Source organism: Vulpes lagopus, chromosome 24 (assembly GCF_018345385.1).
Source record: "Vulpes lagopus strain Blue_001 chromosome 24, ASM1834538v1, whole genome shotgun sequence".
Classification (NCBI taxonomy): Eukaryota; Metazoa; Chordata; class Mammalia; order Carnivora; family Canidae; genus Vulpes; species Vulpes lagopus.
The window spans coordinates 53,411,342-53,555,520 of NC_054847.1; the positions used below are offsets into that span (position 1 = coordinate 53,411,342).

The window sequence follows — 144,179 nt, forward strand, 5'->3', positions numbered from 1 at the left end:
TGCCTCTCTCTCTCTCTCTGTGTGACTATCATAAATAAATAAAAATTAAAAAAAAAAAAAGAATATATGTAGATAAATTATTTCAGGAGAAGCACATGCCTCACTCAGGCAGCATGTTGGAGAGGATAATATCAAATCTCAGTCATTTTTACAGGTAATTATTCTACACTGGAATCTTCTTAAGCCCTACTTCACATCAACATTTTCCCAATTATAATAAAAGATTATCCTATGGTATTCTGTATGTGTGTAATTGTTCTGACTTGAGAGGGTTTTTTTGACTTAATAATTTGGTAAGTTTTCCAAAGATCACGAGTGCCTATAATTCCATGGATATGTTTTGTTTTCTAGAAATTGTTATTTTTTAAATCTTTTATATTCATTTAATTGTAGCTGTGGGTAACACTTCACATATGTTACCATCCATATGAATGTAAACATTCTCTCTCTAATGTGAAATAAAAGCAATTATACCCCATTCTCTCTCCAGCTCAGTAGAAAGCATCATAGTGTAAATAAATGTCACGTTACATTTCATTTGAAAATCACAGTACTAATATATGCTTTGAGTTGAGTATATTCTAAAATATATCTTGAAAGATAATTTACAAATTATATTCAAATCACTTGGAATCAACTTGAGAATTAAAAGCTGATAGGATATTACTTTTGAAAAGATTAGCAGTGAATCTTTGCAATGCCAAAGACCCAAGTTTAAGGAGTAGTAAATATAAAAATGCAAATAAGTGGTGAGAATCAAAATTTGCTTCAGTAATCATTATTTATGGAATAAAATAATTTCTTAAAAAAGTGTCATATTTATTTTATGTAAACTAATATGTATTTTTTCTTTCAGTTAGTTTAAATAATACTGATAATAGCTACCACTTTTAAGACTCTGTTGTTTTCAAAACAGTTCATCAGGATAAGTAATACTGTCCACAATATCCCTAATTCAGATGAGGAAATTGAAGATGGTAAGTCTGAATGACTAGTTCTATGATAGAGTTTGTCAACATATATCATCATCAACTCATAAAATTTTATTCTAGATGTCTGTGATTTCATTGTATTCTTTGTCAAACCAGATAAATTCACCATACTTTTCAAGAGATCACCTAGTGATATTCAGTATTTGTTAGTCCCTTTAGTTTTTTCATGTCATATTGCCAATCAAAGGAATTATTTATGAACTATTTATTATAAATCATTTACATTTATTTTAATGGAACATATTTTAAGATGGCTTTACAGAAATTTCCCAGTATTGACCAATACAAAGTGTAAGAGTTTGTTTACCAGTCCATAAGATTAATCGCTGTCCATAATAACAACGTCGTGCTGTCTGTTGGGAACTCTCTAAACTGAACCTTCATTATCTTAAAAGAGAGTATAGGATAGTATGAGAGAAAATAATCATAAGTCTAGATGCATCTAGACTTCTAGATACCACAGAAGCATGAAAATGCAGTTGACAAACTACCTCGTTCTCTATAATGACTGCATAGGATAATTATAGATATTCCCAAGGCGCTTCAGAACTTGAGCATGTTTTTCTAAGGAAATGTTTTTATGGTTTATTTCTATGATTATATTTTCTCTATATTATAGTCCATAACACTCATTCCATAAACTTAGCTAAACCCTAATTCTTGTGATATTGGCTTAAGCTCTATTTAATAATATGTAGGCACATATATGTATATGTGTATGTATATTGTATTTGTAAAATTGAATTCTCAGTGCACACCTATAAAGGAGTTACCTTTACTTTTTCCAGTTCAGAATTTTTATAGCCACTGTCATTGCCTGGCTGTCCTTGTATTTTAGTCTCCATTATTAAACAAACTCCTTAAATTTGTTGCCAATCCAGGTCAGATCTAAGTTTGCCATTGTCTCCTTAGACATAAAATTTTAGTGACATTTTATTTTTCCCCAATTCTTTTGATATGCTAACCAAGAAGAAAAATTAGTTGAGTTGAAGATGATCACTTGACCTTGGCTACACATACCCCTTCTTCATAATATCTCAATATTCCTTGCTGGAAAATTCAAGAATGTTAAGCCAAATTACAATAAGTTGTTAGCTTTATAAAATTTATAATCAGAGTTCAGAGTCAAATATTTCATTGTACCAGTAAGTAATTGTATATTTCCTTATATATTCTGTGTCTCTGAAACTGTGCTCTTATATAATTCAAATATTTAAATCCAACTGTTGTCACCAAAAGAAAGGTTATCAAAACCTAAAAATAGATTTCTGTTTTTTCCATAATGGTTACATGTTGGATCAAAATGATGTTATGTAAAGTTCCTGATTACATAACAGTTGTGGAGAAAGAAATGAGAATTCAGAAATCCTCCAGGAATTGCTAATACATCTGGATACATTTTCTATAAGAGAACACAGTAAGACTATTATAAAAGCATTGTTTTGACATTAAATGCAATTTGAGGGCAGAGGGATATAAAATTGTCTATAACTTTGAGAATCACATTAAGATTCCAAAACTGATGGTCTACATCTATCACTGCTGAGTTTTTGTTACATACTCATTTATATACTTCACTATAAAAATTTGCTAAAGTCATTTCAGTCTTTGAAAATATGAATAGTTATTATTAGTAAAGAAAAAAGAAAACAGAGAGAATAGAGAAATGTTTCTCAAAAAAAGACTTTCAGTTTAAAATTAGAAAATAATATGGAGTATTTAGACTGTAGAATGTAAGAAAATGGCTGGTAATTAAGTATCTTTTTGGTTACACTGTCATCCTTTGGGCAGTTCCATTCCAAAGGTGACATTGTAATTCTAAGCTGATCTCAAGGAGCTTTGGCTTAAAATTATAGAGATGCTTAAAAAATGACTCTTCCATTTTGTATGTAAAATTTTATATAGTATATGTATGTCATAATGATAAGCCAGGTATAGATTATTGTACAACGTATGCAGAGAGCAGATAATAAATCTATAGCAGTTCAAGAAATTTCTGTAATAATGGAAATATTCTAAAATCTTCACTATCCATTACAGAAGCTAGCCCCATATGGCAAGTGAACAACAGAAAAGTGGCTAGTGCAAAGGAGAAACTGATTTTTTTTTCCTTTTGATTTGTTTTATCAAAGGAGGGAATTCCCAATCCATTCAAAAGAAAGTGACCACAGGTTTTATGATAAGACATGAGTCACCTGGCTGGCACCTTCTGCTGTAGTCCCAGTGGGGCAAACTTAGTACTCTGTTCCTGCACTAAACCTTACTTCCTGCAAGAGGAAAGGTGTATAAACACCAGCAGTTTAAAAGCAAGCCAGTCCTTGAAACATGCCTCCCACTCAGTGGAAGGGCCGTGGTCTGTCCTCATCATTGTTGCTGGACTGCACCTGAGCTTCGAGTTGGGTTTCTGAAATTCTTGCATTGCCCCGAACTGTTCTTTGAGTGTAAAAAAGGATGTAGGTTTGAGTTTTGCACACTTCCTCGACACTGCATACATTGAGCTTTGAGTCATTGCAGTGGACCCAAAAACCTGGTCAAAGACGACATGGACCCCAATCTTCTCTCGATGATTACGGCCAGACCACCTGAATCTTTTAAGGTGCAGCCGGAAGACCTGAGGCAGTCTGTTGATCATTAACTGCTTTCTAGCTTCACTCAGAACAAGGGGTTTGGGATGGATTTTCATCGTTTGCTGTTACGCTGGTCCCAAGCGTAGATTCTCCCTTCCAGAGCCTGTCTCGTGACCTTAGCCAGCTCCTCAGGGAGCAGGCTCTCTGTCTGATTCAAAGGGACAGACCCCTTTTCTGCGCAGTGATACCGTTCAGGGAATTCCAGGGACAGGTCCCAGAAGGGCTCAGTGGTATTGGATTTGCAATTGCATGACATACATGTGACCCGAGGGGCTGCCCGTGGACTATGGTGTTCACTACCTTTAAGACCGGACTGGTGAGCTTCCTCCGGGAGAAGGGGATGCGGGTCCGGCGCGTGCTGCCCTCGGACTCGGGCTCTTGCTGCGCTTGCGCAACAGCTCGCAGAGCAAGTCCTGCGCGTCCCGCTGGAGGCAGCCGCGCAAGGGGCCTGCGGCTCCGCACCGCTGAAGCGCGGCGAAGGGTGACACCGGGCCCGCTTCCCGGACCACATGACTCGGAAGACGGTGCAGCTCGGGGCGGGGGAACGTGCTTCAGCTCGGCTCCTTGTTCGTGTGAGTTCTAGGCTCCTGCTGGTGGAGGCGCCGCCGTCGGAGCAGGGGCCCCTGCGCTCGCACGCCGAGGGGGCCGCCTGCCGCGAGCCCAGCCTTCCCGTTGGGGGCCTTGGGCGGCAGCTGTTGGGTCTGGGAAGGGTCGAGGTACAGAAAACACTGGTGGAGCTTCTGGAGGTGGCTGAGCACCTGCAGGATGGAGCTCATGTGGCAGGTGCTGCCCAGGGCGGGCGCAGCGTGGCGGTGGGAGAGAAACTGAATTTTTAATTTGACTTTAACTTAACTAGTCACATTTGACTAACATATACTTAATTGAATAGCACAGTTGAAATATCACACTTCCATTTTAAGCATGAAGAAATTGAAATGCATAGTTAATTTATCCACAAATACAGCAAAGAGACACAACAGGAGACACCCCATCTTACTTATGAGCTTCATGTCCCTTCTTCCTTTAAAAACAGAATTATTTATTTGAGCTCTCTTAAGGATAACAGTATACTGTGGGGCACTTGGGTGACTCAGCCAACTCAGGTCATGATCCCAGGGTCCTGTGATGGAGCCCCATGTCAGGCTCCCTGCTCAGCAGGGAGTCTGCTTATCCCTCTCTCTCTGCCCCTCCCCCTCTCATGCACAGGTGTGCTCTCTCTCTCTCTCAAATAAATAAAATCTTAAAAAAAAAGGTAACAATATATTTCAGGCGAATAATATATAAAAACTGGATTTTAAAATGATATGCTGACTCAAGAATGTGTGCTAGCTAATGCTAAGGTGGTAATCATTTTGCACTATTCAAACGTATCAAATCAACACATCATTCCCCTTAAAGTTACATAAGGTTATATGTCAATTATCTCAAAAGCTGGTTAAAAAAAAAAAAAAAGAAAAAAGAAAAGAAAAGAAAAGAAAAAACTTAAGCTGGCAAAAAGACATTGAACTGTTTTTTTCACATTTTATTTTCCTTGTTGTTTTAATGGTACCTTGTCCTCACAATATCTTGGAGAGGGTACCAAATGAAAATCAAAGAGATTGAACTATGTCTCCGTATCAGCATTGGACTTGGCCTCATAAGCTCATAATTGGGGGTATAGCTCCTCTTTATCACAGCTCTACTAGAAATATTCAGCTGTGTGCAATATATTGAACCGATAACAGAGACAATGGGAAAAGTTTCTACTGAATGGCTTGATGTATTTAGTACATGTAAAATTCACAAGGATAACTTTAAAAATGCAGACACTGGTTAAGATTAGAAATCCTAACTTTAGCTCAAGATTCAGTGGGCCATAGGTAGAAACTAAAAATCAACATTTTAACAGTTTCATAAGTAATTCAGCTGGAGGTGTTCTATTTTAAAAATTCAGTTCAGAGTTGAGAGCCCTGCCTCCATATTCCTTAAGTTTGATACTTGCCTTCAGACCTGGGGCAAGATAAATAATTACACCCACCAAACCTCTGTTAACCCAACTGTGAAATGAATATAAGTTACATGGCAAAATCAGGTCAACTCATAAGTGATGATCATAAATTATGGAGAAATTAAATGAGAATCTATAGTAAATGTGCTTAGCACAGTACTGGGCACAGGGCAGATGTATAATAAACATTTGATAATTGTTTTTCAGAGCTTTGTTGAGATATAATATGCAAAAAGTAAATTACACATGTTCAAGGTATACAATTTGTGAGTGGTGTGGAGATTCTTTTAAGTCATAAATTTGAAGCAATTATAAGGTTTGCTTCATTTAGTTTTCCTCCTCTCATGAATCATCATCCTCAGTTGCCTGAAGTCAGATGGCTTGAAAACTCTTGTTTCTTATATTGTGTCCTGATTTTTTACTGATTTTAGGCAGGAGGGTAAATCCAGTCCCCCTTTTACTTCAACTTGGCCTGAATTGGATATCCGATTGTAATTATTGTTGAGCCAGCTCATATACTTATATGTCAGCAATGTCCAAGTCCTAAATATAAGGCACTGAGAAAGAATGAACAAGTATGTCAGACCATTCTAGCATATCAAGAGGTATCTTCTGTCTCTCCCCTTTTTTCCAGAAAATTAATTTTCCTATACAAAATAGCTTATGGTTCTCAATTGCTCAGTGACTAGACTCTCAACTGATGTATGTCTTTTTTTTGTCAAATTCATTCCCTCTCCCCAAAATTGCTGATAACATATCAGCACTGTTATCAGCGTCTTCTTTGACTTCTAATTACAGGTAACCATGCTCTGTTGGAGAACATCACACAATTTATCAATTCAGTGTAAGGTAATTCTGTTGGACCTTGGACCAACAACTGGACTTAGGAAAGAAATTAGGGGAAAGTGTAGAATTAATTTCAGATTTGGTTTAAATGAACAATGTTTATCAAGGTCATAAGACTATTTCAAGTATGTTTTATAGATCTTTCATTCTGTGTATGTACATTATAAAAGTAAGCCACTCCACTACTTGGAGGCCAGTATTGATTTATATGGATATAGTGGGTGGAGTGGATTTAAAAAGGAAGAGAAGTTATAATAAATAGTTTTATTTTGGGACGCCTGGGTGGCTTGGCGGTTTAGCACCTGCCTTTGGCCTAGGTGTGATCCTGGAGTCCCAGGATCGAGTCCTGCATTGGGCTCCCTGCATGGAGCATGCTTCTCCCTCTGCCCGTGTCTCTGCCTCTCTCTCTCTCTGTGTCTCTCATGAATAAATAAATAAAATCTTTAAAAAAACAGTTTTATTTTTAAAAAGATATATGTATATATATATATTTTTAAGATTTTATTTATTTATTTGGAAGAACAAGAGAGAGCGTGAGAGCAGCAGACAGAGGGAGCAGACACCCTGCTGAGCAGAGAGCCTGACTTGGGACTTGATCCCAGGACCCTGGAACCATGACCTCAGCTGAAGGCAAATGCTTAACCCACTGAGCCACCCAGGTGCCCCTATCACAAGTAGTTTAAAGTAATTGAATGCTTGCCTGAAGTTTTTGTAATAATATATAACATTCTAACAGTCATTTAAGTAGTAGGAAAAGGAATTTTTTCATTAGAAAGAGAAACTAAAAGTATGTGCTTTTAGTATACAATGCAGGGAGGCCCGAGAATGTTTGCACAGTTAAGAAGGAATTCTCCTAGAGTCCTGGAGTGGAAATGAAAGAAGTATCAGAATGGAATAAAAACAATTAGAATGTCTATGGAACAACTTTCCTTCCTGCAGAATATGCTGTCTAAGATCATTTATGGTCAGTAGTCACATCTCCAAGGTGACAGAATGACTTGTGGAAGACGTGTACTCACACTTTTTCAGGACTTTGGTAAGTTTATATTCAATCATATACAGGCTATGAAACTTCATTTCCTGTTTCAAAACCATAATTACCCCTTAGCAGCTGAAGCAAAACGTTCAACAATGTTTCCTAATGCTGCTAGACCTCACTCGTTCTTCACAAAAGTTTACAAGGTTCTTTACAAAACCTTGAAATTCTGATGTTTCATGTATCAGAGACAAGTGATTCAGAAAGCACTCAGTGAGAAGAAGGGAAGGGAGATGGGACACACTTCTTGAAGAATTTGCTTTGAGGTTATGTTATCAAGGGCAAAGTTGCATTTGATAAATAGTATTATCCCATATGCCTTGATAATATGATAATGAGCTAAATCTATCACTAAATGATTAAATTTTGATCATGTGTGATAGGAAGATTTTCCCAAATGTCCAAGACTTAATCTTAGGTCACCAAATATTTATGATGGCCAGATTGGTGCGAATCTGAGAATGTTTATGTAACTATAACTTGAAGTTCTCAAGCAGGCACTGTGTGACCAGGAAGCAGAGCATACAAATTTGCAGAGGAAGAAATTAACGAAACTTATGTGCAGAAGCTGAAGGAGAAATGCAAGGGTGGTGCATGCTACAATCTAGGTCGCCAAATATTCTTCAATTCCCAAATTCCTTGGGTGTTTGAATCTGATGAAATAGCTCCACTTTCCACAATTATAATAAAAATAAGTCATTTACTTATTTTACTTGTTTAACAAGTTTGTTTATTTTACACATATTTTCAATAAGGCTTCTAATTAATTCATGGTAATAATGCCCTCCTATTTCCTTCAGTTATTAAAACCCACAGTATTCTATCTTAGTTACCTGACCCCATTTCCTGCATGATGCTCTCCCCAATGTTAAGTCCTCATTAATATCTTACTCCTCTGAACATCATCACTTACTGTCTTCATTACTGATCTTGACACTGAATTACACTTGCTTTAGAGGATACTTTCATTCTGTTACAGGAAACTTTGATCTCTTTAGCTAGTTCACAAACCCTTAGAAGGCATAGAACAGACTGAGATAGACTTACAGTCCTGTAACCTTACAAGTTTTATATTCATATTGAATAACATTGAACTATGTTGATTACATGAATTACAATTGTGAATATCATAGCTAAGCAATTTGCCAGTTACATTCTACTTAAGAAATAGTGGTATTTTCTATTACCAGTAGTAGCAGGCTATTAGAAATGATTTATTATTATTATTATTATTATTATTATTATTATTATTATACAGTAGTCCCCCACTTACAAGGATTTGCTTTCCCCAGTTAGTTACCTCACCCAAGTCAACTGCAGTCCAGAAGCAGATGATTCTCTTTCTGGCCTATATCAGAAGATCAATAGTAGCCTAACATTACATCACAATGTCCTTCACCTCACTTCATCTCATCGCATAGGCATTGTATCATCTCATGCCATCACAAAAAGCCAGGTGTGTACAGCATAATAGGGCATTTTGAGAGAGAGAGACCATATTCACATGCATTTTGTTCTAGTTTTTTGTTATAAATGTTCTATTTTATTCTTAGCTAAATAAGAAAGCTTATCTCTTACTGTGCCTAATTTATAAATTAAACTTTAAAGTAGGTATGCATGTACAGGAAGAAAACAGTATACATAGGATTCAGTACTACCTCTGTTTTCAGGCATCCACTGAGGGTTTCTTAAGGACCTTGCATTTTAATTTTCTCCATCTCAGCTTTTCTTATATATAGAAACTTATAACTCCAGTGTGATACATGCATATGAGTGTATGTGCCTTTGTGTGTGACAGAGACAGATACAGAGACACACTGAAGAAGGTATAGATTTTGCTAAGCTCATTTTCTGAATGTATCAAGGAATTGATATCTTAAGAGTCTGGTATAAAGAAAAATGAGACCATTCACTTTCAGGTCAGTAGTTTGAATTCAGCTCAGCTCAGTATTAACTCTAACTATGAAATATGTGTTGTTTAGGTTGGTTCCAGAATAAAAATAGAACAGCTGCCCTATTCAGAGCTGAGAGCCATCCATATTCTCCAAATCAGCAGCATACTATTCATGACGAGTGAGGCTAAATACAATAAGATGCATTAAGGTGGCTTATTGTAGCACCTTCCTCAAGCAATATGTAAAATATTCTAAATCTTCTCAAACTATTTTTATTCAAAACAGGAATTAAACAGTTTCCATTCTGGTTATACATCAATAGTGGAATGTATGAGTCTATGCTTTACTAAGACTATAGAATTGGGAGCAAGATCTTATTTTGGCTGTAAAACTGTGCTGTGAAGTAGGAAGTTTGCATTGTGGATGGAGAACATACCTTAAAATCCAGTGTTATATTTTTCATTTTGATTTTCTATGATTATATTATACCTAGGTATAATGCCTTGGTTCAATGTAGATGCTTCTTAGTATTTTTGTAATGGATGAATGGATGCCTTGATGGATGGATGGACGGATGGATGGATGGATGGATGGATGGATGAAGAATCTGTGAGCTAAAAATGGAAATCGAATCCATACTATATCCAGTTATTTTTATATAGCTTGAAAATATATCAAGAAAAGCCTGAAGTATAAAGGACACAGTGCTCTTAGAGAGTGCCTGGAAGAGAAAGCACAAATGGAGAGAGACCTCTTGCCCTTCATCCATTTTCTTCCTCTGAAAAAGCTATATTATCCTTTCTACTTTCTGTATTGAAACTAGAAGCAATATCCTTTGTACAATTCAGATTCTACATTTCCTTTCCTCTTGCTTCATCTTACTTCACAAGCCTTTATTTAAGTCTGATTCCTCTTAAGTCAGAATGCATTGAGTGTTTCATGTACAGAAATGTTGTATGGGCACTTGATAAATGTTTATTGAAATAAATTGGATAAGTTGTGCTATTTTTCATTCATTCCTTTCCAAAATACTTGAATCTAGGCTGTTCTAAACATGGTTCTTGGTACCAACAAAAATCCCTGCCTGAGAAGCACAATAGACAGATAACAGCCCATATAAATAAGCAAAATTCTGGACATAGCCTGGAAGAGATGTGTTGAGTGGGGGGAAGGGAGATAATTATAATTTTAGATAAAAAGATCAGAAAATGCCTCACTGATAATGTGACATTTGAATCAAGACCAGAAAGTGCTAAGGAAGCTCACAATGGGATGACCAGATAAGAATCCAGGTGGACTTAAAGGCAAATGCCAAGACCTTGAGTTGGGAAAGTATTAGTATGCACAAGAAACTGCAAGAGGGTTTGTGTAGCTGGGACAGAGTCTATAGGAAGGATTTAGCATGCTTCAAGGTAACAGGGCTTTGTAAATTAAGAAAACTGGTTTGTACTTGGATTGAGATTAGTAGCCACACAAAGGTGTTGAACAGAGAAATCTCATGATCTGACTTATATTTTTCCGAAGATGCTCTGTTGGTTGCGAAGACTGTGGGAGCCGAAAAAACAATGCAGATACCACTATTGTAATCTAGAGGAAATTTGTCACTAACTTGGACTGGAGGTGGCAAAAAGTGATAACAATTTGAATATAGTTAGAAATAGAGTCAAATACACAAGTCAACATGTAGTCAGGTATTTCGAAGAGGAAAAGATAAGATATAGACAATCACATAATACAACCATTTGAGAATCTGGAAGATGGCCTGTCAGGTTTGTGTTCAGAGAACCCGGAAGTTGCTAATGGCTTCCTGTCAGGACCTATGAGAAATAATATTATCAATACTGCCCCAGCAGCAAGGCAGTGAGAAGTTTGCATCTATCTCTTGTGAAGAAGAATGGTATGGCATTTGCCCCTCTTTACCTTCCAAAACTTAAGCGCTATCCCCAAGGGACTCTGCTGGGAATGGCATGTGGGAAACATAGAGGTGGTCTGGAAGGGAGGGTAAAGGGTACTGAGTGGATCTAGCCAATTGACAGTTTAGATGTGAGGTGAGGAGAAAAACACATCAGAGACAACACCAGGCTTCTGAACTGAGTCAAATGGAATTCCCATTCACCAAGATGGGAAAGCAGATCCAAGGTAGATTCTGTACTCAATTTAGGAGCTGTTTGATTTTTAGGTTAGGTATCCAAGTAGAGATACCAAATGGATATACATATGTGGAAGAGGTGGGACCAGGTTCAGAATGGAGATATAAATATGAGTCATTAACAAGTAGATGGTATTTGAATTCAAGAAAGTAAATGTCATCAAAGTGAGGAGGTTCTAGAGCATCCAGTGTGGTGGAAAGAAAACTCTCCCCAGTCCTGAAGGTCAAGAAAATACTTTGAAAAAGGAGAAAGGAGAAATAAAAATACCATAAAAATACTATTGATGGGTCTGAAAACCAAGAATTGATCATAGGATGGAAGCCATTGATATACTTGATAAGAGGGATTATGGTAAAACGAAAGAAGCAAAAGCCAGATTGGAGAGAAATTGGAGAAATTTCAAGTTTTCCTACAAAAGAATGACATGATACCTGGAGGTGAGGAACTGGGAACCAGAGAGGGGGGGTCTTATTTTCAGGTTTCAGTTTTTAATGGGAGAAATACCAGCAGGTATTTATGCTAATGACAGAGATGCAATCAGAAGGCATAAGCTGATGCTGCTCAAAGCAAGGTCTAGAGACAAGCAGCACCAGCAGCACTTGGGGCCCTGCAGAAACTCAGAGTCTCAGGATCAGAATCTGCATCTAAGTCAGGCAATGCCCGAGTGATTTGTGTTCACAGGAAAGTTTCGGAAGCACTGACCTATCGCACAAATGGAGGGATTGGCTTTAGGCAGAAGAGCTTGTGGTTCACCTCTGGTAATCAGAAAGAAGATACAGTCCCAGATGCCAAAGAGGTTGAGAGCTGTGGTATTGAATATGTGGACTTATTGCCTGATTGCTTCCACCTTCTCACTTAAATAAGAAGAAAGGAAAAAAAAAAAATAAGAAGAAAGGCCATCAACTTAAATGAAGCATGGGAGAAAAAGACACTAAAGCTTAGATAATATTACTAGTGGATCAGAACCAGTCTACCAGGCAGGTGGGAGAGAAAGTAGACAGGGAAATGAGGTATAACTGCCAGGTATTATCAGGGTCCCTCCCCAGTGAGGTGACTGATGAGTTTAATGCTGTGTTGTATCCAGATCTAGTTGCAGAAGGTAATTGTTTCCTATGGCTGCTGTAACAAATAACCACAAACTTAGTAGCATAATGCAATTTTGTTTTACACTTCTAGAGGTCAGAAGTCCAAAACGGGTCTCCGTGGGCTAAAGATGTGGCAGGGCTGTGTTCTTTCTGTAGGCTCTAGGGGAAAATCAGCTCCCCTGCCCTTTCCAGTGCCCAGAAACTGAGCCTATCTCTTGGTCTGTGCCCCTTTCTTCCATCTGCAAGCTAGCAACATCAGACTTAGTTTTTCTCACACTGCTTTCTCTCTGGTTCTCTCTTCCAATTCTCTCTTGCACTTTTAAGGGCCCCTATGATTCCATCTGACCCACCTAGATGAGCTCCCAGTGTAAGATTGGTTGATTAGCAATATGAATTCTACCTTCAACTTTACTCTTTGCCCTTGCCATGTAAACATATTCACATATATCTAGGATTAGGATGTGAACATCTTTTGGGGAGCATTATTCTGACTGTCACAGTGTGGTACTGTCAGGAAATAGAACATACTCCAGTAGTGGTTTTGCCAAGGGAGGTGTGGTTGAAGGGCAACTATCTGAAACAGATTAAGGAGAGTTCAAGGATGCTGTGCTGGCTCACACTGTGGGACGAGGTGATGGAGAGGAGGGGAAGGGTCACTGGTGAGACCAGGCCAACACTTTGGAAGGCCAGGTGCTAAGAGTGATCAGCTACAGGGATATTGAAATAAAAATGACTCAATTTGTGTAGCAATTCACTAAAGGAGTATGTTACAGAAAGCAAAAGAATCTTAATTTCATTTTTTAAACAATTAGCAGAGTGTTGGCACATTGTAGGCTTTTACTAAATGTTTGTGGAATATATCTTATAACACTGATTTGTGTATGCAGAGTTAAATCAAATGCAAAGCCTGGGGATTATATGACCTAGACTCTCAGAATTAAGAATCTAGGCCATATTATGTCCCATAGGAAAATTTAACTGGTGTGCGTTTGGGTCTCATAGGCTGCTATTCCTATAATACACATATGCTGGCACCTTCTAAACCAGCCTTAACACATCCTGATTTTACCTTTATTCTAAATATTTTTGACATGAAGGATCTGCTAGTTCTGGCTATCAAGACATAATACTTCCTAATTACACTCATCTTTAGTTAAATAAATATCTATAATGAAAAAAATCTATAATGAATTGGAGTCATATACCACAATTAATGCATTAAGTTACATCAAAGGAGAGTAGACCGATTACTGCTCATAAAGAAATTAGAGACATATTTTATATCACAAATTATGCAATCATATAGATCTTATTTTAAAATACATTTACTCAGGGGTCCCTGGGTGGCTTAGTTGGTTAAGCAAATCTGCCTTCAGCTCGGGTCACAACCCCAGGATCATGATCCTAGGGTCCTGGGATCAAGCCCCATGTCAGGCTCTCTGTTCTCTGTGAGGGAGTCTGCTTCTCTATATGCCCCTCCCCCTGCTTGTGCTCTCTCTCACTATCTCTTTCTTTCTCAACTAAATAAATAAAATCTTTAAAAAAATACATTTACTCAACATTTCATATTACATAAGATAAGCAAAGTCTTAATAGAAACACTGGAGCTGATGATCAATAAAATCATTTTCACTATTATTCAGTATAGAATGTAATATTTAACATGGATTTATAACAGAGCTTTCTCAGATTTTGATGATTAAAAAAGATGAAGTATTTAAAGAATTTAGAACATTAGGTATTACGCAAGAAATGCAGCATACAATCTTCTAAACATACGTAAATTTTAAAATGGGCAAACACTTGTTTTTGTTTTATAATGTATAAGATTTGAATCTATAAGTTGTTTTTTGATTATTTTTATTTCATACAATTGCTAAACCCCTGCAGCATAGAAAGCCGTGGTCAGTTTCAGAAAAGTATTAGGAAGCAATGAAGAGAACAATTCATGTCTTCATATAGAAAGTAAAAAAAAAAAAAAAAAAAAAAAAAAAAACAGGCAAAATCCAGAAACATAGAAGGAGCTGAGTTATTGACATTAAAATAAAGGCTTGAGAAAATTGTCATTTAAGTGGTCCAGGTTCTCTGTCTGGTTAAGAAACTGCCCATGAGTGGAAAGAGATTTGCAAAAAGTTCTCACTATAGTAAGATTATCACAGTCAGACACCTTAATGAGACAGTTGCCAGAGCTGAAGAAAGGATTATATTTTTTGCTTCTTGTGAAGCAGGAAGGTCAAGAAAGACATTTGAACGAAGTTGTAAATTGCAGATTAGGCTAAAACCCCTTATCAGGATTTCTTTGATGAATCCTTTCCTATCGGCTTTTAAGTGCCAGTGCATTTAAAGCCTCTGTTTTAAAGAAAAGTTCATAATATAGCTGCTGATTGGCACAGAAAATATTGGGAGAAAATGCCTAGCAATCATTGACTCCAGCTTTGTCATTCTGAAATACAGACTTTTCGCTGTAAAGAGGTATGATCACTATATAATGAAACACCAGTATGGTTCTCCCAGTCACTGGTTAATATTGTTTAAGGCAGGACTTCAGACCAAATTTCTCCAATCAAAAGAGTTACTTTTGTTTGGCAATTGAGTGAGGGCCATGTCTGTTTTCCAAATTGAGTAGATAGCAGATAGGAGGTAAGCTGGGAATGCCACGAGGGAAGAAGTAAGCAGAGATGGGTGAGGACAGAGACACTGTTTTCCTGAGAAATAGTGGTGTTTGGTCTTCTGGACCATTTATGTTATCATTACATTTATTCATTTCTGGCTAATGTATGCATAGAATTCTTGACTTTTTTTTTTTTAAGAGTTATATTGATTTATTCATGAGAGACACACAGAGAGAGGCAGATACACAGAGGGAGAAGCAGGCTCCTTGCAGGGAGCCCAATGTGGTACTCGATCCCAGGATTTCGGGATCACACTCTGAGCCAAAGGCAGACACTCAACCACTGAGCCACCCAGGGGTCCCAAATTTTGACTTTTTTGTAAAGGAGCCCTGTTTGCATAATAATAGAGAGCAACTGCAAGATGGATACACTCACATTGTTTCTAAAGCAAACCTGATAGTTTATACTATATTAGTTTCCTATTGCTGCTGTAAAAAAATTACCAAAAATTTACTGGCTTAAAATAACACAAATGGATTACCTTACAGATCTGGAGGTTGGAATTCTGAAATGAGTCTCACAGACTAAAGTCACAGTGTCAGCAGAACTGTGTTCCCTTTTGGAGGCTCTGGGAGATGTTTTCTTGCCCTTTCCAGCTCCTGGAGGCTGCCTACCTTGTCTGTTAGCCACAGCCAGTTGAGGTCTTTGTCACATTGCAGCACAGGGGGTGGCGGTATGGTCTTAGATCTCCTTCTCTCCCATTTAAAACGCTGGTGATGGGATCCCTGGGTGGTGCAGCGGTTTGGCGCCTGCCTTTGGCCCAGGGCGCGATCCTGGAGACCCGGGATCGAATCCCACGTCAGGCTCCCGGTGCATGGAGCCTGCTTCTCCCTCTGCCTGTATCTCTGCCTCTCTCTCTCTCTCTCTCTGTATGACTATCATAAATAAATTAAAAAAAATTAAAAAAAAAATAAATAAAACGCTGGTGATTTATTAGCCCCACCTGGATAACCCAGAATGATCTCATGAAGGCTAGTTGGATAGCAACCCTAATTCCATCTACCACCTTAATTCCCTTCAACATATAAAGGGATATATAATCATAGGTTCTGGAGATCGACACCTGGACATTTTTGGAAAGCCATTATTCTGTGACCTATCCCTGCCCCACATGACCATCATCAGCAGGATCATAGCAAGCTATGTGTATTTTCCATTTTCAGGTACTTTTGTTTCAGGTAAACTTTTCTATGCAATATTTAAATTTCCTCTTACTATTGACTGGGGACAATGGTATCTCAAACAATGAATGAACAAAACCTGTCTCGAGATGGGCCTGTACCCCAAACCTTGCAATTTAACTATTAATGATGATGTTGTCAACTTAGATGTGGGTAGTGGCTTTAAAAAGATAATTATTTTGAATATATACACTTGCTTCAAAAAGTTAGAATATTTTCAATGAATAGTTTTTGTTTGACACATCTGATTTTAAATGATTGCCACAAAAAGTTTTATCTAAGATTCTATCTACTTAAAAATAGATAGGTATAGTATCTATCTATAGATAGTTACAATTTATATTTATTAAAATATTAACTCTAGATAGTCTTAATATTTTGTAATAACCAAATTATTTAGTATTAAGAGTTTACTAGTATCAAGTTAGTTTTAGATAAATATGTCAAATAAATTATAAAAAATATATGAAGTATTATATATATCTTACATTACAATGAATATAAATATATTAAATTTATACCTGTTTTGAAAAAGTGTCTTATCCTGGAAAAATCATTCATATGGAAACCAGTAAATGGATCCTGTTTTTAATTCTATCAGCACATAGCTTTAAATCAAGTTACTTATAGACTCATTGGTTTACTAAATCATAGATGAAGACGTTGGACTAGAATTCTGAGTTACATTCTAAAATTCCATGCAATTGAACAGAATTTTTCAACGTATGACCATGGGATATGAATATGTCAGTTTCAATGAAAATGTCAGGGGCAGTTATCACTATAGCTATCTCAGAGAGTCTAAACAATTATTAGCATATTAAAGCCTATGAAAGCTCTTAATGAAGTCACTATTTAACATTGCCTAACACAGAAACTTCTGATCCTCAGAATAAACATTGGGAAATGCTAGTTTAGAATATGGTTATAATATTTTAAATGATTAAATAAGTAAATATATACTCCATATTCGTTCTTATGATATCATTATTATTCTCTTTTGTTTCCACTGTCATCCCTTTTATTATTCTGCCTACCAGGCCCCAGCTCTAGGTCTATTTTAACGCCCCTCATTTTATTACTTATTTATTTACTTGCTGACTTTCTTACTTACTTAACTTAATTTTAAGTAATCTCTACCCCCAACATGGGGCTCAAACTCAACCCAAGATCAAGAATCAGATGCTTTCCTGACTGAGTCATCCAGGTACCCTTTAACATTTTTCATTTTAGTAACAATGGCCTTCTTCCCATCCTTAGCTGTTTTGGGCCTATGGTCACACAGCTACAGATTATATTTCCAGCTTTATTTATCGAAACTGAGAGTGTCTGAGGTAGTACCTTCCTTACAATCTAACAAGTTAACCTGGGTTGATGCTAAGAGAATAACAACAAAAACAAAAGCATGAGTCTCCTGGATCAGAGACAAAAGGACTTTATTACTAAATCCAAATACAGTGCTACAGTGCCCAGATATATTAGTTTCCACGACCACCATACAAAAGACCATGGGCTGGGCAGCTTAAACAACAGAAATTTATTTTCTTGTAGTTCTGGCGGCTAAAAGCCCAAGAGCAAGATTGGTTTCTTCTGAGGCCTCTCTCCTCAGCTTGTAGATGGCTTCCTTTTCCTGACATCTTCATATGGTGTTCCCTCTGTATGAGTCTGTGTTCTAATCTCCTCTTCTTAAAAGGACACCAGTCATGTTGGATTAGGGTACTCTGTCTTCTGAAGCTATTTATTAAACAAACATATTTAAAAGATGGTCCTGAGAAAAGGCAATTATTGACATATTCTGCTTGCAGAAAGTGCTAAAATGTGAGAGCCTAGGAGAATTATCCACCAAAAATATTCAACCCTGGTTTCTATACCATCTTGCCTCTGGCTAACTTTCCCATAAGTACAGCATTCCATTGGCTTGACAGAGCTGGTACTAAATCCCCTAAATTTTTCTCATTTGGGATTTTTTTTAATAATAAATTTATTTTTTATTGGTGTTCAATTTGCCAGCATACAGAATAACACCCAGTGCTCATCCCATCAAGTGCCCCCCTCAGTGCCCTTCACCCATTCACCCCCACCCCCCGCCCTCCTCCCCTTCCACCACCCCTAGTTCGTTTCCCAGAGTTAGGAGTCTTCATGTTCTGTCTCCCTTTCTGATATTTCCTACCCTTTTCTTCTCCCTTATAATCCCTTTCACTATTATTTATATTCCCTAAATGAATGAGACCATATAATGTTTGTCCTTCTCCAACTGACTTACTTCACTCAGCATAATACCCTCCAGTTCCATCCACGTTGAAGCAAATGGTGGGTATTTGTCGTTTCTAATGGCTGAGTGATATTCCATTGGATACATAAACCACAACTTATTTATCCATTCATCATTCGATGGACACTGAGGCTCCTTCCACAGTTTGGCTATTGCGGACATTGCTGCTATAAACATCAGTGTGCAGGTGTCCCGGCGTTTCATTGAATCTGCATCTTTGGGGCAAATCTCCAGCAGTGCAATTGCTGGGTCATAGGGCAGATCTATTTTTAACTCTTTGAGGAATCTCCACACAGTTTTCCATAGTGGCTGTAAGATAAGAAGCTTTTGCACAGCAAAGGATATAGTCATTTGGGATTTTCTTAAGCTACTATCAATAGAACTCTAAGAATCCCAATGAGGCAACCCTGCAGTGTTGATCTCAACCATGTGGCCAGGGTCCCAGACCTAACCAGGTAGAAAAATCCCATAATTATCTGATTCTACCTGACAGCCAGGTGACTTTCTGCTTGAGTTTCTGTGTTGACCATTGTAGATGGCCTGAGACATTAATCAGATAATATTATATTAATAGATACTATTATTAATCAATCTGAATATTAGAGATTGTCACATCTGTCTATGAGCTACAAGGACCAAATCTCACAAAAATTTATCCTCAAAACCACCCAGACCAGTGAGCTGTGTGTGTGTGTGTCACTGATCTCAGCTAAATTTAGGTACAAATTCCACATGATTTTTTTAATTGGATTGGAGCCATTGTAGGTAAAACTATCCACAGGAAGGATCTAAATAATGAGTCCATTATCTCTCAAGATATTCCCCAAGGATCTAAGGGAAGCCTCATTTTGAAGAGATCTCTGCCATCGTTAATCAGCTTGTGATGTTCTCATCCTTTCTTTTGCACAAATCCATGCCTTCATCACCATCTTATCATCATCTCCGAAGCTCAGTGATTCTGAAGGGGCTGGCATTCTACTCTACTTATTGCAGGCTAACAAGCGAGCCTGCCACAGTTTGACATGTTGGCAGAAGGCAGTGATAATATCCAGGAAATAAGTTTTTCTGTGGCAGTTTCCTTGGACCCCCATCCCCACAGGGTTTTATGAGGAGGGCAGGATGACACAACACACACAGGGAACTGAGTTACAGAAATGGAATTTAGAGTTTAGAAAGCTAAGAGCTAAGGGGCAGCAATTATGCCTGACCTGCATCTTAAGGGAAGACACTTTCTTTACCTCCCATGGCTATTCGATACACAAAAGTCTTTGAGAAAAATAGTCCAGAGTGAAGGCAATCCAGTGATTCATCCACAGGATGTGCACCAATGTATGAGATGCAACACTTTCTTTTTTGCTAGAGGTTAACAGGTGAATAAATGTAAGCCAATAGGCTGTAAAACAAATGTGTGTACAACTTCTAATTTAGGACCTCATGCACATGGATGTCCTTGCCTTCCATGTTCCTTTCGCGTCTCTCTGGTTTGAATGTTAAGTGTTGGTGTACTGCCTTTGGGGACTACTGGCACTATCGATGCAGAGATGGGGAATAGCTGTTAAGGATGCCAGTCTTCTTGCCAGGGAGGGTTCTTGAAAGACTTGCTGAAACACAGCCTACCCTAGATCCTCATATCAAAGAAAAGTCAGCTTTTGTATTTGTGGTCTGTGTGTTTCAGCAGCTTGGTCTTAAGCCTGCCTACCACAAGCATAATCCTTGTTCAAGGTATAATCTCCATTGGTTACATTGGAAGAAAAATATCTGTTTTAAAATAATGAGTACTAGCCACTTTTTTTTAGATTTATTTATTTATTTATTTATTTATTTATTTATTTATTTATTTATTCATTCATTGATTTTAGACATAGAGAGAGAGGCAGAGACACAGGCAGAGGGATAAGCAGGTTCCATGCTGGGAGCCCGATATGGGACTCAATTCCGGGACTCCAGGATCGCGCCCTGCCAAAGGCAGGCGCTAAACCGCTGAGCCACCCAGGGAACCCCGGTACTAGCCACTTTAATATGTTGTGATGGAAATTTAGATTCCTTAAACACCAATCAAAAAAACCAATGGACTTTTTTCTACTCTACATTCAGTGCAATTTATTTCCAGAACATCTGGAATATATGAGAGAATTTTAAAAAGCAAAGGCAGGAATATACTCACAAACTGTATATCCTGAAGTTAAAAAAGTTGTTATGGGAATCACAGAAGGTAGATGTGTTAGTGTGGAAGGTATTATATCAAGTGGTTTATATCATTTAAATTTGTGGGAAATAGCAAAATCAGATCATGGTAACAAATGGTTAATATTATGTCAACAAGTAAATTTGAAATGTGTGGTGGGAGCTTCAAAAGTTCTAATCTAGAGAAACTTGGAATTCCCAGTAACCCATAAAAATATGATAATTTAAACTTCAAAAAAAAAAAGGCACCTGGGTAACTCAGTTAGTTAAACATCTACCCCTTCCCAGGGTCTTGGGATTGAGTCTCCCCCACCACAGTTGGGCATCCTGCTCAGTGGGGAGTCTGCTTCTCCCTCTCCCTCTGCCGCTCACCTTGCTTGTGCTCTCTCTTGCTCTCAAACAAATAATTAGTAAAAATCTTTAAAAATAAAATAAACTTCAAAATAGAAGACTAAAAATAAATTTCAGGGAAATATTTTAGATGAGTGTGAAGAAAAGTTAATAATTAGAGGTTAGGTTACCTAAGGAGGTAGCCTATGAATAAATATGGAGACAAATGGCTAGAAAATAGGTGTCAATTTTAATAATTGATGGGCAGGAGATGCTTTATATTCCAAGGCGGTGGTTGTCACAGGGTAGTCTCTGGTGGCAGCATCTGCATCCTCCCCCAAGAGCCTGTTGAGAATGCAGATTCTCTGTCTTCACTCACAACTTCTGAAGCTGAATCTTTGGAAGTTGGAGACAGATTGCCATTTGGGATTTAATAAGCCCTCTGTGACCCTGAGGGGGGTCTAAGGTTGGACAACAACTGGCCTAAAGTGTTTCCGTGATAGATAAAAGGAAATGAATGAATGACATTTATTTCCCTTCTCTGATGAATTATGTGACATGATTGCCACATCATTAGTCAGCTTGTCCTAAAGAGTTTTCCAAAATAAAGTAACAAATAGTATCATTATCATCACACTGGAAACCATTAATTCCATCTCAACTCTATAGGAATATAAAAAACTAAGTTCTACATTTACTCTGTATATTCTCAAAAGATTTACTTTTAGTCATGGTATTTTCCCCTTTGGGGAAGTTTAAACTTCAAAAAAATAAATAATTAAGAAAGGATTAACACTGATTTTAGATCAAAGATCCCTAGACAGGTATATTATTTTTGTAAATATATTGAGTAGCTGTAATGAATTAACACCAATTGGTTTTCCTGTCTAATGCATGTTTTTACATATCCAATTGCTCAGAAAACTATAAAGAAATCAATGCTTTTTTTTTCAATTAGATTCACAGCTGGTTATTCTAAATTTGACCTTTTTAATGACTATAAATTTCATATATTTGATTGTGTTGTATTTATCTCAACCATGTGGCTTTCACTCTTGTCTTTAGCAAATTAATTTTTCAGAAGTTAATCTCAAACACAGTTGCCAGCAAGATTCTTTCCCTGCTTCAGTAGTTTGCTAGCACAAAATATTAACAATAAGCCTAGGGAATTCTTCTTAATCTAAAACAAAACAAAACAAAACAAAAAAGTGGTAGGGGAAAAAAACAGACTGTTATGCTATGATAGTTGCTATGGATACTAAGCTCCTTCACAGATTTGAGCTGTGTGCAGGAGCATAAATATTAGCCATTTGATTAACTTGTGATTTTATTCAGAAATGCTATAATTCACATGTTTTATATGTCTACCATAGATTAAAGTATTTTCACTCACAGATAAGACAACTTAAAGATGAAAACTCTCACTCTCTGATTTCCATCTGGAACAATGATTAGAAATGCATCAAGAATATATGAAACTTTAAATAATAAATCCCATCAATAAAAACTTGCATAACCAACTTTTTTTTTTTTTTTACTTTTTGAGGTAGGAAATAAAAAACAAGATTAAAGAAATCTTATAACACACCTTAGCAAAATAGTTTGAATACCATAGTGTATAAGGATTGTGAATAGCAACATTCTCTGCTGAATTTTTTTACAATATAAAACTTTACCTTAAGTGAGGTTCATTTATGTTTCATCTGTGTCAGTCATATTGCTAGTATGATATTTGCAATTTATTTTTTCAATCTCAGGCAATATATTCCCTTTTATCCTTCATTTATTAAAAATAATACAATCATATGTATAGAGTTATATTTAACAACAGGACACTTTGAGTCCCAACCATTCTAACTAAATAATAGCATACAGATAAAACGAGTCATAGGTCACCTTGATGGTACATTGATGGGTGTCTGACAGCCCTGTTTTCTATTACTCCTGAGATGGTCGTGTCTTGTATTGGAAACATCTCATTTCTCTGACAAAGAGACTTGTAATAGATTCCAACCATTAAAGACAGATTGATAACCAACATAAATCTTCTCCTCTGACTCCAACCCCATGCTAACTGCAGATTACAGACACAACTGTCCAATTATATACTTCCAGCGGTCCTTCCTTGACTTATCAAGTTACTCATCACCTTCATCATTTTCAAGCGATTTATTCTTCTTTAGAGTATTGCACTCATTTTGGAGTATTGCACCTATTTTGCAATACTCCAAAAACTAGTAAATTATCATTGATCTTGCTCATTTTTGTTTTTAAAAACTTGGTAAGTGAAACTTTTTTTCCATTATTTTCTTTTTACTTTTCTTAACCTATCCTTTAAGAAAATATATTTTTTAATATTAAAAGGCAGAATCCTTGCAGATAGGACTCAGAACCCAAGAATGAGAAGTAATTAGCTTGGAAGAAAAATTAATTATTTAGACTAATTTTCTCTTTTAGTGCTAAATAATTTCATGCATTACAAATTTATTAAATAAATATTTTAAGATAAGCTTTTCTCTTATTTTCACATATTTCAGTGGCAGTTCGGGATATATAAGAAAGCAGTACCTCGGATCTGGTATAAAATTTAAATTATTTAATACTGGTTTTAAGGTTTTGAAGTACTGTTTCAAGTAAAAAGGAAAAAAAATAGGTTGTCAATTTTGTATCTTTAGGCCTATCTTCTACCCAAAAATGCTCACTCTCACAATCAAGGTTTTCTAGAAAGCCTAAATTTACTACTACAACTTCCTTAGCTAAAACAATGTAAAAAGGCATTTTGTTTCCATACACTACATTGTAGCTAATTCAGAGATTTATTTAAAGCAGTGAATTTTAGATATTTATAAGGGCTCTGGGTTGTGTGTTTCTGTGTATGAAAGACAAAGACAGAGAGAGACAGAGAGAGAGAGAGATTAGTATGCAGTCATTTAATTTTACCATAAGGTGCATATTTTTTGTAAATATATGTATATAATATGCAAAAAGCAAAAGCATCCACAAATGCCTACCTTCCCATGCACAGAACTCCAAATATAATCTTCCCAACCTGAGATACTGTCACCTGTCCTCCCAAAACACCAGATACACGATGAACTAGTAGCTGGAATATAAACCATACTCTTTATCATATCTGGCACCCTGATGATTTAATCCACAACACAACATACAAACCAAGATAGGATTTTAGAATCATGATAAAAAGCCGTATTCAAAAGGAAAAAAAATGAAAACCACAGATCCATTGCATATCATACTCCTGAAGAATAAGCCTTCTATGGGCACATCTGTTCTCCCAAAGACACTTTCATGCATGTCAACCTGAACCTACCTTCTGGAAATTGTGGGGTGATTGTTCAAAGTGAGGTCTCTGGCATCAGGGGAGCTGAACTTGAGTCCTGTCATTAACTATGCACAGCCTTTGTGAGGTGGGACAAGAGACCCTCTCTGGGGATCCCAGTCCTATCTGACTCATTGTTCCTCTAACATGGGCTGTTGGAAGGCTGACCAGCACAAAGTGAAGTGATCATGGAACGTTGTTAGTGTCCATATTGTTATTCGTTTTCTTGCCAATCATGACATCATCTGCAAAGTCATCGTGGAGGGTTGCTTTAACAACCCACTTACTGATGTAGTTGGTGTCTGATTTTTTTTTTTAAGATTTTATTTATTTATTTATGACAGACACACAGAGAGAGAGGCAGAGAGACAGGCAGAGGGAGAAGCAGGGTCCATGAAGGAAGCCTGATGTGGGACTTGATCCCGGGTCTCCAGGATCACACCCTGGGCTGAAGGCCGCGCTAAACCCCTGGGCCACCAGGCTGCCTGGTGTCTGATTGTTATACCTGCTGATTTTACTTTGTTTGGCAATACAGCTTTAAAACTGAAAACTTTTATTGATGACCTCTGATTCTGCTAATTGATTAGTGCATGGGGACCATCCTAGTAAAGCCAATCAGAACATGTGAAGAAAATATTTTATAAAATATTCTTAGAGTCATGAGAGACATCATAAGGTGATGTAGAATTATCAGGCCAAGAACCTGGAGGAGAATATCCTGAGAAGTAAACCACTCAGAATCCCCTTTTCCACAAGCAGCAGCCAATTCTTCAGGAGAAAACTGAAAGCGTAAGATTCTAAGTAGCATGTTTGACAGCCTCATGGGCTTTATGGGGCCCAAAATAGAGCACAGTATCTGCAGAACAGGAGACAGGCTCATTAGCACCCACCTACTGGGTTATGAATCTGGGGTGTGAATCCATAGGAGCAAAGATGTCCTCAAAACACACCAACCTCCACCAGTGATGGAGGCTGAATTTCAATCACAGAGACCCTGGACATAAGATTAAATTTGACTCCTAAATTACCTGTCAGAAGCAAAACTAAAAGATCTTGAGAGAAAAAATTTGATTAGGTCTCAGATTATTTCCAAATTTAAAAAGCTTATAATTTTTTCAGAATTAGCAAAACACAAACTAGACAAAAAGTGTGATAGACAGTCAAGAAAAACAATATACAATGGAGAGAGAATCCTTAAGATTCGGATTAATGAAATTACCAAACTCAGCTCTTAAAAACCTAAGTTTAAGATTTTTAAAATAATACCGGGACAGGAATAAAGCTTTAGATAGAGATAGAAAAATATAACAAGAGAACTAAATTAGAATTCTAGAATGGTATGATAGCTGAAATTAAAAACTCCGTAGAAGGATATAAAAGCGGTCCGAAGAGAGAATTAGTAAATGGAAAAATACTTCAGAAGATGAGATTCCAAGTGATTCACAGAGTGACAAGTTGAAAAAACATGAAAGAATGTGTAAGTTGGTAGAAGTGTTAATAGACGGAATGTGTGTCCTCTCAAAATTCATTGGCTGAAGCCTTTAACCCCTCAATGTGGCTGTACTTGGGAAGGAAGCCTCTTGACCTATTTATTTCACCTAATTAAGGTGAAATAAAATCACAAGGGTGGGGCTCTCATCTGACAGGACTTTTAAGAAGTGACCCTGGAGAGCCCTGGCTTCCTCCGTGCCCTGTGAGGACATAGGGGGAAGGTGGCCACCTGCAGGCAACAGAGATAGCTCTCACCACAATGTGAATTTGCTGACACCTTGATAGTGGGTCTCCAGCCTCCAAAACTGAAAAAAAAAATCAATGTCTCTTTTTCAGGCCACTCAGTCTGTGGTATTTTATGATGAAAGCCTGGACAGATTCAAACAAGAAGATACATTGATAAGGTCTAATATACAGTAATCTGAGAAAAAAAATAGAAATAATAAAGGAGAAGATATTTCTTAAGAGATAATTGTTGAGGTTTTTTTTCAAAAGTAATAAAATGATATGTTGTCACAGATTCCAGAAGACCAAAGGGGTAAAAATAAAGAAGTAAAAATAAAAAAGAAAACCAAGTCTATATTTATTATAGTAAAACTACCAAGAATGAAGTGACTTTATAATTGCAATTTCCATGAGTATTGACAAAGTTTCTAAGATAATTTCATGGGGAAGAGAATCTTCTCAATCATTCCTCTTATTATGAAGTTGTAAGAGTTCTGTATACCTTTGTAAGTTGCAAATATATTCTCCAATTCTGTGAGTTGCCATTTTGTTTCATTTTTTTAAATGGGACATTTCTTAGAGCAAAAGTTTTTAATCTTCATAGAATCCATTCTGTCATTTTTTGTGCTTTGTGTTTTTTAATCTGTTTAAGATATTTTTGTCTGGCACAACGTCTCAAAGATTTTCTTCTTTGAGACGAAATTGACAGTTATACCTCTTACATTTAGATCTATATAGTCCATTTTGAATTAAGCTTTTTAGATGTTGTGATATAAGACTTGAGGTCAATTTTTTTCATACAGATAGACCTATTGCTCTAGCACACTTTTTACAAATAGTAAATTACCTCAGAAATTTTGTCAAATGTCATTACAGCATGTATACTATATAAATCATATTTTAACTTGCCAAATCATTATATCTTATATGCTACAAAGTATATATGTATAAAATATTATGAAGTTTGAGGAAATAAAGGGGCTGTTGTTCTGAATGCTGCTTCATGCTAATAAATAAACCATGATAACTATATAATATACATAGTTATAATTTGTTACAATATTATATTTGATATAATATTTTAATTGTATAAATGTTATATGGTTATATATTAACATGCTTATTTGTTATATATTTATATCTATATGTTTATTTCTGGACCTTCTATTGTTTTCTATTGAAGCACCTATCTATCCCCATGGTAAAATCACACAGAAATTTATCATAAATTGATAACTTGATAAAAATTCAATTAAAACCTCTTTACAAAGATTAGAAAGAGACTATATATATCAACTATAACACCTAATGGTGAAATTGCAAAAGTAGTCCAACTGAAACCAGGAAGAAAACACAGATGCTTGTTTTGACCACTTCTATTCAACACTACAATATGGTGTTTGAAATGTATTAAAGTATAAAATAGAAAAAAAGATTGGAAAGGAAAAATGATAACTTCTTAGTTTGAAATTATAGTATCATATACCTAGAATATCCAAAAAATATATAGCATGTTATGAGAATAAACAAGCTTACAAAACTATTAGATAGAAAACTAATATACAAATACCAACTGTATTTCCATATATTTATGGAACACAATTAGAACATGAAATAAAAACATACCATTTACAAGAGCATTGCAATTACCCTGGGCCCAGAAATCAATCTAACAAACAATGCAAAAGATCTCTACACAGAAAACTACAACCTAGAACACGTTATTGAGAACAATTACAATTTACCAAATAGGTGGAAGGAAATACAATGCTCACAATTTTGAAATATATATGATGTGTCTTATATAGGTGTCAGCTTATCTCAATGATGCAATGTTCCTCAGGATTCCTTTCCTTGTATGGTTCTCTGTGCATATTGTAGTGACAGATATTTTGCAGTGATACAAGGAGTAGAATTAAAAATTTCACCATATGTGTGGGCACTGTAGTAGTGATTGTCATTTATTTTTGACATGAGGCAGCACCCAAGACTCTTAGCCACTCCAGCTCTCTGGACTTCCTAGTCTGGGGTCAATGGTATGCACAGCTCTAATGCAATGCATACAGGCTTCCCCTACAGGTCACCCTAGAGCAGTGTAGCTGGAGATGATAAGAGACCAATACCAGTTCCAATTTTTCTTAATGGGTTGCTCTTTTTCTGATAGGTTCCAATTTGTGTTTCATCTTGGACTTTCTTTCTCTAATGCCAATCTGGCTGACTTGATGTCACTGTAGCCTCAATATTAGATCCAGAAGCAACTGCGGACCCAGACAACTCCCCAGCTTCCACCACTGCACAACATTTAATCTCTATAATAAATTCCTGATTTTGTATCACTCATAGCATTTCTGCCACTTTGACTAAGACTTGACTAATATAATATGAAGATGTCAATTCTCTCCCAATTTGTTTTTGTTAGTTCAGCTAATTGTCACCAAAATCTCAAAATAGTTATTTGTAAAGATACTAGCAGATTGCTTTATGGAACCGCAAATGGTCAGAAATAGTTAAGATATTACAAAAGGACTAGATGCAGAGGCTTGCTAGAGTAATTAACACATGGTCATTGCAAAGATAGGCAAGTAGACCAATGGGACATAATAGAGAACCCAGAAATCGACTTATATGTGTATGAACAAATGTACATCCGTGGAAAATGAATTTCTTTGCATAGTGTAGGTTCAATTAGATATTTATTTTGGCAAAAATGAAAAAAAGAGCCTGCTGTTACAATAGATATGAATCCAAGATCCAGTGACATACTGTATATTTATGCAGTTTGTAAAAATGTACATTTGTAAATGTATGTGAATGTAAATAATTCACAAGAGGAAATTCAGAGTGGAAAGTCTTGATCTGACAGATGATATAAAACTCCTACCTAATGAATGCCAAGTCAATCAATAAATGTAGTAAAATTTCACTAAGATGTATAAAATTAGTGAATTAGCCATACATACCATAAAAATCCATATAATTTGAAATAGGAATTTCATGCTATCAGTTACTTAGTAAAAGAATGTCATCATGTAGCACTTTCTTAAAAACAACTACTTAATGTGAAACAGGATAAAATTTTGGACTCTGTCAGGGAGGATGCTATAGGTAAAATAGAAAATATTTTAGTAAGGTATACAAAGTTATGTGGTATAAATGAATTTGAAATGCTGTATACAAGTAACATCAGAAAATAACATGGCAAGTTTTATAAAGAGAGTAAATTCCAAAGTGATTAAATTAATCACATGATAAAAGATTATAGATATAAAAAAAACTAAGTAAAAGAAGAGTTTTTCAGACCTCTTAAGATGATTAGTATCAATGTGTAAACTCATAAAGGGCATGGTGAATATTTTTTTAAACAAATCTCAAGAAGTTGACTTTTATTCTTTTATTTTTTTTTTTAATTTTTTTTTTAATTTTTTTTTTTTTTATTTATGATAGTCACAGAGAGAGAGAGAGAGAGAGAGAGGCAGAGACACAGGCAGAGGGAGAAGCAGGCTCCATGTACCGGGAGCCTGATGTGGGATTCGATCCCGGGTCTCCAGGATCGCGCCCTGGGCCAAAGGCAGGCGCCAAACCGCTGCGCCACCCAGGGTTCCCTTATTTATTTTTAAAGATTTATTTATTTATTTGATGGAGAGAGCCCATGAGTGGAGGGAGGGGCAGAGGGAGAGGATCTTAAGCAGACCCCACTCTGAGTGCAGGGCTGGTTATAGGGCTCCATCTTACCACCCATGTGATCATGACCCAAGCCAAAACCAAGAGTCAAAGGCTTAACCAATTAAGCCACCCAGATACCCCAAGAAGTTAATTTTTAGATGTGAAATTAACAGTATAGAAAGATTTAGGTTAAAAATTCGACTTTATATATTACATACTTTCATTGTATGATTTAAGTACTCATAGCCTCAAGTAAAATTTGGATAAATTCATTATCCAAGATTGGTATATTAGTGATGGATGTTGACATATTTCAGCCTACATTTCTGGCTTTATATGATTATACCTGGGACAGGGCTGTGCCATAAACCACATACCAGTTGTGTCTCAGAGATAAAATATTAACCTGGCTAAAAATGATTTATTGATTTTTCCAGCTATTCCCATTCTCTGTCTAAAAAACAGAAAAATAGCACTCCTTAGGACTTGATGAAAATATTTAGAACAAACACAATTTTCTCTTAAAAGGAACATGGATACTTTCAGATATATGTGCAAGAATTTTAAAAGTACAAATATTTTCAACTTAGGAAATAGAGTTACTAGTATTAAATTTAAACATTAGCTTCTTAGAATTGGCAACATATGTAGTTATTTGTTACTTCATTTTATTTCAAACAATATGCAGACAATTTACATTTAAATTTGACCTTTAAAATGAAAAATTTTTTAAAGATTTTACTTGTTAGAGAGAGAGAGAAATAGTGAGCGAGAGAGAGCAAAAGCAGGGGGGATGGCAGGGAGACGGAGAGGGAGAAACAGGAGCCAGACTTGGGGCTCAATCCCAGGACCCTGGGATCGTGACCTGAGTTGAAGGCAGATGCTTAATGGACTGAGCTACTGAGGAGCCCTGAAACATTTATAAAATAAGACAACTTTGACAAGTGTAAACAATAGAGCAGATTCCAAAAATCATTTCAAAAACTGGGGATCCCTGGGTGGCGCAGCGGTTTAGCGCTTGCCTTTGGCTCAGGGCGCGATCCTGGAGACCCGGGATCGAATCCCACGTTGGGCTCCCGGTGCATGGAGCCTGCTTCTCCCTCTGCCTGTGTCTCTGCCTCTCTCTCTCTCTGTGACTCTCGTAAATAAATAAAAATTAAAAAAAATAAATAAAAAAAAAATCATTTCAAAAACTAACATGTAATTTGTCATGCATATAAAATTGAGAACGTATTTTCTGATGTTGCTATATTTGATTACACCTTATTAATAAAATCTTAGAAAGTAAATATGCATTGTTAACTTTTCACTTTGTTTCTTGCTGTGTTTTTGTCTTATTGAAACAAGATATTTTAAGTGAGAAAGTCTTATTTTTGACCTATATTATGGAAAGCCTGCATCATTAACAAGCCTCACTCACTTGTAGCCAGGTTATAACAAAAATGTAAAGCAATTGATAATATTTCCTCTTATAGTCTTAACCACATTCAAAGATAATCACAACATTTGACAAGGAAAATACATAGATATAGTATAGAAGAATCTCTCCAGGACTATTAAAAAGATAAAAACCAAGAATTTTTGCATTTCAAAGGGTCTTGGTCTAATTTTCACAAAACAAACAGGAGAAATATGCTGAAAACTAGATATATTTTCCAAAGGTGACTCCACAATATTGAGACTTTACCACTTCAACAGAGCAGATAATTAAACAATTGCATTAATTATAAGTTGACAAAGCACAAACAAACCTAATGAATTATTACTACAGGTTACAGAAGTAGCAAAAAGAAATTCAGTAAAAATCATTTTTAGAACAGCAGTAATACTTCAGAATTTCTTTCAAAATTCTATGTAAACAATAAATCCTACATTTAATAGATCTCATAATATTTCACTGAAAGATGTGAATTGCCTTTTTTTAGGAAATTACAATCCATGATGTGAGAAGGGTTTTTGGTATGACTAAACTGCTAAGAAATAGAATTTCCAAGTGCTTTCTTAAACTTGTTTTCATATCATTAATTATTCAGTTCTTATATGGCAGCAACATTCAAGGTATTCAACCAAAAATGAAGACTCAAGATGTCTGTTTCTGAATCTCAGCAACTTCACTAAATTCTTTGCCCATTTGGGCATTGCAAACTCCGTCCTAATTGTCATGGAAAGAAAGCTTCCTGGAAGAGTTCAGTTTGAGACATTTTTTTCTGGACTCACCAACGAATCTGCAGGGAAAACACGGCACCCTCAAAATTGAGTCTTTCCTTTGATTAGAAATTTAGAGTGTCCTTTTTATCCTCTTCATTGAGGCAGCCTCAATTTCTCCTAAAACATTAAAATATGACATTTGAGGTTACTTCAATGATTAAGGAAAAATACTCAAGACAACATTACAATCCTGATTTTGATGTAGATGCTTCTCATTCTCCATATTTATGAAAACATAAAAACTCAGCAACTTAAAAAAAAACCAGAAGATTCTATAGGTGGAATCCTCATACATAAAGCTGTTTAAGGAATCAGAGCTATGTTGAGCATGTTGGGATTCCACTTCCTCATGACAGAAGATTCTACTTCTATACAACATCACTGCACCTAATGAATGCCTGAAACAACATGAAGTTAGCTATCTTAGGTTGTTTCCCTAGTAAATAGAGAATGAAGCCAAATGCAATTTCCACTGTTACATAGGGAAATGTGAAATCTGTTTAATCTGTATGTGTTTCAACCTAGCTGAAGGATGGAAAAAGTCACCTTCTTCACCAAAATCAGATACAACAGGATGTCAGTTAATTTCTGAAAAAAAATAATCTGACGTTTGCAAAGTAAAAATATGAAACTGGCATCACAATACAATATTATGAACAGGAAAGCATAAGGGGAGATAAACATGCTATTACTCCCCCTGAAAGAAAAAAGGGAAGGAGAGAGGGAAGGAAGGACAGAGGAAGGGAGGGAGAAATGAAGAAAACAAAAATGAAGTAAATTGGGTTTTATGGAAACTGAAAATACAGTCAAAGAAATTACAATAATGTTGGAAAAAATGAAAAAGCAGATGTAATAGTGAAGAAAATCTAATTGTTGAAGTTCTAATAGAATATACTGAAAAACAAATTGTAGATAGCTGTCATCCCTTAAAGAAGAGACCAGAACAAATAAATATATGGATGGATACATAAGTGGAGAGATAAATATATATGAACACATGTGTGTGTTATATGAATGTATGTGTGTCATGTGCATAACAGATATATATGTGTCTTTCTTTATCCATATTCATTTATTTGTATTTAAAATACTAAAAAGTTTTCTAAGGTGAAGAAAATTACTTCACCAAGGTAAAGTCATAAACATTCGTCCACTCCCAAACACATCATTGTGGTAGAGGTTAAAGAATAAAGAGAAAATTATACAAGCATTGAAGAGAAACTATTTTACGTACAAAGAAACAAAAATAATACAGAATACATACAGGTCCTTTGTATAATAAATTTCAGAAAATAATGGCATATCATCTTCAGAATTTTGAGATAAAGATTGTGGGGTAATAAAGACAAACATACTATTAAGCAAAAATCAGGGGGGAAGGCACTAACATTCTTGAAAAAATTAATTCTTGTATAATTTTTAACTTACAAATTTTAATTTAATTGTAGAATATGGCATTTTTAATCATTTATTATGTGGAGGAGGAGGAAAGGAGAGAGACTCCAAAGGATTTCGGAGACCATCAAATTTTAACAAATAAGATGTGAGTAAATATGGTAACAGAAACTCTGAAAAGCACAAAGTGTGGTATATTATTTACTAACAGTAGATCTATAAAAAGAATAAAAACATTTTGAAATATCTTCAGTGGTAAAAAAGAAATTAAGACTACAGACATAAACTTCAAAAAGTCTATGGTACTGTTGTCCAATAGAAATGTCTGTAGTTATGGAAATGATCTGTAGCCACACTGTCCAGTACCTGCAGCTAAGATGGTGAAACTGACTTTTTGGTTTTATTTCACTCATTGTGAAATAGACACATCTAATGGGTACCATATAGCATGGTCCAGTTCAGTAACGTAAAAGAAATCTTAATTTTTTGTCTTCAATCAAATACCCCACCAGAAACAGACCTGTAGTTAAGCTACCAAGCTGGAACTCCTTCTTGTTGCAGAGAGGAGACACCCACAATATTTGGAAATGGGGAGTATTTCAGTAAGAGGGTGTTAGACGGAATCTATTATAAGAGGTGGGCTTTGGTTAATGGCTTGGAAGAAGTCTGTTTTGATTGGATGCTGCCAAAAAGTGGGTCCATTCCCTGATGGGATATTGTAATATATATGATCTAAAGGGAGGAGAGGTGAGCACAAGGTTAAAGCTTATAATTGGATGAGGAGCAGTGGTCATCTATTTTGGTGGTGATGGTGGGGAAGAGAGACATGGCATTTTGTGGATGACATAGTGACCTATTTTGGGTGTACTCAAATGAAACTATGAAGTGGCCTCCCTTCAGCTCATTTTATCATGGTCTCAGTAACCCTGACTGAGGTCGGTGCTCTGTAAGATTATTTTCAAAAGGAAAATAACATGGTCTGGTGGTAAGCACCAGGCTGGCTTTTGAATGTCAAAGACTGATTCTTTTCATTTTCCTCCTTCTTACCAACATAGACCAGGTAATATATGATTGACCTGCTTCTAACAGGGCCATATGTCAGTTTTTCTTATAATTTGTCAAATAGCCAATATACAGAATAGCTCAGTTTCAAAATACACTTATTTCTTTTTAACAATTTGGTTTATTTTACTAGCTTTCCTTTTCCTTCCTCAGAACAATATTTTTGGGAGAGCTCGATTGCTCCCCACTCCCTGATACTGTAATAGGAGACAGACAGAGAAGGTGCAGGGTATCTTATTCCAGGACACTCAATTTGTGCCACCTGACTATGACACTCATTAATTCTCTTCGTTCTACTCATTTACAAAGATTCTGGCCAATCTTCTTACTTTTGTGAGTGTTTTAGCTTCCGGTTCAATTTCACTCTGCTCAACACTTCTTAATTCTTGGTGACTTCAAAATCTGCTTACATGGTCTCTGCCATGTCCTGACATCTCCATCATTTGACCTCCTCTTCTTCTGTCACTGATTCCAGGGTCATTCCCTAAACTTAATCATTAGAAACCAAATGCTGTATCAAAAGAATCATTCCAAACACCACCCTCCTCTTCCAACCACCACCTCGTTTTTTCAGCTCTAATCCTCCAATGCCCAAACTCTTGCACCCCAATAGAGGCTCACAATTCACTGATTTAGCACCTCCATTTCATCCCTCAGTCCCACTTACCTTTTTATTCCTCTATATCTTGCCTCAACTTCAATCTCAATCATTTTAATCATCACTATGAATATACCGTCAATTTTGCGGCATAACATACCTTCCTTCATCTTACTCTAGGGCAAAACCACATATCTGGTTAAATCCAAATCTGCTTTATCCATTCCTGTGCTTCAAGCTATATGTGTTTGGAGATAAATACAACTATGGTGACTTAATCAATTTAAAAACTTTTACTCTTAAATACACTGTTAAAAAGAAAGAGGTAAGCCCTGGGGTGAAAATGTTTGTATTTGCACAGTTTATTATATAACATAGGGGTATAATAAGGAGTCCATAAAATTCAGTTAAAATGTTTTACATTGATATTACTGGTTATATTTATTTGCTGGTTTTTTGATACAGTTTTAATGAACTAAGACACCTAAAACTTGCCACAAAGATATGATAGTTCTGTTCTACCACCACTTTCTTGCTTCAGCTCTGAAACATTTGTATGTGTAAAATATAAACAATAAATACGAATCGCTACTACAACATCTTCTGTTGAATAATCGTTACATACTATACTTTCGTATCCCTGTAATCACTATTGATTAATAAGGATCAAAAATTTATTATTCATTTAACATAAACAATGTGTGGATTTCTTGTATTTCAGTTGGGAGTATTTGAGGCAATGGTCTGATAAAATAGATGCTAATGATATTGTTTATCAGTATATACAATTCTAACTGAAATTTAGTGTAGCCATAACATTGGATGAAGTTGTGTAGTTAGAAATATATGGATCACAAAGGACTATGTTGCACTGAGTCACATAGAATAATATATAGTAAGTGGGTATTAGCCAACCAATTAAATGTTTTATGACAAAGTGATTTTTTTCAAGATTTATTTATTTTAGAAAGAGAGAACACAGCAGGAGGGACAGAGGCAGATGGAGAAAGAGTCTTAAGCAGACTCCGCACTGAGCATCAACCCCACACAGGTCTCAATCTCACCACTCTTGAGATCAGGACCTGAGCCGAAACCAAGAATCTACTGTTTAACCACCTGCACTACCCAGGCTTCTCTGACAAAGTAATTCTTATCCTCAAAGGGGAAAGATTGGCTACCAAGTTCAGAAAACCATTTTGTTTACTAACTGATGTGTTAACACTCTTAAAAGCAAGTCACATCAATGAAAGTGATAAAGATGCAATTTTACTGTAGTGGGGAGGATTCTCTAAACTCTGATCTGTACAATATACTCTAAAAAATTTACACTAGTCAATCAGAAAAAATATATAAAATAAAAAGAAGAAAAATTGACCTACAAGGGTGTATTATTGAAATTTAAAATAATTTGATATTAAATAAGGATAAAAAATGTGGATCATCTTACTCATAAAATAACCAACAACTTTGGCGATCAGGGGAATTGACATCTTCCAAAACTAGGCTCATATCATAGCCGGCCCAGTTTCTCTTCTCATAATCAATCAGTGAAGCAATATCAGAGAAGTAATATCTTGTGAATAATTATTATGTAGGGACACTTAATTTTAGTTATAGCAATTGATCTCTAAAGGGCCCTATGAAGCATATATTAGCCTCAATTTACATATGCAAACTAGCTCAGAAAGGTTAAGTAACTGTTAATGTTATAATGTAATTAGCAAACAATATAGCCTAAAACCATTTGTCTTTTAAATATAAGCTCTCTCCCTATATTACACTGCCTCAAAGCAGTAGTCCTTGTCAATGTCAACTCACAGATTTTTTTCTAAAATGATGTCATAATACACAGATAAAAATGCTTGAAGAATCATTGTTTTTACATCTTCTGAGGAAAGGGCTCAACTTTTTTCTACCCCAACTAAGCGGAAAAAAAATACCATAATGGAGCCACTTAGGTCAATTTTGAATAGTGAGGGCTGCTACAATATGTTTTATTCATTTTAATAAAGCACATAATAAAAAATCAAAAGCTTCAGGATGAACAGCAATGCCATCTGCTCTATTCTTTAGCCCCCACAATTCTGTCTGCAGAGATTACCAGATACAATGTTTGTGATGTTTGGTAATTCTGGTGGTAGTGGACATAACTTCCATATATTTATAGAGCCACTGATTTATCAACCTTGAATATTATTTACTGATGGTTATCATTAAGTCATGAGCAATCAATTTATTTAAATTACCTTTTGCCTCCTTAACTCCTTTCTCTCAATCTGATATATATGATTTTACACCTGTCTGTGGTTAAGTTATATACTTAATCTTCTATGCCGTTTTCCATCAGTTTTAGTTATTTCTTGTCTCTTCGTCATGTAAAATAAAGACATTATGGCTCACCACAGCCCTTTATCAACACCTCTTACCTCAACATTTTTATTTTCACAACTGTGAGATGCCACTTCACACCTGTCAGAATGGCTAAAATCAAAACCACAGGAAACAACAAGTGTTGACAAGGATATGGAGAAAAAGAAATCCTCTTGCACTGTTGGTTGGAATGCAAATTTGTGCAGCAATTGTGGAAAGCACTATGGAGGTTCCTCAAAAAAACTAAAAATAGAACTACCCTATGATCTGGGAATCACACTACTGGATATTTAACCAAAAAATACAAAAACACTAATTGAAAGGGATACACATACCTCATATGTTTATTACAGCATTATTTATGATAAGCAGACTATGGATGAACTCTCGCCATTTGCAAGGACATGGATGTAGTTAGAGAGTGTAATGCTAGGCAAAATAAGTCAGTCAGAAAAAGATAAATGTCATATAATTTCACTTATATGTGGACTTTAAGAAACAAAAGAAACAAAGCAATGGAAAAAAAAAGAAAGAGAGAGGGGAAGCAGACCAAAAAACATATTCTTAACTACAGAGAACAAACTGATGGTTACCAGGGGGAAGGTGGATAGGAGGTTGATGGAAATAGGAGGATGGGGATTAAATAGTACATTTATCATGATAGAAATAAAATAAATTTTAAAAAGACTGGTTGAAGATCTCAAGCATACTTCACAGTATAATGATCAATTATCTAAAATAACACCAAAGAATATCATATTAAAAAGAAAATTTAAATTTATTCTATAGCAATTCTCTGAAGTAGGCACCAATATTGTTATCATAAGACTAAAAAGTATCAAGAGACTCACCAAGGAAATGCAACTAAAGATGATAAAGCTAAGGATGTTGTCTTTAACATTAAACTTCCACCATTAAATTATGAGCTCCTTGAAGACTACAGTTTACACAGTATTATGATCAAGACGATAGATAGAAGGTAATCAATAATTTGCTAAATTTATCTTTTTTCTTGTAAATATATTAGTATCATAGAATTGACAGTTTTACAAAGACCTATCATAAAATGGACAGCATAAATAATAAAAATGATACTATAGTTAATATAGTAAATTTAAAACCATTCAGCACACTTTATAATTCATTGATATTTATTCAAAGAGCATTGGATGTAACAGGGTTCACACTCTCAAGGACCTCACAGTCTAATGGAAAATTCATAAACTAATAAATATACTATAATGCACACAATAATAGAGGACCACAAAAGGAACAGAAGACACTCGGTGAGAGTTCAAGGAAGGTCTTATAGAGGAACTTATACCCGAAGCTGAATTTGAAATGTTCATATAAGTTGTTCATCTGTCTGGGGAAAGAAAAGCGTTTCAGACAAGGCAACAACATACATGTATTCAAGAGAGCAGATTCAAGAAAAACAATGCAATATGCTTAGATATTTGAACACAAAAGCCTGGGAATGGAGGGAGTAACAAGAGATTATACCAGGCTTTGAATGTGATAGGGAGCCTCAAAGAGGACTCCCAAACATCCCCTCTCCTGGCGTTAATGCCTTTTTATCCATTCCTCTTTATTGTGGTGGGGTTTGGTGACTCTCTTCTGGCAAAGAGAACATGGCAAAACTGATAGGATGTTACTCTTGAGATTAGGACACAAAAATACTGTGACTTCCATCTTGCCTGTCTTTTCTCATTCTCTTGTAGAGTGTTAACTTCCAGGAAAAAAAAAAAAAAAAAGCTGCCATTTTATGATTAGCCCTAGTGAGTCCCAAGTAGCAAGAATCTAATAGTATCTAGCCAATGGCTGGTGAGGCTTTAGGCTCTGCTAAAATCAAGAACCAGTTAAGCTTTAAGATGACTACAGGCTGGTGGACAAATTGAATGTAGTTTAGTGAAAGACCCTGAGCCAGAGGCACCCAGCTTAGCTGTGCCCCGGATTCTCGCCACAGAAAAAATGAGAAGGTACATGGCCATTGTTTTAAGGTGTGAAGCCCTTGTATACTACTTTTCTGTAGCAATATATAATTATTACCATTGGGTAGAGACAGATGATAATGGCCGCATACAGATCATGCTGAAAACACTGAAACTGAACTCAAAAGCAATGGGATATAATAAAGATTTCGGAAAGACCTGGCTGCATGAGTAAATTTATATTTAACAACAAATGATCTAAATGTAAATGATTATGGGTATATGGTGTTGGAGGTGGTGGTATCAGAGAGAAAAGCCTAATTGGAGCAGAATCGGTCTTACTGAAAAACAGTAAAGTCGGAGTGTAGGAAAAGTTGCTCAGAAATAGGTAGAAGGCAGACACAACAGAACTTTGTAATAATCAATTCAAGGCAGGCAAGTGAAGAAGAAGCATTGAAAATGATGTCATGATTTTTCCATTTGCATTATTGACTTGATGAAGGGGCCACACCACGAGTCCTAAGAAAGACCACCTAGGAAGAGTATCTATGTGAAATGGGGAAGGACAGGAACAGAGTGAGCTCCATTTCAGACATGGAATGTTATAGGCAGGCTGGAGTGCAGGTGTGAATGAATCAAAGAATCTGAAGGATCAAAAGTGAGGGCAGCATCCGACCCTAAACACTAATATCTACATACTGGAAGGAAGGGGAGGATAAGGTAAAAGAGATAGAAAGGAGCATCAGAAAGGAATGAAGGGGGCCAGGGGAGCCCAGTGTCACAGAAGTTGGGTAGGAAAGAGGCTGCAGAAGACAAGGGGAAAGTGCCAAATGCAGCAGTAAAAAATAGATGCTTGATCCCTGGCAATTGGAGGTAGAGAACTGGAATCATGGCTACCAGAACTATAGCAACTGGTAGACATGTTTTCATCAATTTTAATAAAATTTTTCACAAGTTGTTCATTCTTTATATCAATGAGAGGGAACAAAAATCTATCACAAACTGGCTTATCATGAAGGACTGTCAACAAAATCTGCTGTTAGTGCTATCTTAAGATTGAGAGGAGGGACATAAACTTTACTCTGGAAAAACTAAGGAATAAAATTGTTATGACCTGTCTAGTAATGAAAACACTTAATAGAAAGAGCAAAATATCCCAACATATATTTTCTTAATACCTCCAACAGATATTCTGCCCTTTCCCATTCTTCTACTTTATTAATCAAATGAAATATTTTCCCACTTATTAACTTAAAACACTAAATTAGAGCCACACTAGTTTCTACTAAGACCATTAGTTGATGAAAAAATTTCACCCGCAAAGTAGACCATTATCTTTCAAAGCACAATAATCCCCTTTCCCTCACCATTTAGTAATACCAAGGTAAGGATGATAACATTGTCCTTAAACATTACCTTTTTTCTCTTTTGTCTGTTTTGTCTTTCTAGTTACATGAAACACTAGGGCAGAGAAAAAGTTTGACAACTTGCTCATGTGACCCCAGTAACAAGTTGCTATGTTTACCCTGGAGGTTGGAAGATGAGTTAAATAAGACAGATGCTAGAGCATATGGGCCTTAAGGCACAACCACCCTTGGGATATCATTTCATGGGTATTTGGTGCACCAACTGGAAAGTTAGATGGTTTTCCATGTACGTTTATCCAAGCGGGTAGTGGGAGCATAAGTGCTCCAAAATCCATGAGGGGTTGTGCTTGCCAAGTCCTGTGGTTCGTGACCATAAGTTGGGCTCTGATCGTGCTGTTCATTATGTTCCTACTTAATAAAAAATGGAAAACATTCAGCTTTTCCAGCATGATAAAAGCATATGATCAATGTGTTTTCCCTTTCAACTGAAGAGAAGATCTTTTACTTCTGCAATGCCAGATGGATCCAAATGTAATTTTAACTAAAACCCTGTGAGTGAACAGTTCTAAAGTGAGAATTCTGAAACACATGCTCATTCCTCAAACATTTTACAAAAGGAGGGATGCGATGGAAATATTTAACTAATAAGTCGGTATTCTCTTACTCTACACTGGTGAAGGAAAATCAGATTTGTATTCCTTCTTGGTCAATGATGCAGTTGCAACTCAGGAAGACAAGATTATGTACAGCATGCAGGCACTTTCAAATCCCCTATCATGCTGCTGTTTCCAGCTACTATTATACAGCTATGAAAATTATTTATCCCATCAGCCCAGAACCTTGAAAATAAATGAGCAAGAGATTTACTGGAGATCCATGGCCACCCTGAGCTGAAGGTCTTTAATTACCTCTCAAGAGAGGTTTAGTGTTTTGTTTTTTGGTTTTATATTTTCTGATACCTTGGTCAAGATTTTTCTCCCTCTTATCCTATTTGGTTTTTATACCATAATCTTCTCAATTTACTTTTCGTTTTGTATGTATGGTTTAATTTTAAAATCACAAAGACTTTTTATATTTTTAAATTAATATCAGTCAAGCAAGGCAACAAAAGAAAACTTTGGGTATCACTTGTAATTATAGTTCTGTCTACAAATGGGATTAGACATTTTGTTCCTCTTAACTAATCATATTTTTAATAAAAACCCAATTTTTCAAAGAAGCTTTAGGTTCACAGAAAAATTAAGAAGAAGGTACAGATATATCCTTATCCCCACAAAAATGCACAACATCCCCCATTGCTAACATCCCTTATCAAAGTGGTACATTTGTTATAATTGATGAATCTACATTGACACATCATAGTCACCCAAAGTCCATAGTTTCCATTAGGGTTCACTCTCAGCATAGACAAACATGAAAGGACACGTACCCCACATTACAGTAACATACAGACTATTTTCACTGCCTTAAAAATCTGTGCTCTGCCTATTTTTCTTCCCCCCATCCCCACTACTCAGTCCCTGGAAACCATTAATCTTCTTACTATAACCATAGTCTTGCCTTTTCCAGATTGTCATATAGTTGGAATCACAGTAGATAGCCTCTTTAGATTGACTTCTTTCACTTCATAATATGTATTTAAGGCTCTCCATGTCTTTTCATGGTTTGGTAGCTCATTTCTTTTTAGCAGTAAATAATATTCTATTGTCTGGATGTACTAGAGTTTATTTATTCATTCAAATTTTTTTCCTTCAAGCTATCATGGATCCTTTGTCTCCCCGTATAAATCAGTTTGCCAACATTTAAATTCATTCGAATTTTTATTGGGATTGCATTGAACCTACAGATTAAGTTCAGAAGACCTGACATTTTGATATTGTTAGGTCTTCTTATCCATAACATAAGATATGTATCTATTAATTTAATGCTTTTTCCATTTCATTCATTCTAGTTTTATACTTTAGTTAATGTAGAGCATGTTAATATTTTGTCAGATTTATACCTAAATGTTTCATTTTGGGAGACAATAATGTAAATGTTATTGTGTTTTTAATTTCAAATTTACTTGTTCATTGTTGGTATAAAGGGAAAACAATTAACTATCATCTAATAACCTTGTATCCTGCAACATTGTTGTAATAATTTACACATTACAGAAGTTTTTTGTTGATTCTTTCAGATTTCCTACATAAACTATCATGTCACCTACAAAGATTTATTTCTCCTTTCCCAATCTGTACACTTTTCATTTCCTTTTCTTGTCTTATTCATTTAGGCATTACTTCCAATAAAGTGTTAATAAGGAGTCATGAGGAGGGGATATCCTTGCCTCATTCTTTATCTTAGTGAGGAAGATTTGAGTTTCTCACCATCAACTATGATGTTAGCTGTAGGTTTTCATATATATTCTTTATCAAGTTGAGGAAGTTTCACTTTGTTCCGAGTTTACTGAGAGTTTTTATCATGAATAGCTATTATATTTGGTCAAATGCTTCTTCTGTATCTATTGATATGATAATGTGATTTTTTAGGCTCTTGATGGATTACATTAATTGACTTTTGAGTGTTGAACCTGGGGATAAATCTTATTTGGTCGTCACACATATATGTTTTTATACATTGTTGAATTTGTTTTGCTAATATTTTGCTGAGGATTTTTGCATCTTTGTACATGAGATGTTTGTCTACAATTTTCTCAGGTGAAAGAGACAGTCATGGAGTTGGAAATTTTGAAGATAACAGAGAATATTTAAATCATTATATTGGAGAACAGAAGAGAAAGTTCACTAGGAGATGTAGGAGGATTGTTGGTGGTATTTAGGACCCGGTTTAAGTCTGATGTTCTTTCTTGCTCACTACTGGCATCAACCTATATTGCAGATACTTTTTAAATAACACTGAGAAACCTGGGTATAGTCATGAAGAAGGCATCAAACTGGAGTTAAAAACAGAAGCGGAGAGTCTGAGAGATTCACAGTTCAAGGCAGAGTTAGCATACAATTCCTGGCTTTGATGAAGAAGGGGACTATATGTCAAGGAATGTAAGCAGCCTTTAAGATCTGAGGTCTGCCCCTTCTGACAGCCAACAAGTAAATGAGGACCTTATAACTATGCCAGCAAGACACTAGATTCTATCAACAGGCTGAATTATACTTGAAACAGATTCTTCCCCCAGACCCTGCCAACAGGAACACAGACTAAGAGATGCCTGAGTTTGGCCTTATGAAATTTGGTGGAATACCCAGTTGAGCTCACCAAACTGCTGATACTCCTGACCCAGAGAAGTATGAGATAATAAATGGATGTTGTTTTAAGCTGATAAGCTTGTGGCAATTGGTTGTGGTAGCAACAGAAAAGTAATTTATACCCAGTTGTAAGGATCATTACACCTTTTTATAAGGTGGTGGAAAAATAATTATATGGAATCAAAAGTGTAAACAGAAAAGGGCAGTGACCCTTAGGAATATGGGAGGTACAATACTGAGATTTTAGAGAGATGGAGGGAATTTATTTTCCTTTTTTTTCTTTCTTTTTTTCTTTTTTTTTTTGAATTTATTTTCTATGAGGAAAGAGAGGTTTCAGATAAGATGGGATATGAAGGGACCTTTTAGGAAGGATTAAGGATATAGAATATGGTGAGATATTGGCCAATTGGGTAGGTTCAGAAGCTGAGCAAGTAGTGGTATAGATGCCATGCTGTGAGGGAAGGTCATGTTCTTCATGTTGCAAGGGAAGGGCAGTGATGGGCAGCACACATCTTGAGTAGAAAAAACTTTGTAATCTATGTGTAAAAAACATAAAAACTAGTTATTTCATTCACACTGGATGAGGATGCTGGAGTTCATATGTGATGTAAACTTGATGTAAAATATTTCATTTTAAATAGGGTTAGCCTTGAGTTGGGTATTTTTCTAACCTGTTGGCCAAATGCCATATTAATCTATCATTTTCAAAACTCAGAATTTTTGCAAAGCTCTCTCTTATTTACTGTTGCTATATATAACATTTCTATTTCACTAATTCATCTTTGTCATGTGCCACCCTAACTCTTTTTTAAAATATTCAAGACTCCAATAAATGCATAAGTAATTTTCAGTGAAATTGCCATTCATATTTTTTCATTCTTTTTATTAGGTATTTAATTTTTAACATACAGTGCTACAGTTAACATACAGTGCTACAGTTAACATACAGTGCTATATTAGTTTCAGGTATACAATATAGTGATTCAACAATGCTATACATTAGTGCTCATCATGATAAGTGTACTCTTTAAATTTCCTTCATCTGTTTCACCCATCCCTTCACCAGTCCCCCCCCCAATCATGAGTCTGTTCTCTATAGCTAAGAGTCTGTTTCTTGCAATTCATATTTATTTAAAATTTTAAATTCAACCTTGATCTAGTCACGCAAATTTGTACTGTCATATCTAGTCACTAAATTATTTTAAGTAAGTATCCTCAAAATTGTGAGAATAAAAGTATATCACAATATGTCTTAAGTGGCTATACCATGGAATAGTGTGCCATTAAAAGATGATTATGTAATAAATGATTACTGTTTCAAGGGAGAAGTGCTAAAATTTAAATAAGAAATAAATGTTTGTTGCTGTGGATCATGTTTGGCTGTTAGAGTTCATTTTAGACATTTTACTAGCCAATAAAATAGTACTAATGGATGAATTTTGTGTTTTTAAATTTCGTTTAGTGAGATTTACTATTTCTTTTGTTAAGGAGCAGCTCAATATTAGAAATATTCTTATTTTTATAATACTGAACTTTCTTGTTGATGGAGAAAAAGTGTTTTATCAGTTAAGAGCTTTACATATTGTAGCGAGTGAACACATACTATAATTCAGATCAGACCTTTTAAAAATGTCCTTTATTTTCAAGCTGAAACATAAATGATATTGTTTGCTTAAAACTTTAGCACCTAATTTATTTTCAAAAGAGAGCTTTGGGAAACAGATCATGTCATATATATATATATATATATATATATGTATATATATATATATATATATATAACAGCACAACCACATGCATTAATGATCATATTTTATCTCAAATACATTTCTGCATGGCCTTATTAAAATGTTTCTCATAAAGAAGATTTAGCTTGTGCTGTTAGGAATATCTATGTTCCAGTTACATTTTTATTTTCTCCTACTCTAAGTATACCCTGGTTCTCATTATAGTCCTTTATAACTGCTGCTGAGCATAGAGACCTACCCAAAGTTCAGGAAACAGGTCAACTTATAGTTATTGCTACTATGGCTTTTACACATGATTCTTGGTCTCACTATAGTGTTATTTATTGCCTCTATAATGCAAAATATGTTATAATAAGTATTCAGCTGCCCTACACAAGGTATTCAGCTGTCGGTCCTTTTATGTGCAGTCAATAGTTTACTAATTCAAGGAGGCATATTTTACTCCAGATTACCCTGAATAAATATATCCCGCATTTATTATACTAGAGGTTAGAGCACAGATGTTCTTTGCAGACTACCATTTTATAATTCAGAATCACTCCAAGTAACTCTAATTTTATGTAGCAAGCTTAGACTTGGCAACTAAAGAGAACACAGATTTTGAATACCATTTGTGCTGTGCAGCTAAATTATTGCACATGCCTTTAGCCAGGTGGAATTATCGACATCCTTTTCTTTTTTCTTTTGGAGTAATGTACTTTCAGCCTCTTGTTACAGCTGTGCAAAAATATTCTAGTCAACCCTTATGCATCAAAAACTTTCAGGAAGGGTACAATGATGGCTGATGGAGGAAAATCATGGTTGTGCTGAATATATTTGCCAACATTTCAGAAAACGTTTACAGAAATTTGTAATTAAATTTGCATATTTTAAAACCATATCTTTCTGGCATTGTTCCAATAAAATCTTATGTATTAAGTAAGTACTACCCCCTCAGGATGATAGTACAGACCAGACCAAGGGAGAGCTGTGTTAAGACACAACCTTTTCCGTTGATGAGATTTTAACCTATCTGGATAAATAAAATAAAACATGAAAAAGAGTGTCTATAAAACAGTACATAGATCAATTCAGAACTATGCCATAACATTATCAGATTTCATTATCAGATTAAACCCAAGGATAATAAAAGATGGAGATACCAGGAAAAATGCATATGGGTTGAGAAATTATAGCATATGGATTTTGGTCATATAATCCAGATTATAGCCCAGGCTACAGTTCTTTCAGTATATGTAACATTAGACAAATTAATTAAAAAGGGTAAATTTCAGATTTTTATCTCAAAAAATGAAAAGGTAAAATTACTAATAGGGATTTGATAAAGTCAAATGAGAGAGCAGTAATTGGCAATTATAAAACACTATGTGTCGCTCTTCAAAATGGTTTACATTTATTAACTCACTGAATCCTCGCAACAGCTCTGTACCCATACTATCATTTCCCCTTTTATAACAGGGAAAATGGAGATACACAAAAGATAACAGCTTAAGGTCACATCTATTAAAGGAGGAGATGATATTTTAGCTGTAGAGCTCATGCACTTGAACACTATATTATGTTGCTCAATAAATTTACTGATTATCATTGTCATAGATAGAATGAGATCTGTCCTAGACCTTGAAGCATTATTAAGATATAAAGACTTAGGAGAAAGAAACCACATACAGCAATGCTTTAACATTTGTATCTATATATAGTATGCAAGATTTGATTCATAAAATTGTAGATATGTAAAATTGTAACCATACCTAAAATTATTTTTTTCAAAAATCAGTCATCTTTCATATAGATTTCTGTGCACATAAATAATACTTCTGAGAAATTAGGACATAGATGATACCCATCAAAATCTACTCAACTCAAAGAAAGCAATCACATTGGTAATCCATTAAAAAATCTCTGACAATATAATTGCTTTATTTTTTCCATTTGAGTTCCAAGATGTATGGAAGATATCTAATGAAAAAATTATTAGTGAGCTTCAATGTTAGCAGTTGTTACCCTCAATAAGGTAATATTTTATTCAAACATTGCAAGAGTATAAAATGAATAGCAATGACACAATTGATAAATTTAAACCAACAAGCTTATATATGGGTTGAGTTTTCTCTTAGAGACATGATAATCATTGGTATTTACTTCTCGGCAAAATACATGAGGATATCGACTAAAGGTTTTGATATTCTCTGTACTTGTTATTCATATTCTTTTAGACAAATTACTTTTTTGCTCCACTTCATAAGTAATATTTTAAAAAGGGAAATATCAGGGTGTCTGGGTGGCTCAGTTGGTTGAGCACTGGACTCTTGGTTTCAGCTCAGGTCATAATCTCAGGGTTGTGAGAGGGAGCCCTGCTCTCAGCTGGGACTCTGCTTGAGGATTCTCCCCTTCTCCCTCTACCCCCCACCAACTCATTGGTACAGGCTCTCTTTTAAATAAATAAATCTTCAAAAGAATAAATAATATAGAAAGGAACATATTTTATTGTCTTTGGATTTTAAGTAGTTTGCTACCTGTTATTTTTATTTCAGGGGAGAGGAAACAATAATTATCTTAACTATGTAAATCTACTTACTTAAGTGAGAAATATAAAGTAGTCTCAGCCTTCTTATTTGCTCTGGGAATTGAGTAATAATACATAGAGAAAGTATTTATTTATATTTAATTTTCCCACATGACAGTTTACTTATAGGTCTGTCATCACTACTGAAGGGCCAATTTGTTTCTAACATAAATCTTGAAAACTAAGCTGCTCAGAAATACAAATATACACTGAAAAATTTAGATTCCAGTTTCAATACTAGTAAACAGAAGAATCTGTAATTTTGGAATGCTAACTGGATATCCCTAAAGAAGACTTAGGGCTATCAGAAACACCATTATAACAGAACTGCTATCTCAAGAGAGTTAAAATTAATACCACACAGAAGCAAGTTTAAACATGTATTTTTAATAGAGAAGGTCCACTTCAAATACTTTTTTTTTTTTTTAATTCTTGCATCATAGAGAAGCAGAGAATCTTTTGGACTTAATGCACTGTTTAATGATTATCTTACAGCTGGAAATTTCTATATTCTCTGCAGTCCCAGTTGCATGGTCCATAATATTATCACTGAATGAGAAGGTCTGAGAAGGTCTATCACTGAATGCAGAAGGTCTTCCAGACAGAGAACCTGGGTGTACTCGATTTGTTGTTTTTAACTGGATTGGCCTCATCCGTGTTCATTTTGTCAGATAATACAAAATGGGGACAGCACAGTTTAAACACTGGAGTATCCCAAAGTTTAGTTTAGTTTACTTCATACATATTGAGGCCTACCCCAAGAGAGGTATCATATGACAGTGGAGTAGTACAGAAGACCTTCCCATTTATATAACCATTGAAATGTGGCAACTCTTTCCCAGCTTGACACACATGTAAAGGAAAAGCACATTTCTGTGATCAAAAGAAATAAGATAATAATGCATAAGGCTCCCATTAGTTTTGGGAAAAGCACTTTTTCACCTTCCATCCTATTCAGTGCTATTTATGAAGTGGGTTGTGAGTGATAATAGCAAGAATGAGGAATTCTACTTGACATTATGAATGGTGGTCTCAGAAATGACAGATACCATAAAACAGCAAAATAACACATGAAGGGCATGTTCGGTACAAGCCCTGCATTACGGATTGCATTGCAACTTTGATAGCTGAAAATTAAATCTATTTCTTGATAGATGGGACTACTATTTTCCATTTCTGCCTCGGATCACAAGATTTACTAAGTAGAAGTCCACGTAACAACCTCAACTATTGTTTCTTGAATATGCAACATGAGAACTAAAAACATATATTTTGAAATCTTAATTTTGAGCATTGGTTGTATTGATGAAGGAAATTTCAAGACAAAATCAGTATTTATCATGGTTAGTAAGTTTGTTGCAGACTCATGTCTGTATGAAAGTAAGAAATAGATCCCTGGGTGGCGCAGCGGTTTGGCGCCTGCCTTTGGCCCAGGGCGCTATCCTGGAGACCCAGGATCGAATCCCACGTCAGGCTCCCGGTGCATGGAGCCTGTTTCTCCCTCGTGCTCGCTTCGGCAGCACATATACTAAAATTGGAACGAAAGTAAGAAATAATTGCTTAAACTTTCTACATTGCAAACAGTTTGCAATACGTGTATTCAATTGGCTACAAATTGTGAGATATTAGTGATATATATTTACATGCCTTAAGTGACTTTATGTACTTTGTAATGACTGTAAACACAACCATCTTGGGTGTTTACTTTGCATTGGGCAAGAATATTTAATTGTGCTTCTTTCATTTTTCTTTACTTGTAAATTACTTATATGAATACAAAACATAGTAAACACTGTAGCATTTTAAAGTTATTTTCACCTATTTTTCTATAAAAAATAACCCATCAGTATGTAACCAGAGTTTTCCTTTTTCCTGCTTTTAGGTAAATACGTATATAAATGTAACAATCTACAAATTTCTAAATAAATCTTCAACCCTTTGAAGAAAGATGTTTATCACAGGACATCAGTATGAATGTGATCAGAGAGAAAAAATCACTGCAAGTTACAGAATAGAAGAGTTTTGTGCAAGGACTAGAGAAAGCAGACAAGTTTGAGAGGCACCGTGCCCAGGAGGGGCTACGAAATGAGAGCCCATGGAGGAACACATAATTGCATTGGTGGCGCCCTGGGAGCTCCCAGAAGGTGTGCGGAGCACTGAGTATGTTACAACCCCTGCGCGTATCAAACAGCCTCCCCTGCACACAGCTCTGAATCTGAGCATCAGCATTCATGACCCTGGGATTTACTGGTAGAGAGATACATTGCTAATTGGGGAACAGATTTTTGTGTTTCTATAAAAGGACAGGAATTAAATGGAGGTGAGGATAAGCAAGTTGGCACAGAATACTTTTTTCAACCACCAGGAAGTTAGTGGAAAAATCCTATTCTCAGAGTGGCAATCTGACCCACTTCCTTGCTTGTGATTGCTATCACAGACACAATTCACAGTGCTGAGATCAAAGCTTGGAAGCAGCCGAATGACCCTTCCAAGGATCCAATTTCCAGGAGAATTGCCACTTTCCCTGAAGCTTACATTTCTGGACCTTGTAATGGACAATAATTTGCAGTTTACTAAAGTGCTTATTGGTGTCTTCTCCACATTGTTATTCAAGATACATTTATTTCTGTATTTCAGCATTTATGAAATACATTCAAGTTTTTTTTTACTATTGAAGTTAAAACAAGAGATCAAAATCACCATAGGCAGCTGCTATTTCTTCTACAGTACTAGCCATTCTTAATTCAACAATAAATTTTTGATCATTAGTACAATACATTTAAGTTTTCACAGTTAGCAAATATAGCTTGAGTGTGATTTCATCATAAACATGGACATTAGGGGAAATAGCTTTAAAATAAATACATAGCTCCCATTCGTGTCTATATCTGTACATGTGTATTCCATGTTCTTCTGTGAGATTGAGAGACTCTCTAATTCATGCCCATAACTCATAGATGCTCAGGGACTCAAGTATGTGCATCTGCTCTAACAAAAATCAAAGCAAATCAAACAACTAAAAATAATAATAATTAAACCCCAAGTGCCTCCTGGTGTCTTATGTTTCATGATAACTACCGCGGATAAAAATATACTCCATCTATACATACATATACTATATTTGTCTCTCATTTCAATTATTCATATGCGACAAAGCCATGGAAAACATGAAGGAATCTTATGTGGATATAGACATATTAAATAGGACAGTCTGAAAAAGACAGATACTGTAGGGTTCGAATTATATCACATCCTAGAAAAGACAAAATTAAAGAGATGATAAAAAGATCAGTGGTTGCCCGGGCTTTGTGGGGAGATGAGGAGGATGAATAGGTGAAGCAGGGGAGAGATAGGGAACTTATACTGGTTTGTACAATACTGTGATGGTGGATACATGATGTAGTTCATTCATCAAAACCCATACAACTTCACAACAAAAAGAATGCAAATTAGAAAATCAGTAAGGGAAGTTAGATCATCCCAGGAAGGAACTTGATGCTGTGACAAGAGATTCTGTTACAAATATATGAAACAACCCCAGGCAAGAGGATGGGGGAAGATTCTCATCAAAGCAACTTTGGAAATGAGTGGAATCTGTACAACCAAAAGCAAAACAAACTGCCTTCTAGTTGATAAAGCTGTTTTTTCAGTGTGGTTTACAGGTTAACAATTCCGAAGCTACTGTAACAATTCTGGTCCATGTGTCCTGCTGTTGAACATGTGGGTAGAGAGATTTCTCAGCGTGGGACTTTACAGATAAGCAAGGTGAGGAGGCTAGGATCACCCATGTAGTAATGCACTGGAGGTGGAGACATCAAGTAGGAACTCATGTTTCACTCAACGTGATACAGATGGTCACACCCAGGAATATTTGTAGATATTCATGCTTTAGTATACATACACATATGTTTTCTTGCTTAGGCAGGTGAGATGATCTCAAAAAACTGAAACCTCATTGGCCATCAGCACACCCAGCTCCTAATACTCGATTCTGATACCATTCTCCAAAACAAAAATTAAACAAAACAAAAGCAAAACAAGAAAACAAACAAAAAACCTGGAGCCCTTTAAAGAAATGGTTGATTCCAGAATTGAGACAGAAAGTCTGCAAGATGAGCCCGCAGTACTGTGCAGGGTCAGAAAGTTGGAAGGTGCAGAGCATGCACAAGTGTGCATTCATGAGAGAGGGGAGACTAAGAGAGCTCCCAAGAGCCAAAACAGGAACCATTTGACCAACAAAATAAGGTTGCATTGGATTATGATCCAGAGTATAAAATAAATATCCATGAGTGCTTAATGATAACTAAGTGACTGAATGAATTAATAAATGTTAGAAAATTCCTGTACCAAATAATTCAAAATAATGTATAGTTCTCCACCCTACAGAAAGGGAAGCCTAACTTTCTACTCATTTAGTGCAGGCTGCCACTAAATGCCATAGTGATTTCCTTCCAAAGAGTATAGTACAGTCTGGAAACGTCAGGGGACTCCATAGTAGATAAACCTGAAAAATCTCAGCCAAGTGATCAAGTCAATAGTAATGACGATAAGATATTTGACAGTGTATAGCCTTGATATGATGTCATGAAAATAGCGTTTTCCCTCTGTGCTTTTCTTTCCAAAAACCCCTAACAGCAATCTACTCATGAGATAAACATCAGACTCATTCCAATAGAGGGGGCCCCTCCAACTTACCTGACCAGATATACTGCTGTATATCTGACCTCAGAACCAGTGAGGTCATCAAAAACGAGGAAATTCTGAACAGCAGTCACACTGGGGGAAACTAAGAAGATGCACAACTATATGTGATGCTGCATTCTGGATAGGATTGTGGAACAGAAATGGGACATTAGATAAAATCTAAGAAAATCTGAAGAAACTATAGACTTTAGTTAATTATGTATTGATATTGCTTCTTTCATATTAACAGATGTACCATACTGAGAAATGATGTTAATAAGGGATACTGTGTGTAGAGGTACGTGGAGACTCTGTACTACCTTCTCAACTTTTCTGTAAAGTTACAACTACTGTAATGTAAAGTTTATTATAAAAAATACAAATATGAATAAGAGATGATCTCCATTCTTGAGGAGCTCACATCCAGAAGAGGAGGCAAATACCCCAAAAGTTACAATCGTGTGTGATGATTTTTGTGATAAAAGGAAGCATGGGCATTGGGCATTCAGTGACAGAGCAGCTGACAGTGGCTGGCAGGCCTAAGGAATCTTGCAGGAGAGAGTGATTCTGAACTGGGTGTTATAGGAATCAAGAAGTGAAGAGGAAATAGAAAAATCCAAAAACAATGAAGTCTAATGTTGAGCAATTAATTCCCTTTATCGCCAACATCAAGAGCAAATTTCCTGGATGCCTATGGTCACCCCAACTTTGAATGCAAGTTTTCTTTCCTGCTTTATCTCCCACTCCCTAACTCTGCATTATTATTAACTCTCGACTCCTAAAGAATGTGGATACATTGATCTCCTAAGTCTTGTATTGTCTGGCCTCCTCTGTGCATGTTGCCATGTGGCAGATGGTGAGAACTCTTTTGCCTCTATTCTCCTTTTTTTTTTTTTTTTTTAAGATTTTATTTATTTATTTAGAGAGAGAGAGAGCGTGCTTGAACCAGGGATGCAGGGGGCAGGCTGAGAGAGGGAGAGATAATCTCAAGCAGACACTGTGTTGAGTGGTGAGCCCAATGCAGGGCTTGATCTCACAAACCTGAGACCATGACCAGAGCCAAAAATCAAGAGTTGGGCACTTAACCAACTCAGCTACCCAGGCACACCACTATTTTGCCTCTTTAAAAGCTATTCAGGCTTCAGTACTTGCCCTGTTTCCCTAGTCCTTAAAAATTCCCAAACCTTACCAGTTTATCAGTTCTCTCCCTTCTTCAAGCTCAAAACATGTTTACCGTACTCTGAATCTAATCTGAATAATTATACCATTACATTAAAATGTAATTAAAATATTGCACAATAACTTTTGAATTATTTATATTTCCATTTACTTACATATTTTTTCTTTGGTTATATTTCTCGAGTCTCCAAATAATGGGTTTGTCTTGGAATATGTATTTTGGAATAAGAAGACTCCTTAACTATCATCTTTCTATTACTTGATAGAGGAAAAAATAGGAACTCATATTTATTGATTGTGAGGATGTCAGGAACTAAGGCACATAAAATATGTCAACCTTTCAAATTCCTCCAAATGCCTCTGAGCTAAATATCTCTGTTATCTGTGAAGTAAAACTTCTGGAGGTCACTGGGGCTGCAAAGCGCACCCAGACATTTAGTCTAGCCGGAATCCTGAGTGTGGAGTCGAACCAGCCTGTTTCTGCTCCAGCTTGCTACCACCTGTGTGCAATCTATGGCATCCATAGAGGCAAATTCATTTTTTGACACTAGTTGGCTATGTAGTGTCAGGGCCAGACTGATTCTTAGGCTGTGTAGTGGCCACACTGCTCCACTAGATCTATGACCTGCAGCTATTGTGTCAGACACCATCTCATCAGTTTTCTCAATTTTAAAATGGGGCTGAAAATAGTACCTAGCTCGTAAGGTTGTGGAAAGGAATGAACGAGCTAACGTCAGTGTGAAGCGCTAAGAGCATTGCCTGACACGTGGCACACTCTGTTGCCCTCATTGTTCCTATGGGTACACCTAGATATCCTATGGCTTCTTTTTTCTCCTTTGGTCCCCTATGGCATAGAAAACATCCAATACTTATTTATTTGTTTTATGGTTTCTGATTTTGCTTCTCTGACAGTCCTCTCATTTTCCAGAATACAAAAAAATGAAATGGTATTTGACTTCAGTTCAAGAGCTTGACAGTTGAGTCACGCTTTGAGAAAAAGAAGGGTGTCTTTTAGGCTGTCAGGAAAATATGGGGATTGTCACAGGGCTTCAGGCAGGTAGTGACAGGGGCAGAGCTGCTGCCTCTAACCTTTCTCTCCCTCTTCCCAAGCATCTTCGTGCGCCAGGAAAGGGGACACTGACCTTGAGAACAGACCAAGAAAGATACTATTTCAAATGAAGCAATAAAATGTATAATATATGTTAGTAATTAGAGAAACTGGTTCACTCTCTTCTCAGGTTTAATAGCTTCTCAAAGATGGCGAATAAGTTAAGGGGGCTTTTAATATTGCTCTGAAATATGAATCCATGTACATCCTTGTATTACATAATTAAAAACGTCTTTGATCTGAAGGTCTTAGATTTATCCTAGCAAATTAAGTGTTGAACATGGGATCTCTAGGTTTTATTCATAATGCAAACAAGTAACGGCAAGCAGTGCCACTTCAGGGGTGATACTCAACACAGAGGGAGAACTGTAACTTCATTCATGTCAAACATCATCATGTGTCCTCTGAGAAGGGAGGCCGATTGGCGTAATAAGAGTTACCTGAACTTCGATCTGATGAGAATGGGAGATACAACTAGATGTCAGGATGAAAGTGCACCCTGATATTCAAATAGATACATAATGCAGAAGAAGGAGGAACTCAACAAAGACATCTCTTTACTTTATAAAGTCTATGAGGCATCCTGGCATCATTAACTCCTATAATTTTCCTGTGAATACTAAAAGGATATCCTATGTGAAAAGACTTTGAAAATAAAAAAATGTCATAAATACATTTGTTGTGTTTTCATTCTTTAAGTGGGCCTTGCCCATGGCAGAGCAGGTAAGTTTTCACCTGACCATTTGTATGGTTTTATTAAAAGAAATAAGATGTTAGCAGTAATGTAAATGAGTCAAGTAGGGAAGTGAAGATTTGTTGAAAAGGCTCGATTTTTATTTTGGATTAATAAAAAGATGCTGTTAATACTATGAGAAATTTTTACCACAATATGAGCTTTTCATATAGTTCATTTAGTAGAGAAGGATGTCACTTTATACTAATGTGCAGGGCTGATGACATACCTTCCACTATGAGGATGCTATGATGTTTAATGAATGAGTCTAAAAAAAACAGGTGAGTACAGTTGGGGGAAAAGTCATGGAGATGCCAGGGATCGAACCTTGGGCCTTATGCATGCAAAGCATATGCTCTACCACTGAGCTACATCCCCAGGTCTGAAAGCAACCTGGCATGGAGATGAGTTGGCACAGTTTTTCCTTTTAATGAGATGGGCAGATGATCTCCATCTAGGGAACGAAATAGCACTGGATTCCTATGGCTTCAAATTTCAGTCACAGGGAGTTCTTAAGCATTCCTCATGGACTGTTTTGCACCATTAATATAGAATAGTCCTGCTGCTTTATAGCTCACATTGTACTAGCTTCCCAAACATTATTTATAGACATGATGAAGCACTACTGTCCTTCAAAATTCATCATATTTCTGTGGTCTCCCACTCATTGATCCAAGAAAGTATTTTAATTATATCGCACCATGTCCCTATTCCTTCTATAGGGGAAAGGAGAAAAAAACAAAAACAAAAAACCTCTCTCCTCTATTTCCTTAGGTTCTGTGTGTGTGCTTTGAAAATTAGACCAGCATAAGGCATATTAACAAGAGAAAAACAGTTTAGTAATAACCTTCTCCCCACCACATATAAGAGGGAGAAATCCAGGGATGAGTAACTCAGAGGGGTAGTTGGGACATGGGAGCAATCAATCAGTAGAAAAGTGACAAGACAAAGGAAAGTAAATGTATGGGGAAAACCAATGGGAGATAAGGGCTCTCTAGAAAGGTTTAAGTGTATAGCATTTCCTTAGGGCATTGCTGCCTTCAGGCAACAGGGTTAGCATTCCCGTCCTGGTACAGTGCAGGCTGGGGGCATCACAACGGGATTTTAGGGTGTGCTTCCAAGCAAACAGTTGCCCTCATCTCAAAATAATCCTTGTACAAGAGTGCTGTATTTTGGGGTGGGGTATTCTGCACCACCTTAATATCCTTCCTGAGGTGAAGATCAGAATAGAGGGTCTTGTTACTGAGAAGAAAAAAATAAAGCAGGAGTCTATTTGTTGCCATAACAATACTTCCCTCAGAACAGGGAAATGGCATTCTGGATCTAACAGCCCATCCAAGTTACGTGGCATTGGCCGTGGCCAGAGGAAGCACCATTGCTCTGAGTAGAGCATGTTCCAGGAGACAGGAAACCAAAATGTGGAGAACTATCAGCACTTGGTTTTCACTGGCTACAATGATAGAGATGAAATAGTTATTTTATAAATAACATTTCCACAATGAAAAAATAAAAAAAATACCAGAAGTAAATGAAAGAGCTGTTCTTTGGTTTCATCTGCTTGATTACCACAACCCATAATGCTGAATGCAGCATATCCCTTGATAGGATTATTCGTGTAGGGCTCTCTAAATATTTGATGAGCCCATTGGAGCTTTACAGAAAATCTAATTTCCGAGTTATCACTAAGAGCATATTCTGGCGCTGATACTGGTTCTCTTTGCTAAGAAGATGCAAACTTTAAAGCATACCCTTGCTCTATCTTAGCAATTTTGGACATTTTTTGGCCAAAGTAAGATCAGAATCTAAGAATAATAAACTCACTTATGAACCAATTCAATGATATAGGATATATATCAATGCAACTAATAGAGCAGAAGGTCCAAAACAATACAGAATACCAAGAGAAAAAAAAAGTACCTCCTTTCCTTTTGCTTCTGGTTCCAATATAATGATGGCTTTAGAAAACCTTTATCCATGTATCATTTTCTATAATCCTAGATATTTAACTTCAGATGTTAATATTCCTTTTGAAAAAACGTACAGAATTCAAATATTGATTAAAGTAAATCCAAAATATAGGCAATTCTTTTGAACAAGACAATCATTATAGTCTTTAAAAGTACTGAAAAGTAAGGGTTACAGAAGGGGAGGAGAATGAAGGGGTGGGGTTACTGGTTACTGGGTGACAGGCACTAAGGAGGGCACGTGATGTGATGAGCACTGGGTGTTATACTATATGTTGCCAAATTGAATTTAAATTAAAAAATTTAAAAAATAAAAGTACCAAAAAGTAACAATTTACCTTCTGTTTTTGTTAAATGTTGTTTAATTGAATAATAAGATTTTATAGCCAGTATGCATGGATAAAATTTCATTGTGAAAGTATATGGAATTACTTAAAAATCCATATTTTGCAAAATATCCTCAACTTTCCTCTGTGATGAAGACAGAGAGACTTGAGTAACAGAACACTTGAAGACTCTACATAAGCAAGAATGCATTGTTTGATTAATTATTTTACTCTTTCAAATACCATAATTAAGCCAAATGTTATTTTATCACTAGGAATATAATTAAAAGAACTATTTTCCTCTCTCAAAGACTCACAGTTTGGTAGAAAAAAAAAAACACATACAGTAAAAAAATTCATGTGCTATGGTTCAGTTGAAGACCAGATGACATGGACAATGACCCCAAAATGGCAGTGACTTAATCCTTAAGAAAAAAAAAGGTTATTTTTTACACATACAAAATCTCTTACAACATACATGAGGTAAGGATAGAGTGCAAATGGAAGTCTCTGCTCCACATTGTTCCTCAGGGACTCATTCTGATAGTATCTTAACCACTTTTCTAGTCACTGGCCCCATCAGCAGAAGAAAGGGGAACATGGAGAAACAAGTAGGGTTTTTTGTTGTTGTTGTCTGGGAAAGTAAAATTCAATTTCAATCATGACCCCTTAGCAAGAATACCAGGATGACAGGAAGCATAGTCTTCCACGTGCCCAGGAAGGTAAGAGAACATAGATAGTAGTGAACACCAGTAGGATCTACCACAAGGAATACTTGAATAAAGCAACAGGAAACATTGACCTTTCCAGTAGTTTGTGAAAGGATGGGTGGGGGGAAATCCATGGGCAACATAAGGAAATGTTCAAGACTCCTAGCTGGCCATGAGCCTGTGGCATCTACTTCCTTCCTCAGCTAGTATTTGGCAGCACTCTGTTGTTACCTCAAATAATGACTTCCCGCTCCAAGAAGTTTTAGTCCTAATCCCCAGACCTGTAAATTTGTTGTCTTACATGGCAAAAGGGATTCTGCAGATGTAATTAAATCAAGAGTTTTGAGACAGGGAGATTATCCTGGAGGATACAGGTGGGTCCAATGTAATCATAGGGTCTTTACATGGGGCAGAGAATAAGATAAGGAGTTCTGTAACAGGAGCATGGGCCAAAGTGATGTGATGGCTGTGTTTCAAGATGGAGGAAGGGGCTAGAAGCCAGGGGATGCAGTGCCTCTAGAAGCTGAAAAAGACAAGGAAATGGACTTTACCTTAGAACTTCCAGAAGAAAGTAAAATGCTGACACCTTAATCTTAACAAAAATGTTGAGTTTTTAGGTGTTGAAAAGAACTATTTGCCACTAGTCATCATTTTTGGTTGGACATTCCACACATGTTTAGTAGATTTTAATCAAATATTACCAAATTGTCAGGGCTGATATCAAGCACTAACTCCTCCATAAGCCCATCTCAAAAGAACAAATGTTGAAAAGAATTGTATCTCTTCAGGTAGAAGACATACAATAAATAATAATAGAAATAATAATAAATAATTTGTGCATTATTTCCTTACCGATTTTATATTTAACCTTTCTTCTTTTAAAGTATTTCTTATAATTTCAGTTGGATATATGGTTTGAAATGTGTATATTGTATAAAATAGCAACATTTTAATTTTATGTCTATATATTTCTTTTTTAATGCATTACACAGAATTAGACATGTAATGATTCTTAAAAACCTCTTAATTAGGGGATCCCTGGGTGGCTCAGTGGTTTAGCACCTGCTTTTGGCCCAGAGTGTGATCCTGGAGTCCCGGGATCAAGTCCCACGTCAGGCTCCCAGCATGGAGCCTGCTTCTCCCTCCTCCTGTGTCTCTGCCTCTCTCTCTCTCTCTCTCTCTCTCTCTGTCTAGCATAAATAAATAAATAAAATCTTTTTTAAAAAATCTCTTAATTAATTTAAATATAAATCTTATTATGTGTATATATATATATATATAATTTCTTAGTTCTATTTTTGAAGTTCTAAAGGAAAGCTTTAAAATCCTTTTCAAATTTCATATTCAGATCAGAGAATCAGAAAAAAAATTATAAACATAAAATATCAAATAATAGCATCAAGACTATTGACTTCCACAAGTATAAAATCATAAATGTATGGTGTTTCAAGCCTCAAAATTTGTGGAAATTTGTTACAGCAACAATCACAAACGAATATATCCTGACACCTCTATTGGGCACTGGGATGTGCTATAGGTTCCCTATCCATGTATGGGGGTGGGCCATGAGGGGCTCAGAACAGGGGATGGGGGTGGTTTCTCCCTAAATCTATTCTCCCATTCATGGGATCTGGCCCACTTTGGATCCAGTCTTCTGTTATGGAGTAAGTTGTGACCCTCCCCCCGCCAAAAAAAAAAATTCAGATATTGAAGACCTGAACTACAGTATCTCAAAATCTGACCTTATTTGAAAAAAACGATCATTGCAGACATGATTTGTTAGGATGAGGCCACGCTGGAGTCAGATGAGCCCTAATCCAATATGACCAGTTTCCTTATAAAAGGGAAATCTGGACACACACATGAGAATTTTATGTGACTCTGGAGGTAGGGTGGTGAGTCTACCAGCCAAGGATTGCAGGCGAGCCATCAGAAGCCAGGGGAAAGTCTGGCAGATTCTACCTTAAGAACCTCAGAAGGAAACAACCCTGAAGACACATTGATCTTGGACTTCTGATCTCCAGAGCTGCCAGAAAATAAACTCTCATTGAAGCCACCTTGTGTGTGGTATTCGTTCGGGCAGCTCCAGGGAGCCAAATTGTCCTCCTCCACCATGACTCAGCCTTCTCCCCACAATGGCTTCTCCTAGTTCTTGGGTTGGTTTTCAGAACCCATTAACTCTGTTTGCTTTTGCAGCTTCCCCAGGGTGGTGGTAATGGGGAGTCACCCTTCGATCGCCTTTTCTTCTCATTTCAGCAGAAACTGCCTGTTTATATTTTCAGCACGTACAACGTCTCAGGGAGTAAATACACATTTCACTCACTAGCGCTCTGTGGTTAACACAAAGCTCTTTTTAAGGATTGATTTCATTTATTATCAATGAAGTTTTCCTCCTATATCCTTTTGCTGTTGTTAATAATTCATCCCAGTATTAGAAATGGTTAGGTCCTCTCTGACGTGTTCTCCCTCTGTTTTTTTATTTTTATTCATCACTGTAAAGTCAGCTAATTCCCTCTGCGGTGTCAGTCAACATGAGGAAGTCCACAGAAGTTACATCAGGTCCTATTTCACTGTGTCCCCTGCTATAATATACAATTGTGTAGGGACATCAGTGTATAAATCTACTGACACCTTTCTTCCCTGGGTATTTCTAGTCTTACCAAGGAAACTGGCAAAAGCTTCAAATATAACAAGAACTTGCAAGAATTCAAGTGTGGCAAAGACTACTTTTCACATAGGCAAATTGGATGCCATAAAAATAATTTGTGTTCATATTATCTTATGAATGAGATAATGTTATGACTAAGTAAAACACGGGAGAATCTAAATCAATTCTTCCCAGTTTATTTTAGTGGTAGCCATTTTGTCATTGTGAATTACATGAACTTACTTTAGTTGGAATTAAATGCAGTCAACATCAAATTAAGTTTCCATTGCTTGTTTACGTTAGAGAGCTCTTACAACCACAATTTTGCTTACAATATGCCTGCTATGGTATTTTATGGTTTTTAGTTATTAGATGTTCTAAATAACTAAATCTTTGTCTGTAGCCAGCATTGGTAGCTGACTTTTGTTACATTTTGTAGACTTTCATCCAAATCTTACCATTTCTTCAAGGTCCATATTAACACCAATTTCTCCATAAGTTTTTCTCAAACAACACTAACAGATGTTAAAAATAGTAATGTTATCTATTTAAATAGTTCAAGAATTATTTTATAAATATAAAATGTCTATATTTTTCATGTGATTTTCATTTTTGTCTTCTGAAATATTATTTATGGTTTGGGTGCAAAATCTTTGAATTACAGAGATGAGGAATTCTATTTTGTTCCTTTTTTACAATGCCTCGAATGGGGTAGACACATGGTGGAACATAAATATAAATTTCTTAATTAAGTTACTTACCATGTCAATCTTATTTCATGTGTACATTTTAAAGTGCTACTTCATGGGCAGCCCCAGTGGCTCAGCGGTTTAGCGCCACCTTCAGCCCAGGGTGTGATCCTGGAGACTCCGAATCGAGTCCCACATCAGACTCCTTGGGCATGGAGCCTGCTTGTGTCTCTGCCTCTCTCTCAATCTCTCTCTGTCCCTAATAAATAAATAAATTCTTAAAAAAGAATAAAATGCTACTTCACAAAGTGGGGTTACTTTAGAAAAGTTGTTTTGTTTTTAAAAATATGGGATGCTTGGGTGGCTCAGCTGGTTAAGCATCCGCTTTCAGCACAAGTTGTGATCCTGGAGTCCTGGGATCCAGCCCAGGGTTCTGAGATCAGGCCCTGCATGGAGCCCTGCATTAGGCTCTCTGCTTAGCGGGGAGTCTGCTCCTCCCTCTTCCCATCCCCACCACCTGTCCTGTGTGCTCTCTCTCTCTTTCTCTCAAATAAATCAAAATTCTTAAAAAAATTTTTAAATCTCAAAGGAAAAATAAAATTCCATTTAAAATTTTATATTCAGTTGCAGGACAGGTATGAAAATAAAATGTATCCTACCTAGCATTAAGATTACAGAGATAGATTACAGAGGTGTTTTTCTATAAGTTTCACATATTTACATTTCTTAAAATACAAACTCTGACAAAGCACTTCTGCATGAAAACTGACATTTGTTAGTCCATCAAAAAGCACTTATTGAACACACACAATAGAGGCAAGAATGTTACCAATCATTTTAATGATCTCAACAGTAATTTTCTTGAAATATGTTTTCCCACGAGAATAAATCACACGTCTCTTCTATAATTCTATAGCCCTGGTACACAGGACTAGCGTCATGGCTTTACTGAGGTACAGATGCTCAGTTTTGGGTTTCGGGTTTGGTTTTCTGAGAACTTCATTTTCCCTCTTTTCCTGATACAGTGTCTTTCTTAAAGTGAGGTTGATGGGATGGCAAAAAAAAAAATCAAACAATGACATTTTTAGCATCAAATGAAACAGTATTTCTCTAAGTTCACAGATAATTCTGCAGAACAGTTTTTATACGAATATAGTAATTTTCTGCTTATGTAAGTATATAAAGGCAAAAATGAGATGAATGTGAAAAGTATTATTAGCATCACATGAGTCACACATATCACCAAAATGTCACTGAAGAAAACATAAATGCAGACACACGTCAAGTGAAAGAGATTGCCACCTGCCAATCACCAACAGCAAGTTGTAGAAGGAGAAGGGAAAGCAGAGTCTTGGAAAAAGCTATTATTATTCCCAAAAAGCAATTTTTTTTTACTTCAGAGTGCTACAATAGAGTTTGATTGTGTTAATTTTATCATCTACCCTGATTGATGATAGATCTACAGCACTGTCAAAACCTCAGCAAGCAAAATAGTTAAACATTTTTGACTATTGACATAATGCAAAACATAATGAGGCACAAACAAAGGTCGGGGACAGCAGGCTGCTGCCTCAAGGCATCCTTTTCAGGTAGAAAGAGGAAAAGCTGTGATTTATAGCTCAGTTGTCCTCAGGAAGTATTTGACAACAGACTGTAAAATAAGGTAGAAGCATCAGTAATACACCAAATGTGTGTCTTACACTGGCACATTACAGGGAGACACCAGGGGGAGGTCACAGGTGGGAAAAGCATCTGATTTAAAATCCAAGAACTGGTTCTATTTCTGTGCTTCACCCAAAGTGTCCCAAGGTGGACACTAATAACATGCACATTGAGATTAATTCACAATAACCAAGATTTGGATATGTCCTAAATGGCCACAGATGGATGAATGCATAAAGAAAATGTGGTACATGAAATGGAATATTATTCAGCCATGTAAAAGAGGGAAATCCTACCATTTGTGATAGCATTGATCAATCTGGAGGACATTATGCTAAGTGAAGTAGGTTAGATATAGAAGGACAAATACTGTATGATCTTACATACATATGGAATCTAAAAAATATAGAACTCACAAAAACAGAGAGTATAATGATAGTTACTTACCATGGGCTGGTGGGTGGGTGGAGAAAAGGAGATCTTGGTCAAAGGCTACAGACTTCCAGTTATAAGATCAAGAAGTTCTGGGGATCTAAGATGCAGCATGGTGATTATAGTTAATGATATGTGGTATATACTCAAAATTTGCTAAAAGAGTAGATCTTGAGTGTTCTCACCATCAAAAAAGAAGGCAAGTCTGTGAGTTGATGGATGTCTAATGAGCTTGATTGTAGCAATCATTTCACAATGTGTACATATACCAAATCTTCCAGTGGTAAATATATATAATTTTATTTGTCAATCATGTTTCAATAAAACTGGGGGAAAAACTGGAAAAATGCACCATCGGGTAAATTATTTAACTTTTTATATCTTGGTTTGTATCTTTATATCTAATGTCTAATTCTTAGATGTTAGAAAAGTCAGAAATATTTTGAAAATATTTGTCTCATTATTATCACCATTCTTTGTGGCTGCAGGAGATACAGCAATTTCAAAATGAAATGGGAGCCTACATGTGTAGAATGTGTAGCCTGTTCTTCTTATGAATGATGCTGGGCTTGTAGAAATCTCAGAATCAGCCCCATGTGATAGTAGAGCTGACAACCCAATGAAAGATTGATCTAGAACTGCTATTTTGGAATCGAACTTAACTTTGGGTCATGACATTCCCTGCCCCTTACCCTTGATAAGCTACCCAGAGCCACCCTTTACGCCATCCTTCATGGTTTCCTCTGATGTAACACGTGAATAGCAATTATGAGTATTTTGTAGAGCTTTTGAGGAAAAGTGGAGATAGTTTATTAAGGTTTTTAGTACAGTACATGACAAGGTAAATACTTGCTGAATTAGCCCCTAATGTCATGATTCCTTAATTGGAATGTGTTCCTTGGGGCTTTATTCTACATCACAGCTTCCCATAGGACTGTCTGTGATTCTGAAAATGTTCTCTATCTACACAGTCCCGTAGAGTGGCCACTGAATCCGTGGGAATATTGAACGCTTAAAACACCACCAGTGTTACTGATGAACTGAAGTTTTTATTTTATTACTTTTAAATTGAAATAGCCACATGTGGCTCCTGGCTACTGTATCAGACTCCACAGGTGTGGAGTCTTTCCTCATTCAACACTCTACCTGGGTGATCCCACCTACATCTGGAGTCCCAGCCATGGTCACCTGCACCCAGGCATTCCCCAATCTCCATCTCACCCCAACGTAGTAGCTGATATTTACAGGACAGTTTTTAGGTGCCAGGCATTTCTAAGAGCTCAGCGTGCAGTGTCTCATTCTGGCCACGCAGCATCCTTGTGCCATAAATACGATTATTCCTGTTATGATGCAGATGAGAAAAACAGGAACAAGCTGATTCATGTCTGAATGAGAAGTTAGACAAAATAACCTTCGTAGCTAATGCAATGATCTGGGGATATGAACCTACATTATATACTTTGCCTAAGGACAGGGCCATTTCTGACAAAGCCAGGACTAAAGTGCAGGCGGGTTTTGTGCTTTCCATCCGGTTTTGATTTGACCGTGCTGCGCTGTGGAATGGATGTCTGCCTTGTCAGCAAAAACATGGAAACCTCTACTGAGAAACTAGAAATCTGGGCAAACCTAACCGAGGAAATAGGGGAATGGGGGTGGAAACAACGCTGAAGAATGAATCTAAGTTGTTGTGGAAAGTGCTAGTAATGGAAATTCTACGTGGCTAGTTTATAAAGCGTAAAACTCTCTCTCTCCTTTTTATGGACTCACACAGAGGTACATCTTAAAGTCATAATAAAATGGGATTTTTCAGTGTGAACGTTAAAGGAATCAGGTTAGAAATGAGACTTTTCTAGATTGTCTAAATGTCCATTGAAACTATGAAGGCTCCTTTAGCTCTGGTTGCATGGGATGTCAAGCTTTAATTTGACTATAAATTGAATAGTCTGCAGAACATGTCTGAGAAGAAATCAAAGAAACTCAAAGTGAGATGAGAGAGAACAATAGGATGTTTATGCTTCCTTTTGTTCAATTTTAGAGAATCAAGTATCTCTGAAAGCTACTAGAAAGAACATGTGAATGGTGCCTGGGTGGTTCAGTCGGTTAAGCATCTGCCTTGGGCTCAGGTCATGATCTCAGGGTCCCTGTGTCAGTTCCCTGCTCAGTGGGGAGTCTGCTTCTTGCTCTCCCTCTGCCCCTCCCCCCACTTTGTGTTCTCTCTTGCTCTCTCTCTCTCTCTCAAATAAATGAATAAAATCTTAAAAAAAAAAAAAAACATGTGAAAGGTCATTTCTCAGCTCCTATAACAAGCCTATATTTAATCTTAAAAACATCAAAGACTATAATTTCCTTCTAAGAGCTTATGCTTCTTATTCTATCCCCAGAGTACTAGCGTGCTCACGGGTAAGAGGTTCAATGTAGGAAAAATAATAAGACATTTCACAAGTGATTTCATCGTCATCTGAAATGCACAAGGAAGGAACTTAATTGGAGAGATTTACCAACAGAAGGACACTGGCTTTCTTTTCTAGCAACTATTAATTTATTTTAGTATTTTTTCAAATGTTGGCAAACCTCTTAACTCATATTGAACTTAAAAATAATGCAGCGTTGATATTTTATTTTTATTTTTTAAATTTTTTTTAGCGTTGATATTTTAAACCTCAAAGTAGAAATTTGATAATTTTGTCTAGAAATGTTTCTTCAGAAAGAGAGAAAATACTCATATTCAGGCACGGAAGATATGCCTTGTAACTACAGAAAAAGTAAGTTTCTGTTACTTACACAAATTTACAAACTCGTTGATAGTACCTGCACACCTTTAAAATATCACATCATATTTTATATTTTCACAAACATATTAGCCAAACTGAGTAGTAATCTCTACTGCTTTCAGACAAGGTGTGGCTCTGTTTTACCAACTGCAAATGCTAATCAGCACCACTTTGCAGCCTGGGCCCATTCCTGAGGCAGACACAGCTGGAGATGGGGGCATGCAGCTAACAGGGTCTGTGACTCAGGTTTTCTGATTTGTGGACCAGAGCTCACTATTTGGGAGCACTCCTAATAAATTCAGAGGATGTGCTGTTACTATGTCATGTTCAGAATTTGAAAGACATGCAGAATTAGGTCGTCCTGGTGCATCTCTGCCTTCCAGTGGCTACTTTTCTACTTCCCCTTGTTTGAAGTAAGCAAACTAATGTAACCTGTAACAATTCTTTTCAGGAAGCCTTTCTGATCACATCCAACAATTTGGGGAAGCTGACCCTCTCCAGCTGCTCTCCTAACAAATTGGCCATGTCTCTATCACTGCCTTTACCTCAGAATTATATCTCTCCATATGTCCACATCTTTCACCAAGCTTAGAGATTTTCAATGGCAGAGGCTGAATGTTACTCATTTTCCAATCCCTGATACCTAAATATGCTACTTTAACACTTAGTAACTGCTTAATGAAGTTTTGGTGGGAAAAACAACAACTAGATGAAAGAATGAATGCATGAATGAATTTAAATTTGGCAAGAAGATTAATGTAACATGTAACTTGGACTTTGTGTAAAAAAAAATTAGAAACCAAAATTCTTCATCATCTGTCATCCACCAAGAGTTTTAGATCCTTCTAGCTGTCAAAGATCATTTGAGTGCATTTTTGTTTTCAATTTTGCTTTTAGGATCTATAGTATTCCATTACAATAGATTTTTATTCTTCCAGGGAGTCTTCACTACCCTATCAATGGGGAAAACGATCAGGTCTTCTCAAACCATAATCCACCAAATCATTACTGTTATTTAGAAGAATGTGTGTTGGAGACACAACCAAGCACTCCCTGAGAATAAGGAACCAAACGTGGTATTGAGGCTGAGGATTGAGTGTGTGATGGGGAAAGGTGGTCATGATGGGGCTGATGGAAGATGCACACCAAAGGGGAATAAAAGATCAGAGAAGGCAAACTACTTCCCACTTGAAGAGCAGAGAAAACGCAGAAGAAAGTCCTTTGTTCTTTTCATTTTTCCTTCCATACTTTTTTCATGATGCATGAGATGCAGATGGAGGGCGCCCCAGAACTCCCCACCTTGCGTGGTGTGCTTCCGAGCTAGTGATGGCCCTCACCTCAAGGAACTCATACTTACACATTTCTGCTAAATTAAAAAGCTACAAATTAAAGGATAATGTTCATAGGAAAGAAAGTGAAGAAGACATTTTCTACAGAGGGAATGACTTTCTAAGCATCAGTCAATGCAAGGAATCTTCAATGATAAATAGACTTGACCTTTTTTAAGAAAAGATTTTATTTATTTATTCATGAGAGACACAGAAAGAGAGGCAGAGACACGGGCAGAAGGAGAAGCTGGCTCCTTGCAAGGAGCCTGATGTGAGACTCAGTCCCAGGACCTGGGATCACGCCCTGAGCCGAAGGTAGATGCTCAACCACTGAGCCACACAGGCATCCCTAGGCTTGACCATTTTTAAAACTCTTACTATGAAAAATGATCCAGAAATTGTGAATGGAAACAGAAGTTGGAGACATACAGTTTGAACAAGTATAATCACCAAATTCTTGCAGATAGGGGTTATAAAACCAATAACAAAATCCACTTAGTCTCTCCACCATAAAATCCAGACCTCACATGTGGTGTTGCCCCCCTTTTGGCCCCTCCAGGGCCCATGAACAACTGGGTTCTTTCTGCCTCCCTCCTGACTGCACCGTGATAGGAGTGCTGTGGGGACCAGCCACATGCCCTCCTGCCCAGGACAGGCAGCCTGCCCCTGATGACTGACTGACTTCTTTTCTTTCTTTGGTAATTTATTAGTTCATTAATGCTTCTTCCCAATACATTACCTTGAATGTCATTTTACAATTCCTCAGATTACAATTTATATTCAATTCCAGGCACTTTCATTCCTTAATTGATGTGGAGAGTGCTGGGGTGTCCACGCAGATTCCTTTTCAAAACTGAGGTGTCCATTCTTTACTTGCCAGAAGTTTTGGCTGCTGAAAATTCCTGTCTGAGTTCTTCTGTGGAGTTTGCCCTTGGCCAATGGGAGCTGTCTTACTTAAGGTTACATCCTTCCCTGAGGGAAGCCCACATCCAATGGCTCATCCAAATGTGTGCAGGGGGGCCTGTCCTCTGTGCCTCAACAAAGACGTCCCTCAAGAGCCATGTCAGCCATGCCTGACTTCTTCCCACTGTTCACACAGGAGTCCCAGCAGTTGGAAACACTGTGGGACAGTGCTACATTTCGTCTGGATACTGGTTGGGGCTCATTCATTATTCAGAGAGGACTTACACACTGTTTATGGTTCAAACTTCCCCACCCACCCCCCAAAGGAATGTGTGTTGTTTCCTTTATGGTCACAACCCCTCCAGAAGCACCCCTGGTAAAGTCATTATTCGCTACTTGCCAACTTTCTTCCACTAGCTCTCCCTTTGGTAGGGATTATGTCTCCCTGCTTCCTGCCCCATCCTCTGCCCCTCTGTGGTGGCATGGAAATGACTACTTGGCCCTCACTTCCAGAAAGGACTTCACCTTGCCCTGTGATGAGTGCAGAGAGCTTACACCTCTCTGGAGCCAACCCTGGGTCCTCCTTCTCTGGAAGCTCTCAGCCAGTGACCGAGCATGGTGAAGACTCCAGAACCAGGCCATTTTTCTGCCCCGTGTGTGACATGTCCAGTAACTAACCTGTGCCTTGGGGCTCCTTGCTGGGCTGGCTAAGGCACCATCAGTTCTGGTTCATGGTGAGGTCCTTCCTTGGCCAATCCGGTTCCTCCCTCTGTTTCCTCTCACAGACATGGATGGATGCCAGATGGGCATCATGACCTGAAGGTTTTGCTGACCATTTCTACCTCCTCCCACATTTATTTTTCTCAGACATCCTTCCTGATCCCCAGAAATCCTGCAAGCCACTTGCCCTCCTCTCTCGTCTCCGCATCTGCTACCTGGAGAACATAACAGGTGCAACCCGGCACAACACTGGGCAAATAATAAGGCCTTGATGGCCTTTGTGGGCTGCAAAAGTCCGAACCACTGAAGCCACAGTTAAGAAAAATGCAAAGGAGGGAAAAGAAAATTCACAGAAGAAATATGGTTGACCTTAGTAGGAATCAAAATAATGTGACTTTGAGACAACCAACTTAGTGAAACTGCAGTGAAACCCCACTGCTGCCTTCCTGGTGTGGAGGAGGGAGCTAAGCTCTCACACATGTACTGTTCTTCCCAGAAATACAGTTGTGCTTTTCACACCACACAGTCTGATTCAGCCACGCAGCGTGGGAACTGCAGGCCCAGAAATGCAGCAGATAAGCATCTCACAGGACAGTGAATGGGACTCCACTCCCTCTGGGTCTCTGTCTCCGTCCCTCTGGATCCTTGTGTTAGGCTGTCTCTCTGCCTCTCTCTCTCTCTTTCACTGTATCTCCACCACTCTCTCAATTTTTTTCCCAGGCATTCTGCCTTTAGGCCTGCAATTTAAAACCAAAACCAACCAAACAAACAAAAACAAAGAAACAAAAGATTTTGATGACTGCACTAAAAGGCAAAAACTATTTAACTTCACATTTCCTTCAAGTTCATTTAAACAGTGTCCTTAATTAGAAAGTTCTCAGAAGAGTCTATGTAGCCAAATTTTCTACGTAGAGAACTCTGAAGGCAATGTGTCCAGAGAGTGTTCCAGGGTGAGGAGCATCCAAGGCAGCAACCTGAAGCAGGTAATGAGTCTTTCTGAGAATTCGTATAGATTTGGTAGAAAAAAAAAATCTGACTTTAAAATAAGAAGGCTTTAATTTAGAAAACTCAGATCTATTATTTAAATAGTCATATGACTCTTAGTCTCAGGTTTCCCCCATTTAAAAGAAGTCAAGGAAAAGAATATCTACCTCACAGAAAGGTTATGAGCTCAAGTGAGACAATCTGATAGAATGTAAAGTGTGATAAATGTCAGTAGAAGATGATAGATATGAGAGTTTCCACTCAATTGAAAAGTTGCCACTTCAAAGCAATATTGTCAGATCAGTTTTGAGGTTTCTTCTTTTCCTTTATTTTTAATTAAGTAATTCAGTGATTATATAATAAAATATGAAGGTGGATGCCCTGCAGAGTTTAATAAAGCAATTTGGTTTTTCGTGTCCTTAATTTCGTGTCCTTAATTTTTTTCAAATATGATGGAGCTAGTCCTGCAGTTTAAAAACAAAATAAGATGAAGAAACATAAACTTTTAAAAAATATATTATTTATTTATTTAAGAGAGAGAGAGCACAGAGGGAGAAGCAGACTCCTTGTAGAGCAGGGAGCCTGACATGGGGCTCGATCCCAGGACCCTGAGATCATGACCAGAGTTGAAGGGAGATGCTTAACTGACAGAGCCGCCCAGGTGCCCTCAACAGTAAACTTTTATATACTGAAAAGAGAAAATATTTAACATTAAATTTCTAAAATGTTTTCAGTATGAGAAGCTATTGCTATCCTTTAAAGTAAAAAAAACAAAGCAATATACAATCTTTACTGGATGTTTTTTAAACACTCAAAATAATTTTGAGAGGCAAACCTATGTCACTGACTCCCATGGTTTATATATAATGGATCACGCTTATCATGTGATCCATATAAGCCACTGACTCCTGTGGTTTATATATGATATATCAGATTTATTATAAATGTGTATGCTGCTATGCAAATTAGTACACATCCTAGGCCATTTTAAAACATTAAGGTGATTTACATAATAACAGTCCAATATTTCTGCATTGACTCTTAAAAAATTGAGACTTTTTAATTTTAAATGATTATAAAATTAAATATGGATTTGGAATTAGCCTTTGTAAAATATTGCTGCTACTGGTATAATTTAATTGAGATCAATTGTTTATCAGACACGGAAAACAGGATAATAGCCTGTAAAATTTATCTAATTTAAATTTATATTAGGTTTGAGCTACTTTCCACTCATGCACTGTGGAGTGTGTGTGTGTGTGTGTGTGTGTGTGTGTGTGTGTTGTTTGGCAAATGTAGGAGGTGTTCTGTGAGAATATTTTTGTCTTCTTCAGCTTAAGCTGCTATAACGAAATACTAAAGACTCTGTGGCATTTATTGCTCACAGTTCTGAAGGGTAGGAAATCCAAGATCGAGGTGCTAGCAGATCAAATTCTTGTCCCGGTCTGTAGGTAACCACCTTGCCACGTCCTCACAAGGCAGAGAATTCTGGCTCAGGTGTTTCCTAATGCAAATACTCCACCCTCATGACCTAAGTATCTCCCCTAAGGCTCCATCTCCATACACCGTCAATGGGGGCAAAATTTCAATATGTGGATTTAGGGGGGGACACAATTCAGTACACAACAATATATTCATTTACTATTTGAAAAAAAAAAAACCCAGGTAAGTGAATGATCATCACGGATTCTGTCTAAATGTATTATTTACAATTCCACATAAGGGTCAGGTGATATGAAATATTACCACAAAATATATTCGAATTAGGATTTTTTAACTGAAAAGCTGTTAGGGTCATATTAATAATGTTTATAACAGACTGAACATTGGGACTATGAATGTGTCTGTTACTTGAATATAAAAATGTGTTTTTGTGCTCAGTATTTTTCAAAAGAGAAATAGGTGCTTACTTTTTCAGAAAGCAATAGGTCTCTTGTATATTTTCTTTTTATTAAATTATATATTTCATTTTAGCCAAAATCTGTGCTATGCTAGTATTTTCCAGAAAGATAATACTTTTCTGTTGAGACTTTTTAGGTCTATAGTAATGTATTATACTTTTCCTGCAATGTCCTGAATGCTTTGAGTATTTTTACTTTCCTAATGTTTAAAATGAAAAATGATTTCAAAATTGGTTCCCCATGAAAAAAAATTATTTTCCTTTCTCAGTATGACTTATTTCATTTAGCATAATATCCTCTAGGTCTGTCTTTATATTCTCAAATGGGAAGATGTCTTTTATGGCTGTGTAATATTCCACTGTGTCTGTTTCTCTCTCCTTCCCTCCCTCCCTCTCTACCTATGTTTGCGTGTGTGTATTTTGTGTGTGTGCATGCCTGTGGCCACATCTTCTTTATCCATTCATCTCTTGACGGACACTCCAGCTGTTGTAAATAATGCTGCTATAAATATAATGGTGCATATTTCTTTTTGAAGAATTGTTTTAGTTCTCTTTGGATAAATACCAATAGCAGAATTATTGGATCATATAATTCTATTTTTAGTTTTTTAAGGACTCTCCATACTTTTTTCCACAATGGCTATACCAATTGATATTCCCACCAAGAGTGCACGAGGGTTCCTTTTTTTCTACATTCTTGTCAATGCCTGTTAGCTCTTGTGTTTTTGATTTTAGTCATTCTTACTAAAGTAAAATGATATCTCATCGTGATTTTGGTTTGCACTTCCTGATGGCTTGTGACATATAGTCATCTGTTGGCCATCTTATGTTTTTCCTATGTTTATTTTACAAAAATGTCCTCTGCCCATTTTTAATTAGATTACTTTTTGGTGTTGAGTTGTATAAGTTTTGTATACATGTCCGGTATTAACCCTTTAGTGGACATAGCATTTACAAAGATTTTTCTTCCATCCAGTAGGTTGCTTTCTTAATGAGTCAGAATGAGAAAGAGAAATACCATATGATTTCACTTGTATGTTCAATCTAAAAAACAAAATAAATGGGTAAACAAACAGCAGAATCATATTTATAAGTACAGAGAACAAACTGATGGTTGCCAGAGAGGAGGTGATTAGAGGATGGGCAAAATGAGTGAAAGGAGAGTAGGAGATACAGATTTTCACTATAGAATGAATAAGTCACAGGGAAAAGAGGCACTGCAGAAAAACTGCAATCAGTGATAGCCATGTAGTAACAATTTAACAGGGCAGTGTAACAGGGCTACACTTGTGGTGAACATAGCATCCTGTATAAACTTGGCAAATCACTAAGTTCTACCCTTGAAACTAATGTAACATTGTGTGTCAACTATAATAAAAATTAGTTAAAAACTTTTTTAAAACTGAAGAAATTCAAAATCATTTTCCAAGGCCTTTCATACATTTAGTGAAATTCTCATACATACTCTTCACTTTTCTCTTTCATTTTCACTATTTATTTACTTTCTTTTAAAGATTTTATTTATTTTTGTGACACAGAGAGAGAGCACAAGCAGGGGGAGCTGCAGAGCCAGAGGGACAGGCTGACTGCCGGTTGAGCAGGGCTGGATCCCAGGACCCCAGGATCGTGTCCTGAGCTGAAGGCAGACACTTAACCGACTGACCCACCTGGACGCCTCTCATTCTTATAATTTAGGTTTAAATTTGTATCAAAGTAATATATGTATATAATACTAAAAGTCAAATAGTACTGTAAGTCTTACACAGAAAAAAAAAGATAGTAGTCTCACCTATGCCCTTCTTCCTCTATTACTGACTCAAAAAAGCATTTATAGAAAAAGTCTATAATCATAAGAAACACTATCATAAAATATTATTTGACACTCTCTAGAATTTTACATTTTTTCTTTTTTTGTCAAAGTACTTGTTTGACATTCTCATTAATATTCACATTAAGTCAGTCTTATTTTTCCTGTCAATGCTAGAATCATAAATAAAACTTAGAATCTGTACTTTTTTATTTAAGCATAATTGACACACAATGCTACATTTATTTCACATGCACGACTTAGTGATTTGCCAAGTTTATACATGATGTATGGTCACCACAAGTGTAGCTACCATCTGCCCTGCAATACATCACTATTACAATATCATTGACTGTATTCTTTATGCAGTGCCTCTTATTCATGTGACTTATTCATTCCATAACTGGAAACTTCTTTTTTTTTTTTTTTTATTTATGATAGTCACATAGAGAGAGAGAGTGAAGTAGAGACATAGGCAGAGGGAGAAGCAGGCTCCATGCACCGGGAGCCTGATGTGGGACTCGATCCCGGGTCTCCAGGATCGCACCCTGGGCCAAAGGCAAGCGCCAAACCGCTGCGCCACCCAGGGATTCCCCATAACCGGAAACTTCTATCTCCCAGTCCCCTTTCACTCACTTTGCCTAGCCCTGACCACTCCAGGCAACCATCAGTTTGTTCTCTGTATTTATAGGTCTGATTCTGCTTTTTAATTTTAAGTTCCTAATTAAAATCACATATTCTAAGATCACTTTCTTAAAATAAGTGCTACTTTGTGATAAGGAACTCCTTTTGTTACTTAAACTAAAAAAACTCAAGTAACGCTATCTATGTCTTTTATCAATGTTGTTAATCCATAAAATGTATGTCTATCTTATCATTTTATTTCTTTGTTTACCTGGGAAATAAATGGTCAAATCAGCAACTTAACTATTTTGAAATCATTATTACATAAGACATTTGAAGGATGCATTCTAAATAAAAATTCCACCCCTGAAGTTGAAGAAAAGCCTAAACGTAACACCTAAATAGTTTATGAACAAGTTCTGCCAAATGTTCAAAGAACAGATAATTCCCATCTTATACAAAGTATTCAAGAGCAAACAATGGAAAAATACCCAAATCATTTCCTGAGACCTAAATAACCATGGTATTGTGCCAAAAAATGAGAGCAAAAGAAAAAAAAAACACCACCCTACAATTCAATATTAGCAATTAGCATAGATGTACACTCATATTTTACCAAAATATATAAAAAATATACTAAAAAGAAAACACTCCATGATCAAGTAGGATTTAGCTCTGTAATCCAAGATAGTTCAAATCAGACAAACATAGTATTGTAATTTTCTACATTAATAACAGAAAAAAATGATCATTTTAGGTACAACAAACAAATAACACATTCAAAAATATTTAATATATTTCATATCTAAGAAGGATTATTTAGGCAACATGGCAAAATAAGAAATTTTAAAATTGAATGAAAGAATAAAAGTTTGTGAATATTTGAATAGGACAATAGATGAAGTTATGTTTTTCCAAACACTAAAAAATATGTATACTTGAATCTGTATGAATTAAATACTAATTGAATTGTTGTGATGTTGACGCAGAAATAAACAATAGAAAGGTATATAGGCTAAAAACTGAATTATGAGAATATGTTGGAATCATTAAAATTGCATTTGGTTGCATTTGACAGAAAACTCAGCTAACGCAAGATTAAATGGATTATGGTTAATATTTCAGCACTGAAAGCAGTGATTTAGTGATGCCATCAGAGACTTGCCTCTTTTAATTCTTCTGTTCCACCATTCTTCCTTGTACATCTTTGTCACGCATAGCTTCGAGATGTTTCACCTTTAAATTTACATTCCTATTCTAAGCAGGAAGATCATGGCAGGGCAAAAGCCAAAGGGGGCCCTGCTAGTTTGATCCAGAGTTAAACCTTTCGTGGAATCCCCCTTTCAGTAACTTCTGCAAACATCTTCCTGGCAAGAACTGAATCATGTGACCGTCTAGCAGCAGAGGAATCCAGGGAAGTAAATGGATAAGCCTTCCAACATCTACAGAAAATGAAGCAAAGTGCAAAAGAGATTATAGTCAGCTTTTGTGTGGCCAACCATCTGGCAAAGTTGGTAAAATCTGGCCTTCAAATTAATGGGAGAATACTAAAAATGTGGCATTTATGTAATCATCTATTCATATGTAAACATAAGGTTAGAGTCACTCATCACTCCATTTAAAAATATTCCAGATGGATTTGAAGGTTCACAAAATGAAAGTATGAAAATTTAGGAGGAAAATATTGGTGTGTTTATAAGTTTAGGCTAAACAGATCTTCTAAAACAAAACAGAAAATCCATAAAAGATAAAAAAATAATAGTTTATTGCTTCAAATTTTAAAGTTGCTCTATAAAAAAATATTATAAATAAATTTTAAAGTAAAATGACAGATCAGGAGAAATTATTTACACATATATATCAAAGAATTTGTATGCAAAATACTTTCCAAACCTTGTCTATCTTTATGCAAAAACAATGTACTAAAGAAATAGGCTAAAAAATTGAATAATTGATTCACTAACACATTGCTAAGAAACCCAGAAAAAGATACTCAATCTCAGCAATAATCAATAAAATGCAAAGTAAATAATAGGACATATTTTTTTCTCAGCTTCCAGATTGGGGATACTAAGAAGCTTGAAGATCAGAATTTGTAATGAAGATGTGGTAAATGCTGATGAAATTCTTAAATGTTACATATTACATATATTTTAATGGGAAATTTATCCTAGCCTAGTAAAGGTTTCCTAAACAAAACATTATTCACATATCACACAAAGATCCAAAAATTGCAAAATACCATATTCATTTAGGAAAAAAAATGCTTCCACAGACACAAAAGATGTTTACAATGATGTACATTGCATGATTGTTTAAGGCAGCAAAAGTTGTGAATTACCTGAATTTCTACCAAGAGGGGGGTAGACATATCTAAAATATATGAAATTCTGTGTAGAAATAGGAAAGATCTCTAGCAAATGATATTTGTTGAGTGAAAATAAGCAAGAAGCAATGCAATACCATTTCTATTTAAAAATTAAAATATGTCAAATCACATAGGTAGATAGAGAGGTGATTGATATAGAAATATCTGTCATTGTGTCTGCATGTGTTTGCAAAGATTTGGAAAGTTATAATTCAACATGTTAAGAGTGGCTCTTTCCAGGGCAAACACTGAGATTGGGGTAGGTGATCATGCCTCATCTCAATCACTGAATTTTTGTTCAATGAAAATATCTCTACTTGCATAAAGGAGATTAGAAGACACATAAAAGAAGCTGGTATGATCACAACGTAATTTTTAAGTCAGTATTTCTTCTGGCACTTTAATTTTGATAGAGAGAAAGGTGAATACCATTTCCGATGTACATTTCCACATTTGTAGACTCACCACTGCAGAGCTAGGAGATCAAAGTCCCAGCACATGAGCAGAAAGGCAAACGTGCTGCAGATATTAAACAAAATGACTTTGTTCTTAATACAAGGCTACCTCAAAACCAGAGAGGCAAGGAGATTTCTACTTGTATAACAAAAAATAAGAACTCTTTGTCTTCGCATCACAAATGTTCATATGCAATGAGAATGAAAAACATAAGGGCCCCTGACTTGGATCATGGACCTACAGAATCAAGGCTATTCTAGAAATGAGGTCACTGTACAAAGCTGTTGTAACATATGTTTTACTGAACTGACATGGACACAAGGAAATTGTAATATTACCCAAGGGCAACTTCAGTTGGTGTATCTCAGTGCATCTAGGAACAAGGAAAGAAAATCGTGTGCGAAGGTTTCCTAGAATTGTTAAAAGGGTGGAAACAATTTTTAAAATCCTGTTAAATTCCACCTGACATTGTGAATGTGGGAATAGCAAAATGCATAACTGCCAGCGCTGAATAAAATTTAAATGTTGTTACCATACATTTGAGTGCTGTTAGTGTATAATTCTGAAAGCAGAATTTTGTAGCACTTACTTAATTGCTCTAAGTTGATGTTAGGAAGGTTAATTTTTTTTCAAACTTATCCACAACACAAGCAAAACTAGAGAATACAGCCACATAGTTAAAACTGCTTGAAGCTTCAGAACAGGTCATAAAATTATGAAAAATTTGAAGAGATGTCTACAAATGTTTAAAAGATCTGTTCCTAGGGTCAAAGTTGGACAAGTCCACAACACCTTCTGGAGGTGTAGTATTTGTGTGGTATTTGATAGCATTTTGTTGATTGACTGGAGTATAAAGATTGGCTTTATTTCTGCCATCTTGTAGCCATAATTGACCCAAATAAGTTGTTATTTAGAAAGAAGAAAAGCCACAAAGGTTGTAAACATAGGAAAAGATGTATCACAGTATATTGGCGCACAAGAATTTCCCAGTAGCTCTTGCAGTTCTATAGAGGTGGACTAGGATTTCATGTCTGGCTGAGCAGTCATTCTCAAAAGTTAGCTTCCTCATCTTGCATTCTCCGGCTGCCTCCAGCCAAATCATTTTGCACAATCTGCTATGTCGTTCTGTAGAGAATGTTTGTTGTTCAGCCATCTTGGGATTGCTCGAAGGAATTGGCAGGGGAGCCTTAGAACACCTTCCAAATGTGACGAGACATCATAGTTCTTCACGGTGAATTCGCATAAGGGAATTAACTACTTTTTGAAAATTTTAAAATCTGTGTGCAGTTTAGTCACCTGTAGACATTCGAATAATCATCAAGAAATGTGTCCATGATGTAGTCTCAAGTGTAACTAAAACATTTTCTATAGAGTGGAAAATTTGTTCTCTGAGGCAGTAGTTGGTATCATAGGCTGCATGTACAGTGTAATTAGGACCTATTTGCAATCTTGGCAATGATGTCTCTCTCAATGGCATTTGGCCCCATTTCCTCATGAGATTATTCACTTGGTTCTACCAGTAGGCTAGAAGGCCAAAGCTCCCATCTCAATATTTATTCATACTAAGTTCATATTGGTTTTGTTTTTCCTTCATCCTCTCTTCTAGAACTTTTTACTGCCAAGGTTAAGGTAATGAGTATGCTGGAAAATATGTCACTCTTTTGAAATTACAATGTATGAAGTCTATACTAGTTGGAGAATAAATCTATCCTCCCTCCTTCCTTCCTCCTTTCCTTCCTTCCTTCCCTCCCTCCTTCCTTCCTCCCTTCCTTCCTTCCTTCCCTCCCTCCTTCCCTCCTTCCTTCCTTTCTTTCTTCCTCACTTCCTCTCTTCCTCCCTCCCTCCCTTATTTCCTGTTCATCTCAAGCACGAATGTTGTTCCTAATGGGTCTCCTGAAAGACATGGTGGTTGTCATTGTCAATGCACATGATAATGACCATCTTTAATATTTTCTTTGTATGGTTCATTTCAAACTGCTTAGACAAAGATGTATCCTAAAAAAAGGTGGGGGCTTTAGTAGCTTATATAACCTAGAATGTTTATTACTGTGCTTTTTAATAATCTGACAGATATAATAAGGACAAATCCATAAGTGAGGAAGAACAATGACTGCTTAGCCAAAAGAAAAAAATCAGTGAATATACAACTAGATATAGCATTGACTTTGTCTTGGGGTACTATTAGCAATGAAGGCAATAATTAAAGTGGGATTTGTTTATATAAAAATAAAACTACTACTTTTCTTACATGGAATTTGGTAGGAATTTAATCAAAGCTGTACAAATATATATCCTACCTGAAAGAAAAAATTGTCTAATAAGATATTAGTCACACTTATGATGATGAGAATAATGAGAACCAAATAGGGTACACACATGGAATAGGTGCATTGTCAACACAGTCTGCTTCTTAACTAATTAGCAAATCAGCCCAAAGTGGCACATCAGCTTCAAATGAGTCTCATAGCTATTTCTCTTGGCCTTCCTGCATAATTAATCAAATTCATGATACTAGGAAAATATAAGAACATTAATCTATATAGAAAAATAATTTGGTGCTGGCTTTTCCTATTTTTATGTTGTGCCATAGTGTTGAAAGCAAAGATTCTGTAACTTGAAAAAACACGCTTGGCATGTGGGGAGACTGAGAGTCACATCTGATGTTTATATTCCTGTCGTACATAAGACTGAGGCTCACACTGAAGAAGTGAGTGGACTGGACATGCAGAGCTTGCTCTGTCACAGGCACTGAGCAGGCCATTTTGGCAAATAAACTCATGAGCATGTAGGCTTCCAACACATTTCATGTGTCAAAGTGAGGCTACTGAATACACTTGGGAAGCTACAAAAATTGTTTCTGTTCAAATTTCATCAAGCATCCAAATCATATCTCTTTTTAAGTCACTGAAATATCAAAAGTAGGAAATGAAAATGGTGTTAGTTATCTACTGACCGGTAAATACAGAGCAGAGAAAAACTGTCAGATAAATAATATCTCTTCTCTCACAAAAGTAATAATAACATTCCATCTTTATTCTGGTTTAACTCTATGTGCCTATGTTTGCATTAACAAAACATATGGCAGGGGTTCCTTAATCTATAGAGAAAAGAAGAAAAAGAAAGAACAAAGGTTCCTTCTACATTTCCTTTTCTCTCATTTTCTCGGACTTACTCCGAAGTCCTTTCTTTCATTTAATCATGGCATAGTCATTCATTGAATCCCTGCCACTGAGAAATGTCTTGAATAGACCCTGAGTAGACAAAGCTTTAGGAGGCACAGCATATCTTTATTCAGATCAAATCAAGCTGTCCGAGTCAACCCTGCAAATCTCTAAGCACTTCTTAGAACTGAATACATAGCAATTGTCCATTGCCTATCTAAGTTGTTTTTGGAGCCTATAATTTCAAATGGCATTCAGAAAAATATCACCAGGTAAGCTGGCAAAGCAGTTTTATTGGATATGGAAATCAATACCTTCTCGTTTCACTCTTTCTGACCCAGAACAGTACCTGTTACTTGTGCAGCAGCACATCTTGGAGCAGGCCAGATTACAGTAAAATAGCAAATGATCCACATATGTGTTTTGGAAATCATTCATTTGCATGCAGCAGAAAAGCCAAAGAAAACTCATTTAAAACCTAAAGATCATTTATTCTTTCTCATAACTGGAAAGATGACCATGTTCTTAAGCACAATTTGGTCCAGGATTTAGACATTCTCGGAACCCATGTCATGAATTAGTTTTCTCACGCATGATTTACCCTGGACATTTAAACGGCCTTCACTGCCCTAGACTTTTCCTGAAGGGTGCATACTCTTTGAAGATTCACAATGTACTTACTGACAAGACCACTGCAGAACTAATTGCAGTACAATGACAACAAGATACTCACATTCTTTTGAGTCAGAATAATCCCAAATGACATGAACAGATGTGGGAGGGTCGGTCCCCAAAGGAAATTAGGAGTCATGTCACCAAGAAAGATGAGAAGTGGATTTTGAGTAGCGATCAATACATGTCTCTATCAAAAAGGGATACGTGTTAGTTCTTTTACTTGAACGCACTGCACACTGTCATCGATTTATGTGGTTGTGTATCCTTTCTGGTAGTTACAGGATATCCTAGAATGCAATCTGTTTGAGGGCAGAGATCATGTCTCAACTGTATCTCTCTCTTCTTTGACCATGGTGCTTGATCATGAGTGAGAGGGAAATGGTTATTTATTAAATGAACAGGTGGATGGGTGAAAAAATGAATGAATGAACAAGAATAACATGGACAGAGCTTAGACAGGGATTCTGTAATAAATAGGGAACCATGGGAGGATTAAACCTGCATTTATGAAAATAGTACAACCCATCCAGTCGGGCTTTGCTTAGGCCAACTATGTTCCTCCAAACACATCCTCCAAAGGCAACATAAACTCTTAAGGATCTCAGGCCAATTGCTCTCTAGCAATGGCCCTAGTGTTTTAGGGAAATATAAGAGAAAATTGAAATTGTTTAGTCACAGAATATTTGTAGAGTTTATTGACCTTATGACACACCCTGTGACACTGGAGTCAGTTAAATACTGGACTAAATCTCTCTGACAGATATTAGCTGTCACAAAAAGTAATAAAATCTCAAATTCTTATAATTTCCCCAATAATTCCCCATTGTAACACCTTCCATTATCTCTGCATAAAGACATACCTCTGATGGTGTGTTAGAGGTGGAAGGGATGGGAGCTAATGAGAATAACATAGAAAACTACCTTCTTCTCAATTTTCACCTTTTTCCCTGAGGTAATGCTATTCTTATTTCTCTGATGATCTCCTTCTCATTTTTTATATCCCAGTTTAGCCATTTCCAGACTCCTTGGCAGCTGATGACAAACCCCTGAAATCCTACCTAATCCTACCTAACTTAGGTATGTACCATATTGAGAGAAATATATACTCTACCTTTCTCACATCTATAACCTTGTTAAAACCTTGTTGACAGGGATTCTGTAACCTGGCTGTAATAAAAAATTTTTAAAAAGAAAGAAACATGGCTATTCTAAACAATTAGCTGGCAATTAAAAAAAAGAAAAACTATTTTAGAACTGTCAAAAACGTCTCTCTTTTTATCAGAAAATTGAGTTTGAGTAATTTTTCTGGAGTTCTTAGAATTTTTTTGTAATTATTTTCAGCCCTATGTGCAATTATTTATAACAGAACTCAATGTACAAACTTAGCAATACTCCTTAACACCCAGCGACTCAGTAACTATTTTGAATTTTTAGATATGTAGCAAGAACTTTGTCATAGATCACCTCCTTCTTTGATGAATATAAATATGATCATATGTTCCTATCTCTATTGGGAAGTATACAGCATTTTCTTTTATATTGTATCCCAACCCTAGCTCTTTGCCCTATGCCCAGGCACCCAAACTGATCATGAGAAAGGGACTCTGAGATGTTTTTAAAAATATTTATTTATTTATTTATTTGAGAGAGAGATAAAGAGAGAGAGCACAAGGGGGGAGGGGCAGAGGAAGAGGGACAAGCAGACTCCCCAGTGAGCAGGAAGCCTGATGTGAAACTCCATACCAGGACCCCAGGATCGTGTTCTGAGTTGAAGGCAGACCCTCAACCACTGAGCCACCCAGGTGGCCCTCTGAGATGTCGTTTAAATCACAGTTGCTGGCCAAGAACTTGCTGTAGCCTACTTAGGAAGTCCAAGATCTTTGTAGCTTATAAATTGCTAATATTTTACCTGTATTTTTTATATTAACATATCTAAGATTACCATATTTCTGAAATTTTGTTTCAGAATTGCAATTTTAGAAAATAGCAGTGACTGTAGAAAAATCTGTATAGCCAGTTAACAATTGATTTGACAAAACAACTTTGTTTACATTTCAAGGATCAACTCTCAATTTCATGCTTAAAATCAGGCAATTTCTAAACATACTGTGATATCTAGATAAATCATTTATTTAAGTTTATGATAGCCTCTGTAATCATTTTTCCTTTAGAACATTCACATCAAATTGCTTTGCTGACACAGCATTTTCCAAAGTCAACACTAGTGCTAAATGTTCTTATTTGCCCATATTTGAAAGTCAATGTGTGTGCATTATTTTTAACAATCTCTATAGCCCATTTTTGAATCAAAATTGATCTGACAGTATTGTTGATAGCAAAAGAGAACAGTCAAGCAGATGAGGAGGGTTCCGCTGTTCATATTGCCAATAAGCTGTCATTTATTTTTCACTTGTACTAGGTTAGCAGAAAGAACTGAGAGGTACCACATTTCCTCTCATTTGCTACATCTAGCATAATGCCAAGTAAATTGTGATATTCAATAAATTTCCATAGGATACACGAAAAAGGTCTGAATGAAAGAAACATCTGGTTTATAAACCTTCATGAAGTTCCTACTCTACAGATACGAGAAGAAGCTCTCACAACATTATTCTCAATCCTTAGTTTGCATCTCGAAATTCTGAAGCTAGGTCAAATGATCAGTGTTTTCCACAAAAGCTCCAGGAGATGCACTTTGAGAAACAATGACCTATAAACAAAATTATATGGTTAGAAATATTTAGTGGTCTAGAAATCTTCACATGCCACGTGAGTTACAATCAGACTGGATTGCTTTAGATCAAGATCCTAACTCATTAATTCTGGGAACAATGTTGACATCCATTGTAGATTAGCGGCCCCCTATGACTGGTTCCTACATTTAATGACCCCTTTTATAAAAATAAACCTAGTAATATAGAATGACCACCATAGAGGACAACCATATGCAGCTTTTTAGAGGTTGAATCAAAATTATACATGGAATAATCCAAAAAGAGGACTTAGTGTTACTTTGACTCAATACCCATCCCCCCCTCTTAACTCAGAAATTGATGAGACTATTTGCCAGACAAAAACAAATGAGAAGTCTCTGAGCTGAGCTGTTTGAAGACAGCCTCTTCTTTATAACATTACGATCCCTTTTCAGTGCCTGATGTTATTTGTGTCATGCACCATCTGTATTGAATTGATCTTTTTCACATATCAGGACTGTTGGCATGAATTGCACAAAATTCTGAGTTTCTTTATTATTATTCAAATTTCATACTTTTAAGTTCAAAGTCTCCCTGACTTGTGTTTCTAATGTTCTACTTTCCCATTTGCACAGATATGGTCAATTTTCTTCTTTAGTGCCTTCTTGGTTTTGTTATAACATGCACTGGCAATGTGCCAATGCTTCTAATTCAGTCATTCCACTCTGCAGCATCTCCAAGTGTTCTGTCTCCCCAGGGTTGACAACAACAGAAATGGTTGTGGGTACCCTGGCTCTGGTGGGAAGGAATAACTAGCAGCTTGAGTATTATTTAGACAAAGGTCCTTCTCACGTAGAAATACAGAAATCTGGGGCATCTCCTAAGTCAAATATCATCATTCATACTTACTGAATATAGCAGTTTTACCATTATATTATGTTTTGCTCCAGCTTGACAAAAATACTTTTCCAACTTAAAAAGGCTCTATGAGAAAACAGAATCCACGGTTGAATTCATTTTCACCACAAAGCCAAAGTCTGGAGTGATGTATAAGCTTATTATAAATAAATTTTATTTATCTGGAAAATTAAAAGAAACAACAATCTGAGGTGACTTCTTTTGACAAGATTGGAGGTGTGTCTGTGCGTGTATGTGTGCATCTGTGTAATTGGATTTATGCTAGGAGGCTGAAGAAAGATTGAGGCTTTAAAGAAATTATTAAAAATGAGAAAAGAAAAATGTGGTTTTTTCTTCCTAAACATATTGGTTATCTTGAGCATTATGATCACTACAATGTATACACTATTTTAATTAAATGTTTGCATTTATCAGTTGGATGATAAATAATCCTTTGAATGGAGTTTTAGTGATGAAGGAAATGTTGAGAGTGAACTAAGTCTGAAAAAGCAAGGAGCCCGAGGATTAAGTTATCTCTTAAATATCACATCAGGGACATCTGGCATGAGAACCCACCTTTTTTAAACTTCAAGAATGGTGTCTTTCCTACCTATTTGATTTCTACAATCACAGAGAGACATACATACATGGTTTCATTTTTTCCTTTGAGAAAAAATAAACGTGTAGTAAAATAACATAGTTTTCACAGATGTATTGTAAAAAAAAAATATTTCTCTATGATGAGAGTTATCCAGGTACTAGTTAATTCTACCTGGGAAGTTCAAAGCCCAGGTTTTGCATATCAGTATATTGAAACAATCATTAGACCTCACTGAAGAAAGACAAGAGAACATTGCAATAGCATGTAGGATGGTTAACTGCATTCCAACAAGCATGGAAGATTAATTCACTCCTGTTCAGTAGCTGAACTCTGAAGAACCCCTTCAAAGAGTCTCCCTTTTCACACACTGTGCAGCCCCCCCTCCGCCCATAGAATCTGAGCTTGCATGTTATCTGGGCTAATAAATCAGATTGGAATAAGTGACATTGTGTCAGTTCTAAACTAACCTTTACCTGGCCTGACTATTTACGCTCCATTCCTCCTGGAACACTGGAGTTTTGGGAGCCATGAACCACCGGGCAAGAAGCCCAGCTGCTCTGCTAGCCAAGCTATGGGGGTGACTAGAGAGAGGAGCACTGTAACTTTCCCCTGTAAAACAATCACACAAAAACTCTTTGCTCTAAATAATCTCAGTGAAAGGCAGGGCAACATTTTCCACAAATGGAAGACACACAAGTGAGGAATATCAGGAATAGAGCAATTTGATAGGTTTTAAAGGAAGTGCGCTTAAACATCCTCCACGAGAAACAGAAAAAATAGTGCCTGTAAAACAAGACAACTTATGGTGAGAGTATTTACACCAGACAAATTGACGAGCTACATATAGGAATTTTGGGGGTTAGGCAGACCTGTTGTTAAACATTTCGACACAGTACTGCTTAAAGTCCACAAATTCTTTTTTATTTTATTGGAAAATATAGATATATTTTAAGAAATTGAATATTGTATATCATTGTATAGAACTAATTAATACATATTAATAAAATGTTAGTAATTCATTTTTAAAAATTAAATGTAGAGCTCTTCTTTACTTTTTAGTAAATGTAGAGCTTCTAATAATTTAAATTTAAATAATTAATTCCAGTGTTAGTGAAGAGAAAGAATGGAGAGCAATTGTATTTCAGAACCTCTCCACAAAGCCCCCCCCCCCTTTTTCTTTAACAGATAGAGAATCATTTAAAGGCACCATTCTATGAAGGACTGATGCATACATTTGCACATAAGTCATCTCAGTGGGACTGTACATCTCAAAATCACTGGCCAAGATTTCATCTTTCCTGATAAGTTGTTTTTCCTCCTGAGTGATGCCATCCTTTTCTCAGTGCCCTTTTTGGTTTTCTTAGGCTTTTGGGTCAAACTATAGACAAATGTTTCTTCTTTTTGTTAATACTTCCTTTCTTGGGATGACTTAAGATCTCTAGATATTTCCATAACCTAGGAACTGTTCTGTCTTTTAAAGTCATTCTGTATATGCCTACTTTGATCTCATTTTGATGACTGAACACTCGGGGGGAAATATAGTTTCCTTCATTTCCAACTGTGCAGAAGAATCTCAACATTTTCCCCTTATGGAATTCATAAAGCTGCAATCATAATCCAGTAATTCACATTAGTCTGTGTCTCCAAAATAAATTTTGGGTTTTGAAAAATGCATGATTTCATGTGTCCAAAAACACAGTACTACACAGAATTTTACTGTCCCAAAACCCCCCAATTCTCTGTTCTTCCCCCACCCATGTCTCCTGCTCCACCAGATTATCTTCAAGCCTCTGGATACTGCTGGCATTTTTAGAGATTTTGCCATTTCCACAAAGTCAGATAATTGGAATCAGACAGTAGGAAGCTCTTTCAAACTGGCTTTTTTTGGGGGGGAAAGCAGTATGCACTAACCTCTCTCCAGGTGTTTTCTGCCTGCTTGATCTATCAATTACTGAAAAAGAGATGGATGAAATTTCCGACAATATGGGTGGATTTTTTTCAATTTATCCTTTCACGTCTCTCTGTCTTTGCCTCACTTACTTTGGCATTCTATTATTAGGTACATTCATATAAAGCAATAGTTTCTTTTCTTGATGTTTTCACCCCTTGCTCATTGTGTAGTGCCTTTCTTTTTCCTTGTTCTTAAATCTGCTTTGTCAGAAATTAATATAGCTATTTGCCTTCTTCTAATTAATTGCAGCATTGTGATCTTTCTCCATCCCTTTATTTGAATCTGTGTCTTTATGTGTGAAGACAACATGGAGTCAAGTATATTTTTCTTGTAGACAACATGGAGTCAAGTATATTTTTAACCATTTGACAGTCTCTGTCATTTAATTGGTGTGTTTAAGCCATTTGTATTTAAAGTGATTATTGATATATTTGGATTAATATCTACTACTCCTGTAAATGTTCTCTATTTGTTGCAGTTGTTCTTTATTTCTTATTTTCCCCTCTCTGCCTTCTCTGGTCTTAGTTAACCATTTCACATATTTATATTTTTCTCCCTTCTCATAGTGTACCAATTATGCTACTTCTTAAAAAATATTTAGTGATTGCACTGGAGTACTCCAAGTAATCTAATCCAGTCTAAATCAACTTTCAAAAGATACTTTAGAGGTAGCACAGCTATCTTAGAGTACTTCCAATTCTTCCTCCCATATCTTACAGCACAGCTGTCATTCATTTCACTTATCCACATAGTGTAAACACCCAATATATTGTTATTATTATTACTCTGGAAAAGTATTTATTAGATTCATTAAGAACAAGAAAAATAAAATATTTTATTTTACCTTCGTTTATCCCTACTCCAACACTATTCCTTTATGTAGACACAAGTTTCTAACCTATATAACTTTCCTTCAGTGAGAACTTTTAATGTTTCCCAGAGAGCATTTCTGCTGGTCATGAATTCCTTCAGCTTACTTTGTCTGAGAAAGTCTTTATTTTTTCTTCCTTTTGAAGGATAAATTCACTGGATGTAGAATTCTAGGCTGATACTTTTGTTTTCTTTTAACACTTTACATATTTCACTACACTCTCCTTTGGCTTGCATGGTTACTGACAAGTAATATACTGTAATTTTAATCCTTTTCCTCTAGATCCTAAGCTTTCATGGAGCCCACATGACCTTTTAAGTTTCTACTATTTTGTTGTTGTTTCCAGTTTTCTTTTGGTAGACTCCTTCTATGGCAAGGAAAATATTCTCCTCATCCTCTGACCCAGAAAATCTCTTCAGGTGAGAAAATAGTGGTATCAGCTCACTTAAGAAGGACTGCTTACACTTTGTAATTTAAATACATCTTAGATTTGATTAGAGCTTCCCAGTATCTTTAAAAGCTACAAGTTTTATAATTTTCTTTATTTTGTAGATGCACCAGTAATGACTTGCTGCTACCCGCTACCTACTATATCACATTTAGAATTGGCAGAAGATGCACACACACATATCTGAAGTTAAATAAAATTATGTATCTATATCTGAAGGTAAATATATATATATATATATATATATATATATATATATATATATAGCTAAGTGATTTTCCCAGTTACACATTTAATAAATGGAATAGTAAATAATTCAAAAGGCTTTGTGGAGATGACCTTTAGAAATAATACTGCTAACTCTATGCATTCAACTTGGCTTGGGAAGTCCAGCCAACATAATCGATTTAGAATATACAGTCTGCAATCAAATGGACCAGAAGGGCTAAAAATTTTAGTTACTTTGCAAAAAAAGGTATTTGTAGCATAGGGAAGAGGAGGCAGTTGCTCTTCCTCCCTTTACTGCAGTGCATGGTAATGCAACTTCCTGATCTGAGAACATTATTTTTGCCATTTAATGCAAAGGAAAGTTAATTACAAAGAATGACAAACAGCTGGATTCAGTGATGGTCTTTCTACCTTCAAACACACTTAACTTTTAATTAAACTATTTTTAAATTTTTCTTAGTAATCATATTAATACATAATAGCATCCAGGCCTGATTAGTGAAAATATTCCCATCATTTAGGGAGGAGTTGTAATTATGTTCTGGCCTCATGGCTGTCATTTAGAAAATTGCAAACACAGTTCATTAAAGGGCACTTTCATCAAGTGACTTACTTTCCATCCAAGTAGTTATTCACAGCAAAGACAGGTCTCTGATGTAAGTTTACAAAGGAAACCAAAATACCCTATTATTGCATAGTCAAGCTACTTTCATATCACATTTTGAGAAGTGGTTCAGAGAATACTAAATTTCTACAATGTGAAATTACTTCCTGCTTAAATATTAGTCAAGTGTATTTTCAGGTACACATAATTTTAATTATTATCATATTTGTGATTTTTTAGAAGGCAACATTACTTCAAATAACTTATCATTTGTTACTAATATTTTCAAGTATTTTGCAAATTATGAAATGTGTATGTATATGTGTATCTCCACATACACATATATACATGCATACATCTATATAATTGTCATTCAAAAAGGCTCACAAGAGAAAACATAGTGACTTGATAAATTAGGCAAGTATACTAGAGAGGTGAAAAGAGGAAATGACAAATAAATAGTAAGTACACATAAGACAGGAAGGATAGAATATATCAGGACCTTGTAAATAAGAATGGGCTAAATGCTGTTAAAATGAATTTATAAGAACTGTGCTGAAATATATTTTACAAAGTAGAATATAAGGGAAAGGGCAGGGGCACCTGCGTGGCCCAGTTGGTTATATGTCCAGCGCTCAAGGTCATGAGATCAAGCCCTGGTTCAAGCTCCATGCTCATCAGAGTCTGCTTGAGATTCTCTCCATCTCCCTCTGCCTCTTCCCTCTCTCTCTCTCTTTCTCTAAATACATGAAGTTTTTTTTTTTAAAGGAATAGGTAATAACTTGCTAAAACAAAAAAAGGGTGATGACTGGCAGAAATGCAAAACGAATATTAGTTCAGGATTAAAAACACTTGAAGACAATGACATTTTAAAAGCAAATTACTAAAAATTCAAAGAAAACTTGAAAAATAAAATTATACTGTGATATTTCGATATATATCAATCCATTCTTTTAGACACAAAAAAGTAAAAAATAAATGAAATTAGCAATCATCCTAATGTGTACATAGGGAATGTTCATTGAAGATAGGGAATATGGTATAATATCCATGGAACAATTAGAACTATTAGAAAAACATTTATATATTTACACACCTTCCCCAAATAACCCCACACTAAACCATAAAAATAGTACTGGCTATCTACTGTATCTTATAACCCTATACATAATAAAAATTAACAATAAAATGTGACAAATATATAGAGATATGTTTAAAAGAATGTTCGTGGCAACATTTTTATAGTGCACTAAACTGAAAACAAATGAATTTTTATCAATGAAGAAATGTTTGAATAAACTAAGCAATAGCCATACCATGAAAAATAATAAAAAAAAAATATGTAGCTATAGGAAATAGTACATGAGATGGATTCTAATTGAAAGGATTGCCTTAATTTATTGTTGAGCTAAAAATTAAAGTATGGTATATCCCTAAGTTTTATCTGTGTTGTAGCTTGTGACAGGAATTCCTTACTTTTTAAGGCTGAATAATGTTTCATGTATGTATATACGTTATGTTTATCTATTCATCTGTTGATAAACACTTGGGTTGCTTCCACCACTTGGCTATTGTGAACGATGCTGCTATGAACGTGGATGTGCAAATATCTCCTCAAGATTATGCTTTCAATTATTTTTGACATATACCCAGAGGTGGAGTTACTCAATCGTATGGTAATTCTATTTTTGAATTTCTGAGGAAATGCCATAATGTTTTTCATTTCAGTTATACCATTTTACATTCCCACCAACATGGCACAAATGTTTCAACTTATCCAGATCCTCACCGTGGTCTTTTTTTCTAGATAATAGCCATTCTAAAGGGTGTGAGGTGACATTTCAGTGTGATTTTGATGTGCATTTCCTTAATAATTAGTGATGATGGACAACTTTTCATATTATTATTGGCCATCTGTGTATCATCTTTGGAGAAATGTCTGTTCAAGTTCTTTGCCCATTTTGTATAAAGTTATTTGCATTTTTTGTTGAGTTGTAATTTTTCATATATTTGAGATACTGACTTCTAATCAGATACATGATTTTCAAATACTTTCTTCCATTCTATAGGTTGCCTTTTAATTCTGTTGAGTGTCTCCTTTTGTACACACACAGGAATTTCTTTTTTTAAAGATTTTATTATTATTTATTTATTCATGAGAAACAGAGAGACAGAGGCAGAGGGAGAAGCAGGCTCCATGCAGGGAGCCAACATGGCACTTGATCTTGGGTCTCCAGGATCATGCCCTGGGGCAAAGGTGGTGCTAAATGGTTGAGCTACCCAGGCTGCTCTGTATGCAGGAATTTCTAAGTGATGTCCCATTGATCTATTTTTGCTTTTGTTTACTTGCTTTTGATGTCATATCCAAGAAATCATTCCCAAGCCAATGTCATGAGGCTTTTTCCTGTTTTATTCTAAGATTTCATGGATTTAGGTCTCATGAGTTAAAATTTTATATGGTATAAGGCTTGGGTACCACTTTTTTTGTTTTGCATGAGGGTATCCAGCTTTAACAAGACCATTTGTTGAAGACTGTTCTTTCCCTATTGAATGGCCTTGGCACCCTCATTAAAGATGGTTCAACCCTACATGTAAGGATTTAGCTCTTGGCCTTCTATATGATTCCACTACATGAACTCTCTAATGTAGTCAAATTTATAGAATCAAAAATGAAATGGTGGATGCCAGGGGCTGGACAAAGGAGGAAATGAGGACTTACTATTTAATGAGCAAGCATAGAGTTTTAGTATTGCAAGATGAAAAATCTCTGTTATGTTGCATAACAATGTAATTATACTTAACACTACCGAACTGTACACTTAAAATGGTTAGAATCGTAAATTTTATTATGTGTCTTTGTCACAATTAGAAATAAAAAGAAAACAATAACAAAAATAAAATGCAGAGAAGTACATACAATATGATTTTTATTTTATAAACCAGTAACCTAACATTTACTGTGTGTGCATGCATATATGGGTATTACATGTGGGTAAACTGGAAGCAATAAGAAATAGTTGAGACAGAACTAGAGAAAGAGAGATTAATAAGGGAGAGAGAGAGAGAATATGAATTTGAGCTTGAATATAAGTATGGAATGCTCTATACCTGATTATTTTTTAAAAGATTTTTATTTATTTATTCATGAAAGACACACAGAGAGAGGCAGAGACATAGGAAGATGGAGAAGCAGGCTCCATGCAGGGAGCCCAATGTGGGCCTCTATCCCGGGACTCCAGGATCTCACCCTGAGCTGAAGGCAGACGCTTAATCGGTGAACCACCCAGGAGTCCCTCTACACCTGATTATTAACACAAGGAAACATACACAAGGATATTCACTACACCATTGTAAGTGGAAATAGTTCTGGAATCACTTAAACTTTCATTAATAGAGAACAATTATATAAAAATGTGTGCACATTGTAAAAATGAATTTGATCTATAATATGACAACATGATATATCTCAAAAATGTATTGATGAGTGAAAAAGCAAGTTATCAAATAAGAACAACGAATATAGCATAATACCATGTGATCATCTGAATGACTACTCTCTTTTCAAATTTTATCAGATATTTTTACTGTCTTGGTTCCAGTCTTGTTTACGAATTCTTTTGATCATCTTGTAAGGAGATAAGAACGGTACCATGATTGACTTAAGCCAACTGAAAGTCAAGTAATGTCATGGCATGGTGTGCTGATGCCTATTTCTCTGAGTTCGTGGAGAGATAAGTGGTGGAATTCAGTCATCACACAGGGAACATGGCTGTGTGCCCAGATTCATTTTTTGAAGAGAAAATTTATTACAGCGTCTCTTATATTAAATACATTTTGTTAATTTGATTTTTTGGTCTTACTGTTTTTATAAAGGTATAACTGTGTGTGAGGAGTTTAGCCTCTTTTTTATATTAACATATATTTATTTAATACGATAATCAAAAATATTGCTACACTGGATGTCAATGAGGCCATTTCCCTTAACATGGGCACATAGATTATTTGATGACACTAATAAGAAGTTATAAATTTATTACACATTTAACTCAAAGGCAGCCTGTGAATTAAATGCTTGTCAATCACTGACCTCCACCTCTGAAACCAATAATACATTATATGTTCATTAATTGAATTTAAACAAAAGTCAAAAATAAATAAATAAGTGCTTTATTGTCTCATTTAAACTCACCATACCTCTCCATTTTTCCAGTGGAAGAGCTAAAGCTTGCAGAGGTTGTGTTGGATGGGAGAGAATTGGTTAGAAGACATATTTGTACAAGGTCAGAAGATATATTGTACAATTTGAGATTGCTCCTAAAGTTTACTGTTTTTTTTAAGTTTACTATTTTTAATATAGTATATTATCTAACTGATGAAAATAGGGATTTTCTATTATCTTTTTATGTATGTCTCTCAAAGGTTGTTTGTCCAAACACGCACAAGGAGGCAGAGGAGATGGAGGAGAGGAAGGGAATGTGTGTGGTTGGTGATTGTGGTTGGTGGTGGTCCTTGAGTTAGCTAAATGAACCTGGAGAAGAGAGAACTCCTATCAGGCCTCTCTTTGTGATATTGACAGTGAGGGCGGACATTATATTATATCCTATATCAGAAAACACATGAAAATGGGAGAGCCCCATTATTTTGCTTTTAATGTTGTGAAGAATTGCCCACTTATTAGTAATCCAGTGTCAGATGCGATCATTGCTGTAATTGAAGAGGAAGTCACAGGGAACTGTAGATAAGAAAGACTCAAGGCCCTTTGAGGAAATTGGGGGAAGCTTTTCACAAGGAATTGTGATTGAGACTGTTCTTAAGGATGGGGCTTGCCAGGAGCTGGGGAGTGGGGGAAATGAGATCTCTCTTTGCTTCTGACTCTGTACATAGATATTCTGATATTTATTTCTTGTTATTCAGGTAATGCCCCTGACTAATTATAGCATCACTCTTTATTCTCCACGTAAATACATTTTGTTACCAATGCTAAGCTGAAAAGTATCAGGGATTCAATAAATAGTTGCAAAATATTAGAATCTATATATATATTCCTTTCATTGGGAGATCATCTGACACTTGAAAAGATAGTAGGACTACTTGCATTTGATGAAAGTGGAATGTAGTCACTTTATTATTTTACAAACCCCCTTAGATGTTGGAGTATCTAGTCCAAGCAAAGTATTTCTTATTTCTCCTTCTGAAAAACACCCTGACTTGTTTGTTCTCCTTTGTGACTTTCCTTCTGATGCCTTTATCTACTTCCTAGCAAAACTATACCTCTTAACTCTAACAAGGCAATGGGATCCCATATTTTAAGAGAGGATTATGGTTTTATGGCTCTAGAATCTTTCTTGCTGTAGTGTGCTACTTACTTTCAGTTTAAATCCCTAACAGAGCCGACTTTGATCAGTGACATTTGTAGGACTGGTGAAGCGTTTAGTTAAAAGAAATTGTTTGCTTTATCAAGTGTTTAAGGACTTCTAATGTCAACATTTTCAGGGATACTAAAAATAACAGAAAGTCATTATTTGGGTTTATCATTCTAATACAAGTCACGGCTATAAAATTATATGACTGCAATTTTAGGAAACAACTTGCATGTACAAATGAGTCTTACTTACCTCGAAGAGGTCACATCAAGAGGATACGTACGTATTCAAACACTCCACAAAACCTTTTCTTAAAACCTTTTGCTTTTGGAATTAGTCAACTGAGCCGTCACTGATACTTACCAATCTCTTTAATTATCTTGAGTTGACTCTCTCTCTTATTCTCTCTAGCAGCTGTTCTAAACTCTTTCCATTTTCTCCTGCCTCCCTAAGGCACTTCGCTGGTTCTCTTTCAAATGACTTTTCTTCTTATTTAAAAAAAAAAAAAAAAAAACACTTCACGTGCAATTTCTTTTACCCTCTCTCTGCTTCACTAAAATATCTCTAGTAATTCTTAACCTGTTGAGTCATGAGCCACACTGAGACTCTAAGAAAAATCTCTTTAGAAAAATTTTGTGTATAATGTCAATCCATAATGTTAAAGCCAGCTGCTCTAGGATCCCCTCTGTCTTGCCCTCCTTCTGTGCTTTCTGAAAGAATTAAATGCTGTTGGAATTTTAAAGCCAAATCTTTCTGTGCCATTGGACTCAGTCCTTCACCCTTGAAAATCGAGATATCCATACTAAACCTATGATCTTCATACACAAACACACCCCCTTCTGATCCTGCCTTTGTCTTCATTACTGAGATTTTGATGCCCCTGAAACGCTATGCCTCCCTCATTTCCTGAGTTCCTGCACTGCCTTCTACATTTCATTGTTCAATGACAGTACAGCACCTACCAGCTGACCCAAAGATACAAACTTAGGAGCCATCCAAACTCCTCCTTTTCCTCCATCTTAAACATCTAGTGAATAACTAAGTCCATTTAACATCATCCAGACATCTTGCCCTTCGCAAACCACATGGCTGTCCCTTCACTGAGGTTTTCACCATTTCTCTTCTGGACTTTGCTGAGAGCTCAATAAGTGGGCTCCATATTTCCATGGAATTACCTCCTTGAAATGTAAAATTTACTGAAGCACAACTCAGCCTCAAATACTCCAGTGTATCTCCATCACCACAAGGACAAAATCTGAACAACCTAGTTGATTCACCCACATATTAAACCACTCAAGATCTGACCCTTGCCAAGTTTTCAGACCACTTTAAAATAAACTTTTCTCACTTTTTAGAGATGATATAATTGACATATAATAGAATGCACATTTTTAGAAACATTTTTATGAGTCTTGGCAAATGATGCATTTGTATAACCATCCTAATGAAGAGACAGAATATTTCCATCATTCCAGAAAGTTCCCTTGTGTCTCTTTCTAGTTAATTCCTATCTCACCAGCCAATATCACCCTCACCCCAGGACAATTGTTGTTCTGATTTCTATTACTGCAGATTAGACTTGTTATTTTCTAGAACTTTGTATATTTGTGTCTGGCTTTTTTCCCTGACAAAGTACCAGGAAAGGAGAGACCAGCAGAAACCTAGTGGAGTGATCAACACCTGATCCCTACCTGGGCACAAGTAAGCCCCACCAGCCACAGCAGCAGTGGATAGGGACCACCCTACCTAGGTGAGTGGTGGCTTTATCTACCAAGAGTGTCAACCTGGACAGGGATCTATAATCACAGTCCCACATTCAGTGGCATGGGTGGCTTATCTGCTAGCACTCACAGCACCAGCTAGCTTGATATCCCCAGGCCCTCCACCCAATAATAAAAAACAATGCAAGGCCAGAATCACCTTGACCTGTCTAGCAACAGAAAGCAAACCAGAATCCCCCCACTCAATGTACCTGGAGAGATTGACATGGGAGCTCAGAGGCACCAGAGGAATGATACATAACAGAATAATATTGCAAGGCCTTTGAAAATGAAATCATTACTGGATTCAAACCCTAAAGAGTATGTCAAGACCTATAAGTTAACCCTGAATAGAGGGACTCTTGCTAAAATGACAGATTTAAATAGATCAACAGTCCCCAAGCATCACATTCAGAATGTCCAGAAAACAAGAGAAAAGCAAACGTCACACCCAGAACCAGGAAAAGCACAATGCCAAAGAAAAAAGACAACTGATGCCTAAGTCAGAAAGACATCAGATGTTAGAGTCACTGACTGGGTTTTAAAGTAGTCATCATGAAAATGCTTCAACCAACTATTATGAATTATTTTAAAACAAATGAAGAAGTGGAAAAACCTTCACAGTTAAATAAAGTTACAAAAAAGGCCCAAATTTCTGACCCAATAGCCTTTGAATGTAAAGGTGTCCTCTCATTTATCTGGGGGTGAGAGCTCCGTGACTGAGGGGCCAAGGTCATGGGCCTTGGGAATCATATCCTCCTTGTGATGCAAGGAGTGTTGGGTAGCAGTGTTGGGTGAGCCACCGGGGTTGTCTCATCAGTGAATGAGGACTTGTGGCCAGGGGTCAGCTGTCTTTCCAGGTAAGAAGTTGGTACCTTTCAGTCCTTATTGTGTGAACAGTGACCTGATCATTGGGGGAAAAGGCTTGGCCTCCAGTTCTATGCCATCCCCTTTTCACAATGGAAATTTCTTGGACTTTTCCCACATCATGACCCACTGGAGATGAGCACATCAGATCTGAGGGTTTTACCCTGTGGTGAGACAAAGTGTTTGCAGCTGGGCCGAATGACATACAAAAATTGCACTCAAAATGGAAAAGCCTTCAGGAGTGGAGGAAGTCCTGAAGTCCAAATGGCTAAAGGCCAGTGAGATACCAGACAAGTGTCATTGCCAAAGGCTCTAATCAGATTTCAAATTGGTCATAACCACTTACAGCTCCGCATGAAATCTTAGGAAGATAGAGCTTATTGTGAAGTCATAGGTAGCTTCATTTGGATGTCCAAGCTTTGTGACATTGTTTTTCTAAGTCTTTAAATGCTCTTTTGTCAAAGTCCTGATATGGTAATAATTTTAGAATGAGCCCTAATATATGTAAATATATTTTCTTAGAGATCTGCCGACATAACTTCATGGTATTGGTTAAATTATCGATTGTCACTAATGCTAGTTAATTAATGCATCTAATTTTAAACTAATCTTCCTGAAATCCTGGAATTGTTTTCTTCACCAGGTTCCTAATTTTTAAAGGTGAGATTATTTCAGTTATAATATGAGACAGTGGTAACTACATTTGTTCAGAAAGTACTCTTCTCTGTTTCCATCGTTTCTCAGTCCTAATCAAGACAAAAATTAGGGGAAAAAATAGCTTTTGTGTTTTTATTGTATCTCACTTAGTTATAAGTATGACCGAAGTCAGAAATATGAGTCTAACAAAACTTATCGGAATTCCAAATGTCTAACAATAAGTTTCATTATTTTTTTTACCATCTCACCTCCCTATGTAAAAATCTGCTTGGAAAAACTATTTATAAAATATTTTGTGATTTTTTCTCTTCTTAAATTATGAAAACAAATTTTATCTTTATCATATTCATGAGATTAGTCAAGTTTGAGTTTCCTAACTTTAAGTAAGTTACATGTCAAAAAGTTTTTTTTCAACTGAGCATTCTAAAATTAGAGTCCATTTTTCCTTTGAATTATCTTAACTAGATGTCATGTTTAAAAATTCTAATTAAACACCTAAGAAGTTATTTCAGTTACTTTAAACTGCCAGCCCCAAAGTATGACCTTATCTGATATCTAAGAGATCATATTAGGGTTTAAAATAAAATGTATACTGTCCTTGTGCAAATAAAGGTCAGCATTATGAGCATTTATGTTATCTCACCTGTATGAAAGTAAAAAGTACAATCAGACTAAGTGGTTTCAAAAGCTCAGAAAGCAAAATGATGCTGTTTGTTGCCCAAGTTTACTGGGATTGCATATTCTGTGATGCAGTTAAGAGCTATTGCAGAGATTTTGAAAGAAAACGATAGAGGTAACATTTTTAAAACTTCAGTAACATATTAAGCTCTTTGTCATTTACATCTCTCTGCAATGAATCAAAATATCTCAGAATTAGAATGGAACTTAATGATTTTGTAATCTAGTGGTTCTCAAGATTCACTGTGTGCATCTAAATCTCTTCAGTGGTAAAAACAAAAACAAAAACACATATTGTTGAATCTCACCCCTGGGGTTTCTATATCAGTAGGGCTGGGTTGGGGCCCAAGTTCTGCATTTAACAAGTTCCAGGTGATATTGCTACTGGGTGGTCCAGGAAATACCCTGAGAAGAGTTATTCTTGAGAAGTAAGTGTGAAGATATCCATTAGTTCTCAGATAAACACCAGGCTCCTAGAGCCCTCAATAAATTCTATCGAGCTAATAGAAGTAGTCAAAGTAAAAGTGGAAGAGGAGAAACAGAAGCAGCAGCAAGGAAGAGCATGATTCCCTTGCCTTGATACTGAAGAAAAAGGAGAACCTCTCTTTTGTACAACTTTTCTCTGAGCAAATTGGTTTTGTCATTGGTATTTTCTACAATAAGAGGAATGACTTCTCACTTTCCATGCTATGGCTTCCAAATCTCTCTTAACCACCCACAAAAAAAAGGGTTATGGACTAGGAGAAAAGGAAAGATTTGAGCTTCTCATATCTTAATGAATTTTTTTTAAATGTACTAAAAGTAAAGTGGGATAATGAGGAAAATGGGAAGGTGAAGTTGGAGAGCCATATTTTTTAGACCGATATTATGTAACTGGCAGAGGATTGGGTGATGACAAGATCCAGGAAAGGAACAGAGCATGAATTCCAGGAAGGCATGAGCTATGTTTTCTTAACTTATTGCTACTTAACAGCATTAGTTCATAGAATGACTGAATTCAGGTAACCAAATTGGATTGGAATTGATAAACATTGAATTCTGTGGGGTTAAATGGGAGAATATTTGTGTGCTGACTGAGCCAGGTGATTGCCACATGAATAGAAGTTGTTGGACCCTGGCTCACGGGTGCCAACGTGTCCCGGTGGACGCCCCAGAGACTCAGACCCCAGACAGGCAGATGCAACTAGCAAGAGGGTTTATTGAACGTTTGCGCAAACGGGCTCTCCACCTCCGAGGAGGAAGAGAGCCCTGATTAGCAATTACAGGTATCTTTTAAAGGTAAAAGAAAAAAACCCGCTTCAAGACAAAAGAACCATGGGAGTCGCATAGCATTCAGGTTACCGATTTCTCAGAAGGTCAACAGGAACCTATTCAGGGACATTCCAATCAGGGTGTGGGGGGAAATGGTTTTCTTATCACAAACAGAATGGTTTTTGTTGCTAAAACTTCAGGAAGGCACCTGGATGGGCTGCCTCTGGATTAGGGCTGATCCTACTTAGGGGGGGGGGGGGGGGTTTCTTCAAAGTGACCAGAAATATGGTGATTAGACCCCAAAAGACAGGCCAAATGGAAGTGCAACCTGATGGTGACATCATGAAATGGGAAGGCTAGATGAGCCATAGTCTAAGAGAGAAATCATACAAGTAAATCAATAAGTACAACTGTGAAGTCTCACATTAGATGTAAGAAGACAGTGTTGTGAGATGAAGTGCCACCACCACCACCACATCCAGTGCTTAGAACACTTATACCACCACCAACTCCCCCTTCCCCCTGTCCATATTCCTATTTTAGAATTTGTGTTTGACCAGTGACATAACAGAGGATAAGAACTTTTTGGCTGAGACAGGAAAATATTTTCAAACTCAGTTACTTTCTCTCTAGTCACACAGGAAAAGCAACATGAGGAGCAGGATAATGATAATAAATGAGATAAATAGGGGTGCCTGCGTGGCTCAGTGGTTGAGTGTCTGCCTTTGACTCAGGTCCTGATCCCAGAGTCCTGGGATCGAGTGCTGCATTGGACTCTCCCCATGGAGCCTGCCTCTCCATCTCTCTCTGTGTCTTTCAATAAATAAATAAAATCTGAAAAAATAAAATAAAATAAATGAGATTAGTATTATCTACCAAACGATATATAAATTAAAATGAAAAGAAGACAATTAAATATCCTGCATTGCTGTAGACTGGATATTTGTATCCCCCCAAAATCCATATACCCAAGCCGAATGCCCAGTGTGATGGTATTAGGAGGTAAGGACTTTGAGAAATGATTAGGTCATGACAGAATTAGTGTCCTTTTAAAAGAAACCCCAGAGAGCTCCCTTGCTATGTAAGGTAAGGACACAGAGAAGAGGGTGTCTATGAACCAGGAATTGGACTTTCACCAGACACCAGATCTGTTGGCTCCTTGGTCTTGGACTGCCAGCCTCCAGAACTGTGAGAAATAAATTTCTGTTGTTTATAAGCCAACTGGCCTCTGAACTAAAACAAGCATACTCTTCGAAGTAAAATTCTTTAACATCCTTTAATTCTTTAGCATTTTAAATTTGTTTACCTAAAACATAAAGAGCTGACAGGGCACAGTGTTGTAAATCAACCTACATCAATATTTATTGAGTAAATGCTTCACAGAAGACTCTTTTCTCATTGAGCTGATCAAGAATTAAAATGTATCACATCATAAAAATGAAATAAATTGCTCTAATCTAAAATGTAGCTCTTAAATTTTCCTACCAGCCATTTGAAAAGCTAAATTATCTACTTTGGGAGAGTATGAAGCCAGAATTTTAAGTGTCATCTCATGAACTCAAGTTGGATTTGTAAAGAAATTTTTAAAATCTTTAAAAAAAATTTTTATTTCATTGATTGTTACTTAAAGAACAATAAAATATCACTGCTTTTCATTGCTAATGTATTTCATTGTGATGCAGGGAGGTCCTCTGCTAGGAAAATCTCAATCTCTTCTTGAGATAGTTGATCAAAGACGTAATTAGCCCTAAATTCAGATGTGCTTTGAGTGATAAGTAATCAAAAATGACGTGAGAAATTAGGCTAAAATTAACTCAGAAGAAACATAAAATACAAATTGCTGCAAGTCCTCTTTTAAATTTTAATGATATTTCTTCAAAATGGTTCAAATCTTATAAATTCAAGCAAGACCAGTAGGAAAGCCTGACATATGTAGAACTATACTTGAATTTAAATCAGAAAAGGAATCACTAAACTCTAAATGTTGAACAAAACAATGACAAGATGATAGACACTATTGGAGGAGGTGGTGGAAAAGGAAAATTCATATTTCTGAGCCCTTGAAATTGCTTTCACAAACAGTATGTCATTTAATATTCACAAAGTATCCTGAGTAGAGAGGTAAGGGACAGATAAGGTAAGGGACATATAACAGTTTCCCATTTTATAGATCAAATACATGACTGACTGATTCAGTGATTGGTTCCAGTATTGACAATGCTATTTATTGCCAGAGAAATGACTACATACTCTTCTCATTGTATAATGCTCCTAGGATTTATTTATCTTTGTGACAATAAGGTAACACTGAGCGCTTATTATGGGCTAAAACTCTGCTTTTGACACAACACACAGCCAAGTACGAGTGTGATTCCATACTGAGTATTTGTCCACCAGGTTTTACACAAGACCCCAAGGAAGCCAACATAACAAGGAAAATTAGAGATTCTCTTTCATTGGGATTCCACTCAACTAAGGTGACAGGCATCGAACAAATAAGTATTCCAATATACTACTTAATATATGTGTGTATTTTTAAATAATGCATATATAACTCTAGACCTGTCTTTCACTAGTAGTGTGCCTGGGCCAAATCTCCAAACCTCTTGTCTTAATGTGCTCACCCGCACAATGGGATTAAGAATAATGTCCACAACTGTTGCAAAGATTAAATGGAAAAATCTATTATATTGTTATATATTATCCTGAATACCTAGCAATTTTTCAACAAATATTGTTACCATTTAATGATAACGATTATTACTATAGTTATAAAAATAAAATACTGTTCTTGCTTAAATAAGATGAATTTAAAGTTGTACATGCACAGTTGTTACAGATGAAAATACACATTTATTCAAGTGCAAATTAGAGTTTTATATAAATTTCTCATTGGACTGTGTTTCTTGAATACCAGAGTGTCTCTAAGAATCACCAGCAAACCATTAAATTATATTTAGATCAACTTAAGATATGAAGTAAGTTTATTTGACATATGCAGTTGATTTTCATTAGTCATGAACACTGAATTAGTGAATCTTGAACCATCACTCCCAAGGGAAATGTAAGGTTTCGTTCCTGAGAGCTTCTGCTCATTTTCTCTATAAATCAATATATAAACTTGTTTTACATATATTCTTGTTTAAAGACACCTTTATAATAGATATTGTTGGTTCATGAAGGTTGAGCTCTTGATAAAAAACAGTATAACTCATGCTTGAAGCAAGCTTCTCTGATATGTGCATTTTCTTTACGAGTGACAAGCCAGGCTTCTTGAGCTTGGGGACACTAGATAGTACTTCAGCAGAACATTTGGGTGCCATTTTAAGTGCATATCACCAACCAGAAGCACAAAAATGAGAAAAAGTAATGCTAAATAAACCAAGAAAAGAACATGTGTTTACAGTGTAAGAGCTGAAGCAAGAGTCAGGGTGTAGCTGTGTGCACTCCCTGCTATGAAGGTATGTGTTGGGTGACTCAAATTTTTTACCACTCTACACCTTCCCAAAAATGATCATAAAAGCACCACCAGTACTGATTTGGGGGCTACAAATAAATTTTCTCAAGGAAGCAATTTCACAAATACAGAATCTGTGAAATGAGGATCAGCTGTACTTTGTTGGTACCATTTTTTCTCTGAGTGAAGCTTGGAAAAATTTAGAACAGGTTTGAATAACACCCAGTGACACTAAGAAACTGAAGGATTCTTGCTCCCAGAGGGACTGTATAAAAAGTCAATGCTAACAGAAAAATACTATGTACATAAAGAACAGTTTTTATTGTATTTTGAACTCCTTAAACTGGGGTTGATGGCCATAATCACCTGGTTAGCTTCTTAAAAATGATTGTTACAAGTCTCACACCCATTCTGCTGGAGTATATCTTTAAGGACAGTGGGAAAAGAGAAATTTTATTTTTAAAAACACAGGCAGTTGTAGGGATTGGGGGGGGGGGTCATAATTACAAAAGCATCTCAATAGCTCTAGATCATAAAACATTATGGTCCTCAATAAATATATCAATTATAATTATATATGGCCAAACAATGTCTCCCTGGTCTTTTTAGAGTACTGAATTAATTGTTCAGTACTTAATAACAGATCTGATCCTATTATTGCAGTCCAGCATGATAACCCATGTTATGTTGTTTTACAGGATTATTTAGAGTTAAAATAATCCTAAAGCAGTTCATTCATCTTTAACAAAAAGGAAAACATTTTAACACAGAGAGCAAAACAAAAGAACTGTTTCTTGAGACTTGATGCTTCTATTTGATCAATTGATGCATCATTGGATATGTATACGTTTCAGAATATCTCTCTGTGGCATATACATATGTTAGCTTAAAAACAAACCTTATTTAAAACACTGTACTATTCAAACCTGAGTTTTATCTCTTATTTTCTCATTTTACTGTGTAAGCAATTGTTTTCTCTTTTCTTTTTCTCTCTTCATTCTTTCTTTTCTTTCTTCATTTCTTTTTCTATTTATGAGATAAATTCTTTGGTGGCAGAATGAATCATTCTGGCATAATGCAAAAAATTAAAATGTGCATGTATGCACGTGTGAGCTTACATATGAACCTCTGTTTATAACACAAGTAAATATATAACACCACTTTAAAATTTAGTATTGATATGTTTATTAAACTTGATATTAAAGCTTTTTTTTTTTTTTTTTTGCCTGACGGAACTAATGTGAAATCTTAGAATTGTAGGTCAGATTGGCTTTGTAGGAGTGATTTATAGTCAAGCAAAAATATCTCTGTGGTTACATTCTTTCTGTATATCAACATTGAATAAGAACGTTCTCACTAAAACTTGCCTCCAAATGCAGTGTGACTAATTTGGCCTCTGTGTGTAGCTTAAAGTAGAATCTACTGTGTTCACTGGCATCTTGTCCCTGGAGGAGATGATAGATAGCATTCTGTCAAAACATTATATTATGACCCCCATGCTTTTGTAAATGTTCCACAGCTGATAGAAAACAGAATCAAGCATCAATGAAGCATTTGCAATGCAATGATTCTCTAAGGTGGTGGTTTTAGCATTCATTTTTGTCCGTGAAATCTGTCCTTTGTTGATTTGAAAGGATGTCTATCTTTGAAACTCAGCTTGCATTCAAATAAGAATATAAAAACAATTAAGCACTGGGCTCTATCATCCTGCCACCCGCTTCTCCTGCGTGGCTAAAATATTGAACATCTTGAACTGCACGGTGCCTGGAGATGGGCCATGTGGCTTGGATACACTCAGCAAATCTGGGGCCTGCCAAATATTATAACTACTGCATTCTGTCCCAGCAATTCCGATTCCTCCTAGGGAAGGTTATTCTTGCTTAGGACACGATAAGCCATAAACCATAACTGAAAGAATTGAGACTTGCCCCAGAACTCAAAATAAGGTTCACCAACACTCCTGAATGACGCATGGTATCTGTCTTCACAGAGCAAGACACACAAACAGAAATGTGCAAATAACAAAAATATGTGTCATAACTATAATAGTAGCAGGAAGCAGCATTCACCATTCCTAGAATTTGATGATCACTGGCCATATGCCAGGATCATGGGGCAGAGCTTTACTTTTTTTCCCCATTTAATCATCACAGAGCCCCTTTGTGGTAGATACCATTATCTTTGTTTCTATCAAAAGACAGAAGCAATATTAGATGTAGGTACAAAGAACTATGAGCACTAAAGAAAGATTGGCTAACAAGAAAGAGGAATTTATCACTCAGAACATTCTCATAAAAATTTCCACTATTTATACAGTGCCTGTACACACACTATCTTAGATTTATTCTCCTGTAGATTATTACTCTTACAGATTTAAAAAAAAATGAGGTGCAATGAGGTTAGGTGTTACCCCAAACACATATAATCTACAAGACAGAGTTCAAACCCTGATGTTCTGAGGTAGAACCCTCTGCTCTTTCCTTAGTCCCTGGTCTCTCCCAGTCCCTTCTTTGTAAATCCTCAACCTGTAAAATTTCTTTCAAGGCTGTTTTGCAAAATGAGAGACTATTACTGACTCAGAGAAGTTGACTTGCTTAGTCAGAGCTTTCTAGAAGCATTACCTTGAAGACAAATTGAAGGATCCTTCTATGGCATGATCTTTGAAAATCACCTGCTAAATCCAAAGGTTACTCAATCCCCAACTTTCCTTTTCTCTACCTGTGCAGAAGTATGATTTCCTTGAATAGAAAGATGGGGTTTACTCCTTGATTATAGAACATTTGGATCAAACTATAACAATGAATCAGGTGACCATAAAGCTTATAATGGTTAGGCTTGACACATAATGAAAGAAGAAGAAAAAGAGTGGGAGGGGGAAAAGGGATTAGGAGAGTCTTGGCCTGAATTGATTTAACTCAAAGTAGGAACTACTACCAGTATTTCTTAGAAAGGAAAAAACTCTAGGTCTTAAGGAAGAAATTTCTTCCAGGAGGAAAATATTTCAAACTCTTTAGAAGTTTCCTAGAGGAAAATGTCACTTTCAACGTCTAAATGTCACTTTCAACTTCCAAAGTATGCTACAAGGGGGAAAAAATGGCTTTTGCTTGAATTATCTTTCTATCTTATTCATGTTCGTGTATTCACACTATTATTAGAAGCAACAATTTCTGAAAAATATATTTGTATCCAGTAACCTTTTTTTTTTTTTTTTTTTTTTTTTTTTTATGATAGTCACACACAGAGAGCTCTGAGAGAGGCAGAGACACAGGCAGAGGGAGAAGCAGGCTCCATGCACCGGGAGCCCGACGTGGGATTCAATCCGGGTCTCCAGGATCGCGCCCTGGGCCAAAGGCAGGCGCCAAGCCGCTGCGCCACCCAGGGATCCCTGTATCCAGTAACCTTTTATTTATACCTTCTCCATTCATTAGTTCCTTGCTTTCTATAATTGAAAATCCAAACCATCTGTCAACACAATTTACACCTTAACCTTTTGTTGCCACACCCTTACTGACTTCTACGCAGGGTTTGTACATGGGCCAGATGCTATCAGAGTTTCAAATGAGAAACATCAGAGGGAGTGGTATAAGGGCATCATGATCAGTAGCCATTACTTAAATATAAAAAGTGGTGAAAGTATGTTCGCAAAGAGCTCCATCCTACACGATCATTCTTTGGATGATTAGTGATCGGAGTGAGCAATCAAATGCAATCATTAAAACTGTGTTAAAAGAGAAATAGTGAAAACTATTTCTGAGTCTGAGATAAGAAGATAACGTTATACTACATGATGTTTATAAGCGAGGATGTATGTATGTGTGTGTGTGTGTGTGTGTGTGCGCGGGCTCATAGGTACATATTCCATGCTAGGAGAATGGCCATGAGATCCTCAGCAGCATGGTGTCTATGTGTACTTGAGATAAAAGTCATAGCTACTCAAGAATGTACTCGGTCTTTTAAGAGGAACAAGATCATAATACATGCAACTTCTCCAAGACAACAAGTGTTTTGATATTAGAAAATTCATCTCTGATATCATTACTACAAAAGCTTAAAAAGTGGTACTACTCCTTTCTCTTCCCTATCACTTGACATGTGGCCTTGTTATAAAGGTCAGCCAATATTTTGCTGCCATTCCGGACTCCATATAGCATGAAAATTTATAAATATTTCACATGTTAGAAAAATATACACAGTCTGCAGGGTGGTAGTTTTCCATATATGTTCATTCAGATGATCAAATTCACTAATTTTATTGTTTCAATAGTCTGTGTTCTCACTGAAGGCTTCTCTCCACTGGGTTTCTCAGTTTGGAGGTGTGTTAATATCTCCAACCACAGTTTAGGAGTGGTTTATTTTTCCCTTGTCCTATAAATTTTTACTTTTTATATTTTGAGACTATATGATTAGAAGAATAAGGTATTAAAACTGCTTTATATAAAAAAAATAAAACTGCTTTATATTTCTGGTGAAGATGTATCTTTTTTCATTACATAGTGACATATTTTTATGTCTCATAATCTTTTTGCCTTAAAGCCAATTTTATCAGCTAGTGATATATCTACACTAGCTTTCTTGCTTAGCATTTTCTTGGCATGTCTTGTTTTACCACTTTACTTTTAGCCTCTGTGTATCCTTGTGTTTTAGAGAGATCACTTATAAATAATTTATAGCAAGTTTTCTAAAGCCAGTATATGCCACTTGTTTTGTGTATCTTGTCTCTCTCCTTCCTCACCTTCTTTTACATCTTTTAAAAAATTACTATATTTGCACTTATTCACTCTCTTGTTTGAAAGTTATACATGCTTGCTTCTATTACATGAGCTATAGACTGCTATTCGACTTATCAAAATTTAATATTAACCGATATCTGTACCTTTCCCAAGATAATACAAGAAACTGAAAACACTAATCCATTTATCTCCTTCTAACTTACCTACTACTAGTGCGATGTATTTTATTTTATTTACTTTTTAAAAATCTCATTTATTTATTTATTTACTTAGAGCCCAAACCCTGTTTAGGGCAGAAGGAGAGGGTGAGAGAATCCTAAGTGGAGGGCAGAGCCTGACACATGGCTCCATCCCAGGACCCTGAGATCATGATCTGAGCCAAAATTAAGAGTTGGATGCTCAACAGATTGAGCCACCCAGGCACCCCTGGGGTGTGTATTTTAATTCAATATTTGTTAAATACCACAAAGTGTTATTTCATGCAGTTAAATTACTTTAGACTTATCCATCTGTCACTTTCTTTTTAATTTTTTTGTTTTTTCAGCCAGAGTTATTACCAAATCAAATTTCATCCATCTGAAGTAGACTTTTTAGTATTGGCTTCACAAAGTTCCCATCTATTCTTATTCACCCTTGGACTTTCATGAAAATAATACTAGATATTCTTTCATCTCTATGTCTCTCATCCCAGCTTCCTTAATTTTTCATTATTTTGTCTTTTCCTTTGTTCCCTGGGAAATTCCTTTTGATCTAGCTTATGTCTCACTAATTCTTTTTTCAGCCATGTCTAATAAGTTTTTAAACTCCTTTATGGAGTTTTCATCAGAAATTTGCATTCCTTCTTACAGTTTTATTTGAAATTTATTTAATCTGCATTGTCTCCTTTTATAATTTTCTACTTATATATATTCCAAATCACATTTAATTTCTCTTAACACACTCTTTGTAAATCTATTTCTTTATTTTTGCTGATCCTCATTCAATGATTGCTTATGTGTCTAGTTATTTTTTCCTGTGTCAGACAAAACTACAAAAGAAATATTTGTGGAAATAATGTGAGGCTCTACTTTGTATTTTGAATTTGCTATTATTGATTCCTTAGGGATATTATTTCAGGACAACTCTAAGCCATGTTCAAGATTTGAGGTTTTCCAAGACTTTCCAAGGTGCACAGAACAATGCTCAAAACCCTGTAAAACATTCAATTCCAGTTTGCCCTTACCCAAAGCATGTACCTTGGGGTGTCAGATGGAAAGGAGGGAGTGCTACTTATTAGCTTTTCCACTTGGATGGGACCCAAGATTTCACTCACCATCTTCCCAACTAAACCACCAAACACCTCTATTCACAGGCCAGTGCCCTCAGCAAAGTTGCTTTGAGTTCTCATTTTACCTGTGTGGCTCTCCTCTTCACATCTTTTGGTGCTTCCTCCTCCCTTTCTTATTAGCTTATAGAAACTTTTAGAAGTTTACTGTGTTTCATATAGAGTTGCACCTGTTCTTAGTTTTCCCAGCTCACCATTGGTTGAAGCAGACATTCATTATATTTCTGACACGTGACTTTTTTAGGTAAATCTCCTGTTTTTTTCTCAAATTTAACAAATACTTTTTAAGAGAAGTATGATCTGCAAACAAACATGACAAGGTTCACCTTTAGGTATTCTGTTTCAAAAGGTTTATAGTCAAGACTGGACGTTTGCAATTTTAAAAGAAATTCCCAGGTGATTCTGACATGAGCTCCCCGACCGCCAAACCCACCACCAAACTGGTAATTTGAGAACCCCTAATTAAAATTATACATTCTTCACAAAGACTTCAATGTTTTCAAATATAATAATACTTGATATATTATTCACACCCCTCATCCACAGCAATGGCTCACTGCTACAAGTACAAATAATAGGAACTTCGGGTAAGTGGATTCATAGTTTGAAAAGGCCCTGAAAAGATTACAATGTCTTCCCCACTCAATCTTTCTTCGAACATAAGCATCATTCATACCTGTCTATTGCTGCAGACTGCTCTTTGTAGGTTGACTATATTTTTAGGAAACAACAAGACAATAATAATGCTATTTCCTGTCTGTAAAGACAACTGGCTGACTTGACTCTTCAGTATTCTTAGAGTATCATATTTATAACTCTGTCCTTTCTTATTTCAAATGGTGATATGTTCATACAGAAGACAGAAAGGAGATCTTTAAAAGTCCTTGTTTCCCCCCAGCCAATTTCATGTTCCACTTGAACACAACTTCACAGAATAAATGGGAAAAGTGGGCAGTTTCTGTGATTTTCTCCTTTTGATGGTTTTAAGCTGGGGTTAGAGGCACACACATCAGACAGTCATTTCACAAAGGAGACACTGAATACCGCCAGATCACATTTAACTAAAGCACAGAAATTTATAACAGATCTGCAATCATCTGTCAATAGTAGAACATTATAGCAAAGTGAGCCAAAGACAATGACAGGAAATGATCTTGGGAACATCTCGCTCCTGCACTTTTTCCTTACTCACATAACCATTTCAGGAGAAGAGGTTTTGTTTGGCTGAGCCACATCCTGAAAGACCCTAAGTCTCCTGTAGGAAAGCAAGCTGAAGAGGGAGAAACAGAGATTATATCCCAAAGTAGCAGTGGGCAGATGATGAGCTGAAAATTACATTTCTGTCCTCTCCTAACACTTCTCAGTACCTCATATTATGATGTGTGCACCATCTTTGACAAAGTGTCCCCACTCTGAGGGAAGAACTCACTAATGTTCTTTTCAGTAGTCAGCACCTACACAATAGGACGTTGATTTGGCTAGTCATCATATACACCCATTCTGTTAAGGAACAATATATTACTTACAATAATATTGATAATGGCTCCAAATGTACCTCACTTTTCAGAAATGTGGCAAGACCAAGAGTTTCATATCATTTTCTTCTCAAAGAAGTCAATGTGATAAGATGTACTTAATATGACATAATTCTCAAAGTTTTGAAATGTATTTTTTCAATTCAGGGAGGTGATCTTTAAGAACATCTACAGATATATTTCAAGTTTATGTATCCCTGATACAGGCAAAAACAAAAACTACAACTAAAACAGGTGTACTTGAAGAAGCAGATTAGAAAGACAGTTTTATCAAAACTTCACTAAAGAATTCAGTTAAATAACAACTTATTTTAGTGTAATTAACATCAGATAGAATGGTGACAAAGACATGGCTTCCTGAAAAAGACAGGATGAGGTTATTAAGAGCTGATTTATGGGATTTGCAGGAAGACCATGGGAATCCGTCCATGGGGACCATCAAACTGGATGATCAACCTGGCAATAAATGATCTTTCAGTGTATTGACTATTAGGAGAAATTGAGGAGATACTTACAGTTTAAATAGCCCCAAAGGAGTTTAAAAAACTGCTGTCCAACTGATGCTCTGGCTGTTGCTGCCTTATCTCTGGGTGGGAAGACTTTCTAGTTAATCTGGCCAGTAATCTCAGGTTCACCACACTGTAATGACTAGTACTGAATTTTTTTTTCCTGAGTGGGCAGGATATTCCAACTTCTATCAGGCAATAGTCATAGAGATATATACTTACACTGAGCCTAAAAAATAGGGAAATGCATGATGGCTATGGACAGACACTGGAAGAGCCATTAGAACTTGGCTGGTTTGACTAGAGAATGACATGTTGGGGTACTTAACACCTTTCAAGAAAGAATGGCAATACCCATGCCATTCTGTAGTTTATCTCAAATCCTAGTGCTCACTGATGGCATTAGGAAGTGGGGCCTTTGAGAAGTAATTACCCCATGAAGAAAGTGCCTTCATGAATGGGATTCATGCTGTCTTGCCCCTTCTGCCTTATGAGTTTATGTGGAGAAAATGGTTGAACCAGAAAAGACAAAAATCAAGAGAATGAGAAATCAAGCCACAGACCGGGGAAAAGTATTTGCGAAAGACACATCTTATTAAGAACTGTTACCCAAAATATACAAAGAATTCTTAAAACTCAACAATAAGAAGATAAATAACCTGACTAAAAAGTGAGCCAAACATAACAGACCCCTCACCAAGGAAGACAGACAGATGGCAAATAGCATATGAAAAGATGCTCCACATCATATGTCATCAGGGAAATGCAAATTAAAAGAACAATGAGATAGCACTACACACCTATTAGACTGTTAAAAACCCAGAACATTGACAACACCAAATGCTGTTGAGGATGTGGAGCAACAGAAATTCTCATTCGTTGCTGGAGAGGATGCAAAATGGTGCAACCATTCTGGAAGAGTTTGATGCTTTCTTACAAAACTGAATATACTCTTATCATATGATCCAACAATAATGCTTCCTGGTATTTACCTAAGGAGCTGAAAATTTGTATCCACATAAAAACCTGCACGTAGATGTTTATAGCAGCTTTATTCATGATTGCCAAAATGTAGAAGCAACAACGATATCCTTCAGTAGATGAATGGATAAATAAATTATCATACATACTGACAATGGAATATTATTCAGGGATAAACAAATGAGCTAGTAAGCCATAAGACACATGGAAGTATCTTTAAATGGATATTCCTACATGAAAGGAGCCACTTGAAGAGGCTACATGACATGCCATGACATATGGGACATGTGTATGACATTCTGGAAAAGGCAAAAGTATGGAGACAGTAAAAAGATCAGTGCTAGCCAAAGGTTGGATATCAAAGAGGGATGAATAGGCAGAGAACAAAGGATTTTTAGGGTGGAAAAAGCACTCTGTATATTATCAGGATATTTATTTACATGTCATTATACATTTTGCCCAAACCCATAGAATATGCAACAGTGAAAGTGAGCCCTAAGGTAAGCTACGGATTCAGGTGATCATGATTTGGCGTTGTAGATTCAGTTGCAGCAAATGTCTTACCTAGTGAATGATGTTGATCACAAGGGAGGCTGTGCATGTGTTGGAGCAGGAGATACAGGGAAGTCACTGTACTTTCCTCTCAATTTTGCTATGAATTCTGAAACTGCTTTAAAAAAAGAAAGCCTTGCGAAATGAAATCTTTCCATAATTTTGCCCTATTAATCTCTAACATTTTGCAACAAATTTCATATAACCCTACATGAGGGTAAATGTAAGGTAAGAAACACTGTGTCATGTTAATTCTAATGTACTAACAGAGTAAAAGTCAATATGTGCTTTTCATGTCAGAACTGTCCTTGTGCTGACAAGTTTAACACTGCTTTTTTCATCTTATTTGCTCAGCTACGGTTGCTTTTTCCAAGTGAATACCAACACAGAATTTGAGCAAAGCCAGGAAGGCATGAACTTCTCAATTTAAGAAATAAAATTAACTCTTCTGTATACTAAGTACTACGTACTTAATTCACTAGGATAGTTTTATGAATTAAACAAAACATAAGTAAAAATGCATCCAAATGTGCAGCATGATGTCAGTTTCTTGGTTATACTTACAGTTTCAAGGCTGGTAAATAAAAACTATTCACAACAGAAGAAAGGTTGAGGACATATTCTTGAGTTTCAATCTATCCAGATTTTAACATGAATCAGGCCCTTAGGGATATCAGCCTGTTGTTGAAAATTACTAATCATGTATCCATTTGCCCTCCTGTTCAATAAGGAGAAAAGCATTATAAACTTGATGAAAAATATGTTCGATCAAATGTCCTTTTTATTAAATATTCTATCAAGTGTGGTAAAACTGTCAGTAGTAATGGATGGCAAATATACCAACTCACCACAGGCTATATATAGGAGGAGGCCCTGAATTTGGCACCATGGCAGGATGGTTCTTCTCGTGGACAAAGGGAAAGATAGAATCTCTGCTTCAACTTCAGAAAAAAACTATAGTAGAAAGATATAATATCTAGCGTACCTATGGCAGTTGCCCCAAGCAATCCAACATTTTGCAACTAATGTCACGTACCCAACACAAGGGTAAATGTGGAGTAAGAAGCAGTGGGGTTACAGTAGAGGATACCACAATATGGTGTGCCTCAGTGAGGGTAGCCAGATTTGGCAAATAGAAGCATGTGACATAGAATTTCAGGTTAATTTTTGGTACAAGTATGTCCAAATATCTCAAGGATAGCCCACCCAGTGTTTGGGTCATAGTTCCACCATATGTAATTCTGAAATTTAAAGTTAACCAGATTTCCTTTATTTTATCTGACCACCCTAAACTCAATGAACTCAGAGTATTAATATAGCAGATCTGAGAAGAAAGATAATTCTTTGACGAAAGTTTGGAACATTGGATCAAATGATCATGGGACAACTGAAGCAAAACCATGTATAAAATTAATTATACATTGACACCTATGAGCACAGAATATAATCAAGTTTTAGGAGAGCACATTGCAGTTAAACTTCTGAAGTTTATGTTTTATGTTCCACCACTCACTATATGGATAATACAGACCAATTCATAAATTTTCTTAGTCTGTTATATCTTTAATGTGGGAATAATAATAATAATAGTAACATTTATTCTTTGTTGTTAGCATAAAATTGTCCAAAGAAAATTGGTATGATGTAAATTACGGTTATTTAAATCGATATCATTAGAATATTTATTGGCTATAAAAGCTTTAGTCCCTTTGAAAATGGAAGTGGCACATGATAACTCTTGAAGTTGTCCACGTCTTAGAGGAGGAGAAGCCCTGAAGGTGTTTCAGCCTGTACTGGAAGATGGCACAGTTCCACTGAAGCCTTGGGCAAAGTGGGAGCAGATGGGCAGGTGAGACCTGAGAAAGACAAGCTTGGATTATTTTTCAATTTCTACATGGTTCAGTCTTTCTGTGACTATCGAGCTTTGTGTATAGACAGCAAAATGACTTGTTAGCATAATTTTATTCTATAAAAGATCTAAGATAACCCATTTGAAGCCAGAAATATACCAAGAGGTCCACTTCTGTCTGGCCCAGGCGAGGGTCTTGAGTTCTGAAACTACATTAGATGAGTGATCTTGTGCCATTACATCAATTCTGAAGCAGTCTAAGATTTCATTCAGTTTTATCAGAACTTTACATGATCCTGGGGCTGGGTGTCTAGCAGAGTTTTCAGGATTTGTTATAGATGAGCCTGCTAAGCAGTTCTCATAAACAAGAGAATTGAGGAAAAGATGAAATATTACAAAATAAAGATATGGTTTATAAAATTGATCACCCTTAATGTTCTTTCTGAAGTGTAAATACAATATTGTGATTCCTTTTTCTTTAAACTTTCAAGTTTCTAAAGTGTGTGTGTGTGTGTGTGTGTGTGTGTGTGTGTGTGTATTAATGGAATTTTTGAAGGTAGATGTTCCAAGTAGGAATAAGAGTTACATCTGAAACTTACATTCCTGCAACATCAAAGGGTCCCACTCAGACAGCCAAAGCAGCCAGAACTAGGAAAGAAAAGAAAAGCATGTTAATTTTGATTTCCTAAAGCCTGAAGAACCTAGCAGAAGAAGTTAAAACATGGTGTTTTATAGCTAAGACAATAAGCATAGCTTTTACTTCTTAATCTTTAAGATGTATGAGTTTTTAAAATGTTTTCTAACCAGTGTTCATCTACATATAAATTTGGAGAAAACATACCAATATATGTTTTTTTCTATATACAGGTTTTCTTCAGTGTTTTAATAAGGGTAGCATTATTGTTAAAGAATGTGGAAATTAATTGCCATAGATATAACTGAGGTTGGAAAAAAGTTTAAACAGATATAATTATTTTGTCACAAAGGCATTTCTTAGTTTTTCACCATTGATTGTTAGTGCAACATCTTCTGAGAGGCCCTAACCTATTTTTAAGGGTTTTTTTTTTAAGATTTTATTTATTTATTTAAGTGAAAGCAAGAGAGAGAGAGAGAGAGCACAAGTGGGGGGTGGGGGCACAGAGGGGGAGGCAGGCTCCCCACTGAGCAGGGAACCCAATGCAGGACTCCATCCCAGGATCCTGGGACCACAACTTGAGCCCAAGGCAGATGCTTAACCAATAGATCCACCCAGGCACCCTAGCCTGAACTATTAAGAGCACTTTTTGAATTGGAAACAAATGTGGTAAGACTTTGATTAAAGAAAAATGAATAGATATTTCACCAAAGAATATATACAGATGGCCAACAGGTATATGAAAAAGTTCTCAACTTCACTAATCATCTGGAAAATACAAATCAAACCAAAGTGAGATATCATCCACACCTGTTAAAATGGCTATTATCAGAAAGACAAAAGATAACATATGTCGGGGTGCCTAGGTGGCTCAGTTAGTTAGGCCTCCAACTCTTGATTTTGGCTCAGGTCATGATCTCAGGGTCATGAGATCAAGCCCCAAGTTGGGCTCTGTGCTCAAGTCAGCTTGTCCCTCTCCCCTAGCCCCCACTTGCACTCTCTCTCTATCTCAAATAAATAAAATCTTTAAAAAAAAAAAGATAACAAGTGTCGGTGAGAATATGGAGAAGGAATTCTTGTGCACTGTTGGTGGAAATGTAAATTGGTGCAGCTACTATGGAAAACAGTGTTGCAGTTTCTCAAAAAATTTCACATAGAACTACTATATCTTCCTGCAATCCCACTTCTGAGTATATATCCAAAGGGAATGAAACAAAGGAAATGAAATCAAGATCTTTTTTTTAAAATTTAAATTCAAGTTGTTATCATATAGTGTAGTACTTGTTTCAGGACTAGAATTTAGTGATTCATCACTTACAATACTGGGTGCTCATCCCAACAAGTACCCTCTTTAATACCCGTCACCCATTTAGCCCATTCCCCCCATCCACCTCTCCTCCAGCAACCCTCAGTTTATTCTAACTATAAAGTCTCTTATAATTTACCTGCAATCAAGATCTTGACGAGCTGTGTTCTGTTCATTGCAGTATTATTCACTACAGCCAAAATATGGAAACAACCTAAAAGCCCATCAATAGATGTCTGGATAAGGAATATATACTTATAAATTTATAAATTTTCATTATATATAGTAGAATATTATTCAACCTTAGAAAAAAAGAAGGAAATCCTACCATTGGTAATAACATGGAGGAAACTGGAAGACAGGATGCCAATCGACAAGCCAGGCACAGAAAGATAAATGATGCATAATCACCCTTGTATGTAGATCTAAAGCATTGAATTGAATTCATAAAAGCAGAGAGTTGAATGGTAGTGGCCTGGAGCAGGGGGTGGGAGAAATGAGGAGATATTGGTTAAAGGGTACAACATTTTTAGTTATGCAAAATAAATGAATTCTGGAGATGGAAATCCTACCATGGCAACAAGTTAACAATACTGTATCATATACTTGAAACTTGGTTAGATCTGAAGTGTTCTCACCATGGAAGGAAGAAATGGAGGAAGGGAGGGAGGGAGGGAGAAAGGAAGGAAGGGAGAAAGAAAGGGAGGGAGGGAGGGTGAAAACAGTAGTGTGAAATGATGGATATGTTAATTAGGTTGGCTAGTGGTGAAAACTTTAGAATGCATATATAGTTCATTCAAAATATTATATTATACAAGTTAAATAGATACAATTTTTATTTGTCAATTACACCTCACTAAAACTGGGGAAAAGTAAATGTACTGAGTTTTGAAGTGCAATTTGAATTTAAATAAATTCAATAACACTAAATGTTGGGATGACAGCACTTCCTCAGAAATACATTACTAAGCGTGAAACTATATTTTCTTAACTTGATATATATATATATATATGATATATATATATCATATATATGTATATATATAAAATCTGTTGTCATCTTATCTATTCTAGTTAGACTGTGGAACCAAAGAAGACAGGACACTTCTTGCACCCCTATGTTCACAGTGAGATGTTTATGAGTCATTTTTAATCTTTGGATAATTATTCATTTGACTTTTGAAGTAACAGCTTAGGTAAATTTTTAGTTAACATACAACTTTTCATTTTACTGGCAAACAATTATGAATTCTAATCAGGAGTCTCCCTTTAAAATAAATTGTGTCTACAAGATAACTTGAATGCATATTGTATGAGGTAGAAAATACTTAGCAGCATATTTATGGAAAAATACGTGTGGCATACATCCAATTAGTTTTTCTTTTATTGAAAAGATGTTCTTTATGTCTTAAAAGCAACTAGCTTATGAAAGATGAATATTCTTTGCTAAGAAGTATGATTGTTTTAATCTTAAGTAAATAAAGGATGTCACTTCCTATCTGGTGGGGGAATCAGAATATAGAAATTAAAAGACTTTTGTCCCCTTGCATAAGAAATAGGGCAGCTATAAGTTTTCTCTGAAATCACACCTTTCATTCAGAGCATCAATTTCAGAGATATTTGAGCTTTCTGCAAATGAAAATTTGCAGCCAGGCTGGAAAGTGGGTGCTTTTTGATTAACAACAACTCCTGCTGAATTTCCGTCTGTTTCATTTTTTAAGTAGAGTGGTATTGTCTTTTTCCCCCTTTTTCATCCCATTCTGACCCATTTATTACTAGAGTATTTCTGAGAAATTCAATCCCCCCCCCACCATCTTTTTTATCATCTTATAATAGTGTTGGTTAGTGGGATTAAATAAAAACTGCCTCTTTTTTATTTTTTCTTATTCCCCCAGTAAAAGTTTCCACTTTAGTAGATTACATGGCAAATGACAACTCATGCCATTGGGAAGGATTTAACTACATCAGGGTAGTATTTTGCAATAAACTTTATAGGAAAAATTGCATTCAGAAGCATAATACAGTAACCTCCTGACTGCTTTTTTTAACCCGTTTTTTCAAGAATTTTTTTTTAATTTGAGAAAGTTATTTAGGTGCTATATGCTACATTTCAGTGAAATCAGCTATCAGTTTTCTGTTTAGCTAGGTATTTGCATACCCAGTCTCATTCCCTGGAGGATATGGCACCTAAAACTAGGGTATAAGGGAGTAGAATTAACTTTTACTCATGATGGTAATGTTGGCTCAGATGCCTGGCCTGAGGCTATACCTAGAAATGCAGTTTTATACAAATATCCATCAAACTCAGAATTAATCGGGGCTTTTCAGCCCCTACAAATTGTCACACAATAGAGAGTATCTATGAACGATGAATGGATAATTTAACAAATATGACAAAATATTAATATTTTTATGTTTTGAATGGAAAATTCAGGGTGTCATATTATTAATGCATTCACTGGGTGAACTTCTGTTGAATTCCAACTTTGTATAAGGCACTGCTCTGGATGCTCAGACAAATCACTGTCATTGGCAGCAAGGAGTTTATATTATCTTAAGTAACACACCTTGCTTCAAAAACTGGTTATCTGGGGACTGTGGCCCCTGACTCACTTTTCCCCCCATAATAACTTCCAATTTATCCATTTTAGTGTGGGTTAGCAAAACTGCTAATAAATGAGATTAAGTGATTTTACTGTGAGTGGCTTAGAATTGCCAATTTTTCTTCTACTTTCTACTCTAGGCCTTGCTAATTGGGCATTACTAATGTAAAGATCAGAGGATGTATTTGACTCGATTAGAATGAAATTAGAAGTTTGGAGTAGGAACAGCCATTCTTCCCTACTATGGGCCCACTAGCTAATTTTATAAAGAGGGAAAAAGGAAAGAGTGAATTAGCCATTAGGTGGAGATATGAGGGTGTATGCTTTGCAGTCCCAGTAGGAGCCCATCATTAATGCCATAAAGCATCATAATTTATGTCAACTTTCTCATATCCCCAGATTATACCTATAATGTGTACTTACCACAATTAAAATTGTCACCATTATTTTTCCAACAAAACCGAGTTAAAACCTGGAAAGAGTAGCTATTTAAAATAGAAAATGTATTAGTAATGTGACTTCAACAAAAATTGGAAACAATGGTTATGTTTATTTACATAGCTATTTAGGTTATGTTTTAATAGTTGGTAATTATGCCATAATTATACTCCCATCATTTTATTCATAATAATGTCACCTTAATTCTGAACCTCATAAATCCTTATAAATGTATACCTTAATGAAATATGAAATACATTTCTTATCTTGTAAATGGTTAAGAAAAGAAGACATGGATGTATAAAACATATAAAAATCTTTAAAGGTCAAAAACAGGAAGACATATATTTTAGTATAATAATTTACCTATATTCCTCAGCTACCTAGCTCTAAATTTATTTCCACGCTGAGACACAAATCTTAGGAATAAATATGTTAAGCTCTGGCTTGGGTGACTTTTGGCACATTGTTCGGTTATAGATTAGGTGGGTCTATGGATGGAATATGCCATGGGGAGCCACTGGATCACCAATAAATTTGGTTCAAAGTTTTGGGGCATATGGATAAAGCTATTTTTTTTTTCAAAAAAGTAAAAGTACACTTTAGTTTTAAGAAGGAGGATTTTGTCTAAGTCCCTCATGTATCTTAATTTTTTTCATTTATTCTAATCAATATAGAACACAAAATGCTCATTCTACAATTTGTCAACTTTATTCTTAAGATTCATGGATTTAGAAAAGCATGGAAAATGACAGAGTTCAACAATATTTATTGATGTCTGGCTCTATGTAGCCTTGAGAGTCTACTTCTGCCAAGGACATACAAAGATAGGGAGATGGTAAGAAATCTTAATTGTTCTTATTCTTATCAAAACATTGAGTTAGAGCAACCAAATAGCTTAGAATTCAAGGGAAGACAGATGACCACCAAGAGACATAGGATCCACGAACTGGATTATGCAAAGGTCAGTGCTTGGAAGTTATGGTCAGCATACGAGTGGAATAGAATATACCTAAATTTTTGATAAATTCTGATATACTGAGCATGGGCTAGAGAGGCATCATCAGAAACATGGAAACCCCAAGCCCCAGAGGAATCCCACCTGCTGTTAGACTCCATGGAGGCTCAAGGAAACCACTGTGGGCAGGACAGCCAAATGGAAAGGGCCTCTGTATTAGTGCAGGAATTGGCCACTGTGGCAAAGGCACATGACTACTTTCCCTGCCTATTATTTTCCCTCTTAAGTAAAGGCCTTAAGATGCTAAGAAAGGAAGAGCAAATCCCAGGGCTCCAAGATTAGCAGCAGGAGGGAATAAAGCCCCACTAACTTTCTTCTATTAAGAAAAAAGAGAAAGCCTCTTGACCAGAGATCACAAGTAAAATGGTCTGGCTGGAGGAAGAACACTTTTCACATGAGGAAAGCAGGAAAAGATCATGAAATCACACCTCCTAACTGCAGGAGGTTCAGAAAGATTTCTAGTACCCAGAATTCTACAGCAATTCAGTATGGGAAGAGCTGCCCTGAACAAGATCCCTCAGAGGTAGCAGGAGGAGAGGAGAGGCCCGGGTGCTGAGGAAGCCTGGAGTTGAAATGCTGTAGCCTCCTGACCTGAAGCTGGATCCTACAAAAGAGACTCCCCCAGAAGTCCTCATATGGAAAATGGGTAGGAACACAGAGGAGAGAAACCCTTTAGTAGTGCAGACATGTGGAAAATGCTACCAGTTGTGGGGAGACCAGCAACACTAGACAAACTGTCAGGGACACAGCCTACTGGCCTAAGCACAGCCCAGTGGCAGCCCCCCGTTTGGGGAACCTGAAGATGACAATGCGCTAAGCACAACCACAAAACCACTACCAATGCTAACAGCCTTTAAGATGAAGAAGCATGCTCATGTCTGGGCATTTCCGTTTCCCTCAGTCACTGATGTTCTTTATGTGACATTCAATATTCAGTCAACATTTATGAGACAAAATCCTGCAAAAAGCAAGGGAAAAAAAACTAATTGTCAAAACAAAACCATGAACTGACCCAGCTGTAGAAATGACCTAGATGTTAAAATTTTCAGACTGGGCAGTAGGAGTATTGTAAGTATGTAAAATAATCTAGTGGAACAGATGGACAATATACAGAACAGATGAAGAATTTCAGCAGAGAAGTAGAAATTACATGAAAATGTGGAACAAAATACCAGGGATAAAGGATTTCCTTGACAGTTCCATCAGCAGACTTGACCCAGCTGAGTAAGTTACCCTGATCAGTAAACTTACAATGAAATCAAGAAAAATACCCAAAACCAGACCCAAAGAGGGGAAAAAAAAAACTAAACTAAAACAAAACAAAACAAAACAAAACAAGGACCAGAAAAACCAAGAGTGTTGCCACAATATCGAAAAGTCTGATGTATGTGCACATGTAAGTCCCAGAAGGAGAAGAGCAAGAGAATGTACAGGAAACATATTGAAAAGATAGTGGCACTGAAATGTCAAATATAGAGAAAAATGTCAAGCCATAAATCCAAAGTAGCTCAGAGACCTGCTCAAGCAGGATAAACCCCATACAAATAAATAAGTAAAAACTAAGAACCAAAATTTAAAAAATGATAAAAAAAATCTTTTGGTTCTGTTTCTCGGGAGAATCCCAATGATACAACATTTCAATTAGACACAATTCAAGTCTCAAAGCATATTTGCTGGAATGATCAGAAAGTATCAAATACACACTATGGCCCTGGGGCATGTATGCATTTGATTTGTGAATCCATATATAAGAAATGGTTTTAATCTCAGTTTGTGAGATGCAGAACATCGTGGTGGATAGCACGGGCTCTATAGACGGATTTATGCATTTAAATCACAGCTCCAACATGTCACCTGTGTGACCTGAGCAAGTTCCCTGATTTATCTGTACCTCCTTCTTTTCTGTAAAATGGGATAACATGAGAACTCATTGCCTACGGTTGTTAAATTAAATTAGTTAAAATATTAAGTCCTTTGAATGATGCCTGTCACATGGAAAATGCTAAAACTTGTTAACTAGATATTATGATAATTTATTATGATATTTATTTAGTAAGAACCGTTGAGTTACCTTTTTCTCCATTTGAATACATTTACATAACATGGCATACATCTGGGAGTGATTATATAACATTTGATCAACTCTGTCCAATAAGTGAAAAATAAAGAGTGATGCTCCAGTTTATAGTAGCTTCTAATCTGGGAAAAGAATACACATCCAGAAGATAAACCCTCTGTAAGAGTATTTGTACCTTCCTGCAGATGGTTTACTCGTCCACGATACCAATCAGGCACAAAGTAATCAACATGGCTCTAATGCTCCCTTCTGACTTTTAAGTTTTGTTTTGTTCATTTTTTGCTCACTTCGGAAGTAATTACTTTCAATAATTACTCTGACTTTATTTCATCTCAACAGTCTTTCAGGGCTGTTTTAAAATCGGGTCCAGTTCCAGTTTTACAGTGCCCTATAATGCATTAAGAAATATACTTCATCCTAAGAAATTACTGTGTTCTTTAAAGGTGCACATTTATAATTATAAATATATGATGTGAAAAGATTCTTCTGAGAATAATTCTACAGTGACTATAAAGTAAGGAGTGATGGATTAGAAAAAGTCCTTGGAACTTTCAAAACCTGACCTTTACACCTGGCCCTCATATCCACCGACCTGTCCTTAGAGAAGTACATTCGTTTTATTCTCACATCCTGATACATATGACACCCGTACTAATATTTGTAAGTTAATATTTTCAAAAATCTTGTAATGAGCTAAAGCCCATAAGGGCATTCAATAACTTATAAACCATGATTTAAAGGTAATATCTTCTTTTGAATCACACTCTATAACAAACACTTATTTTTAATGTGGTTTAGGCTTATGTGACAACAGAAAGTGCCAGATTGCAAAGCCCTGTTTAAGCAAAGTACTGAGTGTTAGTTTTACAGCTTCACAGAATTTCAAGTTTGGATATTATTTCATTAAAGCAGAAGGGCCAATTCTGAAGTCCTTACTTTGTCTTCATAAAGAAAACTGATGGGTTTAGCCCCAATTGTAATATGAAAAGTCCTAAATTCATTTATTTTTACCAGTAAGTGTTACTTTCATTTAAGGAAGTTTCAGAAGTAGTTTACATTCATTTGTCAGTCTTGTTGCTGGATACATTCTCTGATTTAGATGCCCCTGCCACCATTTGTTCTCTGGTGGATAATAGATAGGGAGAGAGATTGATTACAAAGTTGTAATTCAATCCATACATCGTGATGATGTTTATGATATTATCAGTACCTTGAGATTAAATTACAGCTTGCCATCCATCTTCCCTCTCTTTGCCCATTTGCTTTCCTAATATACAAGAAAAAAACCTCAAAGTTTTATAAGCACATACCAAAATGAAAAGAAAGAAATATATTCAAAAGTTTCTGAAATGATGTAGTGTTGTTATGGGTAATTAAACCACTTTTTCTTTAAGGAAACAAACTGATAAATTAGTGGAAACATACACATAAAAACACTAGAGCAGTCATTAGAGTGATTTACTCTCATTAAATTTTTAAGCTCTATTGGAACAGTACTAAGACATATACCAGTAATAACTTTTAACAACTCAGTGTAGCATTCTCTGCACAGGAGAAAAATGGGTGGCAATGAATACTTCGGAGCTTCTGCAACCGTGTCCCTCCATGTTGAGCATCTAGAACCATGGAGGCACCATAAATCTCTCCTTGATCCCTCAGGGCTCTTTTGCAGATGACGAAGCCCAGGCCAAGAACAGTCATGGAAGTTGGACAAGATTATCTTAAATCTTCTAGTCATTCTGTTATGGTGTACAGAGACCAACCTGGCTGATGTCCGTAGTCTTTGGTAGAAGAGCATTCCTCAAAATGTAATGTGCATAAGTATTGTCACGGGTCCTTGTTCAACATCGACCCCCAGCTCCAGAGATGGTCTTGGGACTCTGTATATTTAACAAGTATATTAGCAAGTAATTCTATCGTGCCGGGGTCTGAGAAACCTGCCTCTGGAAGTGGAGTGCTTAATCTAAGTATCACACTCAAGGACTCAAGGGTTGAATTAGTTTTGAAACCTCTCCCCATTAGTAACTGAAAAAGTATGACAGAGGGTAATGAAAATGTACCTGTCTTCTGAATCTAAGTATTGTTTTTGAAGTGCTCAAAAGTGTTTCTAAAGATGAAAAATGGTTTCTCTTTTGCTGAATCAAATACATCTAAATAGCTGACTTATTTTCCCACACTCTTTGGAATGTGTCTGTGTGTTCACTTTTGACATTACAACTACTTTAAATAGCTGTCTTCATTTGCATTTCTTTTTATCGTTTTAAATTTAAAAAATGGAATCATCTTTTTATCTCTGCATTTACATTATATCCTTATTATTTACTGCTAATACAATCTGGCTGCATTTAAAAATCCTTGTCATTGGAAGTTCTCTATCAGGGTAGTTTATCAGACTGATTTCTAAATGAAATCTCTCAAAAGTCTATATATTCAATGCTGACTATGTTCACATCTCTGTGTTTATGTTCTATAGGTGAGCCCAAAATAATATATAAAAATACGTACTTGGCCTTGCCTCAATTATCCAGAAATGAGAGAAAAACAGAGTAAGCTCTAAAAAGTTCTCAAGAGCAAGTTCAAGAACAAGAGACAGAACAATGTAACTTAATAGTGAGCCATGGTGGCAGATGAGACAGGATTGACAAGTCGAAATCCCAATCTTTGCTGGGGGAAACTAGGAAGATGGGGAGTGGGGGTTGACTCAAAAAAGCAGCAAATGTAGAGGAATTGTCTTAGTGTGGAATGCTGAATGTGTGGAGAAGGGAAGTTAAGCTCTGTTACATTTCCACTGTGACTAGTAACATTGAAGATATGGTCCTCAAAATACAGGTTAAGACGTGTCCATCAGAATATTGTTAGTAGTTGAAACAATGAAAATGAGCACCATTTCCCTTATTTAGAATTAAAAGAGAGCAAGACAACAGAACCAAGGGTATGTTCCCACACAGAAGGAAAAGTTATTCACATCTCCATGCCCCAAAAGAAATAAATTTCAAGAACAGGAGAATCTATGACCAAGTAATAGACTTAAAACATAACAAAAGAGATCCATACCTAATTCATCAGTGCACCCATACCTCAAACAAAATGTCCTACTCCTCTAAGAGAGGAGTCACAAAATTTTTTCATTAAGCAAAATATGAACTGCAAACTAGAATAACATTAAAGAAATGCATGGGAGTTCTCTTTCCTAATAGGTTTACAAAATAGTCGTTACCCATACAGCTAAATAACATCTTTTTAAATCAAAAAAAAAAAGATTTATTTATTTAATTTCTACTGGAAAATCTTGGCCTCAGGAAATGAGTGCAAACAATGTTTGATATGGTCAGGTTTCCTAGGAAGAGGAGTACAGTGACAGCCATGGTGTGGAGGCACTGGCCTCAAGACTTCTCTAGTTATTGCTGAGAACATTCATTCCATGTTTTAGACTCTTATATTTCTGAATTATTAAAGCAACATTTGTTTTACAAATGGTGAGCTCCAGGAAAACCTATATTGTACAGATAAACAAGACGCATGCTTGTACCTGACCAAGTTGTCTAAGGACCTTCCTGTTCAGAACATGAGGTGGAATTCCCTGAATTGATTGACAACTTATTGGGCATCTAAGCTCGGATTTTGTGTCTCATCAACAATACCTTACTAAGTGATGTAAGATGTAACCAACACACTGTTATTTTTACATTTTGCTCTTTAGTTGACTGTGGCTTCCATCTGAGTGGATATGTATTTGTCTAAAGAGACTAGAAAGAAGATTAACCAACCTCTTCACCACATACTAAGGTCCTTCTCCCTCCCATCTTTGGATGGTAAGATTTTCTTTTTTTTTTAATCACGACCTACCTCATCTTGAATGAATCAGAGCCACATTTGTTAAGGAGCTAATCTTTCAACATAAAGCAAGATAGCTCTGCATTTTAAGGACAGATGGTAATGCCAGAAGACATGTGGGCACTCCAGCTCACCTTTTATTCTTGGGCAGATAACTTTATCTGTGCCTCAGTCATCTCCTTGGTAAACTCTGGATAATGACAGTATCTGCTTGTACTATTGCCGTGAGGATTAATTTAGTTAATATACATAAAGTGTTTACTCGATAGTAATTGCTATTAGGTTTTAGCTACTATTATTTTTAGCCTCTACCCCCCAAATATGATTCTGTATAGTGGTGCCATAAAGAACAAGCTCACCTCTTTCATGTGACCTCCCTTCATATTTGGAGACTGCTCTCATGTACCCCCCTTGGACTTTCGTTCTGCAAGCATGGCGCCCACAGTCTTCTAACTAATTCTCAAATGCCATGGTCCTGAGACCTATAATCCCAGTTAGTCTCTTACTGCTCATGTCTATACTCTGTAAATTAACTTTGTGTTGTGAAAATCACAGAGCTGCATAAGATCATTAGCTTACTACTTCTTCTTAAAATATTATTGCAGAACTATGTATTTCACAAATTGAAGTGGAAATAATCTAGAGAGTTAGAGGAAATGGAAACAGGTGGGGAGGGCAGAGAGAACTGGGTCCAGACCCAGCCTCTAAATTCAGGAACTAGTTGACCAGGTGTATGACCTTGGGGAATTCGCTCATGGAGAAAATGAGAGGATGATAAACACCACTGTTCCTTCAAACATGTAAATAGGGAAAATACCATCCTTGCGTCACAATTGTTGAAAAGCTTCAAGGCATATTTGTCTTGTTTAAAATAAATTCCTCATTCTCAGTCAGTCTCTACAGAACATTCTCTTTTCTCAATAATATTGATCATGATATGATTTTATTGAATTCACTTATTCACTGCTTTAGATTACTCCTCCACCCCAATCAAGATCGTTTTTCCCCAGAAGGACAAGGACTCCATTTATCTTTGTCACCATTAGCTTTTCAATACCTGATACATACTAGGTGCCCAATAAATATGTGTTGACCAAATGAATGTTTGGCACATGATAGTCATACAATTAATGGTTCTTCGTTTCAGGATGAACTTATGGAAGCATGTAAAGTATCTATTAAACAATGTCTCAGAGGAATTAATCAAAAGTTTTACAGAAAGTTGTGCAGCCTCTGAAAGGGTGGTGTAAGACAGATATGCTGAAGTACTTGATAGTTAAGGTCTTGCAGAAGGTGATTTAGAATGCTAATTATCCCACAAACCCTGTTCTTTATTTCTCTCTCTGAGGGAGTGAGTCCTGATATTGAGCTGAACACAGGACTTCAAAATAAACCCTTTATCTTCCAGTTCCCTTTGCAACTATACATATAGGGCCACATAAAGCAGTTCTGGATATAATGAGAAAAATGACGTGTTGGGGTGCCTGGGTGGCTCAGTTGTTTGAGTGTCTGACTGATGATCTCAGGGGCCTGGGATGGAGCCCAATGATGGGCTCCATGCCTAGCAGGGAGCCTGCTTGAATATTTTTTCCCTCCCTGTATCCCTCCCCTCGCTTGCCCCATCTCACTCTCTGTCTCTAAAATCAATCATCAATCAATCAATCAATCAATCTTTAGAAAAGTGATATGTAGGAATTCTTGGAAGTGTGACCTTGTCAGTACCCTCTGTTCTCCATGAAAACCAGAATGGAGGTGTGTGATGAGCCATCCTGAGTCACGTGGATAAGGGCAACATGCTAGGAGGAAACTGCCTGGAGAGAAAGAGCCTAGATTGTTGACTCCTGACAACTTCGTAGATCTGAGCCGTCACATCAGCTTGAGAAATAGCCATCTTTCTTTCTCTCCAAGGTAATTATTTGTGGTCTCCATCATAGTCAGACACATTTATATCCTGAATATAAATGCACACCATCAGTGCTTTAAATATAGATCTTTGCCCTTCTACTCATCATATCAGCTCCTAAAAACAGGGTTGGTGATAAATTGTCAACCTTATATGGCTACATTCTCTTTTTATTACATATATACTGATTACCTTCTGTGAAGACAAGTATTAGAGGATTTTTTTTCTTAAGGATGGAGATATAGTGGGTTGAATAGTGTTCCCCCAAATTCTTAGTCACTCAGGACCTCAGAATGTAACATTATTTGGAAATAGGACTTTGCAAATGTAATTAGTTGAAGATCTCAAGACAAAATCATCCTAGATTTAAGACAGGTACCAATGACCAATGTCCTTATTAGAGAAAGGAGGAGCTTACCCATACAGTCACACAAGAAAGGCCATGGGAAAACAGAGGCAAAGATTGGAAGGATGCTGCTGCCATGAGCCAAGGAGCCACCAGAAGCTGGAAGAAACAAGAGGATATTCTCTTCTAGATCCTTCAGAGGAAGTGTGGCTATGCCACCATCTTGATTGTAGACTTCTGGCTTCCAGGACTATGAAAAATAAATATATGTTGTTTTAAGCCACCAATTTTGGGGGGGGGGGGATTTGTTAGGCTATAACCAGGAACTAATACAGATGTTAAATTAGATTTTCTCTTCAGCTCTAACTTTTGGGCTGTCAGTGGGCCCCAGCAAACAAAAACAAAAACAAAAACAAAAACAAAAACAAAAACAAAAACAAAAAGAATGGCACACTCAAAGGGTTTAACTGAAGGAAGTTAGGATTAGGACAATTGAGAGCCCATGATGCACTAGCAATAGAGAAACGATGTCACCCCTAGCACTGAAGACATAGGGAGAATGTGCATTTCTGGAGAAACTGTCAAGGAGATAACGTAGCAGTCAGCCTCTGGAGGCATAGAGCAGGATAGTAAGGGGCACAGAATGGATCTGGGCATGAGCTGCAATAGACAATAATAAGCAGAGTTTCCATGAGTTGATTTGGCAGGATATACAGCCATTCCAAAGGATAAACTAGATAGCGAAGCCTCAAGGGAGAATACATTTAGTAAAACTTAGGTTTGCCATGAAGCTTGGCAAACAAGAGGCACCACAAATCTACTTACACAGATGATCTAACTCTAGTTGTAACACTATGCCAATTATAATTACGTGAAGTCAGAATATATGTCATCTCAAATTTTGTAGGTACTGAACAGTAGGTTATCAGGCACACGGCATATGAAATGTGACTGCCAGGTAAATAGATTTATGATACATGTGAGGAATACTTGATAGTCCCAGTGTGTACACTGGGTAAAAGTGTTTGAATGCATGGCTGAATGAATAGAGATTTCTCAGAGTTGCGCTACAAACTCCAGGTATTAGGAAGATACCAAGCCCAGCGTGCCCCTGGCCAATCTGATCTGCTGGAACAATGCTCTGTATTTTCGTATAAGAACGGTTTTCAAAGCACAGAGAGACATTATACATGCACAGTTTTCAGAGACTCAGACTTTGAATTTTTCAACAAAATATAATGAAATGGGCAAGAGCCCTGCTAAAGGTGAAATCCCTTATCATGCAATGCCTTTCACCTGAGAAATAATTTAGCTCTATTTTCAAGCAACCTCTCCTTCCAGATGATCAGTGAAGCGATATGTGCTCTGTAGGTTTAAACGAGGAGAATATTAATAGAATGTATCATATGTCGAATTTGAGTGGGAAATAACAGTGAAGAGAAATTGAGGTGGAAAAGGATTAGAAACCTGGTAAAATATTGGAAGGAGGAAAGAGGGCAACACACTCACTCATTTCACCAGACTGATAAAAAACAAACGGAGTCATCAGATGGACTCAGACGAGCCTCTTTCGGCCCTGGCGCCATAGAGAATGGGGAAATGATGGCAACAGTTAAAAGTAGCAGCTTCTCCTTCCTCTCCCTGGGGGCGTTCATATCGGAGCCAGGACAATTAGAGCAGAACGTTTAGCAAAAACCCCTAGAGTTGAATACTTTACTGAGAAGCTCTGTGGTTTGTGAAAGAATACTGAATTTGAGGAGGTCTCACTATTTCCTATGAGCAGGTCATTCACCGAGTTAAATATTTATTGGGCACCTCTTGGACGCTAAGCACTGTGAGAAGTGGAGGGTGACACGGAACGCACAGCTCCTTCCCTTAAGGATCTCTAGCGTGTGAATGGAAAGGGTAAGTGGAACGTTTATTAGATGTAGTTTACATGTGATAGTCACATCTCCGGGGTGATATATAAACACAGGGGCCTAGCTCAGCTTTAGGGAACCCGGACATATTTCCAAAAATGCATCAATTTGTGGAGGTTGAGCAAACTGAGGTGGGAAGGAGGCTGCATCCGGTGAGGAAATCAGCACGAACCAAGAAAAGAGCAGGAAGGGGCTGGTGCTTACAGGCAGCTCCGATAGGTGTGTTTAGCAGGAGTGAGGGGCGTAGCTTGTGGGGGGCGTGGCCATGGCAGGGGGCGTGGCCATGGTAATGGCCTGCCCATACTCCAGAGCAGTTTAGTAAGGGGCAGGGGCGTGGCAAGGGGTGTGGCTGCATGTGTGGGCGTGGCTTGGTGATGGGCGTGGCTGGTGAGGGGGCGTGGTTATGGTAAATAGGCCTGACCTTAATCCAGAGCAGTTTCATAAGAGGCGTGGCCGCAGGTGAGGGGCGTGGCCGCAGGTGAGGGTGTGGCGTGGTGAGGGGTGTGGCTGTAGTGAGTGGGTGAGGCTACCAAGTGACAAAGGTGTTTCTAGAGGATGAAAGAACAGGAGGCTAACAGTAGTTGGCATATGGAATAGGTAATGGAATCTCTGAGCTAGGAAGAGTCTTAACTGAGGTGAGGCTGGAGACTTTGTAGGTGACGAATCTCTCCAGCCTCAGTGTAACACAGGAATTGAAACAAGGACCAGTGAGGAAGGAAAGAAATTGGGAAACTAGTGAATAATCAAGAAAAGGGATCCAGTGGCATGGACTAGAACAGGAGCAGTAGGGAAGGGGGAGAAGAAGACAGATCATGACAGATGCAACGTCAAAGAGCAGAGTCGCTCGGCTGCCTCGGAGCCTGCTCCCAGAGCCACGTGTGCCCTTTTGTCATCCCTCAGGAGTTCCACTTCTGGAATCTTAGCTCCATTAAATTGCATAAATTTATACATAAATTATGAATCCTCAAAATCTCTTTCATTACATCTTTTGTTTGACTTTATCGAGATTACCTACACTTTTGCCTTGTCCTCAAACCCCGCTCTTTGGGGTTCCTTTCATTGTGCCTCCAAGGCAGGTATAATGCATCTCTCTCCAGGGCCCTCCTGACCGTCTGTCAGCACACTGCATCAGCCCAATAGACTCACCTGCCCTCTCTCTTCAAACACGGAAGGGGATGCGTAGTGTTGGAGAAAGTAATCCTTTTTCTTTTTTAAAGATTTTTATTTATTTATTCATGAGACATACAGAGAGAAAGGCAGAGACACAGGCAGAGGGAGAAGCAGGCTCCATGCAGGAAGCCCAACGTGGGACGTATTTTCCTGATGGCCAGTGATGCGGAGCATTTTCTCATGTGCTTGTTGGCCATGTCTATGTCTTCCTCTGTGAGGTTTCTGTTCATGTCTTTTGCCCAATTCATGATTGGATTGTTTCTTTGCTGTTGAGCACTGGGTGTTATGCTAAATGTTGGCAAATTGAACTCCAATAATAGGAAAAAAAAAAAACAAAAAACGTCTCCTGACTTCCATGTCTGAGTAAACACCTTCCTCCAATCCCCATCCCCCAGAGTTAGCTCAGGAACTCCATCAACACAAGGCTGCACTCATCTTGGTGATGAGTATTCACCGGAGCCAGAAGGCCAGGAGCCAAGCTCAGATTGGTGTCCCTTCCTCTTGCCTCTTCTATTGGCTTGCTTAGTAAGTCCTGTTGAAGACTGTAAATCAAAGGAATTGGCGTTTTAGTTTTTCATTAGTTTGCTGTGAATGTAGGTTGCAAGATCAACTTCTAGGAGAAAAGGAGCAGGCCTTAGTGTCATTGGGAAGTTCATTTAAATTCAATAGGTCATTCTTTAGCTATAAAACAAGAGGATGGAAGTAAAATGATCTCTGAGATTCCCTTCAGTTTAGATTTGTTATAATTAACCATCCTTGAGTGCAGTCATTTCAAAAACATATATTTTCAGGTGTATTTTTTTCCCAAAAAGACAAGTCTTCAAGGCTTAACACCACAGATGCCTCATTATCCAAATACCTCCAACACTTAAAATTCAATCCCACTTTCTGTCATAAAGAAATTATGTTTTGATTAAATTTTCTGAACCATAAATATATGTTTAAAAATACAGAGGAGGATAAGAAATATAAACCTAAAACTCCCAAGCTACAATAAGCCCAAGCATAAAGTACTTAGCAAACATGAATAGAACAAAACAAAAATAAACTGGCTGAATTAAGACAAATGTATGGGAATTATTACATTTGTGTAAAATAAAATGCAATTATGAAAAATATTCTGAAAGTTGTTTTTTTTTTTTTTAACTTAAGTAGAATGAAACCCATACATTCTTGCACAATGACTGAACTGTATTGAGTGGTGAGTCATATGTACAAGGACATAAAGGTTAAACAAAAAGCCTGAAGTTATATTCTACACAATGATTTCCTGGAATGCAATTATTTGCTCATTATGTAATCTCCTTTCCAGCAATGATATTCAAATGTGCATACTTTATTTTAAACAAGAGCTACGTTTTCCAAGGCAGAACACAATTGGCATTGCAAGCTAGATGTGTGTATATATAATTAAAATCACCTCATGAATTTCAAGCACTCCAATACATTTATTTGTATTTTTTTTCCTAACCGTCTCTCACATATATTTATTCCCAATGTTCAGGTTGGCTGTAAAACTTGAGAGCTTGGAAATGCAGTATCCTGTGGCTGCTGAATCACGGACCATTCCTCTGTGAAACCCTAACACAGATACTTACCCCTCAGAATTATTTTGAAGACTGAATGGTATAGCATGTGCAAAGTTCTTACCACTGGCCTGGAATAGAGAGGTAATTATAGAAGATGTAGCTGTGAGGATGGGGAGGTGGAGGTAGGGTTGTGGCACCCTGGAACCAGATGGTGACACCCATGGCAATAAAGAAAGGAGGGCAGCAAGAGGAGTCGATGAGGAGCAGGGGGAGGATGGCCAGGAGGGGAGGACAGGAGGAAAAGGGGAAAGAAAGAGTTGTGTCTCACCTACCTTTAGGTTAGCTATTTAGTCAGCTGTTACCTAGAACCATAAGTGTGGAACTCAGGGCCAGGTGAAAATAACCAAGTTTGTAAGTGAAGGAAAAACACTGATATAAGTAGAAATGAAAAGTGTGACTTGTCAACAAAAAAGAAAAAATACTTCATCCAGCGAAATTGTCCTGAGACTAATCAATCAGTTAATCTTTGAATCACAAGATAAAACATACACAAGGTTTTATTTCAGATTCTTTATAAAGCTAAGCCATAGGTACTTGTTATTAAGACGCATGACTGGTAAAAGGAAGAAATAATATACGCGTGCCTTTTGTGTCTTAAAAATAGCTGCAGCCAGAGCAAAGCCCTGGGATGACAGGAAGAAAATGAAGTTACATTTTTTCACACCTTCTGATTAACTTTCAATGCCTCCCAAACCCCAACAACTGGAAACGAAGAATTTCGTGTTGAGCTAAATATTTAGAAATAAAAAATCTAATAATTGTTAGAGGACACAAATCAGAGCTAGCTATGAAAGGATTTCTGTATTCCTTCTGCAGCCTAATGCAGTACATTCAACAAAAGGTTAGAAAGCAATAATGAGCATGAATTCTTCTTTTTAAGATCTTGCTCCCATTGCCAAGAATGTTTCTATAGTTCGGTGCTTGCATTGTGTGTGTATGTGTGTGAGTGTGTGTGAGCATGTGTGAGTGTGTAGTGTAATCTCCAAGGCACAATATTTAGCATCCGATTGTTTGGATTCAAACCCCTTAATTTATTAGCTGGAGCCTTCTGGAAATCAACTACTTTGAACTCAGATTACTAGTAGTAAAACTGGGATGGCAGTAATGCCGACCTCACAGAAATTCTACACATGTCTGCTGTGTATTAGGCACTCCATTAATGATAGCTTTGTTATTATTTGTACATACACTTGTTTAATAGACACTTTTGGGCAGCCCTGGTGGTCCAGCGGTTTAGCGCCACCTTCAGCCCAGGGTCTGATCCTGGAGACCAGGGATCAAGTCCCACATCAGGCTCCCTGCGTGGAGCCTGCTTCTCCTCTGCCTGTGTCTCTGCCTCTCCTTCTCTGTGTCTCTCATGAATAAATAAATACAATCTTTAAAAAAAATAAAGACACTTTTAACTCATTAACTCGTAGATCATAAATGGTCAACAGAAGAAAATACCAGAAGAGAATAAACAGCACACGCATATATATTTAAAATGTACAAACATATAAATACATATATAAAATGCATGATAGGGATCCCTGGGTGGCGCAGCGGTTTGGCGCCTGCCTTTGGCCCAGGGCGCGATCCTGGAGACCCGGGATCGAATCCCACGTCGGGCTCTCGGTGCATGGAGCCTGCTTCTCCCTTTGCCTGTGTCGCTGCCTCTCTCTCTCTCTCTCTCTCTCTCTCTCTCTCTGTGACTATCATGAATAAATAAATAAAATCTTTAAAAAAAATAAATAAAATGCATGATACTTATATAAAACATAATAATAAATATTCTTGGGATTACAGATAATACCTGCAACCCACAAGTCTCCTCCAAATTACAGAACACACCCAATGATGTGTATGCAGTTGAAGATAGACCAGTGTTCTCTTCCTCTGATGCATACTACTGACTAGGTTGCCACATATGAGAACACGGGCAAAACCCTACTACACTCACAACGGATGGAAAGCTCATCTTTTTCTCTTATTTCACGGAGAGCTGGGCACGCACTAGGAATGCCCTGTGTGGTAGTCAGGACTTCACAGGGCTGATGCACCCAGGTCTCCAAGCACCCATGATGATGGTATCCTAAAACTCTGTGGGGCCTGCAGGAACTGTCTGGTCCAGCTGCCACTTCAGCACTGGCCGGTTGCAGGGAACATCATTATGAGATACCAACATTCCCTCCCCTGGTTTCCAGTCTAGTGCTACCGACCACATACCTCTAACCTCTCGTAACCCAACCTTCAAATTGGGATCTGAACTTTACAGTGGTTTTTGTTGTTGTTGTTGTTGTTGTTGTTGTTGTTGTTTTTAAGCAACTGAGTATTGGAGAAAAAAGAGCTTGTCTTCCTCATTGTCTGCCATATTATTGCCAGAATTTCTGATGGAATTGGATGGTGGAAACATCATGGGCTGATTGGCATACATTTACATCTAAGAAGGTCACACCAAAGTATGGTACCTTTAATTATAGAAACAGATCCTCAGAAACCTTCTTCATTTCTTTCCAAATTTCAGATTGAAAACTGTACTGAGGAAAGGGTGCTTATTCCAATTAAGTGTATATTGTGGACAGAATAACTAATGAGCAGGATGTCAGTGGGTACATCTATGCATCTTCATGAATACCTATTTCTATTTTCTATCCAGCCATTTGTCTTCACAAGAAAACTGCTTCTTTGGTCATTCTCAGCATATTACTTTACGCAAGAAAAGCACAAACCTAAGTCCCAAACGTTTAGAAAACTGATTTAACTTGTTACTAAAAGTTTTTTTTTTTTTAAACAAAATGCTAAGCAAGGGATGTGCATTCATCAAAACACAGCCTCTGAGATCAAACTCCCCAGTTCCTACATCTGCTTTGTCACCTGAGCACTTCACTCTCTGTGCACTGGTTTCCTGACTGTGGGACCAGGCTCCTAAAGGTTCCTGCCTCATCATGCGCTGTAAGTGCTGAGTGAATTAGTTTAAAACTGTTCTCGCATGTCGATTGTGCTGGCAACAGGCTTCACTTGGATCAAAATGCACAGAGCTGCTCACATAAAAGCATAGCTTTACTGCATATAAATTATATTTTAGTAACCCTGACTTTAAAAATGGTTCCTGACACACCGTAGTAACTGTGTACATTCAAATTACTATCATCATCCTTACATGATTCAGGAAAAGTCTTCTCCTATGGACTGGATCTTCACCCCCCCTAAGTTTACGTCCAAACCTAACCTCCAAGGTGATGGTATTAGGAGATGGGGTCTTTGTGAGGCAATTAGGATTAGATGGGGTCAAGTGGAGCCTCTATCAATAAGATTAGAACCCTTCTAAGTGTCTGGAGAGTTCTCTGTCTCCCCTTCCTCTTTCTCCCCTGTCCCTCTTTCCTCTTTCCCAGCTTCCTTTCTCTCACTCCCCCTCCCTCTCCCCCCCCATCCCCTCTTCCCCCACTTTGCCCTCTACCAAGTGAGCAGCACCATGAAGACACCATCTGCAATCAGGAGAGCCCTCATCAGAAACCAACCACACTGACACCCTGACTGACTTCCTGCCTCCAGAACTGTGAGAAAATAAATGTGTGTTGTTCAAATGTGTGTTGTTCACATCCGGTGATGTGTGGTGCTTTGTTGTGACAGCCCTGGTGGACTGAGGCAGCTTCTTAAAAGTTCTCTCTGCATTCCTTTTCCATAAACTGCATGTCTTAGGACCAGCCAACTATGCCCTCCCCTCTCTTCTGACTCCTGTCCTGCTTTCTTTCCTTTGCCCCATCCTCCTAGAGTGCTTCTGTTCTTTGTCTCTCCCCTCCCTAACTCACTGCTACCTCCCTCCCCGGGGCAGCAGTATGGATGCAGGGAAGGAGGCTGAGGGGGCCTGTAATGGCAGGCATACCCTGGACTCCCATGTGTGTGAGGTGTGTAGACATGTGTGTCAAGCCATTTACACCAAAGTAATGAAACATTAACTCAAACTACAATGGACAAAGAGGGGAGGGTTTTCAGAAGGGTCCTCTGGGATCTCACAGGGACACAGGCTGGGGCTGGGGCCTGGGGTACTTCTTCTGTGGGCTCTGAGTTCTTGCCAGTCAATTCCCCCACCACCACCACCAGCTTTTCACCCCCAAGCCTCCCAGGACACCTGCTACAGAAGGCTGTGCCATATAGTTGAAGAGAGCTGAAGTAAACATGTATGGATATGACTCTCAAATCAAGTACAATGGAAATAAATAATTGTGATTGTGTTTCTTTAATTTCCTTACACATTTTTATTTTCTTATTTTTTCAATAAATTTTTATTTATTTACTTTTTTAAGATTTTATTTTTAAATATTTCCTACACCCAGCATGAGGCTGGACTATCAAGACTCACAGGCATGCCACAGACCAAGCCGGCCAGATGCCCTTTCCAAGGACTTTCCTCCTAACATGGATTCCTTTTCCTTTCTTCTCCTATTTTAAATTTATTTTGTCACTCTCTCCAGCTTCTTGTTTCCTTGCCTCCCTTCATGGACCGATGTTTTTGCTTTGAAAGGACTTCCTTTTGGAAGCCTGGGTGGCTCAGGTGTTTGAGCATCTGCCTTCTGCTCAGGTCAAGATCTCAGGGTCCTGGGAGGGAGCCCCACATCAGCTCCCTGATCAGTGGGGAGTCTGTTTCCTGCTCCCCCTGCTTGTGCTCTCTCTGTCTCTTTCAAATAAATAAATGAAATATTTAAGAAAAAAAAGGACTCCCTCTCTATATTCTTTTCTGCTTCAAGAACTGTCTAATTTAGTAATTCTGTTTTCTAAATCATTCAATTATTCAAAATAATTTGAAACAATCCACTTTCTTAGTGTTGAGATAGTGCATGAAGAATATGATTGTTTTTAAAAGACATTTAACCTCTCAGCTAATTTTCTTCAACTTCTATTTCTCCTAATCCCTCTTCTTTTGTGCAGGATGATTTTTCACAGTTATTTCCTATACAAAAACCACAGAATAAGCCCGTCAAACAATATATTTTTGATCCTTATATGATCACAATGTCAAACATGGCTTTTTTGTTTGTTTGTTTGAAGTATAATTAACATACAGTGTTATTACAATAGCCTAGATAGGGAAGCAGCCTGAATGTCCATCCACTGATGAATGGATGCAGAGGATGTGGTACACGATGGAATATTACACAGCCATCAAAAATAAGGAAATCTTGCCATTCATGACAACATGCATGGACCTGGAGAATGTCATGCTAAGTGAAATAAGTTAGAGGAAGATTTCTCTCATCTGTGGAGTTTAAAGAAACAAAATGAATGAACAAACAAAGGAAAAAAAAGAGACAAGGCATGGCCTTTTTTCAATTTTCTAGAGAATAATGAGATTGTGTTTAAAGTTCCCTGCAGGGCTTTCTGGTCTTCCTTTCTCATTTCCTGCACTGTTTTTTATAGGCTTGGATATACAATGCTTGTCAATAATTGCCAAATGCCAGCTCTCTCTTAGAAGTAACATTACATGAAAAATATAATTTCACATGAAACACTTAATGAGAATAAACACCAATGAAAAGTCAAGGTTAACAGTTCAGAAGTTGCAATGATATATCCCTTCTCAGAGGACCATTATGATCCAGGGGCACATGAACTCTTTGTACTGGAAATAGCAGTCCTTAATCTATGGCATGTGGGATGCAACTCCAAGAACACCGCATAGAGCCTCTTGTTCACTGTTTTAATTGCCGTCAGAAGAAATGAATACAATAGAGATCAATGAGTTAATCATGAAACTATGATAAATAAGAAAGCATCCTATTCAACAGCAAAGAGTCTGTAGGAAGAAGGACAATCAGATGAATGCATAAACTTTTTTATTATAGAGGCATTGAAACAGCCACCACCTCATCACAATAAATTGCCAGTGCTCATTTTTAACAAAACCTCATCGAAAAAAAGTGTTCCTTTATCCATTTCCAAATATGCTGGTACAAATACAGAGGTAAATCAGTTCCAGTTTCTACTGGGGAAGTTGGTCTAAAGGAGTGTTCTCTCTTTTGATTTCAGCTATCACTTCTTCCCAGTCTAAAAACATACTCAGGGACGCCTGGGTGGCTCAGTGGTTGAGCATCTGCCTTTGGCTCAGGGCGTGATCCTGGAGTCCTGGGATCGAGTCCCACATGGGGCTTCCTGCGTGGACCTTGCTTCTCCCTTTGCCTCTCTCTCTCTCTGTGTCTTTCATGAATAAATAAATAAATATTTAAAAATAAAATAAAATAAATAAAACATACTCAACCTCATCCTAGAACAAAAAGTCCTCTCTTGCCCTACACTCCCTCCTGTCTCTGTTCATTTGTTCATTCAAGAAGTATCTACTGAGCACCTTCACTATTCCAGCCACTGTTTTAACACAGAGGAGTGTCTAACAGCCCTGTGGGATCAACACAAGTACCTGTCCTCACGGGGCTCACATCTGTTCTCTTCCCACTCAAAAAGCAGTCTTTGCACCTTCTTTTTCTTTTTGAAATAATCTCATTAATATCTGACTTACCCCACCTTATGTATTGTTTGTAACAAGGTTTTTGAAATATAACTTATATAGTATACTTCACCTAGTTGAAGTATACAACGCAATGGTCTTTAGTATACTGACAGAGTTGTGCAGCCATCTCCACAATTGATTTTAGAGCACACGTAGATTCCTCAGGGCAGCCGACTACCCCATCAGGAGTTTGGGGGCTCAGGCCATCGGGCAACATAGCAAAGGGATCAGAAGTGTGTTCCTGGGGACTCAGCAGAGCCTGATTCCAGCAGTCCCACATCCTTGCCCCAAAACCTTGGACAAGCGGCTCATCCTTTGCACACCTTAGCTTTCTCATCTGTAACAGACAGATCACGCTTCCCGGCCTCAGCCTTCGTGGTGAGGATTAAGCTGTGGAATTTGGGGGGCCTTGTCTGACACAGAACAAGTGCTCAGTTAATCAGGACAATAGGATGCCCCAGACTGGCCAGTTCCCTGGGTTGACAGTTCTGCAAGTGCAGAAGGGACAGCTCTTTTGTGAAGGCTGTGTCTCCAGTGCCTGGCACGGTGCCTGGCACAGAGCAGGAGCTCATTAAGTCCTACCCACAATGAGGACTGAAGGAGCAAACGGAGAGTCGGTGGCTGTCCCCCCACAATGCCACCGCGCTGCTCTGCCCGTTGTCATTTATGTCTGTGTGGCGGAGGGCTTCCTTTCCTGCTCCCATGTCACACGTTTTCTATTTCCACAAGTATTAAAAGTGTCTCTGAAAAAAAAAAATGGCTGCTTGCAAGACCAAATTAGGGTGGAGACCAAGCCTGGGGGTGGGAAAACCAGTTATGAAACATAACCTTAGGAAGGATGATGGCATGCATGTGATCGTGTCTGAAGACTGAAGAGAAGTGTCCAGGATTTGAGAGTATTAGGAAGTAGAACTAATAGTTAACTGAAAAAGCCAATGGGCTTCCCTGAAGCATTAGCACTGTTCATGTCTTCCTTCTTAATAGTTTCTTCCTGTGCTTTGGGGTTGTTCTTCTCTGGTGGATGTCTCCTATCTCTGTAAGCACATGTATTCTTCATTAGAAAGACCCTGTCTTCAACTCATTGCTTCTCTCACTTTATGTCAATTTCTGGACAATCTGACACCTAATCACTCCAGATGCTAATGACTATTAAATTTTCTATCTCCATATATATTATATAAGAGAAAGGGGGCTTCTTGGGTAGAAACAAGAAAAACTTGAGGGCTAGGGGATTTCTCCGTCTCTCCAAGGTTCTCATAATGTCTCAGCTTCTCTCCCTTTTCAAGCAGTACACAAGAGATCTGATGGGGTTGAGTACTTTTTTTGGCCTTGCAACCCTGTGACACTTAAAAACAGTCCTCGGATTTAGTCCTCAGCTATGCTGGACCTGTGATTACTGGAAATAAGACCTTCTACCAGTCATCAAAGAGCTTTATGATTCTTCACCCAGGCATTGAGACAGGAGCTCAAGGTTATCAATTTGTCTTCCTTGGTTCATTGTCAACTGATATGTATAGATTTTCATGAATGATTAGGAAAATTCAGTTATTTCATAATCATTATGATCAGGATTGCTACCTGCAATGGTTTAAAATATGCCCACACATTTTTCTTGCACTGTCTTTGAAAGGTAGGATCTAATTTCCTTCCTATTCTGTGTAGGCTGAACTTAGTGACTTAGTGACTTGTTTTTAATGGATAGAATTAAGTAGGAGTGATGGTTTGCAGCTTCCACACCACACAATTCCACAAAAAGACATGTGGCTCCCTCATTGCCCTCTCTCTTGTGTCACTCACTCAGGGAGGAGCCACTTGCATGTCATCATTCAGACAATTCCTTCAGAGGAGGAATTAAGCCCTCTTACCAACAAACATCAAGAAATGGAGATCTCTTACCAAAACTCATCTGAGTGAAGGAATCTTAGAAACAGATTCCCTAGGCCCCAGTTAAAACTTCTGATGGCTGCAACCCCAGTAAATATCTTGACAGCTATTTCTTTATAGTTCCTGAGTTAATAGAACCACCTAGCTAAGATCATCTAGATTCCCTAACCCACAGAAGTTGAGAAATAGTTAATGTTCATGGTTTTAAGGCAGTGCATTTTAGAGATTATTTGTTATGCAGCAATGGAAAACTAATACACCTCTATGGTGAGCAACTATCACAGTATATTGATCTCTGAAGTGACCCACCTTCTCTTCCATCTCATGTCTGCATCTACAGAAACTTGAGTAATCTTGATATTATTATGTGAGCTCATCCGATATATGAGTAACATAATCCCAGAATCCCATTTTGGAACTCAGATTCCTAGCTTTTATCTTGGCATCAAATTTGGCATCATTATTGGCTAAAAAAGAAAAAAAAATAGCTAACTCAGTGAAACAATTAACTAAGCAAGAGATTATTTACAGAGTTGTGAAAGGATTAAGGATGAATGAAGGATGAATAGTGAAGTATTTAGGGACCAGTAATAATGGGAAACCATTATTTCTACAGAACCCAAAGAAAATTATAGCCAAGATCCAAAAGGACCCAGGCCACAAAGAGGGGAGAACTGGGAAGAGTGAATATTCTTACCTATATCTCTTTCCACTTTCTCAAATCTTCTCCTAAATCTCATTGGCCAAACTCAACTAGTATCCAGAAGATAAGCATGTGTGGGTAATCTAAACAACAGAGGACACCATCTCAGGCCGTAGAGCAGGTAAGAAGACTGAACAATAAGTCTGGAGGAACAAATGTAAAATAACAAGCATACGAT

The 144,179-nt window shown here is 36.8% G+C and overlaps 1 non-coding gene and 1 pseudogene across 1 annotated transcript; both read right to left on the reverse strand.

Annotated features, from left to right (window-relative positions):
* Positions 1-3,328: 3,328 nt before the first annotated feature.
* LOC121481904 lies at positions 3,329-79,613 on the reverse strand (annotated as a pseudogene).
* TRNAA-UGC lies at positions 56,476-56,547 on the reverse strand. The gene has a single exon. It is a non-coding gene; the product is annotated as a tRNA-Ala (tRNA).
* Positions 79,614-144,179: the final 64,566 nt, after the last annotated feature.